General features: G+C 39.5%; 2 protein-coding genes and 1 pseudogene across 9 annotated transcripts in view; all 3 read right to left on the bottom strand.

Annotated features, from left to right (window-relative positions):
• Positions 1-282: 282 nt before the first annotated feature.
• Positions 283-111,085, bottom strand: Hacd2 (3-hydroxyacyl-CoA dehydratase 2). Of its 2 annotated transcripts, XM_074073295.1 has the most exons (8): positions 110,865-111,085; positions 108,014-108,131; positions 89,472-89,490; positions 49,031-49,119; positions 10,709-10,830; positions 8,291-8,469; positions 4,647-4,748; positions 283-3,396 (listed from the first exon to the last, which is right to left on the bottom strand). In XM_074073295.1, exons 1-8 carry the CDS (start codon positions 111,017-111,019, stop codon positions 3,314-3,316), a joined length of 867 nt encoding a protein of 288 aa, XP_073929396.1. In that variant the 5' UTR covers positions 111,020-111,085; the 3' UTR covers positions 283-3,313. The 2 variants fall into 2 exon arrangements, with proteins under 2 accessions (XP_073929396.1, XP_020042058.1); XM_020186469.2 differs by lacking the exon at positions 4,647-4,748 and having other exon boundaries at positions 110,865-111,083.
• On the bottom strand, positions 52,458-57,416 carry LOC141423250 (protein FAM98A-like; annotated as a pseudogene).
• Positions 111,086-139,584: 28,499 nt separating the features above from the next.
• The window catches only part of Mylk (myosin light chain kinase), a 257,786-nt gene continuing 253,191 nt past the window's right edge, over positions 139,585-144,179 (bottom strand). For all 7 annotated transcript variants that reach the window (XM_074073297.1, XM_074073298.1, XM_074073299.1 and 4 more), the window contains one exon: positions 139,585-141,626. In XM_074073297.1, coding sequence (XP_073929398.1) covers positions 141,376-141,626 — 251 coding nt within the window. In that variant the 3' untranslated portion in view covers positions 139,585-141,375. The remainder of the gene's footprint in view (positions 141,627-144,179) is intronic.

Below are 144,179 nucleotides of genomic sequence, written 5' to 3' on the forward strand. Positions count from 1 at the left end.
AGAAAAGGGCTCTCGACTTTTGGCTGATTAATTTCTTAGATTTTTGGTTCCTCAACAGAAGAATGCCTCCTGTCCCTCTGCAGCAAGCCTGTAGCCTGGTTTGGTGAGCTTGAACTGACTGGCAGGGAAGAATGGCTTTCTGGAAACCTCTTAATAAAATCTACTTTTCCTGTAAGTGCAGAACCATTAAGAATAACAGAAATAGATTTAAAAGTTGTTGAGCTAGAGTCCATAACAGAGCCAAACATTCACATTCCTGTAACACGGCATTCAGGCCAGATCTAGGCAGAGCACACACCAGTTTATTTTGAAATAAATGCAACACATCAGTATTTTACGAATACAACTTAGTACTGCATGAACACTGTCAGGTAGAAACAGCTTTCAAATGCATGCATAGAAAGTTAAGCATAGTTTTTGAACTCCTTATTTCTAAATATACAAAAAATACATTTAAATTATATAATTTTAGTGAATCAAAGACTTATAAAATTACAATTTTGGTTTTCACAACATAGAAAAAATACAAAAATGACTGTATATATGGTGTTACTTTTTATTTACCCAAATTTCAACAAAGCAGAGTATATAGAATTTGATGTTTTAAAATGGTTTATCTGAAACTCGGAATTGAAAATCATTTGCAGGTTGGACCAGTCTTTTATCAGAGATGAATTACCAACACAAGTGAAAAATGAGGGTGTGATCTCTTAGCGCTATGTCTTCCATCCTGTCTCAAGTCTGCTTCAGAGGAACTTTCTCCTCTGGGAGGACAGTGCTTTATTCCACTCCTGACTCCATGGGGTCTTTGATATCAGTGGGGGCATGGAAACGAGTGATCCCAACCTTAGCAATCACCAGATTAGCAGCTTGTGTCTATAAAGCACTGCTGTGCACCTCAAAGGATTCTCAGAAGGAGGCCCCTGGAGGATCTGAGACATGCAAGCAAGCGGGTGCTGGGAGGACGGGTGTCTGACACAACACTGTTGAAAGCCACCTTCCTTGTTCACGCCCTCTAAGATGTGACCTTTGGCGGAGGTGGGATGTTCTCAGTTTATTAAAGAACACTACCACTTCAAAGGAGAAATTAATTCATGTTAGGGATTAAAAAGCCCAGTTGCTTGCAGAGGTTACTGAAGGACAAAGTGACGCCTACTTATCTGCTGCAAGTATCTTCAATACTGATGTACAAAAACACTCTGGGGTGGAGACCCTTTCTGAAAAGGGAGCCATTGGCTGTGTTCTCATTGCCAAAGTTCATTTCAATGCAATACCATGGGCTGCAAAAGAATGTTCTTCATAATCAGTGACAATTTACAATCGAGAGGCCTGAATAAAATTCCCTGTCTTGAAACGGTGGAAAACCTGCTTTATTCATCCCATCTTCCGCTCCCATTCCTAAAACAACTGAAATAATTTTAGCCAAGTAAAGTCATTAGGCTAATCTGCCCCAAGTTGGCTTTACTTTACCACAGCAATACTTCAGGAAGATTAAAGAGGGGAAGGGAATCATCTTTCCCACATATTTGTCTTTCAAATGCAAGAACAGACTCTAATCTCAACACACCAGAGTTAAGAGTGCTTACTTGAAGAATTTTAATGTTCAATTTAAAAATAATTACACACCTGCATTATTTTCAAGCTTCTATGAAAATATGCATTTAAAATTTTAGTTTTTCATTATGATAGTCTTCTGATATTAACAATTATATTTTAAATGACAATTACTAAGTTAGACTTTTACAGTCTTAAAGATCAACCAAAAATAATAAAAGGGGAAAGGCTCCATAAAGAAGATACTGTGTTTAAAATCTAACGCACACCTAGATTTGGGCTTGGAATTTTTCATCCAACCCTTTCTGGAGGGTTTTAAACGTGACTGATCAATTAAGTTCCTTAAGTCATGGTATTTCCCCACTTTGGCAGAACTAGGATTTGAACTCAGGGCCTCATACTTGCTAGGTAAAAGAAAAAAAGTACACTACCATTTCTAGCCCTTTTTGTTTTAGTGATTTTTCAGGTAGGGTCTCACACTTCTTTTACCTGGGGCTGGCCTCAGACTACCATCCTCCTATCTATGCTATGCCTCTTTAGTACTGGGATTACAGGCATGTACCACCAGGCCCAGCAAGACATGATGGTAATTAGACAACGTCCATAGGACAAAAAACTGTTCTGAGGCTACTCCACATGGGAGACGATGCTATTTTCTGCTCAAGACTGCCCATTTAGAACATGTGCTCCTCTGGATTGGTAACTTGGTAGGAATTAACACAGGACCGTAATTAGGAAAAGGATCTAAACAGAAGAGCAAATAAACCATTCCTGAATGTTTTTCTGGACTACATTTTCTAAAGCAACACCATTTATGTGCTTTAAGTAACAGATTCCCTACTCCTATGTGACAAGATGGGCTTCGAGTCCATAAATGAGAATAGCTGTTGGCAAATCTGTTACTCAGAGGTGCTCTGAGAACAGTGCTGTGAAAGGTACTAGTCACTTCCTAACTATTGAGTGTTCCCTGTGTGAGGACTGTCATTTGTTAAAATATGATTGAGCTGAGCTCCAGGTATGGTGGGTTCATTAAAATATACTTACACATACGTATTAAATTGAAGCGCATTTCTTAGTGGCAGGCGGTAATGACTCAATTGAAACAAACCAAGGAATTCTAGTGGTTTTCTGCTTACGGGCACCACCCCAAAGCCTCACAGGCATATATATTTTGTAACTCATTCACTAGCTACGAGGGGCAAGGGCCGGCCCAGGAAGAACTTCAGATCATTCAGAAGACAAAGTTTGCCACTTCAAAAATACAGTTTCCAACATGCAGTCAAGTGCTTTGAGAAGGGAATAAACGCACTGCAGACTGAAATTAACTCCCACCGCAAGCTGGGCGGTCGGTTGGTGCAACTCATTACTCAGACTGTAACTCCCAAGTACTCAGTGTTACAGATTTTCATTTTAATCAGACACATGAAAGACACAGGAAGAGATAGAATGCCAAATCCCTTTCTAGTGCCATTGTAAATACTGGGAACTTTTGGTTGGAAGAGCATGCTGAAAAAGGACCGGCCAGGATATTTTATGTAACAGCCTTTTATTTATTTATTTATTTATTTATTTAAATTTCTATAAAATCCCAGGCCCATGTGACACTGGATTTTGGTTTTTGTTTTGTTTTTTAAAATATTTTAAAAATAGTTCTTACTTATTTTCTATGAAACGTATTGGGAACTCAAAAAGTCTGCAGCATTTTTTGATCATTGAAAAGTTTGGTTTTGGGGGGTTTGGATGGTGCAGAAAGCAGGAATTATTCAAACTTCTTGTGTTCTTCAGTATGAGAAAGGATCTTTCTCCTCTGGTGCATCATGTGGAAGTATAGCTGGGGGAAAACTGAAAGAAAAGAAAGAGCGAGTTAAGGAGGCCATTTAAAACTGCATGTTCTACTTAAAGCCCCTGAGCTTGCAGTGCTGCCGGACCCTCTGCCTGCCTTCTCATCCAGTACCGAGGAAGGAAGTGAAGAGGCCGTGTGGAAGGAGGGACAACACTCATATGTGTACCTCTTCCTGCTCTAGCTGAGGAAGAGTGATGTGGCATGGAAACGACAGACACCGTTTTCACTGCCATTACCTATCAAGATGCCACAGAGCCACCAAATGGCACAATGAAAACAGTAATAACTGTATTATTTTCTTTTTGCAGTGCTGGGGACTGACCAGGACTCATGCATGCTAGACCCTGAGCCATACCACAGCCCTGCCAAATGACATGCTTTATACTCTCTTATATTCTACTCACAGTTATTCTGGCTAATTTCCCAACCACCAGCTAAAGAAGACTAGTGATGGAGTATTCCTATTTCAAAGACAGGAATTCAGGCTCCAAAGAGGGTAAACAACTTGCCAGGGGTCTCAACGGCAAATTACTGACAGAGTCAGGACCAGACTCTGGATTCTTAACCCATCTAACCTGGTCTGTCTGGGAGGGAAATCTCCTCAAAACACTTCTGAGAAAGGTTGTTTTTGAATGGGGAGACTGGGGAGGGGAAGGAAGGCTGTAACATTTGATCTAAACACAACCAAGCCAGGATGGGATGTAGAAAAGGCAAAAAGGAAGGAAGAAAGGAAGCCAGTATTTCAGGCACTGGAGAGTCTTCTGTTCTTTTCACAGGATACTTTAAAAAGTACTGGTTCTCAAATGAACAGGTGGGCCTGCTTCCCTAGGGACTATCTGGAAATGGGCAGGAAGGTGAGACTACTGGTGTTTAGCACATGAGACCAGGGATGCTAAAATGCCCTGCAATATGCAATGGTCCTCCCAACTAGTAACTGTCTACCCAAAACACCCTTCTGAGAAATGGCTGGCTTGGGCAATCTGGCCTTCAAACTGTTTCTGTAAACTGAAGGTTCAGTCACCATGTAAGCAATTCCATGTTAGATAGTCTTTGGAGTACATGCCCTTTCCTCAACCCCTCCCCAATGGCTCCAATCTCTATTTTTTTGGACAATAACCTATATTTAGGGGATGGTAATTTTGACTAATGCCAACTCTCCTGGGACAGTTTCTTCCTTTTTAAATGGATTCTAAGTTGGCCAAATTTCAAATGATGCTTCCAATATTCTCAAATGTCAGGAGGTGCTCACACAGATCTGATGGACAGCAGTGGAGGTCCGGGCACGGAGCCATGGCGCAGTCCACTTCACTTGCTATTTTCAGCCAAGAAGTTATCCACAGAAAAGACCCAGCTATGCAGAGAATTCAACAGGGACAGAACTATTTTGATACAAAATCCAGAAAATTTGACAAGCTCTCTAACCTAAAAACTGGATAAAGATGTAATTAGCCAGAAGGAATGCTAACTATAATCATGTGAAATGTGGGACCAGTCACATTTCTAGATTTACTTTAGTATTCGGAATCTTTGTGAACTGATTATGCTAAGGACTCTCACTGGTGGTATTTGTGATTACTATATCCCACAGCCCCACAGTGGGTGGCTGAGCCTCATGCCAATTTGGGGGCTCTGAGGGAGAAGATGGAGTGAGGGCCATTCATTAGGCTCTCAGTAGCAGTAAAAGCAAGAAGATAGCTACGTGTGCCATTACAGCACGGGCAACAGCCTGTGGCCATCAGCAGAGTCAGAGGCCAGAAACGGGGCAGATAACGTCTTCTCATTCTTTTACAATTCTAAGAAGTTCTTTAGTGCCCAAGGTAAAGGGACAAGTATGGGAGCCAGGTGGCTGGGGGCTCTTGGGCTCTTCTTTACAGCTCCAGCAATGACTTTTTTTTTTTAAATTAAATTCAGGTATTGGGGATTAAATGTAGGCCTTGAGCTTGCTAAGCAAGTGCTCTACCACTTGAGCCAGTCCCCACTCTTTTGTGTGTGTGTGTTACTAGAGTATTAACTCAGGGCCCCTTTTTATTTTTAAGATAGGATCTTGCTAACTTCTCCCAGGCTGGCCTTGAACTTGAAATCCTCCTGTCTCTGACTCCTGAGTAGCTGAGATTACAGGCGTGTACCACCACACCTAGACAGCAGTGATTTCTTGGCAGTCAATGATTTGATACTGTATCCATTGGAATTACCTATGTGTTTAGGTTGAACCTAAGTAAAATGACTGGAACAATTCCAGACTCACAGATACATCAGGCTACCCTGCAAACTAAAAAAATCTCAACCCAACAAGAGGCTTTTGAGAATTCTACCTTCTGTGGTCCAAGTCAGAACACACAAGAGAGACAGTCACTGTGCATGTGTGATGGCATGAAGCATAGCATGGCCACTGACACCCTGGGCAGTGCTGGCTCCTTGGTGTCTTCAGCCCGAAGTGGTATTTCTCAATCTTTTTTGTCTCTGCTCCCATGGCCAATTTTTGCCAAGTTTTTTTTGAAAACGTAAACAAGACTTAGGTATCTGCTGAGGCCTGCAGAAATGTACCGCATTGCTACTATACACACTGGAACTGCAGCAGGGAAGGGGAGGAGTGTCAACGCAAGGACAGTCCTGGGGCTGAGGTTCATGAGTCACAACTCGGGCTACGTGTGTAGCAATGGATCAGGGCCGTAAACATACACGTGTATCATCAACTTCCCACCAGAAAGGACTGAAAGAACTTTAGAAAGAAAACCAAATTTGGTGAAAGAGACTGCATATCCACAGCAACTCACCTAATTCTTCATTTTCTTCTTAAAGATACAAAGCACTGGACATTTGGAAATGTGCAGTTGGCAATGTACAAACTGGTCTCAATGGTAACAACTGAACGACTGAAATTATACATGGCCACTGATGAGCGCCAGCTCACATATGGTGACCTGCAGCAGGAGTCAGGCTGGGCTGCCATCTTGCATGGGGGTGGGCAGTTGGGGCATATCATTGTTAGGGATTTGGAGGGAATCTTTAAATCTTCATTTGAAATCCACCCTTTGCCCTGGACTACAAGAGTTAAGCTGCCTTTAAAAAAGAAATTAGACTTTAACCAAGCCAAGTTCTCCTACCAAAAGGAGGCCAAGACTGGGAGGAGGAAGGAGTTGAGGCCAAGAAGGCAGCATTCCGTTGGGAGGATGGTTCTTCCCTATTCTCTACAAGACAGCTGGCCCTGAGGTCTGTGACTACTTTTCTTCCTCTGTCATAGCCAAGAGGGAAAACCCCACAGAGCTGGCTATGCTTTCCTTCAGGAGGAGTCCTATCATAATGAGGGCTCTCTTGCCTGACTAGCCTGTTACTACAAGAGGCACAGGTAGAGGCAAAAGGTTCAGCAGTGGTTGGCTACTTGGGACCCCAAAAGACTAGCAGATGCAGGCAGAGTGATGCTGCCTGGAGAGCTGCTCTAGGAATGAAGCCCTTCTTCATAGCAGAGTAAAAATCTGACAAGATCTCTGAGGTTAGAATGCCTGGGTTTTCCTCAGCATGGAAGCACCTTGTTTGGGTGTGAGTTCACAATACCCTCCCTGCCTCTCCCAGCTACCCAATGTAGTACATGTCTCTTATTCATCTGAAACAACCCTGTGGTGCCCACAGGGATAACATGTGCTACTTTGAGTATGGTAACACCACAACTATACATTGTAGCTCTAGAAATGGAGAATGAAGCTCTAAGGAAACAAAATTAGAAAGGTGAAAAATATGTCAATTTTTACTACTTAAAATTTCAGACTCTTCCATATTTGTCTTATGTTTAAAAATTGACTACTGTTATGTTTCAAGAAAGATAGCCTTTATACACCCTGGTTCCAGCAGTAAAGGAAGAGAGTGGAAAATGAATCATGAAGCAGGATTGCATCCAAGAATTTCTTCAAGATAAATGTTGTGGATGTAGTTTTTTTCCCTACAATGTACAAAATGCAATTTTCAAAGGGACACAAACACGTCACTTATGATTGTTATAATGATTCATTCAGGTAATGCTGTGAAATAAAAAAAAATTTATCCCTGTTTGAATTTAACTTGGGTTTAGGGGAGACTATAGTGTCTTATAGACTAAGGTAAGAGGTACAATGACTACAGAAATAGCTAAATGAGGAGAAACATGAACATTTTATATCCTCGCATACAGAAGTCAATTGTATTTACAACTGAACACCAGCATTTGAGGAGACTACATTCTCACCTTCAGCAACAAGAACCTCCTCCCAGAGGCTTTATACAGGTCCTTTCCTTTTTGCCACCATGTATGCTCAGAGGTACATTTGATTCTCTGTATATTTAAACCTTCAGTGGTGCCACTGAAATAACTGGAAATCACATGGAAGGGTACACTGTATCCCATTCAGAGGGTTTAGTGCTCAACAAGAAAATGAGAAATGCAGGAGGAAAAAATGTTTTTTATTTTCCTGTTTCTAGTCAACTACTGATCCCTTAAAATGAAGCAAAACTGTCTATTTTGATATAATAAGCAAAGCGAAATCCTTTTATAATGTTTTTCACAAACCATACTAAGCAATTCTCAAGAGACAGGAAAATAAAACCAAGGTAAGACCTTTAATGGCTTTTTTGTTTTTTACTCAGTACATTCTCTGAATACATAGTTAATCTATCCTGGTAGTCAGTGTTTCAAACCTACACACTGAAAAGGGCTGCATTTTGGCAGTTGTACTGAGAAGGGTTCATCTACCAGAGAAAAATTCCCTTTGATAGTTAGCAGTCAACAAAAACCAAGGGGTTCCCAATAAATTAGATTTATATTTACTTGGATATGGTACAAAGACAATCAAATGCATCTAACTCTAGTTATTGTAGAGACAAATTTTAAAACACAAATAAATATATGAACTACTATTTACTTACTTGGAATGTAGGAGATCATTATTAAAATTAGGAATGCATAGTAGTCAAAGGAGAAATTGTACTTGTTAGGTAAACTGATGGAGTAGAGGCCAGTCTGTCTGACAAAGGGCAGAGCTGCGTATATTGTGAGCAATTCTCCCGACACTCCCATTGGGTACAACACAATGAAAAGTGTGTACCTGAAACAAGACAAGATACTCATTACTGAGGCTCAAAGCCAGCATTAGCAGAAAGATGCACTCCCACTCTTCCAATCAGCACTGGTCTTTCAGAAAGCTCTTGTTCCTACATTTCCTGTTTACCTACTGTCTAAATTCAGGTTTTATAAGCCAGTTTTTCAAAAGGGCCTATAGTAGGTATGTTTCTGAATGTTCTAAAACAAAATAAATGTGTTCAGTCAACCTCAAAAATTGGCCTAACAAAATAAACAACTCTTCAAAAACAATCCTTCAAAGCAAAGCGAAGCAGTATTTGGTATCAGGGATACCAAACACTGCTAGAGTATGGGCATTAAGTCAGGGTTTATGCTGAAGGGCTCAGCCCTGTGGGCTAAGGGGTAGGGTGGGAAGATTGGGGAGGGGGTTGAGAGGAAGGTGTTACACGCTAGCATATACAGTGAGTGGCCTGAAGAAAAACAGCACATCAAATGTGCATAATACACTGTTTTCCAAATGTCTGCACATGCTATTGGGAAAAATGGAATATATGCAAATTTTAACAACATTAAAAATTCTTAATAGCGTTGAAATTTTCAATTAAAAAGGTCCCACAATTACAATTACTATCACATGACAGAATCCATACAATTATTTTCACTTTTAAAAGTTCTCTGTTTCAAAAGAATTCAGAGAGTAGTTGCTACCCACAGAGCCTGAAAACCACTCTGAGGTGTCACGCACTGACTTTTAGCTGCTCACAGATCACAACGAACACTGAATTCCAAACTCCCAGATACAAAAATTGTGCTGAGAAATCTATGAAGATGAAGGAAAAACATATTCCTCATTGCCAACCTAGGTTTTTAGAGAGAACAGTGAGAAAGAAAGAATCTTCCATAGGCCATGGAGAAAAGTGGCCAAAAGAGTCTTTCAGTAATAATAAATCAAGGCTCAGTCAACAACTTCCATTGTGATAAAGCAAGAGCACACAAGGGAGGTATGAGGATAGGTAAAACACCTAAAAAACTAGATAGCATTTGTTGCCCTCAATGCAGAGAAACTAAAGCAGATACTTTAAAGCAACTGAGGCCAATAGGAGAAGGGGACCAGAAACTAAAGAAAAGGTTAGATCAAGAAGAATTAACTTAGAAGGTAACACACACGCACAGGAAATCACTGCGAGTCAACTCCCTGTATAGCTATCCTTATCTCAACCAGCAAAAACCCTTGTTCCTTCCTATTATTGCTTATACTCTCTCTTCAACAAAATTAGAGATAAGGGCAAAATAGTTTCTGCCAGGTAGTGAGGGGTAAGAGGGGGTAAGGGAGGGAGGGGGAGAGGGGCAAGGGAGGGGGCGGGGGGAAGAGGGGAGAAATGACCCAAACATTGTATGCACATATGAATAAAAAAAAAAACCAAAAAACAAAAAACCAAACAACTTCCATTGAAAACGGGTAGGTAGCTTTCACATTGCTATGCAGGTTGGTTAGCAGCTGCTATGATTCCCATTCTTCCCTTTTCCTAATAAAAATGTTTATTGTAAAAAATGATAAAAATAAAGATCTCATACTTGAGATTTTGGAAACAACTGGATTATGGCCCTAATTCAATCACTGAACTCATAAGTTGCCTAGTAACCACTATCTTCCTTCTATGAAAGGAAGCATTTGGCTCCTAGGATGATTTGGATCCTCTGCTTTGCACCCTCGCCCCCTCTCCATAGTCTTCCCAAGGTGGAAACTGTTTACAGTTGTCTCATGGGTTAGTTAAGTTAAACAGATGAACTATCAGTCTTTTGCCCAAGTCATAATTGAGTAGTACTGGTAAAAACAATGGAAGCAAAATAAAACTTGTAAGCTAAGAATACCATGCAATGTTTGCTATTAACTAACAGTTAATTTAAGAGTCACAGCAACTTAACAAAATTGAGACTTAGGAGTATTAGATTTGGTCCAAAACCACCATAATGGCAGAAATTCACCAGTAAAGTTTGATAAAGACAGAGAATATATCAATCAAATCTCTACTAAATAATTTAACTGAAAAGAACTAACTCCAATAAAAATAGCGAGTAAAATACACATACTATAGAGCATGTTTCTATTGATCAGAGTTGACCCTTATTGTGAGAAATCTATAGACTAGACTTCTCCCCAATCTCTGCCTTACACAATTTTATTTTTAGAAACTTTGAGGCAATATTTAGGCAAATGTGGTGATGGATAATTCCAAGTTAGTCCGTGGCATAGAGTTTTTTACCTGGCCCATTTGATGAGGTAAGGCAGATGGTTTAATAGACTGAATGTATAAAAGGAGTAACGGATAATTTCTGTGATTGTCCAGGCAGTAACGAACAGGATAACACTGTCTTCACTCTGCACCTGGAGGAAAAGGAAACATGAAAGCAAACACATGCATATTAGGAAACTGGCCCTCACGATGCGTAGTACCTATAGGGCTCACTGGCTGGGTCCACCAACCCAGCCACTGGTTTCTATCTTCCATGGCTGTGGCCCCACCATAGAAAGGGCTAGGTGTCTGTGACAAGAAATGTGTGGAACCAGGTGATAAAGAAGTTGTAGGGGAGGGAACTGGATGAGCTCTAGCCCCCAGAAAGAAACACGCTGAGTTTCTGTGGGTTCCTTTGCTACCCTGATACGGAGAAAACAAGCTGATGCTAGTAGAAGTCAAAAGTAGGTGGGGAGGCAGGGAGGACAAACTGGTTCAAAGGTTGAGATTCATTGCCAAGAACTGAATGCAGTCTGTGTGACAACTGGGAATCCGAGGAGATTTCAAAGAAGGGGAAGGTAATGATTACAGCACAGATGCAGATGACACTCATTCACTGGGAAGGATGAGCTCAAGAGAGGGAAGAGCTGGACACCATCTACCATTGGGCTCATTTATGCTGGCCCACTGCTGACTTCTGCCCTGAGACCAGACCTGGTTAACTCCTGCATGATTGCAGAAACTTCCATGCTGATCACACACGGAAGGCAGCGAAAGCTACGGAGCCATGACACGGCCAGCCTCCTCCAAAGCCATTTTCATGCTGAAAAACAACAGTCCTTTCAAAGTGCCCCTGTAGGTGACTTTTAGGAGATGTACCTTGCATGGGAATTTATGGCTATTGCATTAACTTCTAGTACCGTCCATCCCACCCCACCCCAGCTGGGTTTATAATGTTCTTTGTGCTCAAAAACCAGTAATAAACAACTTGCAACACAATTCACTTTAGTCCCCATGTATCCTTAGAAGTTCACGATCTGGATGAGATAAGAAATCCCACTTGGTTTATCAAGCAAGTCTCCACTGCCAGCTGGACTTCTCTGCCTGCCCTCACCCAGCAGCAGAGGTATGGCACTGCAGCCTTCACTTTTGCTTCTTTCCATCTGCAGTGGCAACAGTTCCTAGCACTTACATTCTTTCTCAGAAAGTGTACACGGTTGATCCACCTACACAGTGAAGTAAGTAGTCATTTACATAGCTATTAACTAAATTGCTCTCACAAAGAATTTCATAAATGCATAGTTACTATTCTCTAAAAATAATAAGAATTTTATTCTGTCAAGAGAAAGAGTACTTTTTGTTTTCCTGGTGCTTTTCTATCAACCAAAGTAAAGCAAAAGCTAAACACCTTGAAAGCTTTCATGCTGAGATTTTTCAGTCTGTCCACAAATCCTTGCTTAAAACCTATCTATGGTAAAAATATGTTCAGGGTACAAGTTTCTTTTTCATGGATTTTGTGATTTTCTTCATCTGAAGGTGATATTCTTTACAGCTATGACTACAGCCTTGCATAAAGACCTCTGTGCTAAGTTCTCAGCATTTTGTACTGTAAATCGTCTTAAAATCAGGGAGTGTTTTATTCATCTTTTGTATTCCAGAAGTGCTGAGGATGCTTTTCACAAGTAGAAGCTCAATCAATATTTGTGGAGCCAAGGAATTCAGTCCTAATCGGTTACTCCAAGGCTCAGCTCCCTTCTTTTTGATGCCTGACATTAGTGTTTGTGCAGTCTCTCTATTTTTGGCAGTACTGGGGTTTGAACTTGGCCTCATGCTTGCTAGGCAGGTGCTTAACCACTTGAGCCACTCTGCCAGCCCTTTTTTGTGTTGAGAGAGGGTCTCAGGAACTATTGGCCTAGGCTGGCCTCAAACCATGATCCTCCTGATTTCTGCCTCCTGAGTAGCTAGGATTATAGGTGTGAGCCCTGGGTGCCCAGCTCTGTGTAGTCTTAATGGCCTTCACACAGACGGGTAATATGTAAACAAGTAACCTCCCCCAAACCTCATTTGACCCAGGTGACAGGTAGACTTATGACATGGTCATCATGACTGCACTCTGGGACCAGACAGCTTTCACACAGCCTAAGTCTGCTCCTAGAGTGTAGCTATGAAGACCATGGTGTACATCCTTGAAAAAAAGGCTGGGAGGGCTGACCGAGTGACTCAAGCAGTAGAGAGCCTGCTTAGCAAGCACAAGGCCTTGAGTTCAAGCTCCAGTAACAGCCCCCCCCCCACCTCAACACACACACAAGAAAAAAAGATCTGGGGAAGGGGGAATGGCCATTTTGTGCAATGGTAACTTCAAATTAGTTGGAAATGTATCATTGTTAATAACAAGGGATTTGGATAAAGTCAGAGATTGAAGGTGGGTGTGGTGGTGCACACCTGGAAATCTCAGTTCTGGGATGTGGAGGCAGGAGGATTGAGAGTCCAAGCCACCTCAGGCTATGTGGTGAATTTGAGGCTAGCCTGGATTACATAGTGAGACCCTGTCTCAAAAAAAGTCAGAGATCAATTTTATCTGATTTGCAGATAATTATACAATAACATAAAGCAAGGGCAAAATGCAATGAGTGAGTTAAAACTAGTGAGACTGGTTGTGGAGTGGCTCAAGTGGTAGAGCACCTGCCTAGTAAATTTGAGGCCCTGATTTCAAATCCCAGCACTGCCAAAAATAAAAAAGAAAATAAAACCAGTGAGACTAATAAGACTGATATTTGTATATCCACGGTTATAACAGCATTGTCCACAATAGTCAAAAGCAATCTATGCGTTCATAGATGGGTGAATGGATAAACAAAATGCTGCATATATATATATGTATATATATATGTACAATGGTTTATTAATTAGCCTTAAAAAGTAAATTCTTATACATGCTGCAACACGAATGAGCCTTGAAGATAAGCTCAGTGAAATATGCACTGCACGAGTCCACTCACATGTCGTACCCAGAGCAGTCAAATTCAGAGACAGAAAGTAGAGACAGAGGTTGCCAGGAGCTGGGGTAGGGAAAATAGGGAATTATTTGTTACTCTTTTTTTTTTCAGCAGTACTAGAGTTTGAACTCAGGGCTTCATGCTTACTAGGCAGGTGCTCTACCACTTGAGCTGCTTCATTAGCTTGGGAATTATTTTTTAATCGGAGTGGAGCTTCAGTTTGGGAAGATGAAGGAAGTTCTGGAGATGGATGGCAATGACAAGAATGGACTTGATGTGATCAAACTGTACATTCAGTGATCTGAATGGTACATGTTATGGTATGCTTATTTCACTACAATAAAAGTAAATTAAAAAAACCCAGCAAGGGCAAATGTAAAGTTATATATGGTTCGACAACAACAAAATGACTGGTAGGCCTGGAGAAGACCTTGGCTTGCGAACCCCGAAGTCCAGAGTTCTTGGTGAGCCACAAGCTTGGTAAGAATCGGCAGGGTATGAGGCAGTTCTCAAACAACCCCCTGGATTCAGTCACTTGAATGCTGTAGTCTCAGCGCCCCGTACTCTACTTTAAACAGGAAACACAGTCTAAGAATGCCTGAGCTCACACAGTTCACCTTGGAAAAGGAAAGAGAGTGGGGACATAAAAGAATACCATGTGCCAGGCACACAAATGTGAGAATAACGGATAAAATCAACAGTGGGTAAGATGCCCGGTTCAATAGGAAAACTTGTTTAAATAAGCCGGCTGACTAAAAGCATAGGACATCTTATGAAACTGTGTGCTCTCCTGCTTTATTTGTGGATTCATTACATGCAGTTAGTTCTGAGCAGGTCTGGTCTAAAAGATAAATTTTTTAAAAATCAGAGGTAATGTCAAAAACAAAAATTTTAAATTCCGGACATATTACATAGCTCAGTGGATGTCAAGAAGCTCAGTCAGCCCCACTTGTTGTTGTCAGTTCAGTTGTGTTTAAATTGTCCTGTGATCTGCTGAGTGATTCCCTACCCTTAATTTTGTGAAAATCTGTTTTCTCAGGAGCAAATAGTGCCCAAAAATCAAGGTAAAAGTGAATGTGCTTGATTTAAGTGAGAAAGTGAAATTTTAGATTTGTTTAGTGCAAGTTGGGGGCATTATGGGAAAAACGAGTCGAGCACCCACAGTGCAGCACTGAAATCTGTGCATCCTGAGCCCTGGCCGGTTTTCCTCAACAGGTCTCCTGGGAACCGTATTCCCGTGGGTAGCAAGGGTCTGCTGTAAATCCAAACTGAGACTGCCTGGGGAGGGTTTCACAAAGTCAAGAAGGTGGAGCTGTATGGTGGGAGCTTGGAAAGGGCAGACATATAACCTCCGTGTGGAAAGGCTAATACTAACTTCCTTGCATGAGCTGAAACTTTTTTAGTTGGGAAAGAAATGGGTAGAAAATTGAACAGTACTTAAAAATAATTTTCCTTGATCAAGGAAGGCAGAGGCTGGGAGTAGTGCTTCACATCTGCAGATCCAGCGACCAGAGAGGGTTAGATGGGGCGATCATTTGAGATTAGGAGTTTGAGATGAGCCTGGGCAATGTAGTGAGATCTCATCGCAGAGGGTGGGGAGAAGAAGGCAGGAGAAGAGACTAAAAGATCTACTGACTGATGAGTGGGTGGGATAGAAATATTTTTCTTGGTATTTTGTTTTTTCTTTTCACCCCCTGAACTCAGGGCCTGCAAGTTCTCTACCACTTGAACTATGCCTCCTGCCCTTTTTGCTTTTAGATTATTTTTCAGACAGGTCTCATCCTTTTCTCCTGGGGCCAGCCTCAGACTGTTATCCATCTGCCCATGCCTCTTCTGTAGCTGAGATTATAGACCTGTATCACAATGCCTGGCTTAGTTTGTTCAGATGGGGTCATTAACTTTTGCCCCAAACTGCAATTCTCCTGATCCCTGTCTCCCAAGTAGCTAGGATTACAGGTGTGAGCTACTGCACCCAGATTGTGTTTCCCCTGACAGTAAGGTCTTTAATATGTCCCATATTTGGCTTGCTCAGCCCCGACATAGGTCTAAATATAGGTCTGTGCAGAATCAATCCCCTTTAAATTGGAGGATAACTTGTTTTCTTGTTTTGAAAGCAAAAGTTGGGAAATTAAAAAAATTTTTTCCCCTAACGGGAAGCCTCTTATCAAAAGTCAGCGGCTCATAGAAAAAGAATCAATTGATAGCCTCACAGAAGTAAAAATGCCAGTTTATCTTAGGAGGGGATTTTTGAGAGGCAAAGGACTAGGATTACAAGTTTAACTCAGCTGCTTTTTTTAATTAAAAAGTAGAAACAGATAATTTTGTTAATTATCAACAGTAAGAGATCTACTGTGTCTGAACAAGATTTATATGCAAGACAGGTAGTGACACATGCCTATAATTTTTGAGAGGGTGAGGCAGGAGGATGGTGAGTTCAAGGCCAGTCAGTACTACGTAGTGAGACCTTGTCTCAAAAAACCCAAAATGATTTACATACAAATGTCCATACCAGCATTATTATTCATGATAACCAAAAAGTAAAGGCAACAGAAATATCTATCAACTGGTGAGGTGATGGATAGTACATGATATGTATCTGAATGGTGGAATACTATTCAGCAACATAAAGGAAACAAATACTGACACATGCTACAATACAGATGAACCCAAAAACATACTAGCCAGGAGCTGGTAGCTCACACCTGTAATCTTAGTTACTTGGGAGACTGAGTTTGGGAAGATTGAGGGTTGAGGCCAGCCTGGGCAAATAGTTCGCAAGACCCCATCTTCAAAATAATCTGAGCAAAGTGGTTTGGAAGTGTGTCTCAGCAGTAGAGTGCACGCTTTGCAAGTCCTGAGTTCAAACCCCAGTCCCACCAAAACAAAACAAAAAATACAGTAAAAGAACCCAAACACAAATGACCACACATTATACAATTTCAGTTATATATCACATCCAGAGCCCAGAAAAGGCAAATCTGGAGACAAAAAGCAATTAGTGGTTGCCAGGGGCTGCATGGGACTTAACTAGAAATGTGTACAAGGGATCATACTATGGCTGTGGAAATGTTCTAAAACCAGTTAGGGTGATGGCTGCACAACATGACACAGTTAAATGAGTGACACTTAAAAAGAGTGATTTAAAAAACATTATAGTTCCATAAGGTTGCTTTAAAAAGATTAAATTTTCTTTTAAATACTTAAGATTAACTCTTAAGGGAAAAGGGGCATTTAGGACCAAGGGAGGGAGAAGGAGGGAGATAATCGAATTTTATAGAGGAGAAGAGGGGACTAAATGGCAGGTTCAGGAAATGCTGCCACAAGTGTCTGAAAGCCATGTTTAGGAGGTACATGTCCACAAGCAGGAGTAGTGCTTGCCTGGGGAAGTTTTCCCTCTCAGGCACAGCCTGTGGAGTGCTGGAGATTGCAGCTGCAGACGTGGTTCCCACCCCCTGCTCTTACAGGGAGGTGGCTTGGTGTGGGCGGTTTGTGTGGTTTAGCCAAGGGAGTTTACACAGAAATTCAAGCTGGAGAAACAAATGGGCACAAGAGAAAAACCTTTATACGCAAATAGTATCATATGCTTGACTTTAAAAGGCACGGGGAGTATCAGCACATGAAAAACTGTCACTTTGGTTACATTCAAAGAAAAACAGATGGTGCACATAAGAAAGCCACTACTGTAGAAATCCTGTTCTTCTTAGAACTTTGGAACCCACTGCTTACTGTTTTGGTTATTCCAAAGAATGCCCCTAACAAGACTTAATACCCCTTTTATTGGGAAGAGCAGAGAGGAGAGGGGAGGGGTGGGGAAAGAAAAAGGAAAGATCAGGGCAAAACCTGAGATGGTGGGACTAGAGTCTGTTCTTAAAAAATTATAAAGAGTATGCTTGTCTTAGTCTGCCCAGGCTCCATAACAAAATACCATAGACATTGGAAATCTGTTCTCAGTTCTGGAGGCTGAAGTCTGGATCAGAGTGGCAGCAGACAGCCTGACTTGCAGACAGTCCCCTGAAGAATCCTCACATGGGGGTGGGTAGTGAGCGCTCTGCTCTCCCTGTTCCCTCATGACCTCATCTAAATGGAACTATCTCCCAAAGGCCCCTTCTTCAGATACCATGGCATGGGAGTTAGAGCTTCAACACATGCTTAAAAAATGTAAAACAATTACAAATTGCAGGCTTATAATCCCCCAACTTTGCCCTTCCTGTGATCTCTCTTTTCTTTGGCATTCCTTTGACAAACTGTGGGAAAGGACAGGGGAGCTGGGATACAATAACTTGTTTCATTTTGAGAAATGTGTCACCAGACAATTTCATCACTGTGTGAACATCAGAATGCACTTACACAAACCTAAGTGATACAGCTTACACTGCACCTAATGTACCTACTGTACATGTTCTATACTTTTTACAGGGATGATAGTGCCAGGGTCTGCTTATACCAGCATCACCATAAATAAGGGAGCCATGTGTTGTGCTACAATACCATGAGTCATTTGTTGTAGGAAGTTTTCAACTCATCACAATCTTTTGCAACCACTATCGACTGAAACATCGTTAGGTGCTGCATGGCTGTATCTATAACCAGCAGACACTCAGGAAAAAAGGAAGTATTCTTGTTAGAATATATAGGCAGAGTTTTCCATATTACATCTTAGAATCTCAGCAATCTTTTTGTGTATGTGTGGTAAAATATATGTAGCAAAAAATTTACAATTTTAACCATTTTAAGTGTGTGCTTCATTGGTATTTAGTACAACTGCCATACTGTGCAACCATCACCAGTATCCATTTCCAGAATTATTTTTGTGTGTGTTGGGAACTGAACCCAGGGCCTTGCACATGCTAGGCAAGCACTATACCACTAAGCTACACCTCCAGTTCCTTTTAGAACTATTTTACTATCTCAAACAGAAACTCTACACCTATTAACTCATTATCCCCTGTCCGTCCTCCCCCAAGCCCCTGGTAACCTCTGTCTCTAAGAGTACCTATCCAGTATATCAGTATATGTCCTTCCTTCCGTGTCAGGCTATTTCATTTAGCATAATGCTTTCAAGGCTCATCTTTTTTTTTTTTTTTTTTTTTTTCCCTGGCCTTGAACTGCCTATTAACCTGACAAGGGGTCCCAGTATCCCACAGGAAGAGCTGCCCTGGGGGTGTCCTATGCCTGGTACCCCACCCACTGTTTTTTTTTTTGGTGGTACTGGGGGTTGACCTCAGGGCCTCATGCTTGCCAGCCTACCCCACCTCAAATTTACATTAGCAGTTTCCCAGGGGTGTGTGGGGCAGTCACACTATGCCAACCCACCCTCCTCCTGCCTATCGTTTTCTTTCTTTTTTTCTCTGGGTTCATTAAACAAATGGAAAGCAAATGCCTACTCCATGCTGGACACTGTCCTAGACAATCACTTTTAGGTGATGGCATCATCCCCAGACAGTCACAGGCTCTGAGAACTAGTTGCAAAGTCTCACCCTAGCAGGCTTGCTAGAAATTATCAGCTAGGTGACTGGTGGGGTAGGGTACTGGTCTGCCACCCTCTGCAGGGCGAGGTAGAAGAATCCTGGCATGATCCATCCCTGGAAAGAGAGTGCAGCCTTGCATGAAAGCTTTACAAGTGGGATGGTGATCAGGGTAGAGTAACATGTCATGTGACTTTCTACTGGGGTCCCATTTGTGTTGTCCATGCATCTGAACTGCCTTCCTTTTTAGGCCCGAATAACATTCCATAACGTATAAATCACATTTTGTTTATCATATGTTGATGGACACTGGCTTGTTTCTACCTTTTTGACTATTATGAACAATGCTACTATGAGCACAAGTGTCCATGTATGTCTGATTCTTGCTTTCAGTTATGAAGGTGACAATAAAAGTCATGACACCTAATAGTTACTGAGCTCTTACTATATGTTAAGCACTTTTTTTTTTTTAAAACATGTATTACCTCATGAATCTCCATGTGTCAGATGAGAACGAGGCTTATAGAATTTTAGCATAGGGCTGGGTCCCTAAACCTTGAACAGTTCTGACTTGTCTTGTATTTTGTGACACACATCCCTCATAACATCCAGTGTATAAGAATAATAATTCTCTCTTAGTTTTTTGAGATAGTGCCTCACTATGTAGCCTAGCCTGGTCTTGAACTTGTGGTGAACCACCTGGCTCCTCCTCCTGAGTGCTGGAATTACAGGCACGTGCCACCATGCCCATAGGAACTCTTGAAATCAGGAACGTTTCAAAGGAACCCTATAGAAGAGGAGCCTGGAGAACAGATAAAGCAAATGACAATCATCAGATTTCGAGAAAGCCATTAGTTCTCCAATAAATGTAAGCTGCCAGACAGGGAACATAGAATGGGATTTGGACACTAAGGGGTTGAGTAGAAGAGGCTTACTGAACAGGACTGTGTAAAGTATCAAAAATTCCAGGGCCCTGGTATTCAGAAATATCTTTATACATACATGAAATGACTTCTACTTGTGAGTCAAATGACCCAACACAGCATCCAGTGTAAGAACTTGACACAACCCTAGTGATATCCCTAAAGTTAATGTGAGTCTACTCTATGGAACCTTGTTTTGCTAATAGTCTTCATATCTTTTTTTGCTTTAGCCCTGTTTATTTCCTGGATTTAACTTATTGTCAAGACTCCTCAAATCTGTCTCAAAAGTTTGCTTCTCTTATCTATCTCTACTTTGCAGAAGTTATAATCCAAAATATGATTTCAATTCAAAATAAAAACAAAGAAAAAAAGAAAAAGGAAAAAATGGAATACCTTACTGGGTAAGTTTCTGGTTTTCTAGAGAAGGAATCAAACATGTCTCTGGGCAGGTGTTAAGATTCACCCAAAGCCAGGAGTGGTGGCACATGTCTGTAATCCTGTACTAAGGAGGCTGAGGAGGATCATAATTTTGAGGCAGCCTAGGGTATCTAGGGAGATCCTGCCTCAAAAAAACCAAAATATTCACAAAGATTTATCCCTTTCTCCTTCCCATGTGGAGGAGTCAGTATGGCAGCTGTAAACTTGAGGTGGCAAGGGCCTTGAAGGCAAGGACATGGAGAGGTATGAAAGGTTAGGGCTATACACAGGTATGAACCAGAGGCCTGGCAGTTGAGGATGGGGTGGTGAGTAAAAGACATAGCAAGCGTGGCTGGGAAATCAGGTACATGGATACATAAGTAAACTAATCAAACAAATAAATGAATATATTAGGAAAAACGGGTGTTGGCAGAGATATTTACAAACATGGAAGGGAGAATGCTAGTAAGAACACTGATACATTAATATTAGTCTGGAAGTGGAGTGATCAGTATGATCTTACGATATATATCCATATACATGTGCACATACAATACAGTTATGTAAGTATTTCTAGACGTATATGCGTGACTGCATGTGTGTATGTACTATACATATATACATGTAAGTATGCCCTAGCATTCTCTATTGAAAGAGCCTAGAAGTAATGAAACCTCAGTAGCAGTGAGTATCTCAACTCCTCAGATTGTGGTTCCTAAGTGGAACCATGGTGCAGGAACACATAAGTACTATGTCTCCTTTTCCCGCATATCCTTGTACTTAGCACATCCTGAACTCAATGGAAGCAGGGCTCCTTGGCAAAGTGGCTGATTCTAGGGCTAGGGGTAGGGGAAATACAAGATGAGTTTAGAAACCTTTTCATTGTAGGAAGTAAGGAAATACTCAGTGAATGATGGAGATAAGTTGATAGAACCAGGAAAGGGCTCCTAATGGCCAAATCACAGACAATTTTGATACCAAGTAAGTAATAGATCATAATCTACTAAATTACACAGAAATTTTTAATCTGAATTGATAGAAATAAGATAGATAAATGGGAGAAAATAAACTATTCCTTACAGTAGAATGAATGCCAACTAATATGAATGAAAGAGATGATAGAAATACACAGTCACTATTTAGTAACAATCACAGAAGTGGTGGACATAAGCAGGAGTCATTCCCACAAAATCCTAGTCAATAAAAAGAGGGAAATGGTGAAGTGATGGTGGAGAAACCTGGCAAACACAATCAGGAGGAGGTGATCGAGGTCACCATGGCCTGCTTCCTGAGAAGAGCATTATGCCCCTCTGTGGTACTCCTGCCAGGAATGTGTGGCTTGTGTTTATGAGGAAATCTTGGATAGATCTAGTTTGAGGGTCACCTTACAAAATGTGCTCTTTAAAACTTTTAAGGACATGAGGGAGAGAACAAGATTGAGGCACTCTTCCAGACTGAGGAGTCAGAAGAGTCCTGACAAGGGAATATGGCAAGAATACCACAGCCCCGTGTGTCTCCTTCTCCCATGTATCCTTGTACTTAGCATAGCACCTGCAGCACAAAAGATACTAAATATTAAGTATCTGCCATTCCAGAAAGAAAAAAACCCAGAAATTGTTTTGACAGTGAGTGAAATGTGAACAGGGCCTGTAGACAGGGTGGCAGTGCTGTACAAAGGCTGACTTCCTGATTTGGAGGGCTGCATGAGTTTCAGGTGAGTGTCTGAAACTAATAGCTGAGTATTTAGGGGGAAGGACACCATGCACACACAGCTTGCTCTCAAGGTTCAGAAAAAGATAAATGATAATGGGTACATAAGCCAATGGTTTGAGAATCTGAGTAAAGGGAACATGGCTGCTCTTGTATGGTTCTGCCAACTTTAAGTTTGAAATTATCTTGAAATAAACAATCTTTTTTTTTGATGGTACTGGGGTTTGAATTCATGGTCTCCTGCAGGCATTCTACCACTTGAGCCAAGCCCGCAGTCCTAAATAAGCAATCTTTTAAAATCACCTGAATATGAAGTAACCATATTGGGGATAGTATTAGAAGCAAATACAACTATCATCTGGTTTGTACATATATTGCTTAGGAAGTAAGGCCTCAGAATGTGCTGGAAGAGGCGAGCTAGATAACCCTAAAAAAATAAAAGAACATTTACAATGAAACAAAGCAATAAGGGTAACCTGAGAAGGACTAACAGATTTGATGCAGACTCTCCATTTGTATCAGCATTAGTGTCTTAGACCGTAAATGCCCCGAGGGCAGGGCCACAGTCTTCCTTTGAAGAAGGGCTAGTTTAGTTAAAACACAAAACCAATTTTCTAATAAATGCTTTGGATTAGGATAATAATGATGATTAAGATAATGATAGTTCCCATTTGCAGGGCTAATTATTCCTTAAGTAGGATAAAAGTAATTATGAGGGAATTTTCACCAGCTACTGTGAAACGATTTTTAATAAGTATAATGAGTGTATTTATTTTTATGTGAAAAGTCAATTATATTTGTTATAAACCTTAGGACACAGAAAAGACCTAAAAACAGTTTTACAGAAATTTGCCACTAAATTGTTTTGAAAAGATTAGGTTAGATTGTAGCTACTATGTAGTGAATATTTATTGAGCACTAACTGGCAGATTCTGTGTAAGTGCTTTGGAGGTCTAACTCGCAGCATCCTCTAGACCATTCTATGAGTGGTAACAACTAGGCACAGGTCCTTAGAAACTGGAACAGGCTGGTGCAATCGTTCAACTGGGGCAACTATGGCAGGACAAGTGTTCAGAGCACTCTGTCCTCCCTTTGCCTCATCAGTTATCCCACTATATATGGTATTTCCTGTCTGATTGATTCTATTTGACTCATACTGGGCTAGAAGCCTTATGAGGGCAACAACTGTGTTTCTCCTTTTCTCATGTATCCTAGTGCTTAGTCCAGAAGATAATGAATATTTGTTGGAGAGAGAGAGAGAGAGAGAGAGAGAGAGAGAGAACACAGAAAGGACAGACCCTGTGTTGTTCTGGTTTGGTTGGGACAGACTTGGGTGGGAAGGGTGGGTCCCTAGGGAGAGCAAGGTCAAAGGCCCCAGTGCTGGTGCCTGATTGGCGACATGAGCTGAAGGCTTGGGATGGAAAACAGAACAATTCTGATGACTATCTTGGTCCTTTCTCTATTTTGATAAAGTCTTCTTGAACAAAAATGTAACTTATTTAGTTATTTATTTAAAAGGAATTTCATCCTTGATAAGAAAGATACAGAAATGTAATGAATATTGACATGGGGGTTAAATAAGATGCTTGGAATCCTAGCTACTTTGGAGGCTGAAATCTGGAGGATCACAGTTTGAGGCCAGCCTGTCAAAAATTGTGTGAGACTCCATCTCAATCAATAGCTGGGTGTGGCATGCACCTGTCACCCCAAGCTACATGGGAGGCTGAGACTGGGAGGATGGCAGTTCTTTTTTGTCAGCCTAGGCAAAAAGCAAGACCCTATGTCCAAAAATAACTACAGCAAAGACAGCTTAAACAGAAAAGTGCCTGCCTCTCAAGGGCAAAGCCCTGAGTTCAAACCTCAGTACTCCCCCTCCCCCAGATGTTTTTTCCACATAACAATTTCATGTATGAACTAACCTTTGTGATTTAGTAATTATTAAATCCAAGGTATGGTACATGGCAAATATATCAGAAAATACTATTCCCTTTTATAGAAAATGTGGGTTATATAATTTAAAAAGTGAATATTCATCCCCTTTAGAGGACCAAAAAATGTACAACAAAACGCACAGATTTTTAAAAAATCTATAGTGACAAAGTAAACTGGTTACAAAATTCTTCCCATCACAACACAATAACTAAGGACTACTTTTTTTGTTTGTTTGAGTATTGCAGTGTAGTGCAGGCTGGCCCCTGCCTCAGCCTCCTGTGTGATGGGATTGGAGGGTATGCCACCATGCTCTAATAGGACTACCTTTTTTTTTCTTGGTGATACAGGAGTTTGAACTCAGGGCCTTGCGCTTGCTGGGCAGGTTTTCTATCACTTGAGCCATGCCTCAACCCAAATCTTTGTGACTAGGAGGACTACCTTTTGATGTTGATTATGGCCTTGGCCTACCAAAATAGCTCTTGGTCAGGAAATCAACTCTTTGGAACATGCAGAAAGAAGAAAATATCAGCATGCAGTCAACAAGCAATGCATGTAAGTGCTGTATTTATGACAAAGCCAGACGTGCAGCTCTGAAAGCTAAAATGTTCCCATTTGTCAACTTAAGCTTCCTATGTGTTCAGCCCATTTTCTAGAAAACATGAAAGAAGGGTAGCAGGGAGCTAAAGTAGGCTAGCTAGTCACTACATCTGGCCCCTTCTCCCCTCAATCAAGTGCAATTCTGGGATGAACAGACCTTTGAACTTCCTGGCTACGTGTCCTAGGTAAGTCACTCCTCTCTGAGTAAACTGGAAAGATTTGCCTTTGCACAGTTGTAGGATTAGAATAACATAGTAAGTATTTAGCAAAGTGCTATTTAATAAACAGCAGTTACTATTAATATGCCTTGAAAGAAGAAATTCAATTCAACGCGTATTTACTGAATTTCTACTGTTTATGCTAGTCACTGCTAGGATTCAATACAACCTAATGACTGCCTCTTAGGCTTACTTACCAAGAAAATGTTTTGTGTTACTGTTTTACTTTTCGTTACTTCAATATTGGTAAGAGATGCCATCTCTCTCTCTCCCCTAGAAGGTTAATGGACATCTACCAACTCTAAGATGTCTAGGGATCTGACCAGCTGCTCACCTTTCCCAACATTCTTCCTTAGTGCTGTTTGAGTCTCTCACTCCAAAGAGTACGTTCTTAACTGAAAAGCTTTCATGCATAAGAAAGCATAGGACTGCATCAGAATGGGGTCATACGTAGCCTGTATATTTGGAATACATATGTACCTAATTTAGTCCAAGTATCCTATAAAGTACTATTTCTTTAACTACAGCAACAACGCCCAGAGAACAATGTTCCCAGCAATAGCGTACTGTGGCCCTGGTAGAAGAGCTAGGGCATACTCATCCCATCCTATAACCTGCCCCCCCATATTTCAGAGGGGAGAGGATTTATCATTGTCAGACACATAACTAAACTATCAAAAGAACACGAAACTGGAAATATCCATTGTGAAACGGCACCATTCTTTTTGTTCTATGATAGCATAACAACTAAAAATTTCAAAGACAGAAAATAAGAATAAAGGCTACAAACACCATCTCCTGGAGCAGAAATATCAAAATGGTGACCAAGGTGCTCATTCACAGATGTTCTGTTTGGATTGGTTCAGTGCTTTAAAAATACTTGAACCAATTTTTAAAAATTGGAAGATTTTACATTTTAAAAATCTGGATTTCTGTCTTACTTAAATCCAGACTGCCTAACACTCCTAACACTGGCTGCTCCTGAAAGATGGTTTGTGCCCTCCAGTCCTCATGTCTTTCTTGAACTTTCTTTTAGAGCTTACCTATGGGATAAACCTCTAACACCAGCTATAAATAACCTCTGCTGTAGATGGTAAAGTGTTACTACACAAATGTAATGCAACATGTCTAAAAAACTGAAGTTTTAAAAATGACAAAGTGTTATTAAAAAAAATCTGAACATTTTTCTTTTTGAGGAAATGAATAACAGCAGATCCCTTAAACTTGACCCATTAAGATAGCACTAATGCATAGGGCAGAAGAAATAAACAATTTTCACATTTTGGATTTTTCTGCTAATAAGCTAGAGCAAAAAGTGGTAAAACAGAGAAGAGGCCAAAATTTGTCCTGTTAAAAACATTTATGGCAGCACTCTGAAGAAAACGAAAGTTAAAACTCAGTCGTATTTCAAGCCTAATAATTAGTTTTTCCCCGCTTTAGGCAAAGCATGCCCTCTGCATGCACACACGCACATCCACACATGTACCAAGTCACATCTTACAAATTCCAGACGTGCACCAGGGTTTTACTCCAGACTTGAAAAGGGTCCTCTCTCTGGAAAATGCAGACAACTTAGAAATATGCTTTATTATTGTTTTTTATGATGCATCACAGCTTACAGTGAGAGCTTCTGAACACAGGCATTTTTGATATGGGTAAAAACCAGGTACTGAACCCTCTTTCCTGAAGACATGAAAACATATTACATATATTTCATAAGAGCAGTGGGCTGGGAGGTGACTTATTCAGGTTCCCTTATGGTCCTTAAGATTCCTAATGATACTAGTTACCTACTGCATTCACTGTAGGGCAACTATCAGCAGATGGTATTGTGGTATTCTTGTCAAGTTTGTGCATTTTTAATTTATCTGATATCCCATACTAATGCTTCAAGGTAACAGTATGTAAAGGACTGCTGTGGTAAAGAAGTAGGCAACAAGAGACAGTTCCTCCTCCCACATATTAAAAGTTCTCAAATGAATATTAATTTATGCTTAAGAATGCCACTCACTGTACTGTGGAGCACACCTGTTTAAAGCAGTTTACAGGTAAAAATCTAACTTTTCTTGACTTTGCTGACATATTTTAGTAATGCTCACGATGCATGCCAATCACCTCACTTTTACAGTGAGAAACAAGACTCTTCAAACTCATTGAGATAATAACACTGACTGTACTCTTATGGCATTGTTTAACTTAAAATGGAGAGCAAAGGCATGTGACATGGTTCTCAACAGGGTGAACCTGGGGCATACTGTCACAACAAACCCAGCACTGAAAGATGAGGCCCCTGACTGGCTATTAGGAAGGACAATTGCCCCCTCTGTGCCACATAAGAAGAGTACAACACAGCACGGTCAGGATTTGTCTACATTAGTCCCCTGATTTAAAAAACAGAACATACCAAGTATACTTTCCATGTTTGACCACTTCTTTCAAAAAAATTCATCTATTCACATATACATGAGAAAAAACATATGTGAAAACCTAATTGGCTGAATAAAAGAGAAAGGTAAATGTCACACTGACTAGCTAGAGCTATGCTGTTCAATATGGTAACTTCCAATTACAGGTGACTATTTAAAATTAAATTAAAATTCACTTCCTTACTTATACTAACTGCCTTTCAAGCATTCACTATGTTCATATAGAGCTAGTAGTGAGTGTCCTGAATACAAATAAACAGAACATTTCTATTACCACAGAGTCCTATTGGGCAATGCTAGGGTACAAAAAACTCACAGCAGAAAACCAGAAGAAAAATGTTGGACAAACATCTTTTCATCACTGTATAGTGCTAAAAAGTTACGTTTTTTTTTTTTTTTTTTTTTGAGGGGAAAGGATCTGGAAATAAATAGTCTAAATAAGCACCTTAATCCATTTTGCTTCAAAACCATGGATAATAGCTGGTTTGAATGTTGGAATTCACTTGCCAATGACTCTCCACTGATAATATAACTTCCAGGCATAATTCTATGACACAGAGCTTTGTTTCTGCATGTTATTCTTGGCTTTGAGATGGTGACATACAACTAAAGCTGAAACTACTCAGTTCCCAGCCTGTAATTCTCATGTTTATAATTTTAAGCCCAAAGTAACTCTTTTTTTCTTCCTTAGCTCTCGTTTCTTTTCTATGATAGTTCCCTAATGTCAAAATTCAGGCATCTTTGTTGGTTCTTGGACTGTAAGTAACCAGATTTGGCCCTGAACAGGCTGCCCTCTATTAATAAATAGCAGCTGTACATATATTAAGATGCCACTGAGTAATATAGACAAACTTTATGCTTTAGGAGGATGCATTTCAACAATAAGCTTCTTTGCCAGAAATTTCATCAAAAATAGGAGCAGTGTAGGAGACTCTACTGATGAATATACCACATTGATTAAATGGGACAGGGTTTAGCACATTATTTAAAATGTCTAGTGACTGAGAGATTCCAAGATGGCGGCTAGATGGAGGAAGCAGAAAGTGTGCTTCCTAAAGTAAAATCTTGGAGAGACGATGGAGATATACCTTACAGGAAAAACCACCGAGATGAGGCAAAACTTTGACTCCTCCACACCTCCAGCCTGCGCATAGCATCTCCACTTCACGTTAAATGGAGAAACCAGGAGAGCCCATGCCCCCGCTGACAGACAGCAGCACCCAGACGGCTTGGGAAGATGCACACCACAGGTGAGCTAAGCGGCACATGGTACTCCCACAGAAAACCCTGGGCCAGATCAGTATAGCCCCCTGGTCAGACCGACTCCCACCCAGGGAAAAAAGGAAAAAAACCCTGAATAATAAACAACAACAACAAAGAAAGACATGTAGCAAAGAGGGCGGGGCACCCTGAGTGCCGAAGGGGGGGAGGGGAAATCCCTTACAACAAGCAGGCTGGAGAAGGCAGGAGCGGCGGCACATGCCCAGCAACCAGGAGCAGGAAAGCTTGTAAAAGTGGCAGAGGGAGGAAAACTCCACAGGAGAGAGGGGGAAGACCCACTTCCCACTTGAACTGTAAATAAACATGCAGGCCTGAGAAAGCTGGTGCAGTGTCACCTCCCCCAGTGTGCTTGGAAAGGGGAAAGCTTGTAGCAGCCGCTTGCACACAGGAGAACTCTAAGTAAACATAGTCTGCGGGATAGGTGAGTGTTAAACTCACTCCTGAGATCTGCATAAATAAAGCCTCCAACAACAGCAGGCTGACAGCAGTGGGCAGGTGAGCCACAGCCGCAGATAGCCATTCACAGAACTGTCTCCAGACTCTTTTCTTCCCTCTCTTTCTTTGATGAGACAACAACCGAACTACACCTGCATGCTGAAAGACTTACTGAAACTGTATTGCATTTGAACTTGGGACACTTTGTGGTGTTTTTTTTTGTTTTGGTTTGGTTTTTTTCCCCTTTGATGAGTCTGAGAAACCATCTCCAGGATTGGAGGCTGAAGGACTAACACCAAAATTATTAAGACTGAAACCTTATTGCATTTAAACTTGGAGATTTTTAAAACATTTTTTTTCATTTATTTTTTTCTTCAATCCTTTCTCTGTCTCTCTAATGCCTGTTCAGCTTACTGTTGATTAGTACACTCTCTCTCCTGTTTATATCTTTGAAACTTTTTGTTTCTTTCTTTTGTTTTTTTTCTACTTGTTTGTTTTTCCCTTTTTCTTCAACTTCTTTGCTTTCCATCTCCTCTCACCCTTCCATTCTAAATATCACCATTGTTATTATTACAAGCTAGAAAATACTTAATTGCACACAGTACAGGGACAGTAACAACACCAAGGGCAATGACAGGAAGACAGAAACAACAAGGAAACCAGTTTCCCCACAGCAAAAAATTAGTACAGAAACCAGAGGGAAATGAAGAAAACAGACACTCAGATCCAGACTCCAACAAAATGAAGATAAACTATGCCAAAGAACCCAATGAAGCCCACAAGAATAATCTAAATGAAGAAATACTACAGGTACTCAATGAGAATTTTATAGAGATGATACTGGATATGGTCAACCAAAATGTACAGGAGACACTCAAGAAATTCCAAGACAACAAAAATAGAGAATTTGAAAAAGCACAAGAAGAGATAAAAGAAACCATAGAAGCACTGTCTAAACACCAAAGTGAAACAAAGAACACGATTAATAAAGAGATAAATGAACTCAGGACAAAAACAGACAACATTAAAGAGGAAACAACTCAGGATATGGAAAACATCAGAAAAAAGAACGAAACAGAATTGCAAAACAAAATGGAAGGCCAATCCAGCAGAATAGAATGAACAGAAGACAGAATCTCAGAACTCGAAGATGAAATGGTAATTAAAGGAAAAACCGAAGACCTATTAGTTCAACAACTCAAGACCTGTGAAAAGAAAATGCAAGAACTCACTGACTCCATCAAAAGACCAAACCTGAGAATTATGGGCACTAAAGAAGGAGAAGAGGTGCAAGCACAGGGAATGAATAATACATTCAACAAAATAATAACAGAAAATTTCCCAAATCTAGAGAAATCTATTCCCATACAGATCCAAGAGGCATCCAGAACACCAAACAGACCAGACTAAAATAAATCTACCCCACAGCATATTATCATTAAAACAACAAGCACAGAGACCTGAGAAAGAATACTGAAGGCTGTAAAAGAGAAAAAACAAATAACATACAAAGGTAAACCCATCAAAATCACAGCAGACTTCTCAACGGAAACATTAAAAGCAAGAAGAGGTTGGGGAGAGATCTTCCGGGCACTGAATGAAGATAACTTCAACCCCAGGAGAGTCTACTCAGCAAAACTATCATTCAAAATAGATGGAGCAATAAAAGTCTTCCACGATAAGCAGAAACTAAAACAATGTATGATCACAAAGCCATCACTACAAAAGATTCTTCAAGGGATTCTGCACACAGAAAGTGAAACCCAACATAACCATGAAAGAGCAGGCAGCACCAAACTACAGGAAAAGAAAAAGCAAGAAAGTAGAGATTAAACTCAACTTAGGAACACACAATCAAACCTTCAAACAACTAAGACAACTAAATGACAGGAAACACCACATACCTATCAGTACTAACACTTAATGTTAATGGACTTAATTCCCCCATCAAAAGACACCATTTGACGAAATGGATTAAAAAGGAAGATCCAACAATTTGTTGCCTACAGGAGACCCATCTCACCGAGAGAAATAAGCATAGGCTTAGGATGAAAGGCTGGAAGATTTACCAAGCCAATGGCCCCCGAAAATAGGCAGGAGTAGCAATACTTATCTCTGACAAAGTAGACTTGAAACCTACATTGATCAAATGAGATAAAGAAGGACATTCCATACTAATAAAAGGGGAAATAGACCAAAAGAAAATAACAATTATCAACGTATATGCACCCAATGTCAACACACCCAATTTCATCAAACATACCCTGAAGGACCTAAAAGCATATATTAACTCCAACACAGTGGTTGTGGAAGACTTTAACACTCCATTATCATCAATAGATAGGTCATCCAAACAAAAAAATCAATAAAGAAATCCTAGATCTAAATACACAATAGATCAAATGGACCTACTTGATGTCTACAGAACACTTCATCCAACATCTACACATATACATTCTTCTCAGCAGCCCATGGAACCTTCTCCAAAATAGATCATATCCTAGGGCACAAAGCAAGCTTCAGCAAATATAAGAAAATAGAAATTATACCGTGCATACTATCTGATCACAATGCAATAAAATTAGAACTCAACAACAAAAGTAAAGACAAAAACCATGCAAACAGCTGGAAACTGAATAACTCATTGCTTAATGAACAATGGATCATTGATGAAATAAAAGAGGAAATTAAAAAGTTCCTGGAAGTCAATGAAAAAGAAAACACAACCTACCAGAACTTATGGGACACAGCAAAGGCAGTCCTGAGAGGAAAGTTTGTAGCCATGAGTGCATATATTAAAAAGACTGAAAGATCCCAAACAATGACCTAATGATACATCTCAAACTCCTAGAAAAACAAGAACAAGCAAACCCCAAAACAAATAGAAGGAGAGAAATAATAAAAATAAGAGCTGAAATCAATGAACTAGAAACCAAAAAAACCATAAATGAAACAAAAGTTGGTTTTGGAAAAAATAAACAAGATTGACAGACCCCTGGCAAACCTGACTAAAATGAGGAGAGAAAAACCCCAAATTAGTAGAATCAGGGATGCAAAAGGGGAAATAACAAGAAACACCATCGAAGTCCAGGAAATCATCAGAGACTACTTTGAGAACCTATATTCAAATAAATTTGAAAATCTTAAAGAAATGGACAGATTTCTAGATACATATGATCATCCAAAACTGAACCAAGAGGATATTAATCACCTGAATAGATCTATAACACAAAATGAAATTGAAGCAGCAATCAAGAGTCTCCCCCAAAAGAAAAGTCCAGGACATGATGGATTCTCTGCTGAATTCTATCAGACCTTTAAAGAAGAACTGATACCAACCCTCCTTAAACTGTTCCACAAAATAGAAAGGGAAGGAAAACTGCCAAACACATTTTATGAAGCCAGTACACCATCAATAGCTATAGGAAGGTAGCAGGATATAAAATCAACATAGAAAAATAATTAGCATTTCTATATACTAATAATGAATAAACTGAAAATGAATATAGGAAAACAATCCCATTTACAATAGACTCAAAAAAAATTAAATACCTAGGTGTAAACCTAACAAAGGATGTGAATGATCTCTACAAGGAAAACTATAAACTTCTAAAGAAAGAGATTGAGGAAGACTATAGAAAGTGGAGAAATCTCCCATGCTCATGGATTGGTAGAATCAACATAGTAAAAATGTCTATACTCCCAAAAGTAATCTCCATGTTTAATGCAATTCCCATCAAAATTCCAATGACATTCATTAAAGAGATTGAAAAATCTACCGTGAAATTTATATGGAAACACAAGAGGCCATGAATAGCCTAGGCAATACTTAGTCAAAGGAACAATGTTGGCGGTATCACGATACCTGACTTCAAATTATATTATAAAGCAATAACAATAAAAACAGCATGGTACTGGCACAAAAACAGACACGAAGACCAGTGGAACAGAATAGAGGACCCAGATATGAAGCCACACAACTATAACCAACTTGTCTTTGACAAAGGTGCTAAAAATATACAATGGAGAAAAGACAGCCTCTTCAACAAAAACTGCTGGGAAAACTGGTTAGCAGTCTGCAAAAAACTGATACTAGATCCATGTATATCACCCTATACCAAGATTAACTCAAAATGGATCAAGGATCTTAATATCAGACCACAAACTCTAAAGTTTGTACAGGAAAGAGTAGGAAATACTCTGGAATTAATAGGTATAGGCAACAACTTTCTCAATTGAATCCCAGCAGCACAGCAACTAAGAGACAGCATAGATAAATGGGACCTCATAAAACTAACAAGCTTCTGCTCAACAAAAGAAATGGTCTCTAAACTGAAGGGAACACCCACAGAGTGGGAGAAAATATTTGCCAGCTACACATCAGACAAAGGACTGATAACCAGAATATATAGGGAACTTAAAAAACTAAATTCTCCCAAAATTAATGAATTAATAAAGAAATGGGCAAATGAACTAAACAGAACTTTCTCAAAAGAAGAAATTCAAATGGTCAAAAAACACATGAAAAAATGCTCACCATCTCTAGCAATAAAAGAAATGCAAATTAAAACCACACTAAGATTCCACCTCACCCCTGTTAGAATAGCCATCATCAGCACCACCACCAACAACAGGGGTTGGCGAGGATGCAGGGAAAAAGGAACCCTCTTACACTGTTGGTGGGAATGTAAACTAGTACAACCACTCTGGAAAAAAATTTGGAGGCTACTTAAAAAGCTAAACATTGATCTACCATATGATCCAGCAATACCACTCTTGGGGATACACCCAAAAGACTGTGACACAGGTTACCTCAGAGGCACCTGCACACCCATGTTTATTGCAGCACTATTCACAATAGCCAAGTTATGGAAACAGCCAAGATGCCCCACTACTGATGAATGGATTAAGAAAATGTGGTATCTATACACAATGGTTTTTTATGCAGCCATGAAGAAGAACGAAATGTTATCATTTGCTGGTAAATGGATGGAATTGGAGAACATCATTCTGAGTGAGGTTAGCCTGGCCCAAAAGACCAAAAATCGTATGTTCTCCCTCATATGTGGACATTAGATCAAGGGCAAACACAACAAGGGGACTGGACTTTGATCACATGACAAAGCGAGAGCACACAAGGGAGGTATGAGGATAGGTAAGACACCTAAAAAACTAGATAGCATTTGTTGCCCTTGACGCAGAGAAACTAAAGCAGATACTTTAAAGCAACTGAGGCCAATAGGAGAAGGGGACCAGGAACTAGAGAAAAGGTTAGATCAAAAAGAATTAACCTAGAAGGTAACACACATGCACAGGACATCAATGGGAGTCAACTCCCTGTATAGCTATCCTTATCTGAACCAGCAAAAACCCTTTGTCCTTCCTATTATTGTTTATACTCTCTCTTCAACAAAATTAGAGATAAGGGCAAAATAGTTTCTGGTGGGTATCGAGGGGGTGGGGGGCCGAGGGTAAGGGACTTGGTGGGGGAAGTGGGGGAAATAACCCAAACATTGTATACACATATGAATTAAAAAAAAAGCAACAAGCAAACAAAACAAAACAAAACAAAGAATAAAGAACAAAAGAAAAGAAAAAAAAAAAGTCTAGTGACTCAAGTGGTAGAGCACCTGTCTATCAAGTGTGAGGCCCTGAGTTCAGATCTCAGTACCACCAAAAAAAAAGACTAACTAAAATATAAATACACCAAAACCCCCTAAAACCTAGAAGGGAAAGGGAGAGGGTGATTACTACTTAAGCTTGAAGGGCTTCGGTAACCACCAAGACAGTCTAGAATGGGATAGGCTGACACAGGACCAGCTCTGGGTCCTAGAGGAACCTCGCTACAGTGGGACACTTTCCTCTGGCTGGCACCTGACCTGCCAGCCTTTTCTCTGCTGAGTAAGAGTCCCCAAAGTGAAAACAACTGTGTAGCTTTCCAGGGAATTTGTCTTGTGTAGCTGCCCCTTCTAATGCTGAAATTGACAACTGGGAATAGTGCATGTCAGATTTTAGCCTTTGGAGTAAGAGAGCAAAAGAAAATATCCTGAGAAGCTTCAAGTGTTGGATGTTTGTGGGGGCAGAGCCACCATGGTAAGAATGCAGGGTGCAGTGCTGAGTGCAAAGAAGAAAAAGATTAATGTCAAGGACAGTTTCACCAATTTCCTGATTTTGCTGAGCTTGAAACCATACAACTATAAACTGATAAAAAAGGGACTCTCCTCTTTATAAAGTGGTGATAATGTTGGCTTCCACAGTTTAAGAAGAGTGTTCTATTTTTAAAAAACATGTAACTGACTTAATTATCATCAGAGGATATCAAATTTTGAACAACAAATGCATTGCAGTGGAGTTTTCCAAGGGCTAAAGAGGAACTCACAGGAGGAGAAAGATGCAGCACAGAATGGCAGAACCAAACCTATGGACCTAAATATTTTTCAATATTTTGGAAATCTTTATGCACTGTATAAGACAGTGTTGGAAATGGTAAGCAGAAAAACACAAAGAGAAAAAGAGACACTCTAATTTTGCCAAAATCACCCACACTAAATATAGGTAATGGCAAAAAGAACCATCTAGTGACAAGGTAATACATAAGCTTTAAGTGCCCACAGTTGGTAGATATAGAAATGGCACCACAGCAAACACCACTTCCTCTGCCTGAGAGCTGTCTAAAGTTTGACAGTGTCTGATTAACAATCAAATAATGAAATTTTTCTACCTTTAGGAGTGGTGCTAATTTTAAAAGTGAAAGTGATGTAAATCCACCTACAGAAATATTTAAAATAGAAAGTAAGGAAAGATGGAACAGGATACAGAATTTTAGACATTTAGCTTTTAAGAAGACCAAAGGATACTAAGTGCATCTCAACAGCCTTTGCTAACTGGGATGGAATGCCATGGAAGGAAGGGCACAGGAGCCACAAGACAGAGTGGCACCACTGTGGCCAGGTACAGTATTTGAGACACAGCACCTCTGCCTCCACATGCCATCCATGGTCATGACTGGTGCTCACCGAGAAGACCACATCATGAGCACTAAGGACAAGGAGCGTGTGCAAACATAACAGAGACGACAGTAAGAAAAGCAACCTCAAGAGGTGGGAAAGAACATGAGCACCCTGTGAACCCCACTGGAGGATCCAGGTGACAAGAAAAACCCTCCGTGTGCTCAAAGCAGGAAAGGGAATGCCAAAGTTAGGAGATTAGCTTACCTTCATGTTTCGGCTTCCACAAGAGTAAAACGAAGAAGAAAAGAAGGAGAAAAAGAAAATTATGTTCCATCTATAAGAAAGTGGGACTTCTTCCCACAGCGCTACCTTTGTAAGGGATTTCAAAAGCTGCTCACCAAAATACTGCATGCCAGAAACCTTGATTTCTAAATACTGCCTCTTTGTTTTCATATATTCTTCTCACTTATCTTCACAAAAACTCTGGAATGTAGTAGCAGGGAAGATATTAATATTATATTGAAGGTGTGAAAAACAAGACTCAGAAAGTTGAAGGGCTTTGTCTTAAGTTGCAAGGTAAGTATCAAAGCCAATCTCACCAACCGGGTGTTCTAGAACACTGCTTTCTAATTATCTAGGAAATAGCAACATTGTTCAGGTTAGGTGGATTTCTGGAAACTCCCAAGAAAACAGATGCCTGCACAGCACTGCTTCAAGAGAAGCTGCCCGCTGCACATGCTCCTGGCCTCTGTATGGGCACTAACTATGCAAGACCCAGCCCAGGGCGAAGTGGCTGCACTCCTAACGCCTCTTTCCACACCAAGCAAGTGACAGGCAGTCTTGCTTCTTGGATGCAGTGACTTCAGATCCTTCTCTGCCTTAAAGGTGGGTTCCTCAAGCTTCCTCTTACCTGCTTCTCAGGTAAGAGGAAAAAGACACTGGATGGTAGAGAATAACCAGAAACTGCACAGGAGGGTAACCCTAAGACTTTCATTCTTTAAGAATGAAATGATGGCCCTTGGATTTGAGAAAGAGATGCTGAATTGTGGTGAGGCTTTAAGTAAACTATTAAATAGAAATGCGAAGTAGAACCAAGAAGACAAGGTCAAACAAAAGTTATAGCACGGCAGACAGATGTCTTAGGGCATTTCTCAACCTCAGAATTCATAAAATTATATAAATAATTCAGATTCCCTAAAAAAAAAAAAAAAAAAAAAGATGATGACTTCCTGGCCCTGCTCTAAGACATTTTATATCAAGTGTGGATTGGAACCTGGAATGTACATTTTTAATAAGTACTCTGGGTAATTCTGATTCAAATAGTTCAAAATTCCAATTTAAAAAAACAGTCTTGGAAGGCAGGCATAGTGGCTCACACCTGTAATTCTAGTACTCAGGAGGTTGAGGCAGGAAGATAATGAGTTCAAGGCCATCTAGGGTATATAGCAAGTTTTGAGCCAGCCTGGGATACACAGTGAGAGCCTATCTAAAATAAAACAACAACAACAACAAAAAACAGGCATGGTGGCTCATGCCTGAAATCCCAGCTACTTGGAAGGAGGAGATCAGGAGGATTACAGTATGAGCTCAGCCCAGGTTAAAAAAAAAAAAAAGGTCGTGAGACCCAATCTCAACAGTAATCTGGGTGTGGTGGTTCATGTCTGTGATTCAGGTAGGCAGGAGGCATAGGTAGGAGGTTCACAGTCTGAGGCTGGTCCCAAGGAAAAATCTGAGACCCTATCCAAAAAATAACTAAAGCCAAAAAAAGGGTTGGGAGCCTAGCAAGCACAGGCCCTGAGATCACACTCCAGTACCACCAAAAAACCAAAAACAAAAAAAAAAGTAGCTTTCAAGGAGAAAGATTCATCCCAGAGCCACTCAAAGAGTTAAAAAAAAAATGAGAAGCACCATGCTGTATGCATGCACCAAGGGAAGACATGCAATTGATGTGCACACCTGGTGTGTGAATGACTGACCAGGAGAGTCATGTCTCAATGTGTACATGCACGATGAAAACACATCACCTTTTTGAAGGATGTGAAGGGAACTTTGATGCAGTGGGAACAATGGATGGAGTCCAACTCCAATTCTGCCCTTTGCTGGGAGTGATAGTCACTTTTGCCTCTCTAGCTTCTGAACTCTTAACACAGATTACCTACCTCCATGGTGTGGTAAAGAACAAATGATAAAGTCCTCTGTAAACTACACCACACCACACGAACACAATTGGTCTGGGTGTAAGGAATTGGACATTTCTTTTTTGTTTTTTTCTTTGTGGTACTGGGGTTTGAACTCAGGGCCTGCACCTTCAGCCACTCCACCAGCCCTTTTTTGTGATAGGTTTTTTTTTTTAATTTTTATATTTTTATTATTCATATGTGCATACAATTCTTGGGTCATTTCTCCCCCTGCCCCCACCCCCCTCCCTTACCACCGACTCCGTCCCCTCCCTCTCCCCCCCACCCCCCTTGATATCTGGCAGAAACTATTTTGCCCTTATCTCTAATTTTGTTGAAGAGAGAGTATAAGCAATAATAGGAAGGAACAAGGGTTTTTGCTAGTTGAGATAAGGATAGCTATACAGGGAGTTGACTCACATTAATTTCCTGTGCATTTGTGTTACCTTCTAGGTTAATTCTTTTTGCTCTCACCTTTTCTCTAGTTCCTGGTCCCCTTTTCCTATTGGCCTCAGTTGCTTTTAAGGTATCTGCTTTAGTTTCTCTGCGTTGAGGGCAACAAATACTAGCTAATTTTTTAGGTGTCTTACCTATCCTCACATCTCCCTTGTGTGATGAATTTTTCAAGATAGGTCTCACAAACTTTGCCTGGGCTGGCTTTGAACCACAATCCTCGTGATTTCTGTCTCCTGAGTAGCTAGAATTACAAGTGTGAAATACCAGTGCCTGGCATGGACGTTGTTTTCTTAAACACTGATTATAAGACATTTGTAAGCATCTTGCTAAATGGCAAGCATGGTAGACTAAGTACTAAGTGTCACTAAGCCCAGCAGCATGCCAGAAAGAGATGGAAAATAGCTGTGTGAAGAAATTAGAACTCTGAGAACATTCCAGAAGAATGTAGGGAAGCATCCCTTTCTCAATGGTGAAAAGAGAGAAGGCTCTACACTCTGGGGTGTACTTTATTTCACTTGGATCCCTGATAGGGTATGCAGATTTTTCACAGCCGTTTGGCAAAGTCATGGCCTTGCAATTCTTCGATACCTTTCCAGAGGACCTGGGACTTCTGCCTCAAGAACACAATGGTCTTTTTCTAAGGACTCAGGAGAGGATTTGGGGTGGTATTTCCAAAGACAGTTGAGTTGGGAAAAGAACAGTGGTCTACTTGTGTGTCCAGGAATCTGGGGCTAAGCTCAGCTGTTTTGGACAAGGAAAAATACATGCCCTCTGGGCTTGACTGTTTCTGAATGGGAGTCACAGTGAAGCACCTCATTGCAGTTCAGTATGAAAACAGCCCATCTTGTCTCAGTTCAACCAGAAGACAAAGACCCAGACCCATACAGAGGGTATGGGCGCAGATGTCAAGAGAGGCAGCAGGGGCCAGCCTGGCTGAGGGGTAGAAAGGAGCCAGTTTGGGTCGGGGAAATGTGTCCAGAACTGTGGATTCCTTTCCATACCCCACACCCTGAGCTGGGTGTTGTGTCAGAACTTTTCTTTAGTCACACAGGCGGTTTTTCTTCTCCACCCTCCTCATGGTACTAGGGATTGAACTCAGACCTCACGCCTGTGCTCTACCATGTGAGCCATACTCCCAGTCCTTTTGCTTTTAACTTGTTTTCCAGATAGGATCTCCTCCTTTTCCCTGGGTGGCCACTGACCATGATCCTTCTACCCTATGCTCCCCCTGATTAGCTGAGATTACAAGTCTGTATTGCTATACCCAGCTTGTTTTTGAGATGGGGGGAGGGAATCTCACTTTTACCCCAGCTGGCATTGAACTTTGATCTTCCTGTTTCCACTTCCTGGGCAGTTGAGATTATAGGCATGTGACAATATGTCTGGCCATATAAGTGGTTTCTTTAAATGGAAAAAAGTAGTTAGGCTATTAGGTCAAGAAAAAGCTTTGAGAGCTACTGGAGTGGCTCCTAGCAAGCACAAGCCTCCAAATTCAATCCAGTACTAGAAAAAAAAATCTTTTGCATTTAAAGACCACATTTTTTAAAATAATTTTTTTCTTAGGATATATTCATTATACCGGGGGAGGGGAGAATTCATAGTGACAATTCCGATTAGATTGATATTATACATTATTTACATTGTCTCCATCATCTCTCCCCCTCAAAGCCCTCCCCATCCCACTTAAAGGAATTGCAAGAGGTTTCATATAGGTATATGAAGTCCATCTACCATATACTGTCACCTTAATCTTCCCTCACTCTTCCCCTTCCCACTAGTGCCTCCTCCCCACATTGTACCTATTTTATAGTCCTGCGTTTCATTATTAATATTTAAGTTGATGTTCAAAGTGGTGTCTCAATGTATGCCCACTGTGGGTGTGCTTTACTTTGGTCCATTCAACCCTTTCCATTACTCTCCCTTACCGCTTTACCTCCTACCCCCCCACCATTTTCAGCAGCTCTCAGTACACATCCTCATATCCTCTACCTTCACATCTTGTGTTATGCAATATTACTGATGCTCCATCATTCTCTTTTCCTTTCTCTCCTTCCCTGAATTCCACAGAGTAGTTCCACTGTTACAAACATGTTCTACATCTGAGTTTGTATATGATCATCCTTGTTTTTGTGTTATCTCCCATGTATGAGAAAAAACATGGGGCTCTTGTGTTTCTGATCTTGGTTTAGTTCAGTTAACATGATATCCTCCAATTGTATCCATTTATCTTCAAACGTTGTTATTCCTTATGGCTGAGTAATACTCCATTGTGTGTGTGTGTGTGTGCGTGTGTGTATGTGTGTGTGTGTGTGTGTATGTATCACAATTTCACAATCCATTCATCAGTTGTAAGGTACCTGGGTTGTTTCCAAAGCTTGGCTATTGTAGATAGTGCTGTAATGAACACTGGTGTACAGATGTCTCTACTGTATCCTGTCTTATGTTCCTTTGAGTAGATGCCAAGAGCAGTATCACTGATCATATGGCAGTTCTGTCTAGCTTTTTGAGGACTCTCCACACTGCTTTCCATAGTGGTTGTACTAACTTGCATTCCTATCAGCAGTGTATAAGGGTTCCTGTTTCACCACATCCTTGCCAGCATTTGTTGTTATTACCCTTGATTATGGCCATTCTAACTGGGGCAGATGAAATCTAAGTGTTGTTTTGATTTGCATCTCTCTTATAATCAGGTAAGTTGAACACTTCTTCATATATTAACTGGCCATTTGTACCTCTTCCTTTGAGAATTCCCTGTATAATTCATGTACCCATTTTTTCATTGGCGTGTTGATTCTTTGGGGGCTGAGTTTTTTGAGTTTCCTGTAGACACTGGATATTAGTTCCTTATAGGATGAGTAGCTGACAAAGATTTTCTGCCATCCTGTGAGCTGTCTCTTAAGTCTGGTGATGGTTTCCTTTGCTGTGCAGAAGCTCTTTAGTTTTATGCAGTGCCATTTATTCACTATTTCTCTTAGATACTGATTTGAGTTCTGTTTAGGAAGTCGTTCCCTATACCTATCTGTTCCAGTGCATTTCTTACTGCTTCCTGGAGTTGTTTCAAAGTTTCAGGCCTTATATTAAGGTCTTTGATCCACTTTGAGTTGATTTTGGTACATAGTAAAAGACAGGGATCTAGTTTCAGTCTTCCACATGTGTATATCCAGTTTTCCCAGCAGCATTTGATGAAAAGGCTGCCTTTTCTCCATTATGTGTTTTGGGCTACCTTGTTGAAGATCAATTGGCTTTAGATGAGTGGGTTTATGTCTGGATCTTCTATTCTGATCCATTGGTCTTCCTGTCTGTTTTTGTGCCACTATGCTGTTTTTATTCTTATGGCTCTGTAGAATAGTTTGAAGTCAGGTATTGTGATGCCTCCAGCATTGGATTTTTTGCTCAGAATTGCTTTGGCTATTTGAGGTCTTTTATGTTTCCATATGCATCTCATGATTGATTTTTCTATTTCTGTGCAGCATGTCAATGGAATTTTGATAGGGATTGTGTTGAACACGTAGATTGCTTTTGGTAGTACGACCATTTTCATAATGTTGACTCTACAATCTGTGAGCATGGAAGGACTTTCCATCTTCTGATGTCTTCTTCAATTTCTCTCTTCAGTGAGTTTTCATCAAAACGGTTTTGGTTTCTTTCGTTAAATTTATTCTGAGGTACTTATTGTTTTTGAGGATATTACAAATGGAATTATTTCCCTGATTCTTTCTTAGTCTGTTTGCTGTTGAGATACAAGAAGGCTACGTATTTCTGTATGTTAATTTTGTATCCTGCTACTTTGCCAAGAGTTTATGATTTCTAACAGTTTTTTTTGGTAGGGTTTTTGGGGTCTGTTAGGTATAGGATCATGTCATCTACAAATAGGGGTAGTTTTACTTCTTCCTTCCCTATTTGAATCCCTTTTATTTCCTGCTCTTGTCTTATTGCTCTGGCTAGGAATTCCAAAACTGTATTGAATATGAGTGGGGAAAGTAGACAGTCCTGTCTTGTTCCTGACTTTAAGGGGAACAGTTTCAGTTGTTCTCCATTTAGTATGATGTTGGCTTAGGTTTGTCATATCCAGATATGAAGCCACACAACTATGAGCAACTTATCTTTGACAAAGGAGCTAAAAATATACAAAGGAGAAATAGCAGCCTCTTCAACAAAAACTGCTGGGAAAACTGGTTAGCAGTCTGCAAAAAACTGAAACTAGATCCATGTATATCACCCTATACCAAGATTAACTCAAAATGGATCAAGGATCTTAATATCAGACCCCAAACTCTTAAGTTGATACAAGAAAGAGTAGGAAATACTCTGGAGTTAGTAGGTATAGGTAAGAACTTTCTCAATGAAACCCCAGCAGCACAGCAACTAAGAGATAGCATAGATAAATGGGACCTCATAAAACTAAAAAGCTTCTGTTCATCAAAAGAAATGGTCTCTAAACTGAAGAGAACACCCACAGAGTGGGAGAAAATATTTGCCAACTATACATCAGACAAAGGACTGATAACCAGAATATACAGGGAACTTAAAAAACTAAATTCTCCCAAAACTAATGAACCAATAAAGAAATGGGCATGTGAACTAAACAGAACTTTCTCAAAAGAAGAAATTCAAATGGCCAGAAAACACATGAAAAAATGCTCACCATCTCTAGCAATAAAGGAAATGCAAATTAAAACCACACTAAGATTCCACCTCACCCCTGTTAGAATAGCCATCATCAGCAACACCACCACCAACAGGTGTTGGCGAGGATGCGGGGAAAAAGGAACCCTCTTACACTGTTGGTGGGAATGTAGACTAGTACAACCACTCTGGAAAAAAATTTGGAGGCTACTTAAAAAGCTGGACATCGATCTACCATTTGATCCAGCAATACCACTCTTGGGGATATACCCAAAAGACTGTTACTCCAGAGGCACCTGCACATCCATGTTTATTGTGGCACTATTCACAATAGCCAAGTTATGGAAACAGCCAAGATGCCCCAGCACTGACGAATGGATTAAGAAAATGTGGTATCTATACACAATGGAATTTTATGCAGCCATGAAGAAGAACGAAATGTTATCATTCGCTGGTAAATGGATGGAATTGGAGAACATCATTCTGAGTGAGGTTAGCCTGGCTCAAAAGACCAAAAATCGTATGTTCTCCCTCATATGTGGACATTAGATCAAGGACAAACACAACAAGGGGATTGGACTATGAGCACATGATAAAAGCGAGAGCACACAAAGGAGGGGTGAGGATAGGTAAGACACCTAAAAAACTAGCTAGCATTTGTTGCCCTTAATGCAGAGAAACTAAAGCAGATACCTTAAAGCAACTGAGGCCAATAGGAAAAGGGGACCAGGAACTAGAGAAAAGGTTAGATCAAAAAGAATTAACCTAGAAGGTAACACCCACGCACAGGAAATCAATGTGAGTCAATACCCTGTATAGCTATCCTTATCTCAACCAGCAAAACCCCTTGTTCCTTCCTATTATTGCTTATACTCTCTCTACAACAAAATTAGAGATAAGGGCAAAATAGTTTCTGCTGGGTATTGAGGGGGGGGAGCGGGAGGGGGTGGAGTGGGTGGTAAGGGAGGGGGTGGGGGCAGGGGGGGAGAAATGAACCAAGCCTTGTATGCACATATGAATAATAAAAGAAAAATTAAAAAAAAAAAAAAAGGGGAACAGTTTCAGTTGTTCTCCATTTAGTATGATGTTGGCTTAGGTTTGTCATATATAGCCTTTGTGTATATTGAGGAACATTCCTTCTATTCCTAGTTTCTTCAGAGCTTTTATTATGAAAGGGTGTTGAATTTTTGTCAAAGGCTTTTTCTACATCTACTGAGAGGATCATGTGGTTCTTGCCCCTGCTTCTGTTTGTACGCTTTATGTTTATATGTTTACGGATTTACAAATGCATCCCTGGAATGAAACTAACTTGGTCATGGTGTATGATCTTATTGACATGTTGTTGAATTCTGTTTGCCAGTATTTTGTTGAGAATCTTTGCATCTATATTCATTAAAGATGCTAGTCTATAATTCTCTTTTCTGGTTATGTCTTTATTGGGTTTTGGAATGAGTGTAATGCTGGCTTCGTAGAATGAGTTTGGTAATGTTCCTTCCCTTTCTGTTTCCTAGAAAAGTTTGAGAGTATTGGTGTTAGTTCTTTAAAGATTTGGTAAAATTTGGCCATAAATCTGTCAAGTCCTGGACTGTTCTTTGTAGGGAGACTTTTTTTACTACTTCAATTTCATTGCATATAATAGAACTACTTAGGTGTTTAATATCTTCTTGGTTCAATTTTGATTGGCTATATGCATCTAGGAATTTATCCATTTCATCTAGATTTTCCAGTTTACTTGATATAAGTTTTCAGAGTACTGTCTAAGGATTCTCTGGATTTTGTTATTTGTGGTTATGTCCCATTTTTCATCACTGATTTTATTAATTTTGGTCTTTTCCCTCCTCTCTTTTGTCATGTTGGCTAAGGGCTTATGGATCTTGTTAATGTTTTCAAAGAACCAACTTTTTGTTTCATTGATTCTTTGTACAGTTTTTTATAGTGAGCTTTCTCTTGCTGTTGTTCTACCAACCTAACTGGGGGCAACTGGAGATGCAGAAAAGACAAACGATAGAAGACAGACATGCAGAAAGCTGGTGCCAGATGTGCTGGATGCTCAGATGGAGATGCACAGCAGCCTCGTTACTTCTTTTCTCTAATAATTCTTCTTTTACATTACTTCTTTTCTCTTATTCTTTAAAAACTTGCTTCTAAAGTCTTCTTTTCTATTCTTTAAAGTCTCTTCCCTTAGACTCACACTATCCCATGTTTTCTTTAATTTTTCTTTAGTATAATCTCTCTTAGAGTCTTGGTGCTCAGACTTGCACTGTCCCATGCTTCCTCTAATCTCTAGCATAACTCAGAAGCACACCAGTCAATCAGCAATTCCATCCCCCATCAAAAAACCTCACATCCTCCTTCAGTGAGTTTTTTATATCCAGTGGTAAACAAGGAGGTGGAGTAACATTTTTCCAGGAGGGGTGTGACATGGTAACAAGAGAAACCTGCTCTCTACTTCTCTGAACTTAAACAACTTAGGAAAACCAGCTGGGCTGAATTTTGCCTTTCTCTCTCTTCTGTGGCTGGGGCCGTGCCAAACTCAGCCTGTCAATCATTTGACACAGCTGTGTTTATGTCAAGTTCTCAAAGGCCTCTCATAATCTGCTCCCCACAGTTTTTTGGACTCAATCTCATTGATCTCAGCCCTGATCTTTATTATTTCTCTCCACCTGTGGTTTTGGGTTTGGTTTGTTTTTGTTTTTCTAGGAGCTTATGGTGTAATAATAGGTTGTTTATTTGTTTATTTATTTATTTTTAACATCCTAGTGACCAAGGTGTCACACTAGCCAATAGGTGAATCTTTATGTCATAAAAGAAAACTGTATTTTCACCACATATGTGACATTTGTGTTACTAGCATTCCATGGAGTAGAGAATTAAAATGACAAGTAAGGATGCATGGACTACAAGGCCTCTTAAAAGAAAATATACCTCAAATGTGAAAACAGTCAAGTTTAGTCTTAAAAGGTATATGGACTTTTCCTTAGCACATCACATACAACTACAGAAAGCTGAGGGGACTGAGTATAGGAAACAAAGCAGACCATGGAGGGTGGAACAATAGGCAAATCCAAGGGATTCTGATAAAAATGCAAAATTCTTGCTCTCCACGTTAGAGGGAAATGTGGCATGAAGAGAAACTGAAATGACAGTGTATGGTAAGATACATTTTATTAGAAAGTTATTTCTGAGGTTAATTTCTGCATACATTAGTTATATTGTTACCACCATTAAAGTAAGCAGAGATGGACATAAGGCAAAAAATAACAGATATTTTTATATGCTTCAGGAAACAGGAGAATGGAAGCCATGTAATGTTGTACACAACAGAGTTATAGCTTCAGTGAAACTATAAAAAATATAAAAACAGCATTTGGTCAAGAAAAGGGACTGAGAAACAGGTAACAGACAACAAGCAGTCAGGCCTCTGAAAAGCCACAGCAACAGGCTTTTAACTTAAGCTGTCAGAGACTTGGGGAGGGCAGGAGAGGGAATCTACTACTATAAACAAAATGATGAGGAGGAATTCTGTTTAGAGAAAAGAACTGGGATCGTGGATCAGAAGCTTTGAGTTGAGCCCAATTTATCTGAGCAAAGAAAATTCAATTAATCAACTAAAAAACAAGGGGATCCAAAAGGTGACAGAGATTTTAAAATTTACTACACCAGTCTTCAGAAACTGGTGCCAATGTTAACCAGAAATTGGGTCACTTTGGTTGTAGACAAGCAACTTTGAATATGCAAATGTCATGAGAATATACTGTAAAGCTCAAATGTGATGACTTTAGCAGTTGAAACCATCTGCTAAATGTTAAGTTGATGCATATGGCAGGCAGGGTGCTTACTGAGGACAATGGTCAGGTCCATGTACTTATTTATAATCTACAGAGACATTTAATAGCTTCTTAAGCCAATCAATCTCAATGATCTGCCCAGGAAATCCAGGCAAATGTTGCTTGCAGCAATTTGACCAACAGAATTGCTTGATTTGAACTGTAAGTGTTTTTTAAGGTACTTGCTCATGCCTTTTAGCAGATGTGCTAACAAGCAGAGCATCAGTCACTGAACAGCTGGCATGTTAGCATCTGGACAGGTACTATCTGACTATACTGGCAAAGTGACAGAACACTCCCAACTGGGTAATACTTTGACTTCATGTATTTTCATACTTAAAATAATAAAAAGAATGTAGATGAGGGTTGGGGGTGTAGCTCACTGGTAGAGAACTTGTCTAGCACACATGAGGCCCTGGGTTCCATCCCCAGCACTACCAAAAACAGGGGGTAAAAAAAAAAGGCAAATGAGTTTCAACTAAAGAAAATTTAGGTTACTTGAGATTGTTGGAAAATAAAATGATGAAATAACTCATTCATAATCAATAATGGTTATAATGAAAAGGAAATAGTATGGGAGGAAGAAATACAGGTTTAAAATGATGTGTAGAAAAGACTCAGAATGAACAAAGAGATGACATGGAATTATAAAGCAACTTTCCCAACTTCATAAACAAGAGAAGAGTGAGAAAAGGCAATATGGTGAATTAGAATTTAGTTTTCTATTTTCCCTTAACTTTATTTCTTTTAAAGGAATATGATCACTAAAAAAAAAAGTATGCAATTATTTTGCATTCTTCCTGCATGGGAAGTTTAGACATCTTCAAGAAGAAAGATCTCAAAAAAAAAAAAAAAAAAAAGCCCATAGATTTGATCAGCAAATTCAATATGAATGTAACAAAAATAATAGCTTACTAATCAAAGTTGATTAAACTTTGGCTAAGAGCTCATTAGCTATGTTTGTTTTCTGTACGTATATTACAGGACAACAAAAAAGGTTTTAAAAAGTCTCACTAGTTGAAACACAAACGAAACTGTCAAAATAAAACATAAAACCAAAATGTTTCACCAAGGATTTCAGAAGAATACAGGACAAAGAACACACCAGAATACTTCTAAAAGAAAAGCAATTTCAAAGAATCCAAAGATGCTGGTCATAGGTCACTGGGACTAGGAATCTTTCTTGTACCTATAGGTGTTTTACCACAAGGTGACAGTAAAAAAATGACTAAATTTGAAAGACCAGAACCCCTTCCCTCAAACAAAGCAAAACAAAAGCTTAGGGCTGGTGAAGTGGCTTAAATAATAAGACTGCTTGCTTAGCAAACCTGAGGCCCTGGGTTCAACCACAGTATCACCAAAAACAAAACAAAACAAAAGCTTGGTTGCAGATTCACATTCGTGGTAAAGATGGCTTTCTCCTCCCAATTTTTGCAGCGTTCCTGGACTTGCCCTCTATTTATTCTAGGCCCAAAGGCAGCACTCTCAGAATTGCCAGTCTTAGCACATTTGGCAATTCCATTAGCCCTGATGGGCTGGCTGGGTGGAAACAAATTTGTTTTTCCTGGTCTCACGAAGATTGACTGCCCTGAGGGTGAATCAGTGTCCCCTAGTCCCACTATAAGGATGTAGATGCCCAAAAATATAACTAAGTTGCAGTCCACATCCACACCAACCCTCCATAGGAACCCACTCGAATTAAGATCACAGGACTTCCCTGCTGATTCAGTCTTCTCTTTAGCAACACTGCAGATATGGGGTGTGTTTCCCACTTTGATCTAATTCCTACAATGCATATGGACTTTACTGTGGCTATTTTGATAAGATCCAGAGTTCCATCTTTAACCATAACAAACACGTCCATAAGAAAAGCTCACTGGTGGTTGTTAGTGCTGATACTATTTTACTTTACTTACCTCTTTGACACTATGTGTTACTGCCCATATCAGAAAAACTCTTGACATCACCTGGAAAGAAGTCAGGACAACGGAAGATGGAACAATTCCTGAAAGAAATTTTAGGATAGGTTAAGTTTTATCATGTAATACATTTTCTGAAACATTCCAATTTAAATGTTTATAACCAAAACCATCTCGAGTAACTAATACTTAGCTATATTGCTATACAGACTAAGTTTTGAAATGTACACCCTCAAAACAATAGTATTGTTCATGGCACTACCAAACCATGGGATCTGGGTGCCTTTTTAAAGTCTTTTAAAACCAATGATCAAGGTTGGGTGTGGTGGTTCATGGCTGTAATCTCAGCAACTTGGGAGTTGGAGATTAGGATTGCAGTTCAAGGCTAGCCTGGCAAAAAGTTAGCAAGACTAGATTTAAATAAGCTGAATGTGGTGGTACATGCTTGCAATCCCTGCTATGCAGGAGGGGTAGGTAGGAGGACTGTGATCTGAGGCTGGCTCCTGGCAATAATGTGAGACCCTATCCAGAAAAGACCTAACATGAAAAAAACACTTGGGGGGCATGGCTTTCGTGATAGCGCTTGCCTACCAAATGTGAGGCCCTGAGTTCAAAACCTAATACTGCCCCCAAAAAGATTGAGTATGATATTTTTATACTCACAGAGAAAGCAAAAGCATTACCTAACCTTTAAAATAGGACACAAAATAGGACACATTTAACAATATGGGTTTCAGAGTGAATAAGGAACAATAGACAAGAAGTAATCCTACTTGTGTCTAATGAATGTTGGAAATTCTTGGACAGACACAATACTGTCTCCAATAGTTAAGTTGGATACTTATTATCTATTTGAATACTTCAACAAGCACAGTAAAATCAAAGATTATTTTAAGGGGAGAGTAGTAGTGGGAAGGGGAGGGTAAATAAAGAGGGTCAAGGAGGGTGAATATGGCTCATATACTTTCTATACATGTATGAATATGGAACATTGAAACTTGAAGTCATTTTAAGAAGGGGGAGGGGAAAAGGGAGAATAATGGAGGGGATGAATAGAACTGGGGTACACTGTGCATATATATATATATATATATATATATATATATATATATATATATATATGGAAATATCGCTACAAAACCTCTGTACAACTATTTTACACTAATAAAAATGTTTAAAAAAAACCCCATTTCTTCTTATCTTGTTCAGTACAAGCATTGGTATAATTATTCTCCCAATGTCCTCAACTTATGACACTGGAACATCTTTAATTATTCTAGATAATCACCAAATTCTGCTAAATTTAGTTTTTTGGCCTATCCTTTCAATTGCTACAAACATAATCCCTATCTAGAAACAAACCACCACCATTATATACAATTCTTGCTTCCTTTAACTTTTCTTAGATCCAGCAATAAGTCATTATCTATAAATAGCACTCTCTTTTTGTACCTTTACACTGCCCAGTAACTGCTACTGAACTAAAAACTGAAAGCAGCATTATGGGCACTCAATCTAGCAGCCCTTCTCCTTTTCCCTCTGGCTTTACTGCTGTCAGAATTTACCTTACCAACTTTTCTGGACCTCTCGAATTGCACATGGGCAACTCCAAACCTGCCAGGAGCCCTCGTCCTTCCCGAAGTTCCTTTTCCACTGTAAAACTAACCTCATCTTCAAGCTATTGGACTATTTTGGATCGATTTTCATCTTCCAAGCCCTGTAAGATGCCCTGAGACTTCTGAACATTTATGTATTGGGACAAACTACAACTTGCCAAAAGACTGGACAAATCAGAGATGTACCATTGCCTTTACAGGTGTGGCTAAGACAAGCAATCACTTTATTTCTCATTAAGAGCAAGAGATGTTACAGCCTGCTAAAATGAGTTTTTAAAATAAAATTTGGGGTTGGTACCAGTGGGAGGGGGGAGGATATAAGGAAAGGGTACAGGAGGGTGAATATGGTGGAAATAGTATGTACTCATGTATGAAAGTGGAAAATGAGATCTGTTGAAACTATTCTAAGAATGGAGGGAATGGGGATAAAGGAGAATGATGGAGGGGATGAATTTAACTAAGATATATTGTTAGCAGTTTTATAAACATCATAATACATTCCCAGTACAGCACTAATATGGTATTAGAAAATTAAAGAAAGGAGTATATTTAAAAATAAATAAATAAAACTTGGGCTTTGAAGAGCAGTAATTTGGTTTCCAAAAGAAAATAACATGGATATGTCAAGCACAGTGCTTGGCCTATAGAGGTACCTAACAAATCTTTGTAGAATGAGTAAAAAGAATGCACTTATTCCTTAATGATGCATATATCTATATACATTATGTTTATCTATCTATCTACCTAGATAGATAGATAGATAAGTGCAAGGCCATGTACACAAATGGAATACATATGAACATACATATATACACACATATGTAATAGATATTGAGAGTCTAGAATAAACCTTCACATTTATGGTCACTTAATTTTTTTTTGAACATACAGATACTTTATTGCTCATCTTTCACACAAAGTACACTTCCAGCCATTTTCTTTTACAGCTTAACAATGTCTAAGGACACAAAAACCCAGCAAGATGCATCATGTCATGTACATTTCGGTAAAGGAGAATGGAAAACATCAACTCAGCCAGGTTTTTGTTTTCTGCAGCCATAGTAAAGGGCATCCTGTACTAAGGAAAACTCTAGCTTACTGTGTAGTGCATTTCTAAGATTACAAGGTAAGTCTTCTGCCTAAAGCAAACTAACTTGTATTTGCTGAGCCAGTGGTATTAACTCGTGCACAAAACAAATTTTGGTATGCTGTTTCTTCTAGCAGATTTCAAGTAAAAATAAAATCTACTGAAGAACTTGTTTTGGATGGATGCGGGTCAGTTTGAGTTGCTATACTTAACTAAATGCCTACATGTACTATAGGTTCACAACTTAGTGTGCTTTTATAGTCTTTATGGATTTTGGCTGTGTCGGGTTTTAGAGTTGAGCACATGGTACAGTATTCATCAACAGAATAGGGCTACTGAAGAAGAGCTCATTTAATAGGAACTCACTTACCAGTTCTATCACAAAGCAAATGTGGCACAACCTCTCTGAATTTTTTTTTAGTGCCAATCAGGGCAGAACTGTGCTTGGAAAATAAACATTAGGACACCTCACTCAAAGCACGAGTGGATTGTTAGTATGAGGAAGGTTCCCAGTTGTAAATCTAAAAAGTCTAGGTGAATCCTCACTTTCAAAACTGCATACTGAAAACATGAAAACCACTTTATTCAAGTATTTTCTTCAAAAAAGTATGCATTTTCTGACTGTGAAATCAGTCTACTGATCAATTAAAAGACAATTTTAATGACCTTAAATTTTTTTTTCATAGAAAGAGAGATGTGTTTTTTGCCACCTGTGGTCTCATATTAATTCAAAATAGATTCAGGATTGTGGAACTAAGTTTCTATTACTTGAACTCTGGTAAAATGTAGGGTTCTGTAGCCTCAACTGGTATAATCTCTTCCCTGTCCAAATCCAGAATGATTATACTGGTTGCCTCCATGCTGGAAGTACTGTACAAACTGACCTCTTTGGTGGTAAGTCTGGCTCCCCCTTCCTTCCCACCCTCTTCCCTACCCTCCACGCCCACCCCGGCCTCCGTGACCACCTCTCCCGCCATGACCACTACCTTGATCACCATGGTGCTCACCATTTTGGTATCTATTGTCCTGCTAGCATCTACTACCCTGGTATCCACTTCCTGTATATGAAGATGTTTGGAAGCCACCATAACTACTGCCTTGATAGCCACTGCTGTGGCCACCATGATAGCCACCTGGCTGGAAACCTGAATCTCGATCACCATCTTGGTAGCTACCTCCTCCTCCAATCCCTCCATCTGTCCATCCTCCTTGATGCTTGTTTCCTCTTCCTCCCCCTCAGCCACCATGGTTCATAGACACCACGTCCACCTCTCCCTCTTCCTTGTTCATGACCTCCTCGGCCTCCATATGATGAATATTCATAACCACCTCTCCCTCCTCCTCGGCTTCCTGTTTGCTGTTGGGGGCCATCTTGCCTCGTCTGTCATGGTGGCATCTCTGGGGGTGGAGGTTCAATTTCATTGGATCTACCACTTGTCAGGCACCCTGCCCATCAGGGTGTTTTGATGGCAAAGACAGTCTTTTCTCTTATAGAACCACTGCTTATCCTTAAAATCTTTGACAAGTCTTGTCTTGCAGCCAAGAGATGGGCACCGGAGACAGTTCTTTTAGGAGATAAGACTGAACGCTTCGGCTGGTAAACCCTGGCTAACTTTTGTCTGACTCTTAGTTGTGTCAGAACAGCCAAAGGACTGTACGGTGACATCCAAATGTTTTATTAACATCTTCCTCTGGACTTCATATTCATTGGCTATTGCCTGATTAATTGTCTCTATCTTTTCCCAGTGTAATGGTCCCATAGACTTCTTCAATAAAGGCTTTCCCACATGATTAGGTGGAACTTTTGCTAATGTTTCCTTTAATTTTTTCTCAATCCTGCTGAAGAATTAGAACACAGTTACATCGGCTGGAGGTTTGGACATTTCTAGAGCAATACATATGCCTTTCAACTCTTGAAAGACCTCACTACCGCCTCCTTGAGATTTTTTTGGAGAATTCACACAGAACATTCTGGCAGCTTCTAGTTCTGAGATGAGGTATGTGCAGAAGGAAGCAGTTTTTCTGAATGAGCAGGCGCTTGGTCACATCCCCAGATGTGAAGGAAAGATACAGGCAGTTCATCTCCCCTAGCAGCCCACTCACCTCAAGCTGGAACTCCTCAGTTTCACTTGGACTGTTAGTTGCTTGCACATTTTCCTCTAGTTTACAGAGTACTCTTAACTCAGACACCAGCCAAGCACAGACTTTGGTAAACTAGGGGGAATTAGCTCCAGCAGAGACTGCCTGAGGTAAGTGTGCCATCATCCATAATGGGCCCTTGGAACCCAGATCTTTCAACGACTCCGACATGTCAGTCTCCATAAGGTCACACGCCATGCCAATGTGGTATTCAAATTTCTGAGTCGTCAGGCTCCCCGCTTCGCCGGCAATGCATATATTCATGAATGCACTCTCACTTCATTTTCAGTAAGGGTGCCAAGACAACTCAATGAAAAAATGATTGCCTTTTCAGTAAATGATGCTGGGACAATTGGATAGCCACATGTTAAAAAAGAAAAAGGAGTTGGACCACTTTCTCACCATACCTAAAAATTAACTAAGGGCTGGGGTGTAACTCAGTGGTAGAGTGTCTGCCTACGTGTGCAAGGCTCTGGATTTGATTCACTCACACACACACACACACCATCCTCAAAATGGATCAAAAACCTAAATGTATATCTTATAGAATTTTATAGAATTATAAAACTCTTAGAAAACATTGGTATGAATTTTATGGCTTTGAATTAGGCAATGGTTTATGAGCTATGACACCAAAAGCACCAGAAAAAATAAGACTTCATAAAAGTTAAAAAACTTTTGTGCTTCAAAGACACCACTAAGCAAGTGAAAACAATCCATGTGTTATGCTTTGGATCTGAAATGTCCCCAAAAGGCTCTTGTGTTGAGGGTTCAGTCCCAAATGCAGGTGAGGCTTTTGTGAAGGAATCTGACCTCATCAGTGGATTAATCCATTGAGGGGCTCATAATTTGATAGCATTATTTGGGAAGCAGTGGAAACTTCAGGGAGGTGGATAGAGTATCATTGGAGGAAGTGGGCTAATGGGGGGCATACCCTGGAAGAGTGTACTTTGTCCCTGGCCCTCTCCTCGCTCTCTCTCTGAATCTGGCCACCATGCTGTGAGCAGCCTTCTTTGCCATATGCTCCCACAGCCAGGATGTTCTACCTCCTGACAACCTATGGCAATGGAACCAACTGACAATGAGCAAAAATAAATCTTTCCTCTTTTTAAATTGTTTCTCTCAGGTTTTTGTTTTTAATCACAGTGATGGAAAGTTAACATTCAGAGATAGGGAAAAAATTTGCAATCATATGTAAGGATATCCAAAATATAAAGAACCCTTACAATTCAACAATAAAGACAAATAACCCAATTAAAAATGGGCAAAGAATTTGAAAAGACATTTCTCTACAGAAGATACACAAATAGCCAATGAGCACATGAAAAAAATGCTGAGCATCATTAGTCATCAGGGAGATGCAAATCAAAACCCCAATGAGATATACTTCACATACACTAGGATGGCTGTAGTAAAAGACAGGTATTGACAAATATTGACAAGGGTATGGAAACACTGGAACCCTCGTACATTGCTGATGGCACTGTAAAATGGTGCCACCACTCTGGAAAACAGTCACTGGTGCCTCAAAATGTTAAATACAGAACTACTATATCCTATTCCTAGGTGTTACACATCTTTGTGTGTGCAAACATGAAATGAAAATATATGCTCCTATGAAAATGTGTACATGCATGTTCACAGCAGTATTCATGAGCCAAAACTGGAAACAAAGATTTTCTATCAACAGATGAATGCATAAAAATGTGCTATATCCTTAAAAAGATTAGAATAAAACAGTAAAAGTAATGAACAAAGTACTAATATATGTCACAATACTGATAAATCGTCTAGACATTATGCTTTGTGAAAAGAAGGTAGTGCAAAAGACTATATGTTGTATGGTTTAATTTATATGAAATATCCAAAATAGGCAAATCTATGGAGATGGAAAACAGATTACTAGTTAGGCAGGGCTAGGAGTTTTGGGGGGAAAATAGAAGTGACTGCTGTTGGATTTCCTTTTAGGGTAATGAAAATGTCCTAAAATTGATTGTGGTAATGGTTGTAGAACTCATTATACTCTCTAAATAGGTGAACTGTAGCTGAATAAAGCTGTTATTTCTAAAAATAAATATATAAGTGAAGTAGAAAGCCTGGTTGTATAATTTTGTAATACAGCTAAAAAGCTAGCGAATCAAACATTTAGTGAATACACTTAACCAGATTACACTTCAAATAAGAAAAAGTTTTTTCTTAAAAAAATACTGAGAATTAGATTTCTTATATGAGTTACCACCATTTCTAGTTGCTTCTTCTTTCTCCTCCCTTTCTTCCTCTTTTAACTCAAAGACCAGCTCATCATATAAAAATGTGACCTTTTCCCTTTTATTTTTTGCCCTTTTTTCTTTTGCCAGTAAAGCAACTGACTAGACTGCTAATATTACCAGCAATGCTCCAGGCTTGCTGCTGTGTCTTAGTGGGGAATAAGAAGTACAGGATCTGGACCTCAGATCTACAAGTTCAAAAACCTGATTTTATCCCATTCACCAGACTTGGACTAATCAAAACCATGAGAGATTAGATAATAAACCCAAATGTCAATTTATTCATTTACATTAGCAGCATAGCCTTTAAAATAAATGAACTGAGAGAGATTTTGGAGACTGTCATCTAGGGTTGCTTTATTTTGTTCTGATGTTCTGAAATCAGAACACTCACAAAGTATGATTATGAACAGATGATCTGGAAGGTCTGGAGAAGAATAGTTCAATTCAGCTGAGTACAGGATGTGTGTGTGTGTGTGTGTGTGTGTGTGTGTGTGTGTAACATTGGTATTGAACCCAGAGTCTTATGCATGCTAGGCAAGTGCTCTGTACTGAGCTACACTCCAGCCTTCACAGGAGTATTAATTACTCCCTCTCTACCATAAAGCACTCTTTTCTAGCTAACACAGGTATTTTTATCTGCCTTCCTTTAAAAAATGCTAGACAAAATTACCAAAATACTTTTTTTGGGCATTACTGGGGTTTGAACTCAGGGCCTGCCACTTGTCAGGCAGTTATTCTTCCATTTGAGCCAAATCCCCAGCTCTCAGAATGTACTTCTTCAAAACAAGTTTTAGTATCCAAATACAATGATTTACTCTTTTTGGTGTATTTCCCATCAGTCTTTGATTCTAAACATATTTTAAAGTGCAGTCAATTCAATTTCTATTGTTCGTACTCTATATTTTGCTTTTCTCATTCCACACTTTAAAAATAGTCTCTTACATTTAACACTTTAACTTCTTTAACTTGAGTCTTGATATTACTTTGAGTGAATATATTATATTTACCTATTCTGTGATACATTTAAGTCATCATCAATTTCTTGATCATAAGTGAGGGAATGAAATATTATGCTTAGAACTTTTTTTTTTTTTTTTTCAGTGCTGGGGTTTGATCTCAGGGCTTTGTGCTTACAAGATTGAGTCACACCTCCAACCCATTTTGCTCTGGTTATTTTGGAGATGGGACTTGTGAACTATCTCCCTGGGCTGGCCTGAAACAATTATCTTCCTAATCTCAGCCTCTCAAGAAGCTAGGATTACAGGTGTGAGCCACTGGCCTCCAGCATTATGCTCAGAATTTTTTGAGGCATATATATATATATATATATATATATATATGTATTATTTCCTTGGAATAGCTTCCCAGAAGTAGGAGTACTAGGTCAAATGGTATGAGTGTCTTTAAGGCTCTTGGAATTGTTTTCTGAAAAGTTGGTTGCCAGTTTATGCTCCCAACAGCAATATACAAGAACACATATCCTTAAGAGTAATTTAAATCTCAGTAACTACTAATAAAAAGCTAACCAATGCTTTCTAGTTTGATGCAGGTGCTGAGACAACTCTGGCCTTGACTTTAGGCCTCTGCTGTCCCTAACCAGAGAACCTGCCTATTTAGGCACCTTGATTTCCCCAAATGATGTAATTCATTCCAACACTCACTTAGTATCTGTGGTAAATGCACCCACCTCAACCTGCCACCCAGCAAATAGCAGTTCAGACCCTAACCTGACAACATAATCTCAAAATGCCTGCTCCACTGGATCAGTCAAAATGCCAGCAAGAAGAAGGGGCCCTTCCAAAAGGAAGACCATCTGAAGGCTGGGAGCACTAAGTCTATCCTTGGATTCAAGCTAGACAAACAGCACAAGGCCATATAAATGAACCACATTATCTTAGCTCTGAACAGAACTGGCATCACTGAGTTGGGCATACTGTTATTATTAGGTAGATTTCATAAGAAACTATCAAAACACTTACTTGCTTATTTGTTGGGGGAATAGTACACAATATTTTGTCCACCCTGTCACTCAATGCTCCTTAGATAAAACTCCAGGTGAGAAATTTTAGACTTTAATGTTATGAAATGTTTGCTCCTTCCCAATGATAATTAGAACTCAGTCACCTTTTCAATCTGGCAGCCAGAAAGTTTTGTGCCAAATCTGACACATACTAGATTGTACTTTTTGTGTGTTACCACAAATCCTTCCTTGTGCAATGTGGAGTACAGACAGATAGGCAGACTAGCTCCACTTTCTTTTCTTCTTTTACAGTCACTCCCACTGTGCTTGCACTTATCTACTATCACTCCTTAATTGAGCAGATTGACAGTGTGTTAAAATCAAAACAGCAGACTTTTTGTTGTTACTTAAACTGATGTTTTCAGATGACAAAAAAATTCTGTAGTTTGATCAGTGAAAGTTTGATTTTATTATCTAGATCAAAATTCATCCAAAAAAGATTTACTAGGCACCTTGTGTTATTTTATTCAACAAATACTTTTGTAGCACCTATGCTTCCAGGTATATTGTTCTCCACATAGTGATTCAACAGTGAGCAGGACAGTGTACTCACACTCCCTGGCTTTAAGTTAGCTCTTCTTTTGAGACTTTTCCCTGAAGGCAATGAGCGGCCACTAAGCATTTTTTTTTTTTTTTGGTGGTACTGGGGTTTGAACTCAGGGCCTTAGTGCTTGCTAGACAGGTGCTCTACCATTTGAGCCACTCTGCCAGCCCCACTCATCATGTTAAAAATTCAAAAAGTATACAAAGATAGACAGAGAAAAATCTCCCTCCCAATCCCATCCCACCACCACCCAGGCACCTTTCCTACAGACAACAAATTATTAATGCCTGTCTATGATCCCAGGGATATATTTTAAGTATATAAAGCAAATAAATAAGTAAATGTATAAAGATGTATTTATACATTGTCTTTTTTCTAATATTCTACATAATGGCAGCATTCTGTATACATTGTTCTATATCCTACTATCCTTCCCTTAAAATACATCCTTAAGATCTTTCTATATTAGTACTAAATTTTAATTATAAAGGCTTTATAATGTTTTAATATCGGTCCTCTGCCCTAAGTTCTGCCCTTATGCCCTTAGGAGTTTAGGAAAATGTGGAGGATAGGAGAGCTCTAATCTTAAACTGCAGCTCAAAGAGAAGATGACCATATCCCAAATACTGTGGAATGTGGTCAGGGAGAATGGAGTTATATCTGTATCAGAACTAATAAAATAGCTGGATACTTCATAAAGTGAAAAGGCACAGCAATGACACAAACATAATAGAAGGAAAAAAAATTAAGCATGCACTGAATTGGGGGAGAGTCAAAGACTAAAGCAATAGAAGCAACATAATAATTACTGAAGATGAAGACAACCCAACACAAGGATGACTGCTATCCCCAAAGAAGAGAACCCAATAAACAGAACAGAAAAAAAGTATTCAATGGTATAAATTATCCAAAAAATTTCCCTGAAATAAAAGAACTAAATTTGCACTGAAGAATACACTGAGTTCTGAACAGCTGACAATGAATGACTGAAACTGAGTCATTTCTTGGTTGTAAAAATAATACTTCAGGATTCAGACCAAAAAAATTACCTATAAAGTAGCAAGAAAACCAGCCTGGCTTCAGATTTTGAGAAGACAATGAAGCAACTCTACAAAGGTCTGAGGGAAAGATGGTGTGTTCAAGAATATCATTCCTACCCAAGATGTCATTCTTGTATAAAAGGCAAAAGGTAAGACAGCCACCACTAAACTGGGAGGAACTTAGCACACAATGCTGATGTGAACTTAGTGAGAAACACATGGTGTCAAGAATTCATCCACATGAGCTAAGTCAAAATAGAGAACTCAGGAATGGAAAAGTCAGGGTATAACGGCCCAAAGAAGGCTGAATCCATTCAAATATAACACTAAGACAAGACAGTTCTGATAATTAGGGTCACTGAATAAAATGTAAATGCTTATGAACTATAATAATAAACTAATAACATGATTTAAAAATGGGAGCTAGGAAAGATAAGATGAAAGGAAGTGTGGCAATACTAATTTTCTTAATAGAATTAAGAGATCTTGCCTAAAAAGAGGGAAAAAAAGAAATACTGCCTAAATATCCTTAATGAAACTAAAAATATTGACTAAACCTGAAATTTAGCTAAATATAACTCTATCATTGTTATAATGTTTTTCTTAGAAGGGTCTTCTAGTAAATAATATATCCCTTATAGTGTAAAAAGTTTTATTCTGATAAACTCAGTATCTTTTAATTTAAAAAAACATGTAGTTTTTATGTCACAGTTATAAGTTATCGATCTTGATTCTTTCATCCATCTATATTTTCTTCCTTATGTTAACATATATGTGAAAAAAGAATTTTCAGTGGAATGATGTTTACCTAAAATGAATGGGCCTACCTACTGGTAGAATTTGGGGTGATTTTTTTTGTGTGTGTGCAGTTTTGTGGTGCTGGAGATTGAACCCAGGGCCTCACGTATGTTAGGCAAATGCCGTACTACTGGGCTACATCTCCAGCCCTGGAACAATTTTAAATTTTACTCTTTGTACTTTTCTACATTGTCTGAACTCCTTATAAAAAGCAGGAATTAAACTTTCAAAATTAAAAAAATCATTATTCTTAGCAAGAAATTAAACACTTGGCACTAACAAAAAGATAATTGTGAATGTGAACCAATTCCAATCTTAAAACAGGAATTTCTTAAATACTTTTTCTTAGTGTACAAGCTAATGTCAGGGAAACAGCAAATACTGGCCCAAATAAAGAAGGGGTGGGAATGTCAGACAGGAGCAGAGCAGATTGTGACACAACCAGGGTTCACAGATGACTACAGTGGGCTTTTCAGGCACTTATCTGTTTGTTTGTTTGAAAACTGGCCATGCTTCAGAGTCTGTAGACCATCTCCCTAAAGAAATTTTCAATGTATTTCACATAACCACACTTACACTATCAAGCTCTGACAAAAGAAATTTGTCTTAGAATGAAATCAACAGCGAAATTATGGTGCTTATATGATAAACTGGATTTATTTGAGGTTAGCCTTTCTAAAATATGAACACAACTATAAAACAGCATTGCATTTTCCTTGTGTTTAGAGGACACTGTTACTAAGTGCATTCAAGCCTAAATTTTTATGAAATTAGAAGGAATAGGAAAGGAGAAACGTAAGAAATCATGTACAATGATACTTCACATGTCACCATTGGTAATAAATGTGCAGTAAAAATTAAAATATTTCCCTTTAAATGACAAAACAGAAGAGGTGCACCCTAAAGATGTATAGCAGGCTGCAATACAGTGATACCTTACTAGTAGTCAACCTATTTAAACTTAACCAAAAGAAAATGAAACTGAAAAATAATTTCACTCAACCAAGAGAAAATGAAACTGAAAAATAACTCCACCCAGCATTTCACTATATGAATGTATACACCAGAGCAAGTGGACTCTCACTATGCTGACCAAGATTAACTCAAAGATATAATTTTCATACAACGAGCCACCTATTTTATGCAGCTTTTAAAAGAAATAAAAATATACCTTTTCCACAATGGAGAAAAAGCAGCTAGACTAGATTTACTGAGAGTTGATTCTAAGTTATGCTGTGATGTAAGAACAATTTTAAGGCATCTTTTTCCTAGGAATTTTACTCCTACATATGCAACTCAATCTCAGGAGACACAGCTAAAAGATATACACAGTGCAGCATAGAATACTGATTTTTCCTGGATTTTTTGGGGGGAGCTTAGTTTTTAAGTTAAAATGTAAAAGGGGGACTTTCATATTTATGGCAAGCTATTCTTGTCTTTATTCTCAAACTTTCTAGGAAAACTTGGGAAGGAAAGCTGGAAAAGCACTAGAATACACACACAAAATAAAATACAAGAAAGTTGGATAAGGGGGAAAAATAACTTGCAAATCTGAGAGAAATTAATACTTAAACATGTAGAGGGGCCTGCACACTTGTTTGGTGGGCCACAAGCTTGGCTTTGAGTTTCATTATAACCAATATAGCAAGAAAAAAAAAAATCCAGCTGTGTAATTGACAATGTTTATGAAAGAAATAAAATCAGATGGTCAGTGTTCTGAGCCATGTTCTCATATATTTAGGCTTTGACTCTGAACTACACTCTAGGTTACTGGAGGTTCTTTAACTGTTGCCTGTTTCAGTCAAAGTGCCTGCCACAAGCAGCTTATTACTTTCCCATTTAACTGAGGTTCTCACAGGCAAAACACCCCAATAAAATGGTTTCAATAGAGAGCTCCAAGGCTTCTGAAGGAAATGAGGTTTTTGAGGGGTCCATGAAATAGTCAGCAGCTTTTCCCTCACTTGTTTACTTTTGCAGTGTCTGCTCTGAAATTCTAACCTCTGAATGAGAGCAAAAGATAGACATGAAGTACATGACACATACCTCCAATTTTTCTGAAGATAACATAAAAGGGTATCACATTTTTTTTTAGGAAGGAACTATTTTAGTAAAACAGGATAAAGTAGGGAGACTAAATAGGAAAGAGAGGGAGAAACATTTCCTGAACTTCTCGTGCAGGACATGGGAGTAAAGAAGACTATGGGTATCATATTTTGAAAAAAACAGAAATGTGAAAATACTACACACCATCTCTAAGAGGACACAACGAGTCAATTATAAGTCATGGCAACTTATTCAAATTCCTGTATTGGCACTTCATCAGCAAATTCCTATCTGATTATTTTTATTGTGCATAGAACACAAGGTGTTTTATACCAGACTGTTAATTACAGTCTTGAAATGTGGATGGTCCCCATATTTCACCAGCAAGAACACCTCATTAGTGTTTCTTCAAAAAAAATTTGTGGCTGGGCATGGTAGCTAACACCTATTATCCCACCCTACTTGGGAGGCAGAGATTCAAGGTCAGCTCAGGCAAAATGTTACTGAGACCACATCTCAAACAACACCTGGTCATGGTAGTGCAGGCTTGTCAGCTCAGTTAAGCAGCCTTCGCAAATAGGAGGACTGAGGTCCAGGCTGGCCCAGGCATAAATGCAAGACCCCATGCCAAAAATAACTAAAAAGCAAAAAGGGCTGGGGGCATGGTTCAAGTGGTAGAGCGCCTGTTTGGCAAACTTGAGGCCCTTGGTTCAACCCCCAGTACCGCCCCCCCCCACATTAAAACTGTCAGGGTCAAATAAAATTAATATTTGAACTATTATACAGTCACCTTTGGCTAACTTACACTAAAAATCCTAAGTATCCTGAATACTGGATAAAAAATGTATTTTATTAGGATCTCTGCTTTAAAACTTCAAATTTTGTTTCAATATACTTTAAAAAATCCTTGCATATAAAGCTTTTTTCGAAAGGATCAACCCACTCCACTGGTCACGTAACTGAAATAACACCAGATTTAATGATTGAGAGATGAGAAATCATCCCCTTTTGACTTGAAAAAAGCCAACAATCATAGGATTTCACTTAAGCAAACTGACACTTCTATTGGCAAAGGTTTTTCTTCAGAGTTGTACCAAACCATGTGGGCAAGAAGGGAAGACTGAAGATGGTGAGGTTTAGCTTTACTAGAAGCTTGTGAAAGAAGGTATCCCTAGGAAAGGTATTCTAAGTAAGAGAGTGAGGAGCTATAAGAATTATTTATGTATGGTGTTTTCCATCTAAGAAAATCTTGTTTGTAGAGTTAGAAAGGACCTAGAGCTTAAGTTCAAGTCAACACTTAAGAGATGTGAGGCTGACAGAAAGTATAGTGATTTCCTAATCTTATAGATAGGTAGACACTGTGTTTAAATTGTGAGAATAGAATTAAAGTATTTGTAATGAATGTTTGAAATGTTTTGTGTTGTAAAATGTTTGCAACCAATATGATAACAGATTAATAATTAAAGTAGTTAAAGAACACAAATTGTTTTTATCTTTTAAAAAATCAATAACCCAATAGGAACAAAGGGAAAGACAATTAACATAAAACAGACATAATTAATCAACATATGGAATTTATATTTAATTTCACAATTAGTAGAAAAGCAAATAAATAACAGTACCTAATTTTGCGTGGTTAACTTAATAAATACTAAAAGAGAATCATGATACCCAAAATGTTAGTATTACGTTGAACCACCATATTCACATTTTGCAAATGGACGTAATTCTTTGGCAATTCAATGTGGCTATATACACCTATATATCTATATCCATATATCTATACCTATAATAGAGTAATAACAGATATCATCATCAACATCCATAATAGATAGAGGCATAGATATGATATAGATAAATCTTTGCAGTGCTGGAGATTGAACAGGGCCTCACACACGTTAGGAAAGTACTCTGCCATTTGAGCTGTACCTCTAACCCTGACAATATTTTTAGAAATTAAAAGAAATATTCATACTCTTTGAATTAGTAATAACACATGAACATGTATGTTAAAGGTATAAGTCAAAGAATAAAAATATATCTATCAACAAAAATAGCAAGAGCATAAACCAAAGGCTAAAAAATGTATAAGTCAACGGAGACACTGGTTGAAAACTTACTTATAATATTTTACAAGTAAGAACCTAAAAGTTCTCCACTCAGGATTACATGATGGCATATCTAATTCAATGAGATATTCCATAGTAATTTAGAAATACCAGAGATTACAGTGCCTGAAACCGCTTTTGTATCAGCAAGCAGAAAATTACTGAAGAAAACTGCATTCATTTCAAAAAGGACTCAAGACAACATGATGTTCCCACTGATCAAAGATGGGCCAATCTGAGTATCAGAAAGAGTAATCACAATGAGCTAAGTCGCATCACCTATGTTGAAATTCATGGACTGATGATAAAATAAAAAACAAAGCCTTTATTGCCCCTTTGACATGCTCTGATTTGTGTGTGTGTGATCAGTATCAGGGCCTCCTGAGCCAGGAAAATTTCATTCCTGGTTCTATATGAGGAGAAGGGTGTATAAAGTAACATGAAACACTGACTCTCATTTTGTTTTAAATTACAGACTAATGTTAATTGTTCTCAGAACCAAATTTCCCTCTCCCTCCCTGCCCCCCTTTCTCCTATTTGTGCTTTCCTGCCTAGCTGGGATGACAGGCATGAACCATTGCACCCAGCGAATGATTGAGATGGGGTCTCCTGAACTTTTTGCCTCAGCTGGCCTTGAACTGCAATCCTTCCAATCTCTACCTCCATAGGCTTGTGCCACTGCATCTGGTGGATAAACCCTGAACTTTTAAAAGAACAATAACTATATTCAACATGGAAAAAACAAACTGTCATTAGTCTTCTTTACAGGATTCTGGGAAATCAACACCTTATTCTTACAAACTGGTAAGTCAAGGAAAAAAAAGCAAAGTAAAAACAAGAATATTGCTATGTCACAAGAAACAAAGGAGAGGGAAGGGCACTGCTGGACTGGGGTGTGAGACAGACACACTTTCTACTGCATACCCTTTATAGCTTTTGGATTTGGGGCCATGTAAATGAATTATCTGCTGAAAAGAAAATCTCACATAGTACTATAAAGATTATGTAACAAATTGGAAAATGATTGTATTATGAAAAAAATCCCTAAGAAATCAAATTATAGCCTTTCTAATGCAGATAATACAATGTATATCTATAAGAAAACATAAAAAACAAAACTTTTGTTTAAAATAGCAAATTTATGCTCTTTTTCTTCTTTGTATTAAAATGAATTCCATTGTCATAATGTTATTTCTGCAATAAATAATGTTAAAGTGGCATTTCAATGGAAAACGGTGTTTTCACTCTCTCTGTTTTCCATACTTGCAGGAAAGCCTGGCTATTTGCACCTGGAGCCCACACTCAGAGCACCAAGAACCTGGCTGTTTAAGCAAGTGATGCAAGAGGCATAAGCGAAGTGGTCTACTGAGTGTTGTTCATACAGCAGATGTGAAAGTCAAATGCCTCTGCTGGCTCCATTTCCCCTCTCCTGCACTGCTATGGGGGTGGTGGCGGTGGTGGCATTCACTGAGTAGGAGGCCGGCAGAACATGGAAAGAGCCTGTCGACAGCACATAAAAGACACACACTGAAAACACTGCTTGCAGGAGGAGTGAAGCTTGTCAAAGTACTGCAGAGGTTGGGAAAGTGAAAAGAGAGAGCAATTATAACCTGAACCTAACAATCCGCTGGCTAATTTTAACTAGAGAGGTGGAATGTATCTGCAGCTTGGAAATGATAGGCAAATGAGCGTTCAGGTACAAAGAGACCCAACCCACACAGAGCTTTAAATGGTCATTGTAAGAAAATGTATTTTCACATCAATCATCTGCTATTATTCTGATAATATTTCAATTGTGACTCCTCCAAAATAAGTAAATGGCCTCAGGGAGAAATAAGGAAATCCTGGACTCAGAGTAGGAGCTTTTTTCTTCTCGCTACTAGATAAATCAAAATCTCTAAGAATTCATTAATGTCAAACTTTTTTTAGCAATGCCATCTTAACATTTTTTAGCTATGAATAATGAAAATCAAATATTAACTTGTGTTTACTTCTTAAAAGTTGAAATGGAGTTATTTAGCCATAGTTTTCCAAATTTTAATGTGAAGAGAGCTTGGCTAATATACTTAATTCACAGTAAAATATGTTCACAAATAATCCTAAAATATACTTCCTTAAATGTATTATTCTAAAATACATATAAAATGTATCTTAAGATGATAATGATAATAATTTCTTGGCAATGGGATCAAGGTAACTTTTACTTGGTATTAGCTGATTTTTAAAACAGTGCTACTTTTACATTAGAAATAAAGTCTTCAAGGCTGGAAGCATGGTGCAAGTGGTAGAGTGCCTAGCAGGCACAAGACCCTGCACTGGCAAAAGAAAAAAAAAGCCTTTTCACTAAAAAAATTAGTACAAGTTGATTTAATAGCCACTGCCATTAAATTCTGTTAAAAATCAAAATGGATACAATTTCCAGTAGCAGCTATTTTCATAAACTGATTTATAATCATCTTAATACAACAAAAGAAAAACATATATAATAAAAATCTAGATTGAAAACATAGTTTGGAAGACTTTATTTAAGTACCCCTACACTAACGAGGAGTAGGTTGGAAAGTAAGAGATCGTGTACAAGGTCATTACTGAGATTTAAGACCATGTATGTTCCCTAAGGTAAACAAATCCATATTTTTGCTCCCCCAAAAACTTTAAAAATATAAAGCATCACGTACTGCATACATTAGGTTCTGTTGCCAAGTGGATGGACTCACAGACTACTCTATTAACAGTCCAAACCTTGTGTGGCTGACAATTCTAGTTGCTGACCCACTGTGCAGCCTTTCTCCCTCACTAACAGAACAAAGCACCCTGTTAACACACTAGCTCCCCTAGAATTCCTTGCAGCTCTGAGGAAGCCATGTGGCACAATTCCAACCAAGGAAAAATAAACTGAGTTTCTAGAAAGTTTTGCTTGTGCCTGGAATGTGAACATGACACCAAATGAATTGTCATTGATGTCTTGTAATCATGGGACTACAGCACAAAGACAGAAGATACAAAGTAAGGATGATACAGCAGAGAATTCTTTTTTTTTTTTCATTTTTCTTTTATTATTCATATGTGCATACAAGGCTTGGTTCATTTCTAAATTAAAGAGAAAGCTTTTATTTATTTCTATTTTGTTTATTTATTTTATTTGGCAGTACTGGAGTTTGAACTCAGGGCCTCACACTTGTTAGGCAGGTGCTCTATCACTTGAGCCACTCCACGAGCAGGATGATACAGCAGAAAGACAGAATTCTTTTTATCTAGGAAAAATAAATCCCTGTTTGGATAAGCCTATAGTAGTCAAAATTCCGGTTTGTCTAGCTAAATGCAGTCTTCCTTATCCTTTTATAGTTGAGAAAATGAACCCAAAATGTGAAGGGAATTTGAATAAATTTATCCAAGTTAAAAAGTTAACACTTTTAACAAGAAGCTATTTCAATTTTACTTTCTGGACATGAAAACTAATGGCATCATTAAGAAAGAAGATGTGGAAATTTAGTGTAATAATGTCTTTTAGTGAACAATTTTCTGAATCATCCATAAAAACAGTTCGTATCTTATAAAAATCACTAGTATTTTATGTCCAAAAAATTTAAAAATCTGCCTCCTTTTGCAATTTTAACATGTGGTATTCATGAGCATCATTTGAAAACATCTTTCTGGAGCCAAGAATGTGGCAACTCAATGCAGGTCAAGATCTATCAGATATAAATACAGCATTTAGCAAAAGTATTTAATTATTATAAATAGTTGGTTGCCCTTTAATAACTCATTTTCATTTAAAAGTGTTGGAATTGTGATTATTCTCTTCCCCCATACAGATTATTTTAAGGAAAAACTTTCCACCCATAAGCACTAGATTTATCATCTAAGCAGATCAGCCACAGATCTAAGACAAAAATATTACAGGAAAGAAGATAAACTCCACAGAACTAGGAAATACGTATTGCACTTGATTTTTCACAGTAAATAAATTACTATGAAGAAGCCCTTTGCTTTGAACTCCAAAGAAGTTTAATAAGTCTTTCTGAACTGAATATGTGAGTGAAATCTTAAGAGATGACTGGTCCCCGAGCAGATTTCTATAGTTTAGCAGCAAGCCCTTTCCAGGTCAGAGCTTCAAAGTAGAAAGGGAGAGATTTTCCTGCAGGTGTGTCACTGTGAAGTTCTAAGTTCTCATAAGCTGCCCCAGTATGGATTGACTCTGTAGTGAGAGTCATCAGCTCACTTGGCTTCTAGAATGTATTTCTAATGGTCCTTCCAAGATACCCAGACACTATCAGGTAGGCTCTGTTACCCCAGGCATTACTGTAGATGCTACAGAAATACAGGAAAAGACAAACTGGGCTACACTGCTGCTCAAACTGCAATTATAGTACTGAAGCTATCCTTTATTATGGGCATTCCATGCATCAGACCTGGTTTTACATCTGTATTAACTACTTTTCTCCTCACGCAGCCCCATAAGGTACATATTATTACTCTCCTCATTGTGTACATGAGAAGGTAAGTACTTCCCACTTAGTAAATCACACAATAAGTAGGTAGTAGAATCAGAATCAAACCCAGGCCACATGGCTTCAGTCTTTGCTCTTAACTACTAAGCTATATATCTCTAACCCCAGACAAGAAAAACAATCAGGCAAAAACAAGCTGCAGTGGTATTAAAATATGCCTACAAAGCCTTTAATACCTCTCCCTTCTAAAGGCAGAACCTAGTTTTCCTTCCCTTGAGTGTGGTGTGCACTGAGTAACTTGCTCCTATGAAAGGAAAAGGCAGAAGTAATGGTCTGTGGTTTTAGACTATATCATAAAAGGTACTGTGGCTCCCTTCTTTGCTCTAAGGGAAGCCAGCTGCCAGATTTTGGGGAACAATCTAGCAGCCCTAGATGGAGAGGTCCATGCAGGTCCAGTCCCATTTTCAGATAGGTGCAGTCCTAGACAACATTTTGACTGTAACTTCATGAGACTGAGCCAGAATCACCCAGCTAAGCTGCTCTTAAAGTCCTGACCACAACCACCACAAGACAGTAAGCACTTGTTTTAAGCCAATCAGTTTGGAGATAATTTTTAATGTATCAATAGAAAACTTCTTCTTCTACTACTACTACAACTACAACTACAAAAAATGGTTACTATAGAACCTTTCATCAGAATTGTATTTCCAATATCAAATCACATATGGGTAAGCTATCAATTATGCAATTACTTAATGACTTTGCATCTGCTCATTCCCTGGAAGCAATAACCATCTTAATCACACTGCACAAGGAAGGAATAACATATTCTTTATGCTCCTTCAAAAGCATAATGAATTGAACTAATTAATTTGTGAAATTCTACCTTTATCAAAAATTAAACAGGGACCAGAGGGTATAGCTCAGTGGTAGAACATGTGGTTAGCATGTATGGAGGCCTGGGGTTCAATCCCCACTACTCAAAAAAAAAAAATTAAATAGGAGTGGATAAAGTTTGAAAGATTGTTGTTGCTTTAAATGTTCTCATGCCTTTTCCTTTTTCTTATAAGTCAATAGAGGAGCAACATATTCTACCTCCAAAGATCTATAAGAACAAGCTGTCTATTTGATTCCCAACAGTCTATTCAAGTTGCTAATCTGCCATTATTTATAGACCCTTGATTCCTTCTGAGCAGCTGTCATTAAGAGAACTTAGGAATCCAAAACACTTTATTCAATTCAACTGCCTCCTGAAATTATTAGTCATGCTTCTCAAAGCTCAACTGGGATAAAAACTAAAGATGAACCATGTCTCTAGAAGGCTGTGAAGAGTCAACATCAAAAACACCAAGATTAACTGCTGCTCACTAACTGACATTGCTTTAAAGCACTCAATTCCTGATCATTTAGTTATTGTCTATCAGGCTTAAGGTTTTCTGGGGGAAGGGGGTCCTGCCTCAAAGTTATATCCCCAGAGTTGTCATGTGGGAACCCATGTGTGTTTGTGTGTGCTCAGAAGTCAAATACCAGCCTACCTCTTGATGTAGGAAGAAAAGGTGGAAAGCAGTGAGTTGGTTTTTAAACTAAAGTATTTGATAAGGAGCCCACTTGTCTCTCACTGCCCAAGGCTTCTCAGCTCTCAAAAGGAAGAGCAGGGCCTTCACCACACTGGTGCCTGGGAATAAGGTCTAGGGGGAGTCTGAGGGTAGGGAACGCAGAGGGGACACCTGGAGAAGAAAGTAGAAAAAGAGAAACAGAAAAAAAGGAAAAAAATCAAGAGGTGAGAAAAACATAGGGGAGAAAGAAAAGGCAGGGAGAGAAAAGGGTATAGATATTTTTAGAGTAAATAGGATTTTTTAAAAAGGATATGGAAAGGCAGAGAAATAATGCCCTAAAGGAAAAGAGGCAGAGAAACAAGCAGAAGGCAAATAGTAAAAGAGGCAAGGGTTCACCCCAGCTTTCTGACTGGGAAGTAGGTAGAAATCGAGATAAGAGAAAGCAGATCTGGGGTAAGATGATGAGGGAATTTCTGTAATGTTGACTTTGTGGTGTCTGCAGAGCGACCAGGGGGAGATGTCCAAGTGGGCAGCTGGGACAGAAACTCAGGAGAAAGATGTATCTTAGAAGTGATTGTCTATTGGAGCCACTGATCCACAGAGAAGGAATGGCGGGGTCCCAGAGAGAGAATAATAAGCTTAAGGACCAAATCCCAGGGACACCAACATTTGAGAAACACAGGGAGGAGGAATTCAGGACAGGTGAAGGAGGTTAAAGACACAGGGTGAGAGCTGGGAGAGAGACTGGCAGGGATGGAAGAGAGAATGGCCTCGCTCAGGAGCAGCAAGGGCAGTGCCATCCTGGAGAGGGTCAGGTTTCCACTAAGGGCTGAGGGAAAGTTGAGGGAGCATTCTGGGAAGACAGAGGCAGGTTTTGGCTCCAAACTGCATTGTGGTCTCCCCAGTTGTGCTCCCCTTCTTTCAATTTATCCTTTGTGACAAAATATTTGTCACACTGTTTCTCAGTGTTTCCCATTGTGGCTGAGTTTTGTACTCTCAGTCCTCATCGTACTGCACCTGCCACCAGCAAACTCAGTAGATGCTGTGGGTCTTCTGGAGAGCAACTGGGGAATGTGCATCAGTAAAAACTTCAAAATGATATTACCTTCGACCTATTTCTAGGAATTCATCAATAGGGATTAATCACAGATGTGCAAAGATATAGTTACTAGTATAGTTATAGTCTGCAATGTGTAAGGCCCTGCGTTTGATCCCCACCATTGCAAAAAAAAAACCACAAAAAACCCACACATATATTCATTCAACAAATAGAGCACTGGTTAAAAAAATCACAATATATCTATACAAATGAATATTATAATCTTCCAAAAATTTATACAGGTCAACAAGAACAAATAAAATCATACAAAACTTACACTCTCACACAATTAAAAGATAAAGACTCAGCCGGATATGAGTCATAACTATAATCCCAGCTACTTGGGAGGTGGAGATCTGGAGGATCAAAGTTTGAGGCCAGTCCAGTCCAGGACAAAAGTTACTGAGAAAAATCATCTCAACAGATAAGCTGAGTGTGGTGGTACGTACCTGCAAACCCAACTATGCGGGATATAGATAGGAGGATCAAAATCCGAGACCAGCCCCAGGCAAAAAAAGTTTAAGACTATATTTGGAAAAATAATTAAAAGCAAAAGAGGGCTGGAGGTATGGCTCAAGTGGTAGCACATGCCTGCTTAGCAAGTGTGAGGCCCTGAATTCAACCCCAGTACTGCCAAGAAAGAAAAAAAAAAATAGACTAGTACAGACTCAAATTATCTGTAAGTTTAAAACAACAACAAAAAGGACCACAAATTCCAATACTCTGGCTTGTGAGTTACCACTGCAAACCTTTGTGAAAAGGAAATTTGAAAAAATGGCAAGAAAGAGAGAAGCATAGAGCCTGAGTAGAGGGCCTAGGTTTGACTTACATCACCCTTGAAGGAGCCAGTATACCCCAAGTACAAGAGCATCAAGAAATGCCTTTTCAACCAGAGCACCAGCCTCACATTGCAGGACTCCAGTGGCTATCTGAAAAAGGCACTGCTACTGGGAAGAAATGGGTAAAAGGAAAGAAGAGGTGCATTCTAGAGTATGTGGAAGGAGAAAAAAGCAGGAGGATATTCAGAATCCTGCAACATATAGGAGGGCTAAAACAATGAGGATCCATATCCCTCCATTACTAACTTCCTGAGACAAAGTGAAGACTATGTTTACTATAGTTACAGACAAGTGTTTTCAAACTAGGAATGTTGTAATCCAACCCCAGCTTCCAGCCCTGTTCACAAAATGAACAGATGAAAGCAACTCACACTTACACAAACCTGTTATCATAAGAAAACAGAAAAAGCAGATCAAAACATTTTAGCTAATGAAAATGGCACAAAGGAACCTAACAACACTCCAAACAGAATTAAATATCCTTAAAAAAGCATCTCGGATGTAAAATGTGTTTAATCAGAAGTTCAAAAACTGAGATTAGAAATGGACAAAAAGCAACCAGAAGTGCAATAAAAATTGATTGAACTTGGTAAAGAAATACAAAGATAAAATTACATCTGAAATGAAATCTAAATTTCAAGGTATACATTGAAGAATACAAACAAAATAACCAAGAGAATGAAAAAGGACTAATGAAGAATCAGAAAGTAGTTGAAAGAGAAGGCAGGCAAAATTGAACCAAATACATATATTTTCAGTGGAAAAAGAAAAAAAAGCCAGAATAATGAAGCAAAACTAAAATTTTAAACTGTAATCCAATATACTTTCCAGAAAAAGAAGGCTTAAAACCACATGCTAAGAGGGTCCACTGCGTACCTGGAAAGTGTCCCGTAGTAAGTCAGCTCTAAGACGCATCCTGGGAAAGCAGTCTTTGACACGAGTACATACGTACATACTCTCTGTCTCTCTCTCTGTCTCTCTCTCTGTCTCTCTCTCCCTCTCTCTGTCTCTCTCTCTCTCAGGGTTTTCTGGTAAAAAGACTAAATACTTCAAAAGGGCAAGATGATTAGGTTGGCATCAGACTTCCCAAAAGAAACCTAAAAGCAAGGCAATAATTTAGCTTTTTCAAGACATTCAAGAGAGCAGAGTGAATTAAGGATTTTATATTTAGCAAACCAGTCTTTCAAGTATCAAGGCTACAGAAAAAGTCTTAAACAGAGTCTGAATTTAGGAAAGACTATGCCTACAACCCTGTTTAGAAGTCTTTTGGGAAGATGAACCTGTCATTAGCCCTGAGCAGCCCTACTGTTACTCTTGATCCAGGTCATTTCCTAGAGTTTTGTTCTCAGGAGGCAACCCTGAGGGTTAATTAAGGTAACCATTCAAAGACCCACCAGTGTCATCCTCACAGGATGTGGAGACATGAAGAACTAATGCAAATGAACAGGGAGCTTTCGTCAAAAGTAATTAAGTCCTTTGTCAGCATCCATGAGGCAGTAACAAGCAAACTTACTAGCTTGTAAGTAGGATTAAATTTCAGACCCTTCACAGCTCCTGACACTAATACAGGATAAGTTTCATCTAACTAAAAGGTGGCATGAAACTTGGGCAAAATAACTGACAGTGAGCACTGAATATAGTGTGGACTTCATTAAGTGTGGACTTAAAGACTAAGAAAGGTTGACAGAAGAATATTGTATGTTCTGGAAAGTAAAAGAATGGGAGGAGAAGGGAAAAGGAAAAAGAAAAGTAGAAGGATAGGCAATAGGTGGGAGTCAGACAATAGCTCTAAAAACTGACAAGTGAGGTAGTAAAAGATTAAGTAAGAAAACAGGACCGAAGACATTAAAAAGAGCATGAATTCAAACATAAGCACAGAACAACCAAGCAAAACATCTTCTGAATACCTAAATGAATAAGCAAATAAGAAAACACATCAGATAAGTAAACAGCAAATAAAACAATACATGCAGAAATGATGACATAAACATGACAAAGAAAGACTCAACACATATCACATCAGTAATTATGAATGAGCTTAACTCACTTATTAAAGGAAAGAGATTTTTTTTTTATTATTTTTTTTTTCATTTTTCTTTTATTATTCATATGTGCATACAAGGCTTGGTTTATTTCTCCCCCCTGCCCCCACCCCCTCCCTTACCACCCACTCCACCCCCTCCCGCTCCCCCCCTCAATACCCAGCAGAAACTATTTTGCCCTTATCTCTAATTTTGTTGTAGAGAGAGTATAAGCAATAATAGGAAGGAACAAGGGGTTTTGCTGGTTGAGATAAGGATAGCTATACAGGGCATTGACTCACATTGATTTCCTGTGCGTGGGTGTTACCTTCTAGGTTAGTTCTTTTTAATCTAACCTTTTCTCTAGTTCCTGGTCCCCTTTTCCTATTGGCCTCAGTTGCTTTAAGGTATCTGCTTTAGTTTCTCTGCATTAAGGGCAACAAATGCTAGCTAGTTTTTTAGGTGTCTTACCTATCCTCACCCCTCCCTTGTAGGAAAGAGATTTTTAAATTGGTTCACCAAACAGAACTCCAACTCTATACTAATACAAAAGAGACTCAAAAGGGGGAACAAGTAGAAGAATGCACAAAGATAAATTAGGCAAATGAAAAAAAAAAACAAAGCATGGGTTATAAGCCTACTATCAGACAAAACAGAATTCAAAACAACAACAACAAAAAAGCATTTAACCTAGCCATGTGTGGTAACATACACCTGTAATCCCAGCTTCTTGAAGGTTGAGGCAGGAGGATCATAAGTTCAAGGCCAGCTTAAACAATGTAGTAAAATTGTTGTCTCCAAACAAAAGTAAAAAAAAAAGGGCTGCATGCTCAAGAGGCAGAGATCAGGAGGATCATGGTTCTAGGTCTGCCAGGGCAAAAAGTTCACAAAACCTCACCTCAACCAATAAAAAGCTGGGTTTGGTGGTGCATGCTTGTCACCTCATCTATGCAGGAAGCAAGCATAAATAGGAGGATCACAGTGCAGGCTAGCCTGTGCATCCGTACCAGAACCTATTCTAAAATAGTTTAGGCAAAAAGGGCTAGGAGCATGGCTCAAGTGGTGGAGCGCCTGCTTAGCAAGTGTGAGGGCCTGAGTTCAAACCCCAGTATTACCATTAAAAAAAAAAAAGGCTGGTAATGAATGCAGCTCAGTGAGAGAGCACGTTCCTACCACATGCAAGGTGCAAGGCCCAAGTTCAATTGCCAGTACTGATGAGGCAGGGGTTGGAGAAGAGCATTACACCTCACAAAGAAAACAATTTACAATGAAATTAGAACATTTCCAAGTATCTATGCACCAAATAAAAGAGCAACCACTTTTGCTAAAGCAAATATTATAAAAGATGCTAGGAAAATTAGAAACAAATAAATGGTTAGACTCGAAAATTATCACTCAGGTGCAAGACAGGTCAAGTGAACAAAAAATAAGTAACACAAAACACTTGAAAAACAAAAGGAGGTACAGGCTTGAATGTAGCTCAGTGTTACAGTGCTCGCCTAGCATGTGTGACGGGTTAGATCTCCAGAACCAAACAACAGTCCTGAGTTCAAACCCTAGTACCATTAAAAAAAAAAAGTTATATATATATATATACACACATATGTTGAGATGTATATATTGAATTTTATACCTTGAAGGTAAAAATTAAGTAGTGTACATTCCTTCAAAATTGTTTGGGGAGGGGCCAAGATCCAGTGAGTCACGCTTGTAATTCCAACTACTTGGGTGGCAGAAGTAGGAGGATTGCAGTAGGGTATAAGGCCAGCCTGGGCAAAAAAGTTAGCAAGATCCCATCTCACTGAATAAGTTGAGCATGGCAGTACATGTATGTAATTCAAGCTATGTGAGAGGAGTAGGCAGGAAGATCATAGTCCAATGCTATAAAATGTGAGACCCTACCTGGAAAATTACTAAAGCAAAATGGGCTGCGTGTGTGGCTCAAGTAGTGGAGCACTTTCTAGCAAGCATGAGGCCTTGACTTCAAACCTCTATACAGCCAAAATAAATAAATAAACAAAACCAGTTGAGGAGAAAAACTGAATTGAGAATAGGTTTATCTTATTGAGTAAAGAACATAATGAATGTCATAATGGAAGTTGTACCTAGTACAATAAGAAAAAGAAATAAAAGGCATACAATTATAAAGGAAGAAATACTTGTCAGATATGACATAATCTATATACAAAAGTCCAAATAATTCACACACACACACACACACACACACACAAAGAATTCTGGAACTATAAGCAAGTACTGAAAGGTGTTAGGTCAATATAAAAAGCTTTCCTACGTATTATCAACTGGAATTTTAAAGTAATATCATTTATAATAAATGGGTATAAGTCTAACAAAACAGGCACAGGATTTGTATGTGGAAAACTGTAACAACTATGAAAGAAATGGAAGAAGGTCTGAATAAATGGAGAGACATTCCACGTCTATGGACAGACTCACTGTTGTTAACACGTCCATTCTTCCCACTGCATCTGCAGATTCCACTCACTCTCCATCAAAAGCCTGGGAAGCTAGCTTGCAGCATTGACAAACTGATTCTAAAGTTCACACGAGAAGGCAAAAGACCTATACATCACGGGGTGGGGGAAGAACAAAGTTGAAGGGCTTGAGACTGCTAATCAAGATAATGCCTGGCCAGGTGGAGGCTCACAGTTGGTCGCAGGCAAAGATACAACACCTGATCTAAAAATAACTGAAGTAAAAAAGGCCTGGAGGAGTGGCTCAAGCAGTAGAGCACTGGCCCAGCAAGTGAAAAGCCCTGAGTTCAAATCCCAAAACCTCCAAATCAAGACAAAAAAGAATGTTCTGGTATGGCAAAACCAACAGACACACAGTAACAGAGAACTCACATAAAGAGAGATCCACAGAAATGATCTCAGACTGACACAATTTCCTTTAACAGCCCAGAAAGAGACAAAGGAACAAAGGTAATGCAATGGAGAAAGGATAACTTTTTCAACAAATAGTTCTGGAACAACTGGGCATCCTTATGTAAAGAAATTAACCTAGACATGGATTGCTCACAAAAATTAACTCAAAAGAAGTCGGATGTGGTGGCTCAGGCCTATAATCTCAGCTATTTGAGAGATGGAGATTGGGAGGATTGTGGTTTGAGATGAGCCTAGGCAAAAGGTTGATGAGACCCAATCTCAATAAACAAGGGTGTGGTGGCACACATCTGTAATTCCAGCTATGTGGAAGGGATAGGTAAGAGGGCTGTGGCCCAGGCTACCCACCCTGACAGAAAGTGCAAGACCCTATCTGGAAAACAACTAAAGCAAAAAGAGTTGGAAGCATGACTCAAGTGGTAGAGCACTTGCCTAGCAAGCATAAGGCCTTGAGTTCAAACCTCACCACTGCCAAAAAAATGCACAGACAAGTAACACAAAGTGGATCACAGACCTATTTGTAAAATATAAAAGTACAGAACTTCCAGATGAAAACTGAAGAAATTCTATGTGAGCTTGGGTTTGGTAGTGAGCTTTTCTTTTTATTATTGTTATTTTGTGGTACATGCTAGGCAAGCACTCTTGCCACTGGGCTATATTTCCAGCCTAGAAATGGGTTTTTAGACATGAAAAAGCATGATCCATGAAAGCAACAGTGGTTACACTGTATTTTATTAAACCAAAAGCCTGTGCTTAAGCTATGAAAGACACTATGAAGATGATAATCTGCAGACTGGAAGAAAGTATTTTCTAAACACATATTTGATAAAGGATCTGTAGCTGAATATAGAAATAATTCTTAAATCCCAACAAGAAAATGAACAAGTTAGGCTGGCAGAGTGGATCAAGTGGTAGAGTACCTGCTTAAAGCATGAGGCCCTGAGTTCAAACTCCAATGCTGCCAGGAAATTTTTAAAAAACCAAAAAACCCAAAACCAAGCCAATTAGAAAATGGAAAAGCAGCCAGAGCAGCATTTGCCTGTGATCGCTGTTCAGAGGCTGAGGCGAGAGGATCACTTGAGCCCAGGAGTTCTGGGAAATATTAACGAGACCCTTTCTCTATTGAAAAATAGGGGGAAGGTGAGAGACAAGTAGAGTGAATAGACATCAAGAAAAAATATACTGGTGGGAAATGAGCATAGGAAAATATGTGGTACATCATTCATCATTAGAGAAAAGAATATTAAAACAAGATAATACCTGCTCAATAGCCAAGCTATGGAAACAACCCAGATGCCCTACAATTGATGAATGGATTAAGAAAATGTGGTTTATACACAATGGAGTTTTCCTCAACCGTAAGGAAGAACGAAACTATGTGGTTTGAAGGTAAATGGATGGAATTGGAGGGCATTATGTTAGGTGAAATAAGCCAGATGTGGAAGACAGATCCAAAAGATAAACGTATACATAAAACCAAACATGATCACATACACATTTACATGTAGAACATGTTTGCAATAATGGAACTGCTCTATGGCACTTGGGGGAGGAGGGAAAGGAAAAGAGAATGCTAGAGTCAACAATATTGAAATGCATTACGTCTGTGCAGATAGAGGACATAACAGTATGGTACTGAAAGCTATCGAATAATGGGGGGTTGGAGGAAAGGAGTAAGGGAGAATAACAGAAGGGTTTGAACTGATCAAAGTAAAGCATATTCACAGCTGGGTTACATCGAATAACTCCTTTGAACATTGGCTTGGTAACTGAAAATAAAAGACAGCACTATAAAAGAGTTACAGTGTAGACAGGTACTTGTGGGAGGGAGGGGGGTAAATGGAGGAGATGAAGGTGAGGGAGTATGGTTGATGGGCCTCATATACATATATGAAATAGAACAATGAAACCTCTTGCAATTGCTTTAGTGGGATGGGGAGATGGTTGTGAGGGAGGAGGGAGATGGTGGGGGCAATCTAACCAATGTACAATGCAAGGCTATTGGGAATTGGCACAATGAATCCCCCCTGTACAATGAATATATGCTAATAAAAATGAAAATTTTCAAAAGCATTAATACTGAAGAAAAAAGTGATGAAAAAAAGATAATACTTGCTCCCATTAATTAATTAATTAATTAATTAATTTACTGGGTACTGGGATTTGAACTCAGGGCCTCAGACTTGCTAGGCAGATTTACTAACTTCAGACTGCTACAAACCATCTCAGCAAAGAACTTCTGAAATACAGCATTCTTTTTTATAAGCAAATTACGCTGTCTTATTTTAAAGATCTCTTATAATTAAGAAATATTTCTAAATTAACCATCAGGGCAATGTAGAAAATTCTAATTTTCATAATCTCAATACCAAGTTAAGACAGTGATAGAAAAGCATCCACTCCTCTTTCCTCAGACAACTTGCTCCCGCCTCAGTTTCAGCTATTGCTCCATTACATCCAGTTTTATTAGAAAAGGCCTGCAAATCTGTAACTTCTAAGAGACAATCTTCTTAGTAATACAAGGGTGCCATCTAGTGATAACTATACAAATGTCTGTTACAGAAAACTGTTTCGCCTATCCTAGTTCTGCTTCTGATGACTTTCAAAACATGTCAAGCAAAGGGTAATAAAACTACTGTACTTGAAATGAGTGTCCTAACTTTCATTATGCAGGCACATTCAAACATCAGTTTCAGAGAATTTCAGAACATCTGGCTATACAGAATTTAGAGATCAAGAATCTAGTCCAACATTCTAGTTTTTCAGAAGTGAAAACTAGGCCAGTAGGAAGATGTCACACATCTAGAAATGTTTCCAATAGGGTTACCTATGCTTGGCTTCTGATGGACTGGAAAGCAAGATAACAGTATCTCTAGAGATGGCATTTTAAATACCTCTATTTACTTACTGGAGGTACTGGGTTTTTTTTTTTCTTTTATTATTCATATGTGCATACAAGGCTTGGTTCATTTCTCCCCCCTGCCCCCACCCCCTCCCTTACCACCCCCTCCACCCCCTCCCTCCCCCCCCCCAATACCCAGCAGAAACTATTTTGCCCTTATTTCTAATTTTGTTGATGAGAGAGTATAAGCAATAACAGGAAGGAACAAGGGTTTTTGCTGGTTGAGATAAGGATAGCTATACAGGGAGTTGACTCACATTGATTTCCTGTGCGTGGGTGTTACCTTCTAGGTTAATTCTTTTTGATCTAACCTTTTCTCTAGTACCTGTTCCCCTTTTCCTATTGGCCTCAGTTGCTTTAAGGTATCTGCTTTAGTTTCTCTGCGTTAAGGGCAACAAATGCTAGCTAGTTTTTTAGGTGTCTTACCTATCCTCACCCCTCCCTTGTGTGCTCTCGCTTTTATCATGTGCTCATAGCCCAATCCCCTTGTTGTGTTTGCCCTTGATCTAATGTCCACATATGAGGGAGAACATACGATTTTTGGTTTTTTGAGCCAGGCTAACCTCACTCAGAATGATGTTCTCCAATTCCATCCACTTACCAGCAAATGATAACATTTCGTTTTTCTTCATGGCTGCGTAAAATTCCATTGTGTATAGATACCACATTTTCTTAATCCATTCGTCAGTGCTGGGGCATCTTGGCTGTTTCCATAACTTGGCTATTGTGAATAGTGCCGCAATAAACATGGATGTGCAGGTGCCTCTGGAGTAACAGTCTTTTGGGTATATCCCCAAGAGTGGTATTGCTGGATCAAATGGTAGATCAATGTCTAGCTTTTTAAGTAGCCTCCAAATTTTTTTCCAGAGTGGTTGTACTTGTCTACATTCCCACCAACAGTGTAAGAGGGTTCCTTTTTCCCCGCATCCTCACCAACACCTGTTGTTGGTGGTGTTGCTGATGATGGCTATTCTAACAGGGGTGAGGTGGAATCTTAGCGTGGTTTTAATTTGCATTTCCTTTATTGCTAGAGATGGTGAGCATTTTTTCATGTGTTTTCTGGCCATTTGAATTTCTTCTTTTGAGAAAGTTCTGTTTAGTTCACTTGCCCATTTCTTTATTGGTTCATTAGTTTTGGGAGAATTTAGTTTTTTAAGTTCCCTGTATATTCTGGTTATCAGTCCTTTGTCTGATGTATAGTTGGCAAATATTTTCTCCCACTCTGTGGGTGTTCTCTTCAGTTTAGAGACCATTTCTTTTGATGAACAGAAGCTTTTTAGTTTTATGAGGTCCCATTTATCTATGCTATCTCTTAGTTGCTGTGCTGCTGGGGTTTCATTGAGAAAGTTCTTACCTATACCTACTAACTCCAGAGTATTTCCTACTCTTTCTTGTATCAGCTTAAGAGTTTGGGGTCTGATATTAAGATCCTTGATCCATTTTGAGTTAATCTTGGTATAGGGTGATATACATGGATCTAGTTTCAGTTTTTTGCAGACTGCTAACCAGTTTTCCCAGCAGGTTTTGTTGAAGAGGCTGCTATTTCTCCATCGTATATTTTTAGCTCCTTTGTCAAAGATAAGTTGCTTATAGTTGTGTGGCTTCATATCTGGGTCCTCTATTCTGTTCCACTGGTCTTCATGTCTGTTTTTGTGCCAGTACCATGCTGTTTTTATTGTTATTGCTTTGTAATATAGTTTGAAGTCAGGTATTGTGATACCTCCTGCATTGTTCTTTTGACTGAGTATTGCCTTGGCTATTCGTGGCCTCTTGTGTTTCCATATAAATTTAATGGTAGATTTTTCAATCTCTTTAATGAATGTCATTGGAATTTTGATGGGAATTGCATTAAACATGTAGATTACTTTTGGGAGTATCGACATTTTTACTATGTTGATTCTACCAATCCATGAGCATGGTAGATCTCTCCACTTTCTATAGTCTTCCTCAATCTCTTTCTTCAGAAGTATATAGTTTTCCTTGTAGAGGTCTTTCACATCTTTTGTTAGGTTTATACCTAGGTATTTGATTTTGTTTGAGGCTATTGTAAATGGAATTGTTTTCATACATTCTTTTTCAGTTTGCTCATTGTTGGTACTGGGGTTTTAGCTCAGGCCTCATGCCCATAGGAAGGCACTCTACAACTTCAGCCACACCCCAGCCCTTTTGTTTTTAGTTTTTGGATAGAGTTTCATGCTTTTTTCCCTGGGGCCAGTCTTGGACTTCAATCCTCGTATTAATGCCTTCTGCACTGCTCAGACCCCAGACTGCACAGCTGGGACCACAGAAATGTTGTTTGAGATAGGGTTTTATTAACCTTTTGCCTGGATGGACTTTGCTCTTGATCCTCCTGATCTCTGTCTCCCAAATAGCTGGGATTATAAACAGACGCATGTAAACCAAAGCCCCAGTTGTCTCAGCAGAGGGGAAAACCCTTTGGGATCTCTTTGTGGTTTCCCCTTCTGAACTGCAACTGGGCACAGACCCTTCAGGGATTATGTTTTGCTCTGGTCTTGAGTACTGCTAGGTGCCAGGTGTTGTATACAAGCCTTGGGAAAGTCTCACCCTCCCTGTGCAGGTGCTTTGGGATCCTTATGAGAACTCTCTACTTCTCTCTTCTTTCACAACATCTCAGTTCTTTCACAACATCTCAGTACTTTCGCACCAAGTAGGAAACAAATCAGAACTGGGTATTCCCGGCAGAGGAAACTATGTACAAAATTACAGAAGTGTCAAAAAGCAGTTTATTCAGAAAACAGGGGCTGAAGCCTTGTATATCAGGAGCAGAAGATGCAGATGCTGACATAATCTTTCCTTTCTCTTCTTTCCCTTCTGGTTGGTGGGGTGAGGAGGAAAATCTGATCAGGAGGCAACAGAATGAACTAAGAGCCAGTCAGGAGGCCAAACCAGTCTGGTCTGAAGGCTTAACAGATTTGGCAGGATTAAGGTTGATATGGTCTTGACATAGAGCTTTGGGGTTAGGATGTTGGAAAACTACTGCACTTGAATAAAGCCAAAGGCAAAATTGCAAAGGAGGGGAAGGTTAGCCTTGCTCTTCAATGCTGAGCCTTGGAAGCCTAGGCTGGAGGACAGGCTGGCCTTCTGGGCAACCCTCCCTGCCCATCAGCTTACAATATTGCACTGTCAGTGGTTGATGAATGCTCAGCCTCTCAGAGTTGGGGACTAGAGGAGTGTGCTGCAGTTCAAGACAGGATTTCATTAGATCGAACTGGTGGGATCCTATCTTCAATAGGAGGAGAAGGGGTTTCAGCAGTAGCTGGTCTGCTTCCTCCCTGGCACTGTTTGTTACTCAAGAAAATCAGTTTGAAGCTACATGTTAGCAACCAATATGAAGGTGATGGTGAATTTCTCTGAAGTTCAGTTAAAATGTAGTTTTAAATTTTTTATTTTTATTTTTGCAATTCTGAAGACTGAGCTCAAGCATGCTAGGCAAGTGTTCTAACCACTGAGCTACATCTCCAGCCTCTCAAAAATTTAATAAAACGTATCATCAGTTTGAGAAAGAAATACAAGTTGGCATATACAGCAAATGTCTGAAACCACAAATCCAGGGTATTTAGGTGAAAGGTCTTTTGTCCTTGTCTACTGATGAAATCAAAGTGCTAATACTCAACTCTAAACATACTGCCCTCTGGACTATGACTAAGCTCCTATTCAGACCTCTGTTCTACATGCCAATCAAAATATGCATATTGACAATGGAACTTCCAACATGAAGGTTCACCGAAGGCTAGATATGCCTTACCAAGAGTGTCTTCGTTGCCAGTCCTCTCTACCTGTCACTTCCACCTTAAGGAAGGGGGAAGAGTCAGCTGAGAACCACTTCAAAACCCATTTATCTCCTCCAAACTCTTATCTTGAAGACAACACAGAGAAAGAGAACACTTCTTTCAACACAAACAGGTACCACACGGGTCAAGAGCCATAGCTCTTCTTTGCAGCCTTGTGAAAAACATACAAGGTAGATTCTGATGTTTTGCAAAACTCTCATTTTTAAAAGGAAAAACAATGACTAAACATAAACCACTTGCAAGTCTTTGGTTGAGGGCTTTGATCTGGCATTTGAAAAGTCCCATCCCCATGCTATCAATGGAGGACAGACCACCTACTGTGAAAAAGCTTACTTCTTCAGAGAGATGAGTCTCTCTTTTGGAATTTTAGTATTTTGTTTCAGGAGGCCATTTTTGCCAAGTTGTGTGTCACAGCCATGAATAAGATACAACTCCAACCCATACTAAGAGCAAATGGCTCTGAAGTGCTCCCTGATAAAGAAGTAGAACTCAAGAATTTATGAGAAGTTGCAATTTAAGAAAAGATATGAAAAAGTTACATTTATTTAAGTTTAAGTATTAAACATTATTTTAGACACAGAATATGTGTCTATGACATATTATACCATTTTATTGGGCAATTTTCAAACTATCCATATGTCAGACATTATGTGAAGTGTTTTTCATGCACTGTTCCATTTAATTTTCACAACAACCATATCAGGAAGGTATTACTATCCCTCTTCTAATAACAGAGAAATGAGCGCACAAAAGTTATGCTACCTTCTGGAAACCCTAAAGCTAGTAAGTAACCCCAGTCTGTCTGAAGTCCATATTTTTCATTACTCTACATATAAACTAAAACATCTTAAGGCTCTTAAATAAGTTCCTAAAAGACTAAGTTGTGAAAACTTTCAGAAGACCACAGGGAAATATACCATCATTTCAAAAATAAACTTCAAAGTTTTATAAATAAAAAAATAAAGCATTGCCTTTAGGTTCATGTTAAAAGCAGCTTATTTATTATTGTTATCATTAATTCTTTTAAGGAACTGAAAACATTTCGAAACAAGTTTTGGAAATCCACTAGGATTTGGTAAGATCATGATCAAATGTTCACCAAGTTCCCATTATGGGTAGTTACTATTATGTGCTGGGACACAGGGATTCGTAAGGAACAGTTCTCGCTTTCCAAATGTCTGGTAGTGTTGGTGGGGATGTGAGTACAGTAACAGAACACAAGTAATACAATATGGCAAGTGCAGTAATAGGTAAGCATGGAGTATTACAGAAAAGTGAGGCACAGTGCCTAATCCAGCCAGTGGGTGGTAGGAAGCACAATGGAGGAAGAAGAGCAAAGAGCTAGCTAGCTGGCTGAATGTTCTGCTTATTTCCAGGCAGGGAGCAAAGCATGAGCCCAGACATAGACGTAAGAAGTGGCACAACAATGTGGTGCAGGGGGTGACTCATCAGAAGGTCAGGACTGCTGAAGTGTGGAGTGGGAGGTGGGGAAGGGAGACAGGTAAGACTGGAGACAGGGGCAGGGTCCAGAGCATGAAGAAATCTAAAACAGTGAAGACCTTTAAGCAGGTAAGTGACCTGATCAGAACATCTTTTATCTGAAGCCCTTAGAGAGTGTGAAGTAGTCTTGGAGCCATGTGGCAACAGGTTTAATACCTGGTTGTGTAAACTTTGACAAGATAGGAAATCTTTTTCCCCTTGCCTCTTCTTTTTAAATTGACAAATAAAAAATATGTTTATAGTATGCAACATGATGTTTTGAGATATGTATAATGGCTAAATCAAGCTATTTGTGATGAGAACAGAGATATGAAATTTTCTAGTCCTCAGTCTTGTCAACTGTTACATGGGAAGTAAAAGAGAAAATGAATGTACAACACTGGAACAGAGTACTCAGTAAATAGTGGCTCTTATTATTAACTGACAAAATTCTACGATGGCCTGCTGTAGGGTGTGGGTGAGAGAGAGGGAGGAGCCAGTGATGAGCTCCATCCAGGTCTAGGCTGGGTGACTGAAAGGCTGTGGCTGATGCACTTCTGACAAAGAGAATACAGAGGCAGAGTCTAGAAATGAGGGTCATACAAAGGAACAGGTGCCTGTGTGTGTGCAGGGGTGGATACCCACAAGGTCAATGGGCAAGTCTTAAGTCTGGGTACAGGCATGACTAGGAATTAGAGAAGAAGGAATCGTGACTCATATTGTGAAAAGGCAAGAGATCACAAGGAGTGCAAGTTCAGTCAGAAGAACAATGAGCCAGGACATGATCTGAGAATTTCCACAACTAAGGGGCAAGGGGAGAAAGAGAGGCACCCAACAAAAAAAGAAAAGACCAGATATCCAAGAAAAACTAGGAAAGCTCAGTACAATGAAAACTGAAGGAGCAGGACCTCAAGGAGATCGTCCTCAGAGAAGCCCAGCATAGCTGAGAAATCCAGCCATGGAATTTAGCAGAAACAGTCATTGATTTTGCACCAGAAGGGAATTTTCACTGGACAAGGGGACAAATGCCCAACTGCTGGGTTAAAGTGTAAATGACAGTGAGGAAGTGGAAAGAGTCTGCCATAAATCTGGTAAGAAGGACAGAGAGGAATTATGTAGTGAGAGGTCAGAATGTAGGCTCAAAAGTTAGGGTCAACATTATTTCTCAGATACAGAGCTCTAAGCAGTCTGTGAGCTGAGAAAAAAATGAAGTTGGATGGCAAAGCGTGATGATATGGGAGAGATTCACTGTCAGTACAAGGTACCTGAGGAAACAAGCAGGATTCTGCAAGAGTCTCCTGCGTGTCAGGCACCACTCAAGGCCCTGGAGATGCAGAGATGAGTCAGAATCTGCCCCTGAGTAGCTGACAGTCTGATGGGGAAGCAAAACTGTGAACAAACCTTCTAGACAGAGTGTGACAGGGATGCCAGTCCTCAGGATGCACTATGCCAGAGAAGCCAGGGGTGCCCACCTAACGGAGTTTCCTGAACCTAAGTCTGTTACTCACCTCTTGACTCCTGCTGCCCAACATGGGGACAGGCCTACTAGGTACTTGATGATTTTTTTTTTTGGGGCATGGGGGATTAACAAGCAAATAAAAATACATTTGTCAGAAACTTTATTCTCAGGAATAGAAGTTTTATGAAAAAGTGTAAGAGCATATTCTATCTATCTATCTAAGATAGATAAAGGGATTTGGGTGCTAAAATAATTAAATATTAATTAAAATAATAGTACACATGCTCAATGCTACAGTCTGAATGCTTTTGGCTCCCAACAATTCAATATTGTTGAAACCCAGTTCTCAACACAATCCTATTAAGTGGTAAGGTCTTCAGGGAGTGATTAGATCATGAGGATGCTCATAAATATGATTAGTGCCCTCACAAAAAGAGACCCCAGGGAGCCTCTTTGGCCCTTATGCCACATGAGGACATAGTAAGAAGGTACTGTCTATGAGGCTAAGGCCCTCAACCAGACACCAAATCTGCCAGAACCTTGATCTTGGAATTCTCAGCATCCAGAATTGTGAGAAGTAAATGTTTGTTGTTTATAAGCTATCTGGTTTATGGAAAGACACTCCTTGACTTACTACGGAATTATGGCCCAACAAACTCAGCATAAGATGAGAATATAGTAAGTTGAGAATGCATTTAATACACCTAACCTACCACACATCCTAGATCAAGCAACACAGTGCAAGGCAGAGTATGGATTGTTTCCCCTTGTGATCATGTGGCTGATGGGGAGCTACAGCTCACCACTGCCCAGCCTTGCCACACTCCATTATCGCTAGCCAGGGAAAAGATTGCAATTCAAAGTACAGTTTCTACCAAATGCATATTGTCTTATACCACAATATAGGTGAAATATTAAAAAAGTCGAACCACCATAAGTAGAGGGCTGTCTGTACTTTATTATGGCAGTCCATACAGACTAAGAAACTTGGAAAATATGCATCAAAGAGCTTTATAGAGAGGCAGCTGGAGGTTAAGAAAGTGGGGGATGAGGAGTATATAGTTCAATCATGTAGAGAACGCCTAAAATGTTTATCAAACTCTCTCTGGCTAAATCTGTCTCCCAATTTGCTAGCCTATGCTTAATTTATTTAATCATTTAAGAAGGGATAAAATTTTTCCATCTCAAAATTGCAGATAAAAGACTAAGAAGGAAATGTGTGTAAGACTGAACGTAAGCCATTTGTCATAAAATAAAATCAGCTGGGCAGACTGTGGAGTCAGAGGCTCCAAATGAGGTAGATTCACTAGCTGTGTAACCTGGGTCAGGTCATTTAATCTTCTCTAGAAAAGCAGACCATATGACAGTTGAGCTCCCAAGCCCCTTTCAAATCTGTCCTTCAAAAGTTCTAAAGCCTTTTGGGGAATCAGAAATTCCTCTGAGAGTCTAATGAAAGGTATGAATTCTCCTCTCTCCACCCCCCAAATAAACAGACACATGCATACAAAATTCTGCACATCACTCAAGGGTCCTGAACTATATCCACAGACCCCCAAGCCAGAAGTGGAAATCATCAAAGGTGCAACTCTTCATAATGAAGATGCTTTGTCTTCAGTTCCAGAACAAAACACAATGACACCATCCCAACAAAAAGAGAAAGATAAACACACTGTGTCTTGCTTGTAGTAGAAATCCCTTACATTTATATTACAAACACTTATACTTTCATTTACATATCATATTCATTTGGGAGGTGGCATACACCATGCTCCTATTTTAAGGATAAGCAGAGAATATATTATTTAAGTAATCAGAGAGGGCTTTCCAACACACCCCAGCACCAGGACCCAAGCCATACTTCTAAAAACACACGAATGTATCCTTATACAAGAAGGGGAACTCAGTTCTTTATTTAGAATTTTATTGATTTGTTTTATTTTTTGGAGGTATTGGGGGGTTGAACTCAGGGCCTCACACTTAGCTGGGCAGGCACTCCGCCAGTCCAAGACACTTCTTTTAAATTGATAAAGAACTGTGACAAATAATAAAGTGTTCAGCGATAACAACTAAAAAGTACCTATGATTTTAGAAAACAGAAGCCATTCCAATTTGAGCAATTTTATAAAATGATTAAATTTTATGGTTTAATTTTTTGAATATTCATTAAGAATCAAATCAAGCCTATCATCCATGACTTTTAAAAAGAGGCAAAATTCACATACACGATAAGGAAAAAGTTCCATACTTACCTATAGCACAATATAAAATCTAGAGGGAAAAAAAAGGAGAAAAAAATAAGTAAGGATCAAATATTATAGCTTAATTTCATATCAGCTTTTTTCAGTAAGAATAGAACAGTGCCTGCCAGCAATACTGAATATGAAAAACAAACATTCCATTTTTAAACTTGGGTACAGGCTACACAACAAAACATAAATTCTTGCTGCCTTTTTGTTTGTTTCTTCATTTTTAGTTTATATATCTTTGGAAGATATCCTAAGGAAGATTTAATCTTCACTCAGTGGTTTGTCAGATATCAAGGACCTCTTTTATAACACATAAACTCACAAAAGCAGCAAGGATATAAGGTCTCCTATGTCCCATACTCTGCAGAACAGAACTGTCACAGACCATGGAATGCGTGATCAGAGGTCATTTGCTCCTCTTGCCCAGCAGACCCTTCAATGCAGACATTCATTCTACCGAGCTCCACCCTCAGTCTCCATCTTGCCCCCTTCAGTGATCTCACTACAGAGGTGTTCCCTGGTCCAGTTCTAACCCTACACCTTCAAAATCCAGGTCAATATTCTTAGCTACCTCCAGCTAGCATATCAGCAGCAGCCCAAACATGGCTGGCCTTGATGGGAAGCCCATCCTTTCATTCCTTCCCATGCTATACCTATGATCACCTAGTTCCCAGTCTGTTAGTTTCAACTTCTCCTCTCCTCCAAGTTTAACTGCTCTCCAAGACCTGTTTTTACTTTCATTGCCTTGAGTGAGATTTCTACTGTTTCAATGGTCACCCAACTGTCTGATTTGGCACTTCTAAATCCCCTTCCGATCTATCCTCTGCATAGCATTGCTTTATCCCTGGTGATTGTGGTATTTAAAAAAAAAAAAAAGTAATTTGAAGCCATCTACAAGGCTGATTTAGTGACCAAAGATTTTCTAGATGATAAGACCTCAGTTATTGTATCGCTTTTTAGAATTTTTACAAAACTTCTCTAGCAGTCTTGTATGTACTACTTGATTCTAGCAATAATTCAGGCAGATAGGCAGGATATCTCTACTTGCAGATGAAAAACCAAGGCTTAGAAAAGTTGTATAAACTGCCCAAGGTAGGATATGAAGGCCAGGACTAAGAGTCTTGGTTTTATTTGTATTCTACTTCTTTTTTTAATGCAGTGGTGGAGCTTGAACTCATAGCCTTAAGTCATGCCTCTAGCCCTTTTCACTTTTCAGTTTATTTTTCAGGTAGGGTCTTGTGTTTTTGTTCAGGGCTGGCCTGGTACTGTGATCCCCCTAACTATGCCTCCTATGTAGCTGAGATTATAGGTGTGTACCATCACAGCCAGGTTATTGCTGGGATGGGGGTCTAGCTTTTTCCTCTGGACTGGCCTCAAACCTTGATCCTCTCAATCTTTATCTGTCAAATAGCTGGGATTACAGGTGTGAGCCACCAATATAGCTCTCCACTGTTCTTTCTATTATATTACTCATTGTATAATAATTATGAGATATAATATACAGAGGCCAGGACTTGACAAGACTTATCTAAAACATGCTGATGAGACTCATGACTCTGTTCTCAAAAATTATTTCATCATTTTTTTTTCTTTCTTTCTTTCCTTTTTTTTTTTTTTTTTTTTTGTAAGGGCAAAGGGGAAACAGCTTAGATTAAAAAAACCAAGCTGAACAAATTTCCTGGTAACTGAGAAGAGAACAAAAGAATTTCCATGCTGTGAGTCAAATATCTTTTTCAAAAGGAGGTGCTGCTAAGCATCTCAAATGTGGGATTATTAAGATAAACAGAATCTCCCGCTGCAGAGTGAGGAAAACTAAAAGATATATGTAGATTAAAATGAGGAATGAAGAGTATCCTTTGAGGCAAGAAGACAGCAGGCATGCCTATTCTATTCATGTAGGTGACAAGACAGCCAGGCTGCTGACTACAGGAAAGGAATGAAACAGCTTAGTGTCATCATATTTTCCCTGCAGGACAGAAGACTAGGTCTCAGTCCTGTCAGACTGAGCCACCCCTTTTTAAGCACACATACTTTATAATGCCTTTACTATCCTGAAATGAAATTTATAGATAAAATTCTTTTTAAAATATGTATTTCAAAATACAAATGTTTGGGAATATAAAGACAACCAGCCAGTCAGATATACATGCAAACTTATGATAAATAAGCTTGGATTTAAAAATAAAATCATTGGAAATCACTCTGGACAAGTATAGGAAAATAAAAGACCAGAGGTACAGACTAACATAACATGAGTAAGAAAACAGTATTGAGGTAAGTAACAATGGAAATGTAACAAACTAGAGAAACTGAAGAAATGAGAGTTGGATTTAAAAAAAAATTTTTTGGAGATATTAGGGTTTTTTTTTTAATTTTTATTTTATTCATATGTGCATACAATGTTTGGGTCATTTCTCTCCCCTTCCCCCACCCCCACCCTTATCCCCGCTCCGCCCCCTCCCTCTTCCCCCCACCCCTTCTTACCCAGCAGAAACTATTTTGCCCTTACCTCTAATTTTGTTGAAGAGAGAGTATAAGCAATAATAGGAAGGAACAAGGGTTTTTGCTAGTTGAGATAAGGACAGCTATACAGGGAGTTGACTCGCATTGATTTCCTATGCATGTGTGTTACTTTCTAAGTTAATTCTTCTTGAATTAACCTTTTCTCTAGTCCCTGGTCCCCTTCTCCTATTGACCTCAGTTGCTTTTAAGGTATCTGCTTTAGTTTCTCTGCGTTGAGAGCAACAAATGCTATCTAGTTTTTTAGGTGTCTTACCTATCCTCATACCTCCCTTGGGTGCTCTTGCTTTATCATGGGATCAAAGTCCAATCCCCTTGTTGTGTTTGCCCTTGATCTAATGTCCACAGATGAGGGAGAACATACGATTTTTGGTCATTTGGGCCAGGCTAACCTCACTCAGAATGATGTTCTCCAATTCCATCTATTTACCAGCAAATGATAACATTTCGTTCTTCTTCATGGCTGCATAAAATTCCAATGCATTAAACATCACATTTTCTTAATCCATTCATCAGTGGTGGGGCATCTTGGCTGTTACCATAACTTGGCTATTGAGAATAGTGCTGCAATAAACATGGGTATGCAGGTGCCTCTGGAGTAACCTGTGCCACAGTCTTTTGGGTATATCCCCGAGAGTGAGTGGTATTGCTGGATCATATGGTAGATCAATGTTTAGCTTTTTAAGTAACCTCCAAATTTTTTTCCAGAGTGGTTGTACTAGTTTACATTCCCACCAGCAGTGTAAGAGGGTTCCTTTTTCCCCGCATCCTCGCCAACACCTGTTGTTAGTGGTGTTGCTAATGATGGCTATTCTAACAGGGGTGAGGTGGAATCTTAGTGTGGTTTTAATTTGCATTTCTTTTATTGCTAGAGATGATGAGCATTTTTTCATGTGGTTTTTTGGCCATTTGAATATCTTCTTTTGAGAAAGTTCTGTTTAGTTCACTTGCCTATTTCTTTATTGGTTCATTAACTTTGGAATAATTTAGTTTTTTAAGTTCCCTATATATTCTGGTTATCAGTCCTTTGTCTGATGTGTAGCTGGCAAATATTTTCTCTCACTCTGTGGGTGTTCCCTTCAGTTTAGAGACCATTTCTTTTGTTGAGCAGAAGCTTTTTAGCCTTATGAAGTCCCATTTATCTATGCTATCTCTTAGTTGCTGTGCTGCTGGGTTTCCATTGAGAAAGTTCTTGCCTATACCTATTAATTACAAAGTATTTCCTACTCTTTCCTGTATCAACTTTAGAGTTTGGGATCTGATATTAAGATCCTTGATCCATTTTGAGTTAATATTGGTATAGGGTGATATACATGGATTTAGTATCAGTTTTTTGCAGACTGCTAACCAGTTTTCCCAGCAGTTTTTGTCGAAGAGGCTGTCTTTTCTCCATTGTACATTTTTAGCGCCTTTGTCAAAGACAAGTTGGTTATAGTTGTGTGGCTTCATATCTGGGTCCTCTATTCTGTTCCACTGGTCTTCGTGTCTGTTTTTGTGCCAGTACCATGCTGTTTTTATTGTTATTGCTTTGTAATACAGTTTGAATGCCTCCAGCATTGTTCTTTTGACTGAGTATTGCCTTGGCTATTCGTGGCCTCTTGTGTTTCCATATAAATTTCACGGTAGATTTTTCAATCTCTTTAATGAATGTCATTGGAATTTTGATGGGAATTGCATTAAATATGTAGATTACTTTTGGGAGTATAGACATTTTTACTATGTTGATTCTACCAATCCATGAGCATGGTAGATCTCTCCACTTTCTATAGTCTTCCTCAGTCTCTTTCTTCAGAAGTTTATAGTTTTCCTTGTAGAGGCTGTTCACATCCTTTGTTAGGTTTACACCTAGGTATTTGATTTTTTTTGAGTCTATTGTAAATGGAATTGCTTTCATATATTCTTTCTCAGTTTGTTCATTATTAGTGTATAGAAATGCTAATGATTTTTCAATGTTGATTTTATATCCTGCTACATATTTTATATGTAGCTATTGATGGTGTCTAGGAGCTTTTGAGTAGAGTTTTTTGGGTCTTTAAGGTATAGGATCCTATCATCTGAAAATAGGGAAATTTTGACAGTTTCTTTACCTATTTGTATTCCTTTTATTCCTTCTTCTTGCCTAATTGCTCTGGCTAGGAATTCCAGTACTATGTTGAATAGAGTGGAGATAGTGGGCATCCTTGTCTCATTCCTGATTTTAGAGGGAATGGTTTCAGTTTTTCTCTGTTAAATATAATGCTGGCTGTAGGTTTGTCATATATAGCTCTTATAATGTTGAGGTACTTTCCTTCTAGTCCTAGTTTTCTTAGAGCTTTTATCATGAAATGGTGTTGGATCTTATCAAAGGCTTTTTCTGCATCTATTGAGATGATCAAGTGGTTTTTGTCTTTGCTTCTGTTAATGTGGTTTATTATGTTTATTGATTTTCGTATGTTGAACCACCCCTGCATTCCTGGGATGAAGCCTGCTTGGTTGTGGTGAATGATCTTTTTGATGTGTTGTTGAATTAGGTTTGCCATTATTTTATTGAGGATTTTTGCATCAATGTTCATTAAGGAGATTGGCCTATAGTTCTCCTTTTTGGAGGTATCATTGCCTGGTTTTGGGATATGTGCAATACTGGCTTCATAAAATGTGTTAGGCAGTTTTCCTTCCCTTTCTATTATGTGGAACAGTTTAAGGAGGGTTGGTGTCAGTTCTTCTTTAAAGGTCTGATAGAATTCAGCAGAGAATCCATCAGGTCCTGGACTTTTCTTTTTGGGGAGACTCTTGATTGCTGCTTCAATTTCATTTTGTGTTATAGATCTATTCAGGTGATTAATATCCTCTTGGTTCAGTTTTGGATGATCATATGGAGATACTAGGGTTTGAACTCAGGACCTTGCCCTTGCTAGGCAGGTGCTCTACCACTTGAGGCACACCCTCCAGCCTCCTTTGTTTAGTTATTTTTTCCTCACTTTTACAGCCACCTGGACCACAATCATATTTATGCCTCAGGCATAGATGGGATCACATACACATACCACTACTTTTATTAGATGAGATGAGATCTGGCTAATTTTTTGCCTGGGGTGACTTGGAACCATGATCCTCCTGATCTCTGCCTTCTGAGTAGCCAGGATTACAGCCATGAACTACCATTCCTGACTATGAGTTAGGTCTTATTTAATGGTGCCAAAATAATCTCTTATGTTATGACATGGAACGGAGTGAGAAGAAAGTTATCACAGAAAACCTGTCCTTCTGTATTGAAACCCTGTTGAGTCACACAACAATGCCTCATCTGTAAAAATTGACCTTGGCCATCATGTTCTTAAAACAGTGTTAACAAGGAATTTCTATTCCTCGTTAATGAATAAGGGGCAAAAAAAAAAAAAAAATACACATGCACACATACACACACACAGTAATGCAAGAGGCAATGAAGCAGTTATGTAATAGATTGGGGATACTTTTAGGATAAAATGAAAAACCATAGTTATCTAAAAATAAAATTTCTATTTCACAACCAAGATTTCGTATCAGTATACACATACACAGACACATACACAGATAATAATATATCCCTGCCTTTCAAGTGTTCACACTAATTTAGTAACTGAAGGGTGAACAGGAATCTCAAATTTCTTGTTACATATTTTCAATCAATCTTATCACTTTTGCAGTAATAACACTAACACATTGAAATCCTTTTCAACTAAGTATGCTAGCTCAAAAATGCTACAGTACTTTCAGAACAGAATGTGCAGCATGAACAAATTATTTCAAGTCATAATTTTTATTTTACTTAAGATTCTCTCTTTGGAACAACAGCAGTAGCAGGCAGAATTCTAAAGAGATCCCCCAAGATTATGTTTCTTGACTATTTAATCAGACCCTGATCTTGGTACTGCAGTGTTGGGATTTTGCAGATGTAATTAACATCTCATGTCAACTGATCTTAAGGGACAGTGATTATATGGATGGACCTGACCCAATAAGGACAGTCCTTTATTTTTTTTTTATTATGAAAATTTTTAATTAGGATATATTCATTTTATGTCATTGCATGACAGTTTTGATTAGGCTTATGTTGTATATTAGTTAGATCAGCCCCATTCTCTCTCCCCATTCAACCCCCTCTCTGCCTCACTTAAAGCAATTGTAAGAAGTTTCTTTATTCTATTTCTTATAAGCATATGAAGTACATCAACCATATATCCTCACGTTAATCTCCTTCATTCACCTTCCCCACTCCTATTAGTACCCCTGACACATACTACACCTATTTTACAGTCCTTTCTTTCATTGTTAATATTGAAGTTGATATTCAAAGAGTTTTTTCTATGTATCCCTGCTGTGGGTATACTTTACTTTGGTCCATTCAGCCCCTTCCATTACTCTCCCTCACCCCTTTACCTCAATACATATCCTTATATTCTCTACCTTCACAGATGTTATGGTTTATAATATTATTGATGCTCTATCATTCTGTTCCTTTTCCTCTTTCCCCAAGTTCCATAGAGTAGTTCCACTGTTACTGACATGTTCTACATATGAGTTTGCATATGATCATACTTATTTTTGCATATGTTTATGTTTTGGATCTATCTTCCAAGTATGAGCGAAAACTTGCAGTCTTTTTCTTTCTGAGCCTGGCTTACTTAACTTAACCTGACATCCTCCAATTGCACCCATTTACTTTTAAACCACGTTTAAAACCCACAGTTGAGTAATACTCCATTGTGTATATATACCACAATTTCTTGATCCATTCATCAGTTATATCTGGGTTGTTTTCAAAGCTTGGCTATTGTGAATAGTGCTGCAATGAACATTGGTGTACAGGTGTCCCTACTGTATCCTGCTAACGTTCCTTTGAGTAGATGCCTAGGAACAGTATTACTGGATCATATGGCAGTTCTAGCTAAAGCTAGAACTAGCTAAAGCTTTCTGAAGAATCTCCATACAGCTTTCCATAGTGGTTGTACTAATATGTACTCCCACTGAGTGTGTATAAGGGTTCCTGTTTCACTGCCTCCTCGCCAGCATTTGTTATTTGTTGTTGTTATTATTCTTGATTATGACCATTTTAACTGGGGTGAGATGAAATCTAAGTGTTGTTTTGTTTTGCATCTCTTTTATAAAAGGGAAGTTGCACTTCTTCATGTATTTACTGGCTATTTGTACCTCTTCCTTTAAGAATTCCATTTAATTCATGTGCCCATTTCTTTGTTGGGATATTGATTCTTTGGGGGTTGAGTTTTTTGAGTTCCCTGTAGATTCTGGACATTAGTCACTTATTGGATGGATACCTGGCAAAGATTTTCTCTCATTCTGTGGGTTTCAGGACAGTCCTCTAAAAGCAGAGCTTTCTAGCATGTACATGGCCCTGGGTTTGATCCTTAGCACTGCATAAATAAATAAACAGAAGGACACAACATACCACTGCTGGCTTTGAGGATGGAGGGAGCTGTATGCCAGGACTAGAGAGCAGCATAAGATCTACAAGTGACCTGTAGTCAGCCAACAGCAAGCATGGAAATGAGGACCTCAGACCTTCAGCTACAAGGAACTGGATTCTGCCAATAACCTGAATGAGGTTGCAAGTAGCTTCTTTCCCTGGAGCCTCCCTAAGGAATTGAGTGTCAGTCTTGTTAATTTCAGTCTTGCATCTTAATTTCAGTCTTGTGAGTCCCTGAGCAGAGAACCCACCAAGTCCAGTTTCTGAATTATAAAACTGCAAACTAATAAGAGAGTTGTTTTAAGCAGTGAGGACAATGTGTGGCATTTTGTTATACAGCAACAACAACAACAAAAAAACTACAACTTTCTTCCAACGTAACAAGTTTTTTATTTAATATCTCATGAAGTTTTTCAGTATTAATATATACTATAAGACTATATATTTATATAGTGGTTAGCCTGGGGAGATAGAAGGGGCTGTCTCACACATTGTAGGACATGCAGCCAGGAACATTCCAGTCACTGTGACAATCAAAATACCCTCACAATTTTCCAAAAGCACTCTACAGAAGTAGAGTTGCTCTTAATGAGCTCCCCGAGAATCACTGGGCTAGAATAAGCATACCTCATTGGAAAAAAATTTAGAGAACTTGCCATATTCAAAATCACCCCTAAAAATGTCATATACTCCTCTCTCTTCCTAAGTCCTTTTCATTTCCATCTACTGAAAAATACACTGACTTTAGTTTTGAAATGTAATCTCAATTTCACTTTATACAATAGGCTATTTAGAAACATCTTTTTAAAAAGTTTTTGTAAGACCAACAAATCTCTTCAATTTCAGTTTTAATCTAAGATAAAAAAAAAAAATGGCAAAGCCTCCCTAAAGAGTTTAACAGGTCTGAAGGGGAATAGGAACCCAAGCAGCTTTGGAGAGTTCAACTGTAGTTCATGCATCAATGTGATTTGGCCACAGAGTTTCTCCCTTCCTATCTTTCAATTCAAAATTCCAAATTTTTGAGAGCAAAAAAAAATCTGACCAGCCCAATGTGGGTAATGTACACACCCCTGGATCAGTAGCCAGTTATAGCCTAAGAAGCACTGTCACAAAGAAGAGATACAGTTGCTATGGGTCTAGCCTCAAGAACAGGGAGACCTTTCAGCAAGGACAAAAAATCTCTGAGCAGGCCAACTTCACTAAACATATCTTCTACATTCTTCACTGTGCAAAGGGTCCATAATCATGAGCTTCACTTACCAATATTTGACTTCTTTTGAAAATAATCATATTACTGCATACTGAATTCCATTTTTGCTTAAAATTTACCTATATACTTTTGTTTTTGCAGTACAAACACAGAACCCAGGATGTCATGCATGCTAGGCAGACACTACCTCTGAGCTATACCCTCAGTCCTAACACATAGTCTTGAAGGATAGTCACCAAAATGTTGATAGTGGTTATCTTCAGGTAGTGAAGTTATGACTGATATACATTTTCTTCTTTATGGTCATCTGGCTTTTATTCTACAATGAGTAAATATGGTACTTATTAGGAGAAGGAAATACCTTTCCCCTCTCCTCTGATGTCTTTGAGGAGGGATTTCTACCAGGTATTATTGGTTTCTCTCCATCCTTTAACTTCTTTACCTCAGGCAAGGAATGTTGATTCCTCCTAGTAGTAAGTCTGGGGAAGAATAAACAAAGTATGCTGAATTCCGCTTCACCCTAGAGGTTCCATAAAGAACCTCTCTCATGGTTCTTCCATGCCACTCTGGATGCTGCCACCTGGGATGGGGTGGGTGGAAATCTAATTCTGGAGTTCAGTTAGCAAACCCCTATGGCTCACACACTAAAGCATGTCCTCCAGCTTAGCCGCTGCTAAAAAAAGTGACTCTCACACTCCTTATGCAACTCCTCAAGTTATTTCTCACTGTTCAGAACATTAGCAAGAAAAAGGACTATTTTTTTAGTACTCACGTTTTCAAAATTCGTTTATATACATTTGAGGAGATAAGTGAAATCTCCTTAATTACTAAAATTTTCTGTGTTACTTAACTTCACCTCTCATGCTATAGGCTGCTGTAAAATTTATTAATTCATTCTGTGCTTAATTTTCATATTCTTATAGTGAAATGCTAAAGTCTCACAGAACTTAAAACTGGGGGAAAACTTCATGTCATCATATCCAGTATGTCTGCTGTACATAATAAACTAAAGCCCAGAAAGGTTAAGGGTTACAGGGCTAACTAATGACCAAACTAAGTCTTAGTAGCCCCAGTGTTTTTTTTATACCTACTGTGACTCCTATTCTATTGTGAAATCAACCTCCTTATACTGGGACTAAGCAATCCAACTTTTCTTTCTTTCAAATTTATTTCCTTCCTTCCTTCCTTCTTTCTTTCTTTTTCAAGTTCAGTTTCTTTCTTATTAAGTTCAGGCTACCTTGAACTTGAAATTCCATTTCTTACTTCTACAGCATTTCTGCCAGCTTTTCTCTGTTTTGTTCATCTGTTCAGATAATCATTTGCTCATCAAGTGATTCCACCAACATGTATCTCTTATGTTCTCGTTAGATGGCACATTATCAGCCAGAAAGTTTCTCTGGCTTTTGCTCTAAAATCTTTATGTTATGCTAGGACAATGCAATCTGGCCGTCTCACTCTTTTTCTTTCTTTTTTTTTTTTTAATGAGAAAGGGCCTCTTTAGTAGCCAGGCTGACCCTCAAATTCTCAATTCTCCTGCCTCAGCCTCCCAAGTGCTGGGATTACAGGCATGTATAACCATGCTTATCTAGTCCTGCTTTTCTTGATGTTTGGTAGTAACAGGCTGGTTTATCCCTATCGCTTATAAGCAACAGACTATTAGATTCTGTTCTACTTCTTTTTAAAAAAAGTAAACACCACTTTATTTTGATAGATTTCTTCAGTAGAGTTACATACACATTAGAAACAATGTATTTGTGCTATAGTCTATCATCCAATAGGATGATATCATTCTCTTTTTCCAATTTAACAGGATTTGCATAGCAAACACAGAAAACTGAGTTTTTCTCTCTCTTTTTTTTTTTTGGGGGGGGGTGGGCAGGGTACTTGGGATTGAACCCAGGATGCATTTTTCTTTAAATCAAAAGATAAACTATCTAAGCTATTTCTTCTTTCTTCAAAAACCATTTAACTTTTGCTTTCCTTACGCATGTTGTTTTCATTACATTTTATCATGACTTTACTATAAAATCCATGTAAGTGGTACATGAATACACACTAAAGTATAAAGAGTAAAAGTGGAAATCTTCCTTAATTTGCCACTCCTACCCCACCCTCCTTCCCCCGCAGAGGGAAGCACTGGCAACAGTTTGATATGTTCCCTTCCATACCTATTCAACACCTGCAAGTTTCCTTTTCTTCTACTGATTTTCCTAATCTGAAACATGGGCATATTTTAATAATTATTCTCATTATTTTTAACTTATGAATTAAGAAGTTATAAACTCAGGGTGATGTAAAATTTACACTGTTATGTTTCCCTTCCTTTGCTTGTCCCTTCTTCCCACTTTATTCTATCATGGTAAAACCTGAATATGAAATTTCATGTGTACACCTTATCTGTATCATGGACTAAAGCTGTCTAGTGCAGCATCAATGGGTCATATGTGTCTATTTCAATTTTAATGAAAATAAAATTTAAAACTTAAGTCTCTTAGTCCTACCAGCCATGTTTCAAGAGCTCAATAACCACACGTGACTAGTAGTGCCTATATCGGACAATATTTGGAACATTATCAGGCAGAAAGTTCTTTCAGACAGTGCTGAAGACTCAACTATTCCTATAGCAGTGAAACACCTTTGTTACATTTCTTTCTAAGTCCCATTACTTTTGTAGGTGTTTCCAAGGTAGCTCCATCTGTAGGAAATTGCATATCTAAAATTTAGGAAACTAATGCTTTCACCTAGCTTCATAGGGATTTTATTTTTTCTCTTGTAAGAAGGTCTAACTAAGTCATTGGATTCAAGTTGCTTTTACTATTACCTTTTTAAATCTTTTTTTTTTTTTTTCTTGCTAGAAATTTTTATCTTTAAGTTTAAGATCTTAACAAACAGATGTCCAGAAAGGGAAGGAATATTTTTTCTGGGTAAAGAGTGCCTCTGTGTGACTCTGTACTCTCAATAACCATACTGAGCTGGCCTTTCCATTCAGAAGTTTTCTAAATTTTCCTCCCTGATTATTTATGAATTATACATTCCAACCTTTTCTATTTCTTCTGGTAGCCTTATTTTTGGAAGTTTGCATGCTCTTAATGAGTTTTATAGATGCACTGGCTCTATTGCTTATTATTAGTTTGTTGAGTTTCACTACTTCTCTACGTATTTTGTCGTCCTATTGTTCTGATAGTCAAGCACTCATTAGCTAGTCCACCAACGCATAGACTCTCTGACGTGCTAGGCATTCCAAATTTTAGAATGTTCTTTTTGTACTTCAAATGGTGAACTATGAAAATTTCCCCATGGTTTCTGCTTTGTAATCTGTTTTATCTGGACCATCTATGACTGGGAACACCTGCCTTTCCTGAATCTACAGGTTCACCTATTTCTGTGTACCGTGGCCTCTTTTCTGCCCTACACTGTCACCACTGGTATTTTTAGGGTTTTTTTCTCAGCACATCCCCTTATATAGTCATTAGCTTTCTCACCTCTTTGAACACCATATCATTTTGCTTCTACTTGCTTGAGTTGTCAAGCAATGAGGCCTGTGTGGGTGGGTTCCTGTTTCCTACAGGCTCCCTCTCCTCTTCTGATGTTGTGACACTTATTAATTATACCCAAGTTCATTTTTTTTCTCCGTGGTTCTCACATTGTTTTTGAAGCTGGTTTTTCTGGGATTTGCTGTCTGTCTAATTTGTGTTTGATATCTCCACTATGACTTGGTCTGCTAGTTTTTCAGAAGTCTCTTTTAGAGATGTTTTCTCAAAAGTAATCTTTAGAATAAGATAGTCTAACAAGTGCATAGCTTGTGTTTCCAAAATTCCTTTGTAAGATAGGAAATTTTGGAAATTTTGTTATTGGGAAATCAACATGTTTCCACAAGGAGGAATATTAACAATTCACAGAAGCAAGCATGACTTCAGTGCCTGAAGCATAGTACTATATTAGTAACAGCATGGACCTAACCACCTAATGTCTTCACAGAGGAAAAAAATCATCCAGGGTTTGAGCCACACAAGCAGAAAAACTCAGGAAGACAAAATGTGAGGCCTCTTCTTAACAACAGAGATATCTAAGATTGTACTCTATTTTAGAGAACTATCCAAAATTATTTTCCTGGTATTTCATTAAGGAGTTGAAGACAGTGGGAGGTAAACCAAGAGTCTGATTATAATACAGAGATGGGGCTGAGAAAGTGGTGGTAGGGTCAGGAGACATGGCAAACACTGCTCTGCCTCACTGCTCTCCAGAACCAGTTCTGTCATTTTAGACCCAGCCCTAGGTCATCTCTAGGAAAAGATCAGAAACAAGCCTAAGGTGTTTTTTCCTCTTTGTAAATAAGGGAGTTCTAAGCAGCAGAAGCATCTGGAAGGGAACGGAAGGGGAAGGGAATTCCTGTGGTGCACTAAGCATTCCCAGGACGATGGTAGATAAATGATATACAGAATGATGTATATTAGGTTGGAGATGGTCTCTATCAGCCCCAAAAGGTAATGTCTCTGCAGAGCAACCTTAACCCTCTGAATGCTCACTCTCAATCACAGAGGCTCATCCAATTGTGCATATTTAGAAGTGCCTTTGTTATATTAAGAGTCTTATGTTAACAAGACATCTAGAAGTTCAAATTTATTCAGAAATCATTTTAAACTGCTACAATGCAGCATCACGTACTAATTTTTAATCTCTACTCAGCAAAAGTAGATAGTCTGCCTTATCAATGAATCTCATGGATCCTAAAAAAGAGTGAAGTAAAAGGAAAACTTACTCATAGCTCATTATAGACATTTTTTTTTCAAAACTGAGACATAATTTACATACTACAAAATTCACCCTTTCAAAGTGTACAATTCAGTGTTTTTAAGCATATTCACAAGGTGTGCAGCCATTACCATGATCTATTTTAAGAACATCTTCAGCTGGGTCCCAGAGGCTCATGCTACTGGACAGGCAGAGATTAGGACCACCATGGTTTGAAGCCAGTCTGGGCAAAAAGCAAGACCCTATCTCAAAAATACCCAATACAAAAAAGGGTTGCTGGAGTGGCTCAAGTGGTGGAGCACCTGCCTAGCAAGGGTGAGACCCTGAGTTCAAACTCCAGTACTGACAATCAACATTTTCATCCCTTTAAAAGGAATTCTGGACCTATTATGCAAATTCTGGACCCACTGTCTCTTTGCATAACTTCTGGCAACCACTAATCTACTTTCTTTCTCTATGCATTTGTCTATTCTGGACATTTCATATAAATGGAACAATACAATTTGTGACTTTTTGTGTGTTCTTTCTTTTGTAAACATGTTTTCAAGGTTCATTTAGGTTTAACAATTAACTCATTTTTATAACATGGATGCATCAAATTTTGTTATCCATGAATGGCATTTTAAAAATTTGTTTTTGCTGCCTAGTTCTCAAGATAAACTAAGACTCAACTCAAGACACAATATATTATTCACATGCTAATCTCTTGGCCTACAACACTGATCATCAACATTTTACCTAAATCAATTTATAACTCATACCACAACGGGGCATGGTAGATAACCCTTGTAGTCCCAGGAGGACTGCTCAAGCCCAGGAGCTCAAGAACAGCCTGTGCAACACAGGAAGATGCTATTTCAATAAATAAACAAACTAAATAAATAAATCTCATCCTTTATTTGTGATATTTTGTCTTGTGAGTACTTTGGTAAATACTTCCTAGGTTTTCTATCTACACTTTTTTTTCTAAAAATCACTGTTTCCCTCTTCCCTTCCATATTATTATCATGACCTTGCTTCTGTCTAGAGGTCCAGGAATGTGCACCTAATTCAAGCTGGACCATTTAGACACTCACTGGGAATGCAAAATTGGGAGGAAGATTCTGTTTCCAACTATCTGTTCTCTTGATCAGAAGAGCTACAATCTCAGGAGATTTGACTGTTACCAATATCTGCTATGTAGACTAAGAAACTGAGAAAAGTAGTCTGCAGGAAGAGAAGAACAGAAGAGAAACACACAGAGAGAATAGCAGAACAAGAGACAAATAAGTACTCCTGGCTTGCTATGGTGTTCTAGTCCCTGACTCCAGGCCATTCCTAAAGCCTGATTGCATTCCTGCCCTAGGATTCCATGGGGCACTTATGTACTTAAAATAAATCACTCTTGCTGTTTAAGTTAGTTAAGGAGGTTTCTGTTATGTCCAGCAAATGGCCTGAATAAAATCATCTGTCCAACAGAATTTTAAGTTCCTTGTCTTTTATGGGGTGGGGTGAGGTGGGAAGGTAGGCAGAGGGCTGGTGATTGAGCCCAGGGCTTTGCACATGCTAAGTAAGTGCTCTATCACTGAGCCACATCCCCAGCCCGTAAGCTCCTTTTTAGCAAGGAATCAGCTTCCACAACACTTATTACCCAAACACATACTTATTTAAATTACTAACTATAAGATAATTTGAAAATTTACCTATGAAAAATATGTAAGACATTCTTAGATTAGTAGGTCGGAAAAAATTAAGATTGTGTCCATTTTAATAAAAAAAATCTCTATCATCAGACTGGATATGATGTAGCTCAGTGGTAGAGTGCTTGCCTAGTGTGCACAAAGCCCTGGATTCAAATACACATCGCTGAAAAAACAAAATCTGTACCATTGTTTCACCAACTCAATATATTTTTGCATCCATTTTACAGAAAAATCATTCCCTCAGAAAATAAGTAAGCTTCTTGGTGTTATATTAATACATGTCCTTGCTTGATAAATGTTTTAAATCTTTTTAAAAACTGAAGTGTTATACTTTTAAGAGGATTGGGAGTTTCTTGGAAATAAGTAATTTCTATTTTCTTTTTAAGCCAACTCCCACAGATCCTACTAGAGAATAACAATCAGCACACAGATGTGTACATGAGTAGCTGACTTCCCTGGATTCATTTTTCCGTACGTGGGATATACTGTCAAGTACTAATTAAGTTCCATAGGATAACTTAGCTGTAATTAACCAGCACTGCATACTTCTAATGATTATACAATGAAGGTTGGATAGGTGAGGAAATACTCCTTAAACTACTACACACAAAGTACATCCCAGCAAGCTGGCACTCCAGCCGGGTCTGAGGGCTCCCACCATTGCCCACCTGCCATGTTAATTCCCTACATGTTTGTGGGAGTATTTCCTTCCTTACATTCAGAACTTGTCAGCTAATTGGTTTTCAGTAGCGATAATAGATAATTTCTTAAATCCCTATTAAATATCTTAAGATATTTTCTTAAATCTGTTAAAAATTCAATAGGGATGAACACACTAATCCCTCAAAGTCTTAGTTCCTGAGTGGATTTCTTATCACACTGCTTAATGCCCCTACCTTCCCTAAGACATACTTAAAAATTTCAAATTATTCCTTTAATATGGTAAAGTCTTAAAAAGAATCCCTTTTAAATTAATGAAGTATTCCAGTTGGGTACAACTCCCTACTATATCAAGCACTGGAGCAGTTTTGGGTGGTCTTGACCCCCCAATTTCTTTCTCTGTAGCTTGAGGGAATCACATAGGCCAAAGCTCTGACAGATAAAGTACTACTGTCCCCTTCCAAAAAATTCAAGCCTCTAGGTTTAGAATGGCTCACACTAGAATTTGCTAGTTTCCATAGATTTAAACTGTTAGAGTAGGAAAGGACTTTAGAAATCTACTTAACCTAATTATTTTGCAAATCAGAAAGGTGGGTAAGACATTCCAGTTCTACAGAGTAAGTTGATAAAACCAGCACAGTTAGAATAAGAGTACTCAGACTCCCAGGGAAGCTCATTCCATCACACCACCCACCTGAAATGCTTAAGTATGGACAGTATTGAAATTCCCCTACTTTCTCAGAGGAAAAAAACAGAAATAAAGACTACAATCTAGTAGGGTATAGTGGCTCATATCTGTAATCCCAGCTATTATGCAGAAGGGGTAAGAAGGAATGCAGTTCAAGGCAAGCCCAGGCAAAAAGTTAGTGAGAGGTGATTTCAATAAATAAGCTGATGTGAACAACTGTGATCCCAGCTTGCAAGAGGCAGAAGGCATTAAGTAATAGGATCTCTCTGTCCAGGCTGGCCTAGGCAAAAAACGTGAGATCCTACCTGGAAAATAATTAGAGCAAAAAGGTCTGGGGGTGAGGCTCAAGTGGTAGAGCACCTGCCTAGCAGCATGAGGCCCTGAGTGCAAACCCCCATAACTGTTAAAAAAACCAAAAAACCCTACAACTTTTTGCTTTTGAAAGAGAAGGTGAAAGGTAGAGGACCACATTTTATTTTATGGAGGTAAATGACTTTTTTCTTAAATATCACAGAACTATGGCTCAGGTTCTAAAAATTGCCATTGAGGTATAAATGTCTTCAGGCTTGTCCTGAAGGCTAAGGAAATGTTAACCAGGTCTTCCCCGCAGCCTAAAGGTTTTCACAAAGAACTGCAGCAGCTATTGATATTACATGCCCCCAAATATCTCTACTCCCTCATTTCCACTAACTACATCTATAGTCCCTTGGCCATAAGAATGGGCCTTTTCCTAAGCCTGGCTAAGCAAATGTTTCACATCACTGTCAAGACCTAAATTGGTATAAATGAATCCTTCCCTAGAACTGTGTGTAACACAGATCCTGAGGAAAATGAACTTCTTCCCTATTTCTTGCCATGTGAATGAAGGCCATCTGCAATAGGAAAGCCTAACATTAACATTCAAAGTGAAATAGAGATAATAAGACAGTGAGATGGCAAGAATCCTTGGTTCTTAATCTTAGCTGGTTCCTTTCATTTTCTGGGTTAAACCTGGATCTTTCTCAGCAACAGAAACCAGTAAATTCCTTTTTTCTTAAAATAGTTTGAATTGGGTTTTTGTCACTTGTAACTCAAAAAAAAACCTAACCTATACTCATCCCAGGAGAGTGGACCCAGATAAGCATATAACAACCAACTTTACTGTTTCCATTATGTGGCCCTCAAAGTCTTTGAGTTTGCCAACACTTATGTGCTCTTTATAATTTGTTTAACTTCTTAAACTTACCTTTAGATAGGTTCTATTGTCTCTCATATCTATCACTCTTAAAACCTTATACCCACCAACTACACTGTTCCCATTAAATGAACCTGCAAAGTATCTGAGTTTGCCAACACTTGCCCTGAGTTCAAACTCCAGTACCACTAAAAAAAAGTCTTAGAATTTTAAAAAATCTTAATATAAGCTTGTATCATTTGATTTCTAATAAAAGTTAAATATAAAATATACTCCAACTAATAAAAGTTAAATGGGATTTTTATCTTATCTACATTGTCAAAAAGGTAGATGAAGTATCAACAGGACAAAATTTCAAAATTTAAAGCAAATCCAACAGAGACATGACTACTTGACATAACAAATCTCAAACCTACCTCCAGTAAGGCTCCAGTTTGGAAGAATTTCAAAGGCTTTTCAATTGAATAATAAAGGCTGTGGTAGCTCCCCTTAGCCAAGTATGCTCTGACCAGACCAACTGCTATAACCAACCACCTAATAAAAGAGAAAAGAGCAGTGAGGAGGTGAGGGGATAGGATATAATGCAGGAAAAAGATGTGGTAGATGCAGTTCTTTAGCAAAATCTTGATTCTAGATTAATTGAATGCTATGGTTTGGATCTTAGTGCCCCCCAAAGGCCCATGTGTTAAAGGGTTAGTCTCTAAGGTGATATGATTGAGAGATGGGGAGGTCTTTAAGTGGGTGTGCCCTGAAAGGCGATTGGGGGTCCCTGGCTATTCCTTTTTAATCTCTTTTGCTCCCTGGCCATGAGGTGATTGACTCTGTTACCCACCCCTGTCATCATGTGCTGCTTTCACAGGCTCAAAGCAATGAGATCAATTGTTTGTGAAATGGAACCTCTAAAACTGTGAGCCAAAAGCCTTTTCTCTTTATAAGTTTATTATCTCAGGTATCACATTGATGTGAAAGCAACTAACACATCAACTATAGCTCTCAAGACTTAGTTGTAATGCACATAAATATCACATCACCAACAGCAGTCTGCCAAGAGTGCTCAGTAAAAGCATGGTGGCACCTCACCCACTGGGAGCTTGTCTTTTTGGCAAACTTGCCTACAGAGAATAAGGTCAAAATGAAGGGAATAAGCTAAAATGGTCCTTGTGCAGATAAATTAGGTGTCATAAAGTTTAAGACAAGAGGGGGGAATTTTTCAAGGACAAAATTAAATGGCATGTGCAGTTGAAGGGTCTTTAATAATAATAAAAGATGTTTTCTTTCTTTCTTTTTTTTTTTTACAAGAATCTCACTGGAACATAACCATACCTTAAAATTTATCCTTTCAAAATTGCAAATAAAGAATAAGAGGCCGGCTTTTAAGTGTTCTAGTTGAATTTCCCAAAACCAACTCAGAAAAGACAGATCAATAGGCTTATTGATTAGAAAAATACAAAACAAGGAAGTACTCTGGCATACAGCTGTAAATGTTACATTTCTGCTCCACTTTCCATCTCAAAAATAAGTCAGGTCCTGTAATTTTTATTAAGTTCCATAATGAAACAAATGGGCCTTTATTATTAAGGGGGGGTCTCCTAGAAGGCAGTCATAGATATACCTAAGTGCACAATCTCAACTAGGCAATGGTATACATGATCTATTCCTTCTACAAACTATCATACAAGGACATTAAATAGGAGTTTGTGAAAAAAGAAATGAATTCCTTAATGATGTAACTGGCCCAACCTTAGCGGTAATAAATCACTGCTCTATTTATTAGCACTAAATTTGAGCATTACATTGCACTCACAGTCCCAGATTCTCTTCCTGGTTTAGGACACCACTCCTTACCCTCTACCTCATTGTGTTTATCACCCAGGAATAAACACATTTCTTCTTCCCCCCGTGTACGTTAAAATCCCTTCCTGTGCAATGCTCTTGTTAGAAGAATTTTTATATACAAACATACATAAATTCCTGAATATTCTTTAAAAAATATCAATCTATGTGGCCATTTATTTGAAAGGAAACTTGTGTCTATAATAGTTTAGATGACCGATAAGTTAGATCACTTTTAAGAAGTTCTATGATCTCAAGCAAGTCACAACTTCTCCAAGCTAGGTTTCAACACCTACCGCTTCTTACACTAGCAATAAACCTATGATTCTTCCAAGATTTTTTTTTTTAATGAAAACAGAAAGGTGCTGAACTGTAAAGATAAGACCTTTGTATAAATACATGTGCCTGTATCAGTGTCTGAAGAATAACATAAAACTAGCTGCCTCAAGGAAGGGGGTTTGGGTGGAATGGAAGGTTAGGAGGAAAAGATTTTCACTGCACACCCTTGTGTTTACTTTGAATTTTGAAACAGCCAATGTGTTACCTATTCTAAAAAATAAATCAAAATTGGATGCTCACTATACCGTTCTTTAAGCTTTTCTGCATGTTTGAAATTTTTCACTGAAAAAAGTTTGAGAATTTTTTTGTGCAAATGAATACAATTTAAAAACTCACAGCAACGATCTGATCCTGTGATTCTCCTCACCAAAACCATGAGATCAAAGAATTGCTGAGCTAGAGGAACCTTGATCACTAGCCCAACTCTTTATACCGAGGCCCAGAAAAAAAGGTGATACATTCAAAGTCACAAGGGGAGTTAGGTGTCAGAACTAGAACTAAGAACCTGCTGATAAGGGCTGAGGATGGGCTGACCCACCGTTTCGAGGGTCTATTCTCCCCTCACCCGCACCTCTACCTTCATCCCCCAGTTTCGTCCCTTACCCCAACCCAAATGCATTCTAAAAAGTCTAAATCCCCTACAGCACTGCTCTGCTCAGGTCGCCGGCCAAAAAACTTTGAACGCTTTCCCACTTACAGTGCTCTCCCATGAAAGCTTAGCCGGGATTTTGAAATCAGCCGCCTAAAGCAACGGTCACCCTGCAGCCCGGGCTGCCTCAGCTCCCCAGGCTGGACTGGCCGGCGCTGTCCTCCGCGCCAGGGATGGCCGGCGTGCGGCCAGCGCCTGCACCTGTGGCCACCCAGCCCACCAGTCCAGGCTCGCAGGCCGTCGGGGCAGCGCCCCCTCGGATTCAGGTGCTCGGGAAAGTGGCCGACCTCCCCAGGACCGGAGCCCGCGGGCGACCACCGGGCCGACTAGAAGCCCCGCCATCCTCAGCGCCAGGTGCAGGTCCCGGACACCACTGCCCGCGCGCGCCGGGCCGCGCCGCCCTCCCCGGCCAGGCTCGCTCCCGCCTCCCCGAGCCCCAGCCTCACCCCGCCGTCATCACCACATTGTAGATGACCAGGCACGCCGTGGCCAAAGGCCCCGGGCCCTTCCTTTTCCGCATGCCGCTGGCTTTGCTAGCTCCGGCCCGGCCACTGCCCCCTTCATGCCCCTTCGTCGCTGCAGTCGCCGCCACTGCCGCCATGTCAAGCACCAGCAACCCGCTCTCCTGGCGCGAGCACTTCGGGCTGGACGCGATAGGGCGAGGGGGCGGGGAGAGGGATGAGGGGGAGGCGGGGCCGGCGCGGGGCGGAGCCCGGACCGGGCCCACGGAGGCCGCCATCTTGGGTGAGGGCAGAGTCGCTCCTGGCTCTCTCGTCCCTCGGCTCGCCTCAGTCGCCCCCGCCATCTTGGATGAGGGTAATCCGGCCTCTGGCGAGCTGCCGGTAACCACTCCCGGCGCCATCTTGGAATAGGTCAATGTGGTTCTTGGCCACCCTCTCCAGGCCTGCTGTTTTTGACAGGTGGATGCTTCGTTTCTCTCCATTCCATCTCTTATAACCACCGCTTCCATGTTGGTTCAAAATGCTTTCCTTGTTCCTCCTTCTCTTGGTTTTCCTCGGTGGCTTTATCTTCACTCCTATGCACATTTGCTCAAGTTGCATGCCATTTTGGATCAGGTAGTTGACGCTGCCATCCATCCCACAGGTGAAGGGAATCAGCCTTTTTGTAGGGTGCGCCCTTTACCAGAACTGGTGAAACTACAGAGAAGTCTCCAAAAAGGAAGATGCCTCTTCCTGCCCCCAGTTTGTGACTGTTTGTCACACACACACAAATTATCGAAGTAGAAATTGAGAAAGTTAATTAGTAAAGGAAAGAAAGAAATGGATTCCGTTCATTTGATAAGAGGTACACTGAGTGTTCTATCATCATAGGCATTTATGGTGAAAAAGTGGGTTGGGAGTTTCGATTAAATTCACCTTAAGATAAGTGCTGTCCTTTGTTCTGGACACCTGGTACCTTTAATCACTCTGCTGTTACGCTGTTTTGATATTCCAGTCAGGTCCGGAAATACCAAATTTACTACATTTGGGACATTGTGACATAGATGTCTGCTTTTCCTTAAGCATCCCTTTAAGCAACTGATAGGTTTCATTAGATGCACCTTTTGTCATTGGATTTGGGTCACTGGGTCTGGGAACCAGAAAATGCTTGCCTTGGAGAAAGAATTCAAGAGGGGCACAGAGGAGACTTAAGCAGGAGCAGGTTTATTAATGCAAAGCAAAGTGAAAGCAAAGCAAAAGTGCACCCTCCAGGTGAGAGGGTAGACAGGCTAAAAAAGGAGCACTACTCTGGAGGTTCCAAAACCTCAAGCTTTTATTGGGGTCTATGGACATGGTCAGTCCTGGAAAACTGGGTTAATTTGTTGCTAACTTCCAGAAACTAGGTTATGCATCATAAGCTCCTCCCATATGTCTGATAGGGGCATTCTTGGCCTTAGATTGTCAGTCCAGTGCTGTCATTTTCCAGGGTATAAGGCTGTAGGTCAGTTAGACCCTGCTATATCTCACAAGTCTTTCTGTTAGTGTCAACAATCCAGAACGTGGACTTAACAACATCCAAGCCATTGTTCTCAGCCATTAAACATTTTCTAACTCCCTGTCTTACCCTGTATCACTTTTATGTCAAATGTCCTTCCTTAAGATATTTTTTTCCTTCTTTACAAACACTTCTGTCATAAACAAGTCATTTTATTAAATATTTTGTTTCCAGGACAAGTGTCTTTCTTTAAGATATACTTGCTCAGTTTCCAGAGCTTAGTAATCATTTAGGCAAAGCAGGCAAGGTCACAAAGAGCTGCTTTAAAAAAATAATAATAACACCAACAACAACAACAAAAAACTATGAATTGCAGCTTAGTGAGGAACTGTAAAGTTTTAAACAAAGAAAGTTTATTTCTGAGTTCTTGGCTTCTGTTCCCATGTCTTACTTTCCTTGATCTTTCCTGCCTTGCTCCCCCCCCCCCACCCAGTGGCCAAGTTGAGGAATCAACCTCCAAAGGTTTCTTGCCTGCCTTTTGCTTTTAAGTCATGTGTACTGTATATGGAAAAGCCCATGTTGTCTAGTCCCTGATGTCCTCACTACGAGCTGGGCAGATGTGCTGCTGCAAGCCTGTAGTTGTGTGGGCTACCCTGCAAGGGTAAGATCAGAGTTAAGAACCAGGTGAGGGCTAAAGGTATCCTATGGTCAATTTTCACACAACCAAGCATCTCCATAAATATTTTGTATATGTGGTAGTACAAAATATTTATGTGTTTATTCCAACAAGTATTTATGAAGTGTCTACAAGGTTGCAGTGGGTTTCATGGTACTAAATGAAAGACAGCAAAGCCCTCATTCTCTCAGAGATTAGATAGAGGGAGCCAGATGAAAATAAGTGGTGAAAAATGAAACGAATTAGAAAATTATTACAATAATCCAGGCTGTCAAATAATGGTTTGGAGTAGAGTGGTAGCAACTGAGGTGATGAAAATTGAATTCTGGAAATATTTTAGTACTCGTAAGAGTTGTGGATGTAGTATTTGATTTGAGTGAGAGGTAAAAGAAGCTTTGGAAATACTTGGAAGAATAAGTTGTAGAAAAAGTGATTTCAAAGGCAAAAGTCAGGAAAATTTTGTATATGTTGAACTGAAATCCTTATTAGATATCCAAGTGGAGAGGTTGAGACGATTAGATTTAGACACTGAGGTTCAGGGAAGAAGTGTAGGCTAGAGATAGAGATTTGAGACATCAAATCTTAAAGCCAAGACACCTCCAGAAACTGAGAGGTTGGAAGTAAACGACTGCTGAAGTCTCATCCTTTACTGCCTTAATAGTTTGCATAGAGACCTGTCTTCTTATTTTTCTGGTGTCTTTAAAGAGCAAGTTTGTAGGCCAAAATTACAGACTGTAATCAGAGGGAGAAAAAAAAAGTTGTTTTTGTTTGCTTGTTTGCAAAAGAAATAAAGGAGTGAACTGTTTTGCAAAACAAATAATCATTTATCTAAAAACTTATTTCCTTCATTTAACTGTTTTCTCTATATAATGAGAAAGTAGGAGATAGGAATTGATAAAGCTCTGTCAGTTGGAAATCAATTTAAAATTCAGTGTATCATCTCGCAACCACTTAGGCTCAACCTCTACTTGTTCTATAAGGTATAATCTTTTCCAAGTACAACTTTGAGTTTGGTACTTCCCCTACTCCATCACCTTAAGATATTTAAGTGACTTTTAATGTCACTTAAAGTGTAAAATATTTAATGTGACCTACAATAATCTGCGTGGTTGGGCCTTTACCTGCCTCTCCAGTCTTGCTATACTAGCTTTATCTTAGGACTTCCAGTAAGCAAGGTTCCTTTCTGCCTAGAACAGTCTCTGATCATACCTTCCTTTTGATGTAAATTCTGCAGTTATTTTGTTAAAGGGCATGTCTCTGAACTTCTGGAATGAATTATTCTTCCTGCTGTGGTCTCCAAGTTCTTCTATGACATAGCCCACATTAATTTTATACTTAGTCATGTAATTTCTCTCTGCCACTAGATTACAAGTTTTAAAAGACAAGAGCAGTGGTATTTTCTTGTTGGTGGTGGCTCATTTGAGTTGTTCATATCCTTGTATTTCCCTCTCATTGCCTGACATACCACCTGGCAACATGATACAGTAGGGATAAACCATGGTTTCACTGGTGAAAATAATTATGTGCTGATTTAGGAGTCTGGTGACACATGTAAACCTTATCAGAGCCACCTACTGTGAAATTGGTCTGTAGATGCGCAGGTGTAGAGTTTGTCTTTTTGCTGGTATTGTTAAAGGTAAGAAGGTGAAGTTCCTGGAAATCATGCATGTGTAGAGAGATTGTCAATAGAATAAAACAAATAGACATGAGAATGTGTGTTTGGGGACATGAAGTTTTGGGTTCAGTTTCTGAGGCCAGGTACCTGATACTTTTCTTCCAATTTTGTGTATTATTATTCTTTCTACCTCATGAGTCAATAAATTCCTTTTGCTTAACCGAGTGGTCCCCAAAAAAAGACTCAGTTGTTCAAACAAAAGTCCTGGAAATTAATCTTGGTTTGGCTTGGGTTACGTGCCCAATTGTAGGAATTGACTTTGGTTGAAATGTATTTCTTCTCTTACTAGAAAGCAGTCGTTACCAGATGAAGGGGATGGATACTGGCCAGGTATAGAGGGTTGAAAAATGGTTTCTTAAGAGATACTGATGCCACATCGCTGGGACCTGTGAATGTTACCATATTTGGAAAAAGAGTCTTTGCAGATGTATTTGAGTTAAGGAGCTTGTGATGAGAAGATAATACTGGATTATCCAGATGGCATCTAAATGCAATCACATACATTCTAATAAGATAGACACACAGAAGAGAATGAGATCCATAGATAAAATGGAGGAGGAACTGTGACCATGGAGGCAGAGATTGGAATGAATGATGATTTTACTAGAATCTGGAAGATGGATTCTCTCTTAGATCCCAGAGACAATGGTCTCTGCCAGTACCTTGATTTCAGAATTCTGAGAATTGTGAGAGAAAATCTATTTTAAGCTATCCAGTTTATGGTAGTTTGTTACAGTACCCACAGAAAACCAATAAGGCAGGTAACAACAAAAGATGCTGAATGTATATTATCTCGCTTCCAAGTATCTTACACCCTTGTACAGGGGAAGAGCTACTTTCAAAGAACAACTGAGGATAATAAGCATATTAGAGATATCCAAGTACACAGAGACTGCTCTGAGGTATCAGAACATTCTGAGAACTATAAGACAGTTACTACTGTGAGGGGAAATAAGTCAGGAAGAAACTTCCTAAAGAAGTGTTGAGCAATAATCACTAAAATAGTAATGGAATATTATGAAAGGGTGGAGACATTATAATGGGAAAAGATTCTACAGAAGGCTAGTCAGGGTGAAATGACAAGAATGAGTTTAAGTAATAGTTGGACCTTAGGTACTGGCTGGGGAATTTAAATTTGAACTAGACATAATAATGAAGTATCATAGGTTCTTAAATAGTTCTAGGTTTAAAGTATTACCTAAAAAGAAACATCAGCTTCCATATATTACTTTCCTCTTGCCTCTGTAACAAATTACCAAAATTTAGTGGTTTAGGCAACATGAATTTATTCCCTTAAAATTCAAGGGTCAGAAGTGCAAAATTATTATTACACAGATAAAATAAGGTGTCAGTAGGGCTTGTTTCTTCTGGACAGTCCCTGGGAGAATCCATCTCTTACCTCTTCCAACCTCTAGAAGCTGCCAGTATCACTTGGCTCGTAACTACATCAGTCTAATCTCTGTTTCTGTTGTTGCATTGCCTTCTTTGATTTTGATCCTCTAGCCTGTCTCTCATAATGACCTTTGTGATTGCACTGGACCCACCACAGTGATACAGGACAATTTCCCATCTCAAGATCTTGTTGAAGTCACATTTGCCCAGTCCCTTTTGCCATATAGGTAATATTCTGGAGATTGAGATATGGAAATGTTTGAGGGTGTGGAAATATCATATTTCATTACCAAAATCTCCCCAAAGACTTGGAAAATGACAAACATTCTTTTAAAACGTTATGAACTTGCAGAAAAACAAGAGATATTTCCAAGGTGGAGGTCAGATGTGAGGACAGGACTTGTAGTGGTAATTGTAAAGATAGCAAATGAAACTAGAATAAGGATAAGTAAAAGCAAAACCCAGGATTGTTCTGAGGGCAAAAGTTAGTATTAGTGCTGGGATGAGGAACTAAGCCTAGAGCCCATGGCAATGTGAGAAAGCTGAGCCTCCAGGATCCTTGCAGGACAGGATGCCACCTGGCTTTTAGCAGAAGCATATAAAAATCCTTCTGGAGGAAAGCATCCCAAATGTAGGTCTTGGAATTTCTATTGAAATATTATTATATTTCAATATAATAATATACATATTATTATATATTATATATATATTTTTAAATATCATATTTTAAAATATAAACTTACAATTTTAAAAAAATCATCAATCAGAAACAATAAGAAAAATAATCTAGTGCCCCAGGAACTTTATATAATTATCAAATAGAGAATATAAAGTAAACATGTATGAACTATTTAAGGAAAGAAAAAATGAAAGCAAAAAAAATCATTGATGTCCATACAAAACCTGCACTTGGATATTTATAGAAGCTTATTCATAATTGCCAAAACTTGAAAATAACCAAGCTGTCCTTCAGTAGGTAATAAGTAAGCAAATTGTGGTACTTCTAGACAGTGGAATATTTTTCAGTGATTAAAAAAGAAGTGAGCCATTAAAAGATGTGGAGGAACCTTAAATCATTGCTAGGTGAAAGAGGCCGATCAGAAAAGGCTACATACAGTGTGATTCCAGCTATATGATATTCTGGAAAAGGCAGCATTGCTAAAATTTGAATGTCTCCTCCAAAAGTCATGTTGACAATGAATTGCCATGGTAACAGTATTAAGAGATGGGGCATGAAAAGGTGATTAGGTTGTAAAGGTTCTCATAAATGAATTAATGTCATTATCTTGAGTAGGTTAGTTATTGCAAGAGTGGGTTTGTTATAAATTGGTCTCTTCTTGCTCCTTTTTCTCTGTTTCATGTGTACTCACTTGCCCTTCCACTGTGTTAATTAGCAAGAAGTTCTTCACTAGATCTAGCCCCTCAGTCTTGAACTTCCTAGCCTCCAGAAATGTGAGCCAATAAACTTCTATTGTTTGTAATTTACACAATCTCAGGTATTACTACAGCAACACAAAATGGACTAACACAAACACGAGGAAGATGACAAAAAGATGAGCAGGAGCCAGCCATGGTGGCATACATCTGTAATATCACCTATTTAGGAGGCAAATACAGGAGGTTTGCAGTCTGCAGCTGGCCTAGGCAAAAAACTTGATACCCTATCTGAAAAATAAACTATAAGCAAAAAGGACAGGGGATGTGGCTTGAATGGTAGAGTGCTTGCTTAGCAAAGCAGGAGGCCCAAGATAAGTGGTTGCCATGGTTTGGGAGAATTGGGAAATGGGATGAACAGGTGGAACACAGCAGATTTTTAGAGCAGTGAAACTTATGCATGATCTGTATTGTTAGATACATGGCATTAAGTATTTTTCAAACACATATGTGCAACAGACAAGAGACTATTAAAAATGACCAGGCAGATTTGAAAGATTCTTATATTATTTAGGAAGACCATAAAGATACTAATTAATATAAGACTTTAATAAATTAATGATTCATTTTGTAATCTCTGTGTTAATCACTCAGAGACTAGGAATGCTTTCAAATCAGCAAGAGACAAGCACAGTGAAAAAATGAGCAAAAGACTTGAACAGGGACTTCACCAAAGAAAATATAGAAATGTCCAATAAGCATATGCAAATATGATCAGCCTCATTATTAACCAGAGAAATGGAAATTATGCCCACAGTGAGATACCATCTTCCAGATTGGCTAAAATTAAACAGATAACACCTATTGTTGGTGAGGGTGGGGTACTGCAGAAACTTTGCAGACTGTTGGTGGTACATTAGTTTCATCCACTCTGGAAAAGAGTTTGGTATAGTTCATGCAGTTGAAGATACACATATCCTGCCTAAGTAAGCTAGAATAATAGCTTACTTAGGCATGGGAATCAATACAAGCCAGAATCAGGAGCTAGGACTATAAAATTAAACATTGTACCAAATCTTTTAATAAAGCATCTTTTAAGAAATGCATTCCTTCCAGCATACCCCTACTTGTTAGTTACAGTACCTCTGATCTTGTCCCAAATAAGTAATGTGCACCAGTGGTAAAAAATACCTGGTATGGCAGTTATTGTTGGGTTTTTTTGGCAGCACTTGGGTTTGAACTCAGGACCTCATCTTGCTAGGTAGGCGCTCTACCATTTTAGACACATCCCCAGCCCATGGTACCATTTTAGCCCACAGCTTCAGAATGCCCATAAAAGTTACAAAAAATAGTCACCTAGCCACAAGACCCTGTGATCTGGGGTAAGATCACCCCAGATCCAGTGTCTCTATGATTGAGTGAGAATATCAAAAAACATTACAGTGGTATAATGATTGAAAGTTACCAGATGCCTCCACGTTCCTGGAGGAAATTTGAGCTAATTCCCTAATCTACTTTAGCTAATATAAATAGTCCTGGTAGAAAAGCCCCACATTGAATCTCTCACATTCGCATTCCAAGCACTTGAGTGTATCTCCTTTCCCTACTTTTCATTTCTTTTGTCTTACTTGCCCAATAAAATCTTTGGCAGTCTTACCTTGTGACTTGTCTTGAAATTCTTTTCTCTCTCTTTTTTTTTAAATTCCAAGTACAAAAATTTATTATGCAATATATGTACATTAAGTCTGGTAGAAATTCTTTTCTCTGACACATTGAAGAACCATTGAAACTGGGTAATGAGGGTTTTTTTCTCTATCAAAAACCACCTTGATCCCACTTCTGTGAAAATATAACTATCATTCTATTGTCAGATGGGTGCACTTACAGATCTCTTAAGGTATATGCACCAGCATTTTTCATTATTGCTCTGCACTGAATACAACACATCTATCTATAGTAAAATAAGCATGGGATACTTTATAACAATGTATATGGACAAATTGCAGCTTTAGTTAACAACAAAGGTGATTCTCATAAACATAATATTCAGTTAAGAAAGTAAAGCACAAAAGAACACATACATACACAAATGAATACATACTTACATATATGCTGAGCACAGTGACTCATACCTATAATTCCAGATACTTGGAAAGCAAAGATCAGGAGGGTCACGGTTCAAGGTCAACCTGTGCAAAACATGAGACACCCATCTCAATAAGCTGGGCATGGTGGCCCACACCTGTGATCCCAGCTGTGTGGGAGGCCATCAGTAGGAGGATCTGTGTCTGAGATTAGTCCTATATTAAAATAACTTTTTGCTTTAAGGCAAAAAGGGCTAAGGCATGGCTCAGGTGGTAGAGTACCTGCCTAGCAAGTGTGAGGCCATGATTTCAAACAAAAGAAAACAATATGTGTGTGTGTGTGTGTGTGTGTGTGTGTGTGTGTGTGTGTGTGTGTGTGTATGGAGAGAGAGAGAGACAGAGACATGATTAAAGTTTGAGATCAGATTAGGTGAAATTATATTGTTTAGGGATATGTATACAAGTTACAAAACTATTAGAAACTCAAATAATTATCACAAAAGTCAGGAGAGTGGGAACCTCTGATGGGGAGGGGAGTTTATGACCTAGAAGAGAGGGAGATGGGAGGGAAGACATTCTGGGAGTAATGGAAAGTATTCTTTCCCGATGAGGATAGTGATTATGTAGGTTTTTGCTTCATGATGATTCATGAAGATGTGTATTTATGTTTTGGGCACTCTTTTGGTTATCTTTCATAGTAAAATTGTTTTATAAAAAAAGGAATGATAAGCACAAAGAGAGGCAGAGGCAAGACATTCAGGAAAAGCACACCGGTGGCATCATCATTCTTGGTGATTTTCTTAAGATAGATGTGGGTGCACAGTGTTCATTTCATTTTTATGCTCAAAATTTACATATACTTCATTTGTATGTTAGACATACAAGTGTTATATAAGAAATGAATAGTAAAGAGGAATCCTGAAAGTATGGGAATAGGATAGTCTGAATCAGAATTACTAACTAGGAAGCTATTGTTCAGTTAATCAGAGGATAACAAAGATGTTTAGAGGCTAGAGTCATTGGCACCTTCTTTTACAAAGATGTTTAGTCATTGGCACCTTCTTTTAACAGTGCTGGGATTTGAACTCAGGACCTCACACTTGCTAGGCAGATGCTCTACCACCTGAGCCACTCTACCAGCCCACTGGCACCATTTTTTTTTAAAGAAGCCCTGCTGGCCAGGAGCTGGTGGCTCATGCTCGTAATCCTAGCTATTCAGGAGGCAAAGATCAGAAGGATCGCATTTCAAAGCCAGTCCAGGTAAGTAGTTCATGAGACCTAAGCTCAAAAATACCTAACACACACACACAAAAAGGGCTGGTGGAGTGGTTCAAGGTGTATGCCCTGAGCTCAAACCCCAGTGCCGGAAAAAAAGAAAGAGAGAGAGAGAGAGAGAGAGAGAGAGAGAGAGAGAGAGAGAAGCCCTGCTGATGGGCAGGGGCTGTTTTTTGTGTAATACAATCTTCATTCTTCTGACTGCATACCATACATATGTGGTAAGATTATAAAGCAAAGCTATAAATTAAAAAAAAAAAACATTACCACAGAAGTCAGGATAGCATGTACTTCTGGACTAGAAGTAGGGAACTCTCTTCCTCTTCTCTTTGTCCCCACAGCAAAAGCAACTTCTGCATGAAAGATGTAAAGTGCTCATTAGATTTCCAGGTTTCTAACCAATGGCAGCAGACTGGTTAGCTAGCGAGAAAAAGACTTTATTGAAAGGACATTGAATAACTCACAAAACTGATGGAAAATCTGAAGAATAAGGTTTGGAACATGGACAGGAACCATGGGAAATTAGGCAGCCAGAAATAGAGACCAAATCAATAAACAGGAACAATGTGGTTAGCATCCAACAGTTTCTGTCATTGGCACAGCCACCACAGAATATGAATGCTGCCCTTACATCCTCTACCACCCCTGGAAAGGTTCTAAGCTGCCATTTGATTCTGTTACTCCAGAGTCAAGGTCTGAGATAGCGGCATCTGATTGGGTGGTCTCATGCCAAAATGCTAGAGGAGGGAGCTGAGGAATGAACTGTTTGCCCACACTTGAGCCTCTTTATTGGAATTCTCTCCAACTAGGAAGTGTGTTTAGCTATTGGGAGGTCAGAATGGAAAATATCTCCCGTGGGGGATGTCAGAAATAAATATAACTGGTCTTTGCCTATCAGGGGGAGGAGAAAAGAGTAATATGATTAGTTAAGACTTTTGAAATTCAGTGGACAGAGATTATGCACAGAACCACTACTGCCTCCTGCCTTGCAGTGCACCATTCTTATGTCTTTCTAGTTTCTCTGCCTGTGATTTAGTATGGAGAGGAAGTCGAATTCTGATCAACTCTCTGCCATGTCCCACCTGAACATCACCAGAGATCCCTACAAGGGTATGCTTATGTTTATTATGTAAAACCGTAGAGGCAAGGAGGGATGATAATAAGATTCAGACTCTAAATTCCATTCTAAACGTCTGTTGTCCACTCTGAAACTCATGTTGAAATTTGGTTGTGGCAATGTTGGGAGGTGGGCCTTTAAGAGGTGATCAGATTATTGAGAGGGGTTAGTGCCTGTTTGGCAGAAGTGGGTTCATTGTCTTAAGAGAAGGTTGTTCTAGAGAGATCCCAGACCCTCTGCGTTCACTTCTACATGTGTCCACTTGCCCCACTTTTCCACCATTTTTATCACACAGTATGAGGCTTCTCAGCCTCTAGAACCATGAACCAAAAAACAGGTTTCCTTTTTTTTTTTTGTAGTACTCAGGGCCTCATACTTGCTAGGCAAGTGCTAAACCACTTATGCTCCAGGTCCTTTTACTTTTAGTTTATTTTTCAGATAGGGGCTTGTGCTTTTGTCCAGGCTGGCCTCACGTGGTGATCCTCTTACCTCCACCTTCTGATTAGCTGGGATTACAGGCATGAACCACCATGTCCTGGCCATCTGCTTTCCTTTATAAATTACTCAGTCTTAAGTTTTCTGTTATAGCAACAGAAAATGGGCTAAGACACACTAAGTCTGGCTGGTGATGTGACCTAATGTGAAAACAAGGTCATATCAGGTGTGTGTGTGTGTGTGTGTTGTCTCTGAGTCAGAAACAAAAAGAGCTTGTCATTTGTGGCATAAGCAGCAGCTAGAAGAGTTTCTTGTGTTGGTTCCCAAGGTCAATCTACACAGGTCACCACAGTGAGTGCCATTTGGCATCTGCACACACAGCAGGGTACGTTACTGAAGAAGAATGAAGAAACTGATCTCAAATGTAACTGCTGGCTATGCTCCCATCTAGGGAGAGAGAATCCTTACCATTATTCTAGAAGGTAAGCAAATGTTCTCTGGGAGGGAAGGGGAAATCATAATCTTTGTTATTCTTCCCTTGGTGGGGTGGGGAGGGTGAGATGGAGGGGAGGAACCATGTCTGAACATTATTGTCCTGCAGTGTCTCCTGACACAACTATTCCTGAATTGGTTGTAAATGCCTTTCATCAGAAGAAAAGTGAGATGTTTGGGTGAATCATCTCCCAGTAGTGATTCCAATGTGAAGGATCTAAGAGACTTCATTAATCTATTAATTTTCCTCTAAGTTTGAAAAGATGTATTTGGCATGGAAATTGTTCAGAATATTTTTAGTAAGAAGTGGACTATATGTGGCACGCAGTAAGAACCCATTTTTATAATAGGTGTAAAGTATATTTCTACAGAGAAATAATCTGAAAAGGAGTTTACCAGTGTATTAATAGTGTTTATCATTGGCTGGGTAAATAGTTAGTTTATATGTATTTTATTTTTCTTCAATGAATGTAGTGTTTTCTGTGATTAAAATTTTGCTTTTAACTGTATAAAAGAACTACAATTCCTCTTCATCTTTCTGTCTTCTAAAGAGGATAGGTATCAATGATTTGAGAGTTTGTTTTGCTTTTGCTAGTTTAACTAAATCTTGGATGTGTAGTCATCCCTCTTTATTCATGGGGAATTGGTTCCAGGGTCCCTTGCAAATACCTAAATCCCAGTATGTTCAAATCACTTACCTAAAATGGCATAGTATTTGTATAAAACCTGTACACATCTTCCTCTGTGCGTGTTTGTGTGTGTGTGTGTGTGTGTGATAGGACTAGGGTTCACACTCGAAAAGCAGACATAATTTTTTCTTTAAAATATTTCCTGTCCTAAGTTAGTTGAATTCATGGATGGTGGAACGAATGGAAGGAAGTTGAGAGAAAAATAAATACATTATTAGATAACATAGGGAAAGGCAAAGAGAAGAGGGGAATTTTAGGAGAAGAGATAGGTCTGGGGGGTTTAGGTCAAATGGTAATCAAACTAAACTCCCTTGTCTACCTCTCATATAAAATCAATAACTTCTCTGATATTTTTGCATGAGTAGAAATCTTGGTGGGGAGCGCAAAGAAAAGGAAGAGGAGACAACAGTGATATGGATTACATTTTGGGAACTTCCTGGGATCTCCAACCTGACATGTACCACCTAGATATTTTTAGGATAAACTCATCTCCTAGAATACTGGTTCTCCAACTCTTAAAAATTATTGAGAACCCTAAAGTCATTTTGTGTGGCTTATAACCATTTGGTATTTGCAACATTAGAAAAATAGAAATAAGAAAAAAATTATTTTATTTTACTTTATTTGGGCATTGAACACAAACCCAATGCTAAGCAAGTCTCTACCACTGAGCTTCACCCCCAGCCCCACAATTAAGAAATATTTAAATCATAGGAAAATATCAGACCTCAGAATGATGACATTATAATACATCAAGTAGTCCTCTGTAAAACTGCCCTCTACATTTGTGGATCAAAGAGGGTTAAAAAAAGGTAAATAACAAATTGATATTCTTATTGAAACAATATTGATTGTTTCCCTGAAATGGTCTTGGAGATGCCCAGATTCCACACTCACACTATGAGAACCACTTCATTAGGAAGGATATTAACTAACTTCTGCTTCCTCTGTTTTCTCTCTTCTCTACTATCCTGATTGCACACTGAACCTCTTCTGATTCTCTGAGCTTTTCTCTTCTATTATTCACTACTTTTTGTTCTTTCTGGGAGATTTCTAGAATTTTGTCTTCTAACCTGATACTTTGAATACTTCTTTAATTTTTAGTTTTGTAATAGCATATTATTTTTACTTCTTGAATAAATATATAGCTCTTTGAGGATAGTAGTTATTGTTTTCTTCTCCTCTATATATTTCTATTTCTTCCAAGTAGTTTCTCTCTCTCTCTCTCTCTCTCTCTCTCTCTTTCTCTCTTCTTTTTTGGTGGTACTGGGGTTTGATTGAACTCAGGGCCTAATGCTTGGTAGGCAGGCATTCTACCACTTGGGCCACTCTGCCAACCCAATTAGTTTTTAATGTTTGTTGCCCTCTTTGTCTTTTGAGTTAGAGATTTTCCTCAAATATCTGACAGTATTGGACAATTTGTATTTAAATGTGAGATGCTAAAAAGCTGAAGCTGTGTCTAGGTGGAGTCTGTTGACTGTAGACCTTGCTGTAGAATGCCCAGAATCACAGAATGACCTTAGTACTATCAGACAAGTCCATCATTTGCCAAATTCAGTTTGATGTAATTTTAATGTCAGTAAAAGTGTAGGTCTATCAGAAACAAAAAGCATTTGGGGATTCCACCAAGTCCAAAGAGGTTTCGATAGACTTATATAGGAAGCCTAAGGATCCAATGGAATGACTATAACTATCTTTAGAGATAGATGGGGAACATTATATAACCAAAGAGAACTAAAAACATGTAAACCTAGTCAAATGATGAAGGAAATTAGTTACACTCTTATCTGGGGATTCAGATCTCCAAGGATAAAGGAATATTTAAGACTTAAACCCAAGAAAAGGATTTCGTAGTATCAAACATAGTGACTACAAGAAGGAACTCAACTTGGCAGGGCCACAAGAAATATTACCAGGGTGTCTTATAGCAACAGGTTCACGCCAAGTTGAAGTCTCTGTCTAAGAAAAGCAAACTCAGCCAGCTGAGAAGGTAATGTTCCTTCTAGTGGACATATTTCTTTAAGGAATTTATAATTTACTAATGATGTTAAATCAAACCTATAGTGTCTTATTTTAGATATTTCTAATGTTTAGGAAATTTAAGCACATTAGAAAAACAGGTTAGTCTGCAATTTCAATCCAAAACATAAATTATGTAATTGATTTAGATTTGAATTCAAAATTTAACTATTACTAAATTTATAATAGTATTGGATCATTGAGAGAAAATAAGTTCCACTATATTTATAAATTTGTTTATTAAATTATTTATTTAATCTGGGAAGACATTTGCTAGGGGCCTTTTTGGGAAAGTTTTGTTATAAGACAACTGAAGAATTTAAAATGAAAACAAATGTGTTCATTATACTTATGAATACAGTTGCTGAAGGCTTAAGGAAATCAGTCAGATACTAAAAACCTCCTTAAAGTATATGTTAATTTTTGATAGATTTATAAATCTACCAAATCAGATCTGGAAATTGAAGTTAAAAGTTAAAGATGAATTAGGTTTTAAAATTTGCAATAGGTAAAACATTAATTTTAAGAAGAGCAGAATGTGTCTTTTTTTGTGCACAAACCACCCTCAAAGGTATGAATTACCCACATTGACAATTTAATGAGAATTGGACTGTCTTATCAAGAAATCTCCAAATGACAATGTGCATGGGTCAATTCTTAAGACTGCTCAGTTTTCCAAGAACAACTCCTGGTCCCTTGCCTGTGCAGGAATGGTCAGCAACTGGGCTGGCCTTGTGGGAGTACAACCTGGACAGTGGCTCAGGGATTATCATAAGGACCGCACACTGCTATTGCTGATTTGAAATTCTTCAGAATTTTTTAAACAAGAAGTCTCACATTGTCATTTTGTATTGGGTTCTACAAATTCTGTAGCCCCTCCTACTTGGCAATCAACAGTGGAATAGGGCTGGAGTTTCAAAGTTCAGTATGAGTCCTTTCCCCTGATCCCTGTATTTTGTTAGTTGCTTTCCCACCCACCTCCACTGTGCCTGTTGTTCACCAGATCACAGGCTCTACATACCCCCTTTTCTGCCTCAGTTGGGTGGGGACTGTTGTTTGGCCATATGAGCAAGAGGAGATGGGGAAGATGTCTAGTTCTATTACTTGCTAATTCTGTGGTAAGAATCACTTTGCTTTTGAAGTATTCTTCCCTGTAGCACCTACAGAATAGAAAAGTTGAAATTTAAAATTAATTCCCAGTTAGTCTATTCCAAAGTTCATAGGCATCTCAGGTTTACTGTGTTAAAGGACAAAATTATAAGAATTTAGTTTACAGATCTTAATTGGCTTTACTTTTGATTCTAGAATTGGGTAACACATCATTCCATAAGAAAGGATGTATTCTAATTAGCTGACCAGAAGAAGTTGGTTTTATAGACAGAAAAGGGCAGAAGAAAGGAGAAATAAAAAACAAAAAAATGGATTGGTCATTTCAAAAGAAAAATAACTGATTGGTTAACATTATCTACTTTAGATTATCTTTCAAGAACTTTTATTATCTTTTTTTATGCTGGGGTTTAAACTCAGCGCCTAGTACATGCTAGGCAAATACTCTACCACTGAGCTATATTCCCAGCCCCTGATTTCTTAGGTCAGATAAACAGTTTAGTTGTAGCTCGGAAGCATGGAATTTTAGTGTGAGTGACTCCATTTTGATTTTTAGACTGGATTGTTGGGGCCTAGTTCTGGAGTTTAGTCCAAAACAATGGCTTCCTGTAATTTTTTTTTTTAAAACAACCGTTGTCTCCCCTGTCATTCTTTGGCATTCTTGTTTTATGCACTTTTGTTTCTTTGCTTTCATTTTTGTAATGTTTTGGAAGAATTTTTTTTTTTTTTTCTGTGATGGGTGTTTTCAAGATAGGGTCTTGCAAACTATTTGCCTGAGCTGGCTTCGAAATGAGATCCTCCTGATCTCTGCCTCTTGAGTAGCTAGGATTACAGGTAAATAGAGTAGCTGAGCCACTGGAGCCCAGCTCATTTTTGTAAGGTTTTGGGAGAGGCAGAAGAGAATGCAGGTGGTCAGTATGCCAGAAATGACTGTTAGGAAAAACGCCACCTGCAAAGAAAGCTCACGAGAAAAATCTCACGTCCAAGACTGGGGTTTAATGACAGGCACGAGCCACCAGGCTGACCGGGGAAAGATGGCACAGCACAGACTCTGGGCTAGGCATGGCTTTTATAGAAGAGGAGGTTAAGGAGGTTAGCACATGTGCGGGAGTCTCCGGTAGGGGCAGAGCTTGTCTTGGAGCTGGGGAATTTCTGTTTAAGGGCAGGACTGTTATCGGGAATGGCTCCATTTCTCAAGTGAGACCTGAGGATAAAATGGCCACCGATTTACAAAATGGAGACATTATTGTTCTATCATTCCCCCATTTTTTCTTTAATAATGATGAGGGTAGGGGCTGAGGATCGGGAATTGGGGTGAAGCATTGGCCTCTTAGCTGCTTCCTGCTGGCAGGGGGCGAGATCCTCAGACTCCTTTGGCGTCCTGGTGGGGGCCCTCACAGTACTCTCTGGGCGGTTTTGGAGAGGTTGATATCCCTGGAGGTACAATTGGATAAACTTTTGATTAGCAATAGCAGACATGTGGTCTAAAATAAATCTTTGTACTGTTTTTATGATGCAAGGGAGGAAGCTTAAGAATATGAGAGCAAGAAATATAGGCATCAGGATGGGCATTAGCCAGGAGAACCACTGTGAAATGTTGTTCCCTAGAGGATTCCAAGAGTCCTCCAACTCCCTTCTCCGTTTTTCTAATTGATCCTGGTGTTGTCTAATTTTATTTTTTACTACACCCCTACTGGTTAACATAGAAGCAGCATTCTTCTTGTAAAAACAGGCAGAGACCACTCTTCTCTGCAGTGGGCAGGTCAAGGCCTCATGGGGTTTGGAGTAAAACTGAGGCTAGGGAGTCAAGTTGTTTCTGTAGGGTTAGGATAGACTCAGCCACTGTTTGAAGATCACTTATCAATTGATTAGAGAGTTTTGTGTAGTAGTGGATAGTTTTGTGTAGTAGAGGCCCCCGTTCCCATGGCAGCTGTTATTCCCAGGGTAGCTAACAAGGGAATAGCCTGGATTGCCCTTTTAGATCAAAGGTGCAGGAGATGGGGAGGTCCTGATCTTCTATAATAATATCCATGTCAGGAACCAAAAATACCAGAGTACAGATGCCTTGCTTGGGGTAAGCAGGAGTATACACTCTGACCACATAGAAAGAGAGTCCTGAGAATGGGGGGGGGGGCAGCAGATATTGTTTGCGGTTTTGTTGGCCATCTTAGTGGTGTGGTATTTTTTGGCCACTAGAGAGGCTACCTCAAGTGTCCCCGAGGAACTCTGCAGGCAAAGAGGGGCTGGCTGGAAGAGGGGACTGGAGAAAGAGTGGAGCTGGTGATCTTTTTGGTGAAGGAACAGTTTAAGGTAAGGGGTGTGGAAACATTTATGGGGCTGGCGATGACCTGAGAAGGGCTAGTTCGCTGACACATCCAACAACCACGGGCTAGAGTAGGATTGGTGTGGTTGAGTAGTTGATGAGTGGTATTTATGACCTGGAGGAGAAGGGTTTCAGAAAGGGACAGAGTGTGTAAAGGAATTTTGAGAGGCTTTCGGTGGGAAAGAATAGGTTGTTGAGAACCTGAGGTACCTGGGTGCAGAGGACCTTCCGGTATGCCTGATTCTGGACTCCTCCTCTGTCAGACATACCGTAATGTGTGAACTCAGTCCAGCACACTTTTTGCCCACGATTCCCAAAGCAAGTATAACCCATGTTGTTGCGTTTACTCCTTGCAGTCCAGTGCGGTTTGCCCCACATTGTACATGGGGTAGTTGTATTGTAACAAGCCCCATTCTGGTAGGAATAGGGTGAGGTGTATGGGCAGGGGGAGGTTTGGGGCTCACAAGGGTACAGATCATAAGAAAGAAGAGAGCACAATGAGTAAAGTGCACAGGGAGAGGTACCTAAAACAGAGAGCTGTGTGATGGGGCCATCTCCACTCAGGGGGAGAAGTTGCCCACAGGCCAATACTCAGGAGGGAGGGGATGAGGACAAGAGTTACCCACAGAAAGGGATGGAGTGAAAGCATAGGTGGTGCGGTTTACAATAAGGCAAAGAGAATGTCAGAAAATGAATAAATTTCTTCAGGAGTTAAGTCTGAGAGAGTGCCTTGGAGGTGAAGGTCAGCTATCCAATCTATTGAAGCAGGGGTAAAGGAGGTATGATTGTGTTGGGAGGTGGGAAGAGCAAAATCTCGGAGTAGAGGGTATATAGGAAAGAGTAAAAGCATGGGCAGGCACTGACAGGAAAGAATGGAAGGGGGAAGTATAAAGTGTGAGTAGGCGAGATGCCAGGTCCCTAGACATAGGGCTCCTGCCTATACTCTGGGAGTCTCCGTGGGTGTGTCTCCATCTTCTAGGATCTTGGGGAGGCAGGAGATCTTTATTTTTGTTGGTCTGTAAGAAGAGATTGGTAGGTCTTTTGTGGGGCTGCCAGTTTTAGGTTTTTGACATGTACCCAGGAGGGAACTTCTGCTAGCTTAGCAGCCGTGGGGGTGGTGAGGATGACCTTAAATGGGCCTCTCCACTTTTCCTGCAGGTGGTCATGTGTGGCTGCATTTTTTAGATAAACCAGATCTCCCATTTGGAGGGAGGGAGTTATTTCGGTGGCGTCAGAGGGCTGTGGTAACTGATCATGAGCATGCGACCAAAGGAGAGAGCGAAGAAAAGTGAGGAGAGGATTGAGGAGAGCGGGGGGAATGTTAGGGGGTTCTGGCTGAACCATGATAGGGAGGAGTGGACAGCCATAGAGGAGCTCGAAGGGGCTGAGCATGAGTGGTCTTTTCAGAAGAGCCCAGAGCCGGAGAAGGACTAGGGGTAGGAGCTTTGTCCAGTCTAGATGAGCTCAAGGGAGAGTTTGGTGAGAGTATTTTTTAGTGTGCATTTGGCACGTTCAACTTTACCTGAAGATTGGGGGTGATAGGGAATCTGAGACCTCCAGTGAATATTTAAGGCTTGTGCCAATTTTGGGGAAATAGAGGAAACAAACTCAGGCCTGTTGAATGACTGGATGGAGGCCGGGAGACTAAACTGTGGGATGATTTCTGTGACCAAAATTGATGTCACTGTGGAGGCCTTCTTATTGGTTGCAGGGAAGGCTTCCACCCAACCTGTGAAGGTGTCTACCAATACCAGGAGGTACTTAATCCTCTTTACTGGAGGCATATGTGTGAAGTCCACCTGCCAGTCCATGGCAGGGAGGCATCCCCTGGCTTGGGGGGTAGGAAAAGGAGGGGGGGTCTAATGTTGGAGTTGGGGTTTGTGCGCTGGCAAATTGAGCAGGATTGGGTAATCTGTTTGAGGTATTGTGTGTCTCCTGGAGATAGGGAAAGGGATTGGTGGAGAAAGGTGTAAAGAGCATGAAGGTTAGGATGAAAAAGAGTATGTAAATAGGAGAGAAGAGTTTTAACTTCAGAAGAGGGGAGAGAAAGTTTAGTGAGGGGGGAAGAGTCTGGGGTAAGGGGGTACATGGCCAATTGGGGTGCAGGTTGGAGAGCTGCCCACTTGGCCTCTACATCTGCTTGGTTGTTTCCTGTGGTAATTATGGAGGAGTCAGTCTGGTGGGCTTTGCAATGAGTAATGACCATCCAGGAAGGGAGATGTGAAGCCTCTAGGACCTGGGCTATTAAGGCAGCATTGATAATGGGAGTTCCCCTTGTAGTTAGGAATCCCCTTCCCTTCCAGATAGCAGAGCGGGACAATAAAGTGTGAAGCACATACTTAGAGTCAGTGTATATGTTGACAGTTTTGCCTTTTGCCAGGGTCAGAGCTCTGGCCAGGACAGAAATAGTACCTTTTGGGAAATAGTACCCAAAAGGAGAGGGTGTGCCTCAATGGTGGTGGAATCAGACATGATAGCATATCCAGCTCTTCGCTGTCCCTTGTGAACGAAGGAGCTGCCATCAATGAACCAAGTGCAGTCAGCCTGGGAAAGGGTGCCCTCCTGAGTGTGGTCTGGGCAGGGGAGGAGTTCCTCAAGGGTCTTGGGGCAGGAGTGAATGAGGGGTGTTGAAGAGAGAGGAAGAAGAGTGGCTGGGTTAAGTGGGGGACAGGAGAAGAAAGTTAGGGTGGGATCCTTGACCAAGGCCACCTGGAGGGATAGGACACGGGAGGGGGGAATAGAGTAAAGTCCCTTATATGTGAGGAGTTCCAAGAGGCTATGGGGAGAGTAGACAGTAAGGGGGGATCCAAAGGTAAGCTTTTTGCGGCTGCCAGGGCCCTAAGACATGGGACCCATCCCCTGGTTGTGGGGTCTGTTTGGAGAGGTATGCTACTGGAGCAAAGGAGGGCCCTATGTTGTGTCCCAGAACTCCTAGGGCAAACCCTTGCCTCTCAGAGACATAAAGGAAGAAGGGATGAGTGAGGTCCATCAGGCGAAGTGCCAGGGCTTGTAACAGGGCCTGTAAGAGGTTTTTAAAATGACCTGACACAGGCCAAGAGGGGTCCAGGGGCTCTTACATGGGACCCCTGGATACCTCATATAGAGGTTTGGCCATTAGACTGAAGTTGGGCACCCAGGTTCTGAGATAGCCAGCCAGGCTGAGGAAGGAGAGAATTTCAGCCTTGGTGGTGGGGGCAGGAAGAGAGGCTAACGGGCCTTGTGATCAAGGGTGATAGTCTTGTGAGTAGGGGAGATAGATAGGCCCAGGTAAGTCACCTGGGTGAGAGATAGTTGAGCCTTGTTAGGGGACACACGGTATCCCTTTTTTTCCAGAAAATTAAGCAGGAGGGCAGTGTGTTGTGGGCTATCCTCGAGCGAGGGGCTGCAGAGCAGGAGGCCATCTACATACTGGAGGAGTTCACTCGGGGAGAGATGGAGGGTAAGGAGGTGCCTAGCCAGAGCCTGGCCAAAGAGGTGAGGCCTATCCTGGGACCCCTGAGGCAAGACAGTCCAAGTCAATTGTTGAGAAGTATGAGTATCTGGGTCAGTCCAGGTGAAGGCAAAAAGGTCTTGGGACTGCAGGTGGACAGGAATAATGAAGAAAGCGTCTTTTAGGTCCAGGACTGTGAAATGGGTGGTGGTACTGGGAATGAGAGACAGGAGAGTGTAGGGGTTGGGTACCACCTGGTGTATAGGAGTCACTGCAGTGTTGATTAAGCAGAAGTCCTGTACCAACCAATAAGACCCATTGGGTTTTACAAGCAGAATAGGAGTGCTATAGGGGGAGTGGGTTGGGCGAAGCAGGCCCTTAGAGAGAAGCTCTGAAATGACAGGCTTTAATCCCTGTAAGTGGATTAAAGAAATGTGATATTGAGGTTGGTTTGGGAAAGCGGAGGGATCCTTGAGAGAAATAACAACTGGCTCATGATGTGTAGTGACTGCAGGGTTCTGGAGGTCCCACACAATGGGATCCACCAGTGCACTGGGTAAGGGCAAGGGGTCAGGAGGGGCTTGTGGAAACAGGGTACCCATAATGGCAAGGAGGGGCCGTGAGGATGGAGACAAGGGGTTAATGGGTTGAGGTTTAAGAGGGAGTGGGTGTGAGGTGAGAGTGGCCTGGAATTTTGACAAAATGTCCCTTACCAAGAGTGGGGTGGGGCAACTAGGGAGGACTAGGAAGGAGTGAGTAAAGTGTATCTCCCAGTATGCAGGTTAAAGGAAAACTCATTAAGGGCTGGGTAGGAGTTCCCTCTACCCTGAGTATGGAGGTTAAAGAAGGATTGGTAGGCCCCAAAACTCCAGCAAGGCAGAAAAAGTGACGCCAATGTCTATAGGAAAAGAGATAGGCCTACCTTCGATGAGGGCAGTTACTCTGGGCTCCTGTGAAGTTATGGTTGTCAGGCCTGGGAGTCCTGGGTTCCATCAGTCATCAGCTGCAGTCACCAGTCCTAAAAGATCAGTTACGGAGGAGGAAAGGTGGGGGGGCTTAGACCCTCCGCCTTGAGGGGTGGAGGGGCAGTCCATTGCCCATTGGCCCTCCTGTTTGCACTTAGGACATGGCTCCGGCGGGCAGCATGGTTTAGGACATGCACGGGCCCAGTGTCCCTGAAGGCCACACCAAAAACATGGGCCAGGAGGTGTTCAGAATTTTCTCTGGCTTTGGGAGTTAGAGGTCAGAGGCCTTTGTTGAAGGGCTTGTGCCAACATCTGGAATTTAGCCTTATCTCTCCTCTCCTTATCAACCCTTTGTTGTTCTTCTGGGTAATTATAGACCTTGAAGGCCACATTTAAGATTTCAGCCTGTGGAGTCTGAGGGCCATTTTCCCACCTTTTAAGTTTCTTATATCTGGAGCTGACTGGGAGATAAAGTGGGTCATAAGAATGATTGTCCTGTCCTGAGTTTCAGGGTCAATTTTTGTATGGCGTTGTAGTGCCCCTGTGAGTTGGGACAAAAAATTATCTGGATTTTCCTCTTTCTCTTGTTGAATTTCTCTGAGTTTATCAAAATTAACAACCTTCTGGGCTGCCTTTTTTAGTCCTACTACTAAACAAGTAACCATTTGATCCCTAAGCGTTCTACCACTGGTTTGAGAGTCCCAATTAGGTTCCTCAGTAGGGATCGCTGTGGCTCCTACAGGATGGGCAGGGGTGGTGCAATGGACTTCATCTGCATGTGCCCTAGCCGCGTCCCAGACCCTGCGTCTCTCCTCTGGAAGGAGGGTGGAGGAAAAAATGAGATAGATGTCATGCCAAGTAAGGTCACAGGATTGAGCCAAGTATTGGAACTCTTTTAACATAAGAATCTAGGTTAGTGGTGAAGGAGCCAAGGTGCTTTTCTATCTGAGAGAGGTCAGCAAGGAAGAAGGGGACATGGACCCTCACAATGCCTTCCACTCCAGCCACTTCCCGGAGAGGGTAGGTGGAAATTGGCTGACTGGGGGTCTGTGACAGCAAGTGTGTGGGGGGCTCATAGGGTCCTGTGGTGCTGAAGGGGCAGAAGGAGGGGCAGAAGGGCGGGCAGAGGAAGGGGCAGAGGGAAGGGCGGAAGGAGGGGCAGAAGGGCCTGGGGGGGGGCAACGGTTGAGCAGTGGAAGCCTGTTGCTGATAAGGTGGAGGCTCATTAGCAGGGTCAAAAGAGGGGAAAGTTTTGGAGTTAGGAGGAGGTTCAGAAGAGGATTTGGCTGGTTTTGAGACTGGTTTAGAGGCTAATAGAACCTGCACAGGAGAACAGGAAGTACAGAGGTAGGGTTTGATGCAGAGATAGGAAAAGGATTGGACGTAGGGTATTTCCTTCCATTTACCAGCACACTCACAAAAATTGTATAAATCCCTTAAAATATTGGGATCAAAAGTGTCATTAAGTGGCTGTTTGGAGGCATTGTCTAATGGATACTGGGGCCAGGCCTGATTACAGAGAAAAATAAGCTTTCATAGCTTAAGATCAGGCATTAGGCGAAGAGGCCCAAGGTTGGCCAGGAGACATCCCAATGGGGAGTCTGAAGGAATTTTGGACAGTCCAACTCAGTTCAGGAGGCCTGAACTGAGGAGAGGATATGATGGGTATCCCCAAGATATCAATTCCTCAGGAGAGAGCAGAGGTGGAACTCCCAGGAGGGACATCTCTGTCACTGAGGGCCCACAGTCCTAGGGGACCCAGTCCCCAGAGGAGAGAGAGAGAGAGCGCCAAGACCTAGCGCTAGGATTTCGAGGAAATGAGAAAGAGATCACAGCTCTGCATGTGAGGAGGACTCACTGAGAGAGGACCTTGAGGGAGGATTGACCTGACCAGTGGTGGATGATGATTGGAGGTGTGCTGGGGCAGAGGAAATTCCCTGTGAGCAGTGAGGGTGTCTTCTAGGATCGGGGGTTCTGCCAAAATAGCTCAGATCCCAGAGGAAGGGATTGGGAGTTCGGAGTTTGGAGAGAGAGAGAGAGAGAGAGAGAGAGAGAGAGAGAGAGAGAGAGAGAGAGAGAGAAGGCGGGATGGGGAGAGGCCGGGAGAGCAAGGTCAGCATGGAAGCACACCCAATCCAAGTCATGGCACCAAAATATTAGGAAAAACGCTGCCTGCAAAGAAAGCTCACGAGAAAAATCTCACATCCAAGATCAGGGTTTAATGACAGGCACGAGCCGCCAGGCTGACCGGGGAAAGATGGTGCAGCACAGACTCTGGGCTAGGCGTGGCTTTTATAGAAGAGGAGGTTAAGGAAGTTAGCACATGTGCGGGAGTCTCCGGTAGGGGCAGAGCTTCTCTTGGAGTGGGGGAATTTCTGTTTAAGGATGGGGCTGTTATTGGGAATGGCTCCATTTCTCAAGTGAGGCCTGAGGATAAAATGGCCACCAATTTACAAAATGGAGACATTATTGTTCTATCAATGACCAGTAGTCTCAGTTTAGCTTTCAAAAGAAACAGCTACTTTTCTCTAGAGTACTCAGTGTAATAATTAAATTATTTAACTACAATGGCATATGCCACTGGCATTAAAAAATCTAAGAACAGGGCTAGTAGAGTGACTCAAGTGGTAGAGCACCTGCCTCACAAGCATGAGGACCTGAGTTTAAACCTCAGTACTGCCAAAAAAACAAAAAAGTCAGTATACAAGAAATCTAAGAACAAACCTGTTGACTCCTGGTAAATATGCAGCTCAGCTAGAATAGAAGAGTGTGGGCATAAATTAATTTAGTTACAGAGGAATGAAGATTGTGTTTGAGTCAAGCAACTTGGTATTAAATGGAAATCAGTTAACAGAGTTTCTCTTGTAAATAAATGAAAGTGACATTCATTAAGAGGTTGCTTTATTGGACAGCTAAGTGATTCAGCTTCTTGAACAACCAACTTAATTAACTTTAAAGGAGTGAATTTGTCTTTTTAAAATGCCTTAAGCAAGCAAATGCCTTTCTAGGATCAGGCTCTCTTTTGCCTTTTGACATGGGCACTTACTGATGTGTTCAGATTGATTGCCTAGATTCTGGATCCTACCTGTCCTAATTCCCAAGTCATCTCTTCCTCTGCCTTGATCCCCTCAAGGCTTTGGCCTGGGAAATCTTGGCTTGCAGCTTTGCATTACTACCTAATGTTCCCTTTATGTTCCGTTTCACAGGGATCCACTTCCTCCAGTCTCTAGCCATTTGCCATTTGCAAATTCTTCAGGATAAACCCTCTTGTCTTCCCCCTCTTCTGGATTAGTTTCTGCTTCACTCTGAGTCACTGGAGCATTCCATCCTCCAAAAATCTGATATTTTTCATTTCATCTCTTAAATTTATTTTTGCATCTGAAAGATTTATAGCTTTTATTTTAGATATATTTCTTTGCTATCAGTTTAAGGAAGTTCTAAGGATAACAGAATTCCTGCTTATCTTTAGCAGTTCCTGTTTGTCCTTCTCTCTACTACAGTAACTTCTTATTTCCCAAAACCTTCATCTCCTGGTTCCCCAGAAAACAGAAATCTCAGTTTTGATCTTTCTAAACAATGTCTACTCAGCTTTTTCCTAGGATTGCTTAGCAAAACCCTGTTTGTTCTGTGGTTAACATGTAGTCACTGTGAATTAGTCTTTATAAATAGCAATTAAATCTTGAGAATGTTTTTGGATGAAGGTTAAGTGCAATTAGTCTAAAGTCAAGTTAACTGAAAAAAATTCCTATTGATTAGAAAATAAGACTCATAAAGTCAGATGAACACTGCTCCTTTGACAACGAAGAAGGGAGTATTTTGGGACTGGGAGTTAAAACATTTTCTTAGGAGGACAGTTGTAGCATTTCTTAAGCTCATGGTAGTTATTTTTTTTACAATTGCATAGGCTTTTACAATTTCAAAGATCCTTCTTTTAGGAGGTAGGTTGGACTTAAATAATTCTTTCCATTTGTCATAGTATATCTTTTTCACATATTCATATTGTTTAGCAAGAATATAATCAGTTCTTTGAAGGGAGAGACTGTTTCTGTTATCTCTTAGCATCTCTGAGTGCCAAAAAAGGAGCTTCTAATAAACTCAGGGACTTTGGATGAGCTCAATTAATCTTTACATTTTTTATTTATGAATTTATGAATAAGGAACCATTGTTGGGCTGATTTTACAGATGATGAAACTAAGGCACAAGCTACACTACACAATTATAGAAAGAGGAAATTAGTTATTTTACAGAGGGAGTAAGACTTGTTAATTCAGACAAATTAATTCCAAGTGGAAAGGGCTGCACTTGGCTGTCCGGTTAGCCAGGTTAGGTAGCTCTACCCAAGTATAACGTAGCCTTTGCCTTCTGTGAACATGCAAGATGCTTTCTAGAGAGACAGATCTAGGACTTCATGAACGCTGCAAAACTGACTGTATAATTATTTGTTAATAAATGCTTAATGTATTTGGTCTGAGAATATCTTTCGCTATAACATACCCCCTGGAACTAGGTTGTGGAGGAGCCCTGTAGCTCAACCTATTTCTATACCACCAGAAGGTAGTATGTCTGCCTAAAGACCTTAGTAAGCCTGGATGACCAGACTGACCTGAGCTAATTTGTAATCTCCTTTCTCTTTAGTTATCTCTGAGGAGAAATCTAGTCCAACAGGGTCAAATGATATCTTATGAAAATTTATCATAGGCCTCCAACAAAAACTCTTGGGATATAGCCTCTGTCATGAAGCCTTTCTGCAGTGTGTAAGTATTTGGAATGTGGGAAAAGTCTGTGGGTTAAATTGCAAATAACCAGCAGTTAATAATTCAGTGTTGACTCCAAGCTCTATAGTTGTCCTGGGGATTTTCTATACCAACGGGAAGGAGCTATGATCAAAGCCAGCTGAGGCTAAAATGATTGTAGCTATCTTGATGGCTCCTCCCACTTCCTTTTGGTTTACTGTTGAGAAAATTCTGCCTCAGAAGCCCTGACTTTTTCCTCTGTGTCCATTTCATGTGTCCCCATTGGATGCTCCACTATCTCAAGCAGCTCCAAGTTTCAAAGACACTAGAGGATTTTGGCCTTGCTGGTTGTCTCAGATCACAATCCAGTAGTTGCTTGTGAATTATAGGAATATTTAGATTTTGAAGTGAAAATCACCAAAAATTTATATGTGAATATAAATAACTTAGTACCTGAGTATTGATCCTATGTTAGCCTATAAAAATATAGACCATACTTTCCAGACTAATTTCACACAAGCTTTTAATTGGAAAAATGATGTGCATAGTTAGGGTAAAATCTCAAGTTTCTGTTTTCGTTCTAGTCTGGAACACTGATTATAGAACTTTAGAGAAAATTCTTATCTGTGGTGTCCAATAGAGTAGCCACTAGTCACATTGACTATTGAGCAGTTAAAATGTGGTTCATGCAACTAAGGAATTCAGCCTTTAATTTTATTAAACTTAAATAGGCACTTGTGACTATTTGCTACCACATTGGTCTATACAGTTCTAGAGTATGGTGATGACCCTATATCACCATAGGTCACCTTAAAAAATGAAAAAACTTAAATGTGATCTGTCTGGACAATGGCTTGTTTTTGTCCAGGCTACATCATAGAATCACAGAATCATCTAGCCAACATTTAACAGAAGGTCTTGAATTCTTTCTAGAATATCCACAATATCACTTGAACATCTCAAGACATAGAGGACTCACTGGCTGATATCTGATAACAGACTTCCTGTAAACCAGAACTGACAGTTTCATGATAACAAATGGTTCAATATCAAGACATGGAAAAAAAAAACCCAAAACCCTGGCTCCCAGTAATAAACCACACCAAGGTTGCCGATTCAAAATAGTATTAATGATGGTGATGATTTTGTCATATGTAAAAATGTAACATAGATTTTAGCATTATGAGACCTGACACTATATAAATTATCCTTCTAGAATCTAATGACATTAAACTGATTCTTGAGGGAAATTTTGAATTAAATTTGTAGTTAGATCACCTATATAAGCAAGAACTACCTTAAGTCATTCTGTTCCTAGGTAAAACACAACCCTATAAGCTGATTCTTCACATTTATGCAGTATTTGTTTTTAGTTACCAAGATACATCTGTGGATTCTACAACTAGTGGCATGGAAAAAAAAAAAAGAGAGAAGTCTGCAAAGATTGAACAAACAGCATGCACTGTGGTATCCTTTATTTAAAAATTGTGCACTAACTACAGTCATAGTGTTCTCATTTACCATTCTGCTGGCACAGTAAACCCAGAGAACATTAACACAACCCCAGGAAGGCATTAACCTGTAAACATACAGATATACCACCCATGCACACACACACAACATACACGCACACAAAGTTATAGTCTAAACACAATTAAAAGTGATGAAAAAACACTTTAAATGCTCTAATTAAACCCCCTTTATTATAATAAACTGTGGCAATACTGTGGCTATAATAAAAATACTATAACTGTTTAAAAAGCAAAAAAGGAAAATACTGGCAATTTGAAACTAGCAGCAAAAAGCAGCTAAAAATAGAAGATAACAAAAGGTTGAGTAATACCAAATTTCTAATGCTGATACTGTGTAGGATTGCACAGAAGTAATTTAAAATTGGTTCTTAAGGAACTATTTAAAAGTCCCTTGTAATATTAAATTGCAGCACTTTACAAACAGTGGAAAGAAAAAAGTATTTGGATTGTTACACACACACGCAGAGGAAACATACTAAGTATATCAGTTTATGGTCTTTGTTTTATGACCTTCAAAAAGTTTTATAAGGAAAACATTTAAGTGCCAATGTAGTGAAAAAAAGTTAAAAATTCCTAAAGATGCAAGTCTGAGTGCATTTATCAGGTCTAAGAATATATTTCAAGGTTGGGCAAGGCATGATTGATACACATTCAAGAAGGACCCAGAAGGTAGGTCGAGCTCTTTGAAGTGTTGAGAATGAAGTTGGGTTAAACTCAGACGGTCTTGAAGGAGATTCCAAAGTATGTGGAGTTCTACAGCTGTTCTTTAGTTAAAATTGGTTTCATAGTGCCCAATAAATAATTAAGACTAACATTTCAGCAGACTGGTTTTCCTACATTCAGACACAAAAATCTTTACCACACATGCAGGCTGATATTCTGTAACAGCACAAATCAGAATCCTGGTTTAAGAAGAAATGCACATTAGCAAGGATTTTTTTTTCCCACGGGTTCTCATCCAAATGTCTGAAGCTGCTAGACATTTACAAAGAGGAGTAAGTTTAGATTTCCTACTAATTTTAGAAGAATGAAAATTTTCTTTTCCTAGGGAAGCCAGAGTCATCCATGAACAGGGGATATGTCTTCACCATCTAAGAAGCATAATGAATGTCCTTAGTACTGAAACTCATGTCAAGTTCAGATCTAGAAAACTGGCAGGTGGAATGGGGGAGAGAACTGGGAATTTCGAATGTCTACAGTGTGCTTTGGAATAGTGTGCCTCGTAAGTCAGAATGGCTCAACTGCTTTCAGAATGGATACTGCAGTACCAGAGAAGACCCAGCTCTGGGCCAGGGGCTGGGGGATAGACCTTCCATCTCCAGGGATTCTCTGGGCTGAGCTGTGGCGGCAGAGCCCAGAGTGGCCTTATTTCTCATGAGTGCATTCAGTCAGGGAATTTGTGACTTTGCCCAGATAAATATTTCCTTTGGTTACTTTCTTTCTAAAATCAATTGTTCAGGCAAGTTGCTGGTGATTTCCCTAAATGATATCTAGCTGCACCAGTATCTGAAGGTGCCAGCTAATTCAAATTAATGCCCATCAATAATGCTACTAGGTATCAACTGCTATTGCTGATGAACCAACCCCAAATGACCTAACTAGATAATCTATCACACCTGGTGTTTTTTTATCTTGAGTTTTTTGAGCTTTAAAGAAATAGTTCTTTCAAAATGACTTAGAAACTGCTTCTGTCTGGCTTTGTTTCACTCTTCCTCTTCTTCCTGTTCCCCCTCCCCTTCTCCTTCCTCCATGGTTTCCACAATGAGCTCTGCTGTGCAGGTGGCTTCTCCTAGACTGTTGACAGCCTTGCAGGTGTACTTGGCATCATCATCCCCACACACATCGCTGATAATTAGAGAGCAGTTCCCATCCTCATCGTAGTCTATCTGGAAGTGGCGGGACTCCCTGATTGACTGGTCATCTTTGAACCAGACGACCTCAGGGTCTGGGTATCCTGCATCACAGAGAGATAACACAAGTTGTAGAGTCTGTTACTCAAAGTTTCTCAGCAACTCATACAAGCAACTCCTAAGCTACCTCTATTGATCAAAGGGGTAAAGGAAAAAATCGTGATATTGGCTCTTAGGGTCTATTGATAATCCATGTCAGAATATGGGCACGTGTTGTTGAATACTAGTATCTGAAACCCCAAATAGGGTATTTTAAAGTTGTACATGTCCCACCTATGTTGGACTTTCACCATACCTCACTTATAGACAGATACAGGGTACCCCTAAAATTCTGCCCCAACTCCAACTAAATAGCTGGAGGCTAAATGTCTTCTTGGGTGAAAATAAAAAGTTTTGCCTTGCATAAAAGCTTAAACAATTTTAAATAAAAAAATATGAGTAAGAACAAATGGACACAAGGAATCTTTTGAGGGTCCCAGAAATGTTCTAAAATTGAATTGTAGTGGTGGTTGCATGACTATAAATTTATGGAAAGTAATTTTACTACATACTTAAATTGGGTGAGTCTTATGGTATACAAATTATACTCAATAAAGCAGATAACAGCTATATAAAACATTAGAAAAAATAATAGGTAATATTGCTAAGGAAAAGAAAGCCTGCCTTAGTCTGATCCAACAGCAGGTAATCTGCCTGTTGATAACTGAGAATGGACCTCATGGTATCCATTAGCCATGTTTCTGTAAAGTTCAGTATCAAAAATAAATGAAACACACATACATACATATATTAACGGTGCATATATACACGTCACCAATATGTATGTGTGTGTATATATATATTTAAACATAAAATATATTTTATGCTATTTATATATTAAGAGCAACTGACTTGCTGTGAATATTGGAGAAGTATTTTTAGAGGAAAAAAAATGTAGCCCTGATTACAACTAAAATTGTACACAAAAAGTCAAGAATTCTAACATTCTTTTCAAGTATAATTTTGTTTTTATCAAAACAGCATCCATATGCTTTATTTTCTCATCAGGGCTCCACTCAGAAGAACCACAAATGCCAAGGAAATAATCCCAAAGAGAAAAGTACAAAAGATAATAATCACTATGTCATAATAATTTTTGTTTTGGTACTGAGGCTTGAACTCAAGGCTGACACCTTGAGCCACTCTCCACCAGCCCTTTTTTGTGTTGAGTATTTTCAAGACAGGGCCTTGTGAACTATTTGCCCTGGCTGGCTTTGAATCATGATCCTCCTGATCTCTGCCTCCTAGATTGTAAGCGTGAGCTACCAGCACCCAGCTACTATGTCATAATAAATTTAAAAAAATTATTTGCTTGGGTGTTTTTGGTGGCACTGAGGTTTGAACTCAGGGCCTCATGCTTGTTAGGCAGGCATTACTGCTTGAGCCACCCCACCAGTCCTACATCTTAAAAAATTAAAAAAGGGAAAAGGAAAGAACTTCAGAAGACCCAAAGACAATGGTAAGAGTGAGTGTCATAGGCTGTGGCTCCATAGTGTTTGGCAGAATCCCCAATCAGAGGAATTTCATATTAACAAAGGCAGCATGCCCACTTTTAAAAAAATCAGGTGAAGAAAGAAAAATTACAGTAGACAAAGCATTTACAAGGTATTCTGAAATATAAAGGCACAGGAGAAAACCTTTTTCCATTTCTATTGGTTACTTTATTCAAAAGGCATTAGAGTCACAGTGCTGGAAGCTCACATAAAAGTGGGAGGCATAGTTTGCTCTCACTGCTCTGCTGGGCTCACGGCCTTGGGGAAGTTGCTTCATAAACTTGTGCTTTACTCAGCACAAGATGGGAGATAACCATTCACTCTGGAAGGCAAATGGAAGTCACAGCCTTGAAGCCAAGAGGCCTGTCTTATCTTGCCCCTTATCTTTCTAGAATGTTGCAATCTGTGGAAACTGAAAGGCTTTGTGTTATTAATTCTTAGGGGCCAGGCTAAGATCCATTAAGGTCCTTGAGCTCCAATCACTCACAATTCTGTGACTGCATTATTCCTGGGGGCACAAGTAATAAGGCACAAATTGAGTGACTTGCCTTAAATGCCTGAGTCTCAACTTTGCTCAGTTTGAAATCCTGTTGTGTGCTTTCCCAGGGCACTTAAACACACCCCATTTTTCCCTTTATTCCATCACCTCTTTAAAAGACATAAAAAGTTACCCCCTTTTACATATGTGGCCTCTCAGAATCCCCAGGGCCATTCCGTATGTTGGATATCCTTTTACAGACAAGCAGCCTGAACTCAGCAGTTTAGATCACTGCCAAGGTCACACAGCCTGCTAATAAGCAGCTAAGCAGGCAACTCCAATTGTCTGCTCTTTGTGCCAATCTTTCTTTGAGAGCCTCTTATAGGCAATTCACGAACTTCTCAGGGACTTGTGAAGGCCACTTCATTACACGTGTTCCAAGTCCAGAGAACCGTTTTTAAGCATAGGTCTAATGATTGGTATAAGTAGATGAAGGTCAACAGGACCCCTAGGAAAGTTGCTAAGGCCACTAACCTTCAGGAAGTGGAAGTGGAGGGAGTGGCCCTTCAGAACTGGTTCCTCCCTTA

The sequence above is a fragment of the Castor canadensis genome, chromosome 5 (genome assembly GCF_047511655.1).
Source record: "Castor canadensis chromosome 5, mCasCan1.hap1v2, whole genome shotgun sequence".
NCBI classification, from domain to species: Eukaryota; Metazoa; Chordata; class Mammalia; order Rodentia; family Castoridae; genus Castor; species Castor canadensis.

Coding starts and splice junctions, on each gene's coding strand:
- Hacd2 (XM_074073295.1), bottom strand. CDS start 111,019: ATGGCGGCAGTGGCGGCGACTGCAGCGACGAAGGGGCATGAAGGGGGC. Junction 108,132..110,864: donor AATGTGGTGATGACGGCGGG/GTGAGGCTGGGG, acceptor CTCTTTTATTAG/GTGGTTGGTTATAGCAGTTG. Junction 3,397..4,646: donor CTGCTGTCCATCAGATCTGT/GTGAGCACCTCC, acceptor CTTTTCTTTCAG/TTTTCCCCCAGCTATACTTC.